Source organism: Oncorhynchus gorbuscha, linkage group LG18, assembly GCF_021184085.1.
Source record: "Oncorhynchus gorbuscha isolate QuinsamMale2020 ecotype Even-year linkage group LG18, OgorEven_v1.0, whole genome shotgun sequence".
NCBI lineage: Eukaryota > Metazoa > Chordata > Actinopteri > Salmoniformes > Salmonidae > Oncorhynchus > Oncorhynchus gorbuscha.
Window position 1 is genome coordinate 61,960,832 of NC_060190.1, and position 136,521 is coordinate 62,097,352.

General features: G+C 41.8%; 3 protein-coding genes and 1 pseudogene across 6 annotated transcripts; 1 reads left to right on the top strand and 3 right to left on the bottom strand.

Moving 5' to 3' along the window:
* Positions 1–36,592: 36,592 nt before the first annotated feature.
* Positions 36,593–37,981, bottom strand: avpr2b.1 (arginine vasopressin receptor 2b, tandem duplicate, 1). The gene is made up of 2 exons (XM_046311274.1): positions 37,117–37,981; positions 36,593–36,904 (listed from the first exon to the last, which is right to left on the bottom strand). The coding sequence occupies exons 1-2, from the start codon at positions 37,979–37,981 to the stop codon at positions 36,699–36,701; spliced, it is 1,071 nt and encodes a 356-aa protein (XP_046167230.1). The 3' UTR covers positions 36,593–36,698.
* A 591-nt stretch (positions 37,982–38,572) lies between these two features.
* On the bottom strand, positions 38,573–43,742 carry trnt1 (tRNA nucleotidyl transferase, CCA-adding, 1). Of its 4 annotated transcripts, XM_046311271.1 has the most exons (9): positions 43,719–43,741; positions 43,141–43,283; positions 41,173–41,366; positions 40,799–40,937; positions 40,573–40,699; positions 40,235–40,428; positions 39,772–40,025; positions 39,362–39,619; positions 38,573–39,298 (listed from the first exon to the last, which is right to left on the bottom strand). In XM_046311271.1, exons 2-8 carry the CDS (start codon positions 43,274–43,276, stop codon positions 39,371–39,373), a joined length of 1,293 nt encoding a protein of 430 aa, XP_046167227.1. In that variant the 5' UTR covers positions 43,277–43,283; positions 43,719–43,741; the 3' UTR covers positions 38,573–39,298; positions 39,362–39,370. The 4 variants fall into 4 exon arrangements, with proteins under 4 accessions (XP_046167227.1, XP_046167225.1, XP_046167226.1 ...); XM_046311269.1 differs by having other exon boundaries at positions 38,573–39,619; positions 43,719–43,742; XM_046311270.1 differs by having other exon boundaries at positions 38,573–39,619; positions 43,621–43,722.
* Positions 43,743–44,097: 355 nt separating this feature from the next.
* On the top strand, positions 44,098–47,720 carry LOC124003196 (PRA1 family protein 3-like). The gene is made up of 3 exons (XM_046311275.1): positions 44,098–44,456; positions 46,205–46,422; positions 46,614–47,720. Exons 1-3 carry the CDS (start codon positions 44,134–44,136, stop codon positions 46,790–46,792), a joined length of 720 nt encoding a protein of 239 aa, XP_046167231.1. The 5' UTR covers positions 44,098–44,133; the 3' UTR covers positions 46,793–47,720.
* Positions 47,721–65,469: 17,749 nt separating this feature from the next.
* Positions 65,470–115,154, bottom strand: LOC124002350 (annotated as a pseudogene).
* Between the last annotated feature and the right edge of the window lie 21,367 nt (positions 115,155–136,521).

Genomic DNA, 136,521 nt, shown 5'->3' on the forward strand with positions numbered 1-136,521 from the left:
ATTTATTTAGAATTCAAGACACACTTAACCATTATGGCTAACACAGCATTCTGTAGCGCTATTATTCTACAATGTAGAACATAGTAAAAATATAGAAAAACCTTGTAATGAGTAGGTGTGTCCAAACTTTTGACTGGCACGGTATTTGTGACCAGCAGATGAATATCTGTATTCCCAGTCATGTCAAACTCATACATTAGGGTCTGATGAATTCATTTCAATTGGCTGATTCCCTTATGTGAACTATAATTCAGTAAAAACGTTGACATTTTTGCATGTTGTATTTACATTTTTGTTCCGTATATATGATCTGCATATGATAATAGAAAAGACAGCAGTCCCATCTTTTATAACATTATCTGCTCTTATTGCTCAGTTTGCAGTGCTTGCAGTATTATTACTAAACTTGGACCTGAATTAATCAGTAACCCAATGGTGGCCAAATAATTGAATGATCATAATCATTCAATTATTTGGCCACCATTGGGTTACTGATTAATTTTATTAACCTTTGCATTCATTTGAATTCTTAATTTTTATATATTTTTTTGCCGAACGCATTTACTTAATGAAAATATATAAATGGCAAGGAACATGACTGACGTGGACTTGTGCTTTGTGATAATAATCGCTCATTAAAGAGGGATTCAGCAGTCGACACCTGAATAATAAAAATATGATACATAAACATGAATTCTCATTTAGCATGCATAATCTCCAGTCCAATTCAAATGCCATCCCACGGCTCTCCCTCTCATTTCATTTGTGGACTCCATGTTTCCAAGCTCCTCATGCATTTCATGGATTGGTTATTTATTTTCTTGCTGGGTTTCCTTATGGCGGAGTCTACTCTTCATATTAATGTAGTGTAGGTGTACCCATTAAGCCCACGTAACCATGATTAAGCCCACATGCATCATTGGTTAAAACTTCTTCGGGATCGGTGTTCTGTCCACGGGATGGTTGAGCTAACGTAGGCTAATGCGATTAGCATGAGGTTGTAAGTAACAAGAACATTTCCCAGGACATATCTGATATTGGCAGAAATATTAAATTCTTGTTAATCTAACTGCACTGTCCAATTTATAGTAGCTATTAAAGTGAAAGAATACCCTGATATTGTTTGAGGAGAGTGCACAGTTTTGAACATGAAAAAGTTATTAATAAACAAATTAGGCACATTTGGGCAGTCTTGATACAACATTTTGAACAGAAGCGCAATGGTTTATTGGATCAGTCTAAAACTTTGCACATATACTGCTGCCATTTAGTGGCCAAAATCTAAATTGCAACTGGGCTGGAATAATACATTATGGCCTTTCTCTTGAATTTCAAAGATTACATTTTTTTTTATTGTTTGTTTTTTCTTTCTATTATATTTTACCAGATCTATTGTGTTATATTATCCTACATTCATTTCACATTTCCACAAACTTCAAAGTGTTTCCTTTCAAATGGTACCAAGAATATGGATATCCTGGCTTCAAGGTCTGAGTTATAGGTAGTTAGATTTGGGTATGTCATTTTAGACGAAGATTGGGGGGGAAAAGGGCGTATCCTTAAGAAGTTTTAAGAATGATAGAGGCCCCTGTGTTCTTGGGGACATTCAATGCTGTAGAAATGTGTTGACTCTTCCTCAGATCTGTGCCTCAACACAATCCTGTCCCGGAACTCTACGGACATTTCTTTTGACCTCATGGCTTGGTTTTAGCTCTGACATGCACTGTTAACTGTGGGACCTTATATAGACAGTTGTGTACCTTTCCAAATCATGTCCAATCAATTGAATTTAGCACAGGTGGAGTCCAATCAAGTTGTAGAAACATCTCAGGGAGGATCAATGGAAACAGGATGCACCTGGGCTCAATTTCGAGTCTTGTAGCAAAGAGTCTGAATACTTATGTAAATACGGTATTTCTGTTTTTCCTTTTTAAAACATTTACAAAAATGTCTAAAAACCTGTTTTCCCTTTGTCATGTCATGTGTGCAGCCTGATGAGGAAAAAAAATATTTAATCCATTTTAGAATAAGACTGTAATGTAACAAAATATGGAAAAGGGAAGGGGTCTGAATACTTTCTGAATGCAATGTAAGGGGAAAACATTGAGCCCACAAGTACTTTGTGTGCTAGTTAGCCAGCTAGTTAACTTTAGCTAATGTACAGTATCTAACAAGCCAATCAAGGTGCCTAACTAGCTAGCCCACCAGGCGATATTTAGCTAGCTAGCTAGTTAACATTAGCTCACCATTCGTTTTTTTTATTTTTTTTATTAACAACAAATCAATACATAAAGCACATGAGGGAACACAAGCATACATAGATTACAAACAATGGACAATCGAGCTAGGGGGTACAATATCACATTACAATTACACAAGGACCTTAAGGGACATGCATATACTTACAATTCTAACAGCTTTTTTGTTAGTAGAGCATTTAACCGTCTGAAAATACAGTTCAATTTCATTTTTGTAGGATACGAAAATGTGGTTTTCTGTTTGTAAATTTACATTTGTGTATATGAAATTTGGCCAAAAGAATAATGAAATTAATTACATAAAAATGATTCCGCTTATTTCTATTGTATGTAAAGAATCCAAACAGTACATCTCTCCACAATAGTGTAAAATCTTCATAAATGTGTTCAATTATAAACCTACTGATGTCTTGCCACAGTTTTCTTACATGCATACAATGCCAAAAAAGATGCACAACTGTTTCTGGGTGGTCATTACAAAAGGAGCAATTTGAGTTGATGTTTTCCTTAAACTTCTTCATATAGTGGTTGGCAGGATAATATTTATGAATAATTTTAAAGGAAACTTCCTTAATTTTGTTAACAAGTAGGTATGTTTGTGGCAACATCCAAACTTTTTTCCAACAGATATTATCAATAAATCCATTCCAATAAGGCATGACATAAGGTATAGATACAACATCCTGCTGAAACAAGGATCGTATCGCTCTGTTGTTGAATGGACCAAAAGAGAAACAAATCTTTCCTACTGATGAGTCAACAGGGTCAATAGAAGGTAGGCTCTGAGGGTCAGGTCTTGACATGTTCCTTAATAACATAGCAACACCTGAGGGAATGGCATCTAAAACAATTGCAAAATCTTTAGGTGTTACATGGACCTTGTAAAGTGATAAGAATTCTTTATAACTGAGTAAAAGACCCTCTGCATTTACCAGTTGGCTCACCAATAGGATATTATTTCTGAACCAATATTCTAAAAACAGAGAGGTATTTTTATACAATATATCCCGATTATTCCATAAATAATATCTGCGTGGAGAAAAATTGTGTTTATAAATCAAGGACCATGACAAGAAAACCTGCCGATGAAAAGCAGAAAGTTTCACTGGAACTTTGTCAATATTATAATTTTTAATTTTTATTTTATTTTAATTTTACCTTTATTTAACCAGGCAAGTCAGTTAAGAACATATTCTTATTTTCAATGACGGCCTGGGAACAGTGGGTTAACTGCCTGTTCAGGGGCAGAAGGACAGATTTGTACCTTGTCAGCTCGGGGATTTGAACTCGCAACCTTCCAGTTACTAGTCCACCGCTCTAATTGCAAAACAACATGAAGTTAAGGCCACCAAAAGTAGAGAAGACATGATGAGGAATAAAATTCCAGATAGAAGTGGGTCTTCTTAGGAATTGTTTTATCCAATTGATCTTGAAAGTATTATTTAAAGTAGTAAAATCCAGAAAATTCAGTCCACCATTCTCATAAGTGTTCATTACAACAGTTTTCCTAATGTAATGGGTAGGGTTTCTCCAAAGAAAGTTGAAAAGCATCTGGTCTATCTCCTTGCTTATTTTACGGTCAAGATATAAAGATAGAGCACCATATGTTAGTCTAGAGATACCTTCAGCCTTGGTTATTAGGACTCTACCTTTTAAAGATAAGTCCCTCTGTAGCCATTGATTTAGTTTCTTCTGGGTTTTTTTAATAAGAGGGTTAAAATTTAGTAAGCCTCTAGACTTCTGATCCTTTGTAATGGTTATGCCTAAATATGTAAGTTCTTCTTTTACTGGAATACCATAATGTGAAGGTGTCACACAATCTTTGACAGCCATGAGTTCACATTTCTTAATGTTAAGATATAGACCAGACGCTTTGGAAAAGGATTGTATCACATTGATCGATATGGGAATTTGGTTAGCGTCTTTCAGAAAAAGTGTAGTATCGTCAGCCAGCTGGCTTATAATAATTTCTTTACCAGCTATGGAAATACCTTGTACAGGACTATTATTTAAAGAATTTGCAAGAAGTTGGGTGATTAATAAAAACAGGTACGGAGAGATAGGACAACCTTGCATAATTCCTCTCTTTAACTCAAATCTAGGTGAGGTGCCATATTTCAATTTGATAGAGCTGTTACCATTTGCATAGAGAGTCTTAATAGCCTTACTGAAAAAATCCCCAAAGCCAAGTCTCTCAAGGGAGTGGAAGAGAAACTGATGCTCTACTGTGTCAAATGCTTTATAAAAATCTAAAAAATAATATGAATAATAATAATATTATGAAGTTATCTTAATGATCACCTTTTCCTCCTCAGCTCTTCTGCTCTTAGCAAGATTACTACCATATTTTCTAAGATATTTGGACACCTCAAATTTAAAGAGCTCCCAGTTCTTGCAATAAGATTTTTCTTCACAAGCCCTTTCCCAAAAGTGTGAGAGCAGAACTTTAACCTCAAGTGTAACTATATCATTATTTAATAATGAGCTATTTAGCTTCCAGTAGGATGCTCTACCAAGGTTTGTATCAGGGGTAAATATTTTGATATCAATGTAAATAGCCTTATGGTCTGTGAGGGGAGTAGTACAAATATTTGTAGTAACACACTCACTATCAATACATTTGGATATAAGCCAAAAATATATTCTGGATTGTCTGGAGCCTGTTTTGTTACTCCAAGTGAATGATCTGTCGGCCGGAAACCTCTCTCTCCATATATCAGTAAGATCAAACTTTTCCATAAAAAGTATTAAACCCAAATTCTGATTGGTTGGCCTACCTGGGGGCCATCTATCAGTTGAATTATCTATTGTAATGTTAAAGTCCCCTCCTATCAATAATAACGAATTGGGAAATTTAGATAACCAATGAAGTATATGTTTCTCTATAGATTCAAGGAACTCATCAATCTCATGTTTGGTGTTGTACCTGTAGAAGTTTACAGTAATGAGTGTAATGTCATTGTAACTGATCACAAGACAAATAAAGTGACCAAAGGGGTCACATTCCGAGTGTAGAATATTACCACCAAAGGTATTTTTCATTGTAGTGACACCAGCAGAGCGTTCAGATCCATGGGAAAGCCAAATATCGTTGCCCCACTGTGACCTCCAGAAGTTGGCATCAGCAGAAATTGAGTGAGACTCTTGAAAAAAGCAAAAATCTGTTCGAAATTGTTTAGCAAATAAAAATAAGGCCTTGCGCTTCACACTGTTTCGTAACCCCCTAGCATTAAGAGATAATATAGACAAAGACAAAACAACAAAGATTATATAAAAGTATAAACTGTAGTAGGATGAGTCAAAGACATAGGAGCAGTGAACGTAAACGATAAGGAACCGAGATCTGCACCATTTAAGTCAATTTAAAGTGAAAATAGCTTATTCCATAACCTTTGAAATGCAACTCAACTGGAAATTATGTTCAAGACCAAACCAAGGGTTCTTGTAGTAAGAGAGACTAAAAACCCTCTTTAGTGTAATCAGGAACTATTCTGAGAAATCAAACAAATAATAATTTAAATAAAAGGGTACCTACTATTTTAAGTACATATGAAAACTGATCATAAAATAATTGAATAACAAAATGTTTTACATATAAACGTTCCTAAGACCTTTTTTGGAAATAAGTATTAATAACTAAATAGAACAATAACCGTGTAAAGTCAGAGCAGACCTGTATGCCATTTAAAACAGTATCTTAGTTACTGTATACATAAAACATAAATTCAGCTTTCAATCTTCTTCGTAAGTTTATAAACAAAATAGGACTTCTGGTCATACAAGAACAAACTAATGAATTGAAATACCTGAGTATTCCTTTAAAATAGTCACCTGATACTTGTTAGGTAAACAACATAAGGAAAATGAGAATACCATGGCTGAAACCATCAACCTGTTCCTTCTGGTGAGATTTTAGGGAGGAATATGGATTTCTGAACTGTTGATGAAACCTCCTCCTCCGACGAAGTAAGCAGCCTTCCCCTCACTTCGTGCTATCTTGATCGTTGGCCACAACTTGTTCCTTCTTTCTATGTCTTCCGGGCTGAGATGCTCGGCGAAACGCATACCATGGCTCTGAAGGAAGGCGTTCTTCCTAGCAGCTTTCCAGACAGCATCCCTGTAGAATCTGGTAGTGAATAGGATGATGAAACCCCTGGGTCTTGAATCGCTTTGCTGTTGCTTCTTGCCGAGGCGATGCACAACGTCGATGGTATCACCAACTTTGTTCTTCTCTGCAGGCAAAACTTCTTGGCAGATATGGATAGCCTCTCCTTGCACATCTTCATTCTCCACCTCTGGCAAGCCGTAGAGGCTCAGGTTCCATTTTCTTGTGTATTGTTCCAGATCAGTGAGACGTCTATGGTAGACAATGTTATTCTTTTCCACCTCAACTTTTGTCACTCTCGTTTTCACATCATTAATTTCACCACATGCAAAATCCACAGTCTTTTTCAAGCCTTCGATAAACATGGTGTACCATTTTCTCAATGGCGTCACACCTGGAGTTGATGAGTAAGGAGAGGGTAGCCACGATGTCAGAGTTCATGTTGGGTTTTTTTGGAGGGTGGAGGTTTGCACGGAGTAACCGGTAAAGAGGGGAATTCGTCATCTTCAGCATTCGAAAGCATGATATTATCCATAGGCCAAGTGTAGTTATGGCAGTTGTCTATAAGCACGTTTCTCTCTTGTTGATTAGCAATAGAACGGCTAACTTTTTCCTTTCTTTTTTTGTCACGACTTTGCATGGACATGCTGAAATAAATTATCCAATTATCATTCCAGTCACAGGAAAGGTCTTATATCTTGAACAAATAAAAATAATAATGACTAAACTTTTTTTTAAAACAATTTTCACAATCTTTCTGAAGTTTGGTACGGAGCTCGGTAAAAAAGCGTCTGTTCAAGCAGCCATCTTGGCCAATCTCCCTTAGCTCACCATTCGTGTAGTCAGACTTTTCTAAGCAGTGACGTGCTAGCTTACCAACTGTCCTTGCCATGGTGCTGGCCTAACATTAGCTGGCAAGTCTGACTACATGAACAGTGAGTTAACGTTAACTAGCTAGCTAAATATCCCTTCCCTGGTGGGCTAAGGCTAGCTAGGATGTCACCACGTGAAAAAGTATGACTAGACAAACAATGAGCAAATGTAACAGTTGTTAAAGTACTATGTGAATTTCACCAGGTTCATATATTAATATGTCGTGTTGATTTATTATGCATGCCTGCATCCTGGGAGAAGGGGAGTGTGTACTTACGTTTTGCCCTGCGTGCTCAAATCATTTTGATGCATTGAGAGGTAGGCATGCTTTCTCTGTCTTCAGAAAAGTTTGATTATTTTAAGTACAAAGTCATACACACAGTGTTTTGTTCATGAATAATGATGTATATTTAGAGGTTACTCATAAGTGGATGGTATTGTTAATAAGATGTAATTGTACTTTTTAGGATGATATCAACATTCTGAATTCAATATGTGGTTAATAGCTAGCTAAAGTATTAGCAGGCTATTGTATGTGTGAACGATGGCTAGCTCCTCGAATGATCCCAGTCCCTCCTATTGTGCATCTGTTGTAGAAAGAGTCGACGATTTGCTGAACATATGTGCTCTACACATGTTTTGTTTCCTTTTGGATACAGGAATGTTTTATCTATGTAAAATATGTTATGTATAATAAGGAGAGACTGTACTAATTTTTATATTCGAAAATCATTTTGATGCACTGAGAGAAAGAGTCGATTTGCTGGACGTATGTGCGTTACAAATATTTTATTTCCTTTTGGATGCAGATGCAAGATGCAGAGAGTGAGTTCTGCTTAATTAAAAGTACCTGATCTCCAAAGTCCACGTCTTTAGTCTCAATCAACCACACACAACGCAGAGTTACAGCCGTATAGCACCGGTTACATTAACTAGCTGGCTTGCTCACTAAAGACTTGTCAATAAAAAGGTCACACCAGTCATTATGCTAGCCTATGCTGGTTTTCATTTTACTTGTAAGGAAGGGTAACGTGTGTTGTAAATCAAAATACATTCGGTGGTTATCTAGAAAGATTTCATAAGCACCTAGCTAACCACAGATCTTTACCGGAACCAAAATAGCTTGTTAGCACCTAGCAAACAGAGCTTACCTTATCACACGGCTCCAGCAATGCCTCTAGCTTACAGAGGTCGGAAAATGATAAAATGCACGTGTGCTTATCAGAGTAGCATTTACATTCTGGTAGATAGCACAGAATCATCCTTGCTTCTGATCGACAGAGAGACCTACGGTTAGCTAGTTGGTTACAAAGGCCGGGGTAATTAAAACAATTACAGTAATTAAGAAAATGCTACGGTAGGTCATTTGAAAGATGTTGAACAACAACACACATAATAAATACATGTTATTAATTATTTAAACGAGAAAAGGCTATAATATGTACTAGTTATTCTATTTTACTTTACTTACTAGGTTACTTGCTACTTGTTGCTGAGAGTTCTTTGTGGAGAAATTAGTAGGCTTTTCCCACTTTGCAACGCTGCGTTGAGTGATGACGTCAAAGCTGGCAACATGATGTGTAATTCTGTAGGATAGCCACATTAGCGGCTAATTAGAATTACATTTTGTGGGGATAATTACAGGCGAATATATTGATTAAAGTTACGTTTTCCTAGAGAAATCTACATGGTTATCAAAATGTCACGCCATGTTAAGCATACACGAAACACGGGCCTTATATAAAGTCGTTATAATGTCCCCTATGGAAAAAATGTATGGTGGAAAAACGATTGGAACCATTACCATGTTTGACCACTAGGTTTTATGGGTATTTTGACTCATACTGTGGTACTCAATAGACAACAATATTATACAAAGTTAACATTGATGATATTGAGCAATATTTATTTCCATTTACATTCTGTATAAATGGTGTGCTTTTTGTGCTACTGTGCCCTTTAAGACCACTTAATCCCACTTGAGATAAATGTCAAACATCTGCTATCTGAGCAGCTAACCGATCGCTGCAGCTGTACATAGTCTATTGGTAAATAGCCCACCCATTTTCACCTACCTCATCCCCATACTGTTTTTATTTATTTACTTTTCTGCTCTTTTGCACACCAATATCTCTACCTGTACATGACCATCTGATCATTTATCACTCCAGTGTTAATCTGCAAAATTGTAATTATTCACCTACCTCCTCATGCCTTTTGCACACAATGTATATAGACTCCCCTTTTTTTCTACTGTGTTATTGACTTGTTAATTGTTTACTCCATGTGTAACTCTGTGTTGTCTGTTCACACTGCTATGCTTTATCTTGGCCAGGTCGCAGTTGCAAATGAGAACTTGTTCTCAACTAGCCTACCTGGTTAAATAAAGGTGAAATAAAAGAAATAAATAAAATGTCAAATTTACAAAGAAAAGGCATCTACGTATAACAATGCAAGGTTCATTTAACAGTAAATAAGATAAAATTAGATGTGACTTCTTGATATCTTTTATATTGTTGTGGCTCACTAAGTTATGTTGCTATTGTATTGATTGTTAGTATGAAAAACCCATATTTTCAATTGGCAAGAAATAGTCATTAATAACCATATAGTATGCACATTCATTCATTCATTCAACACATTCATTTCTTAATTTTACATTCAAAATTTGGTGTGGTGGCCACTCTCAGATTAAATGGAAGGAGTTTAGAACCACCAAACTCTTCCTAGAGCTGGCCGCCCTGCCAAACTGAGCTTTCGGGAGAGAAGGGCCTTGGTCAGGGAGGTGAGCTTTCAGGGGAGAAGGGCCATGGTCAGGGAGGTGACCAAGAACCCGATGGTCACTCTGACAGAGCTCCAGAGTTCCTCTGTGAGAACATTCCAGAAGGACAACCATCTTTGTATCACTCCACCAATCAGGCCTTTATGGTAGAGTGGCCAGGTGGAAGTCACTCTTCAGTAAAAGACACATTACAGCCCGCTTGGAGTTTACCAAAAGGCACCCAAAGTATTCTCAGACCACAAGAAACAAGATTCTCTGGTCTGATGAAACCAAGATTGAACTCTTTGGCCTGAATGTCAAGCATCATGTCTGGAGGAAACCTGGCACCATTCCCACTGTGAAGCATGGTGGTGGAAGTATTATGCTGTGGGGATGTTTTTTAGAAGCAAGGACTGGACGACTAGTCAGGTTTGAGGGAAAGATGAACAAAGGAAAGTACAGAGAGATGCTTGATGAAGCTGTACTCCAGACCTGCCAAGAGGAACGATGTTAAGTGCATCATGCCTTTTAATGCATGACTTTGAACACCTTGAAATGCATTTGTTGTTAGAAATGTGCTATATAAATAAAGTTTGATTTGATTGATGACATTACAGCTGTAGAATATTTAATAAGCTCAAATTTTCACGAGGATAGTTTTTCCATGAACGTTTAGTTGATAACTTTTTTAGCACTTGACATAACAATCATACTGTGTGAAGGATCCTATACATGAAGACTGTCTGGCTTCATGTACCACTCCAAATAAATAAATACTGTGCCTTTGAAGATTTGTCTCTGGTCATGTAACTACAATACAGGCTGGATGTCTAAACAAAGTCAAATTCTGAATGTCAATATATTTTTTGATTAATTCTCATCAATGAAAACATTCTAGAACTAAATTATCACTTATCTCAAGTCTGGTATCGGGGGTAATCTGGTTAATGATTATATAATATCATTTTAAGTGGCTCTTTCCTTGCAGAATGTTAACAGCTGTAAAGAACACATTGTATTGCTAATATGTTCAAACTTAACTTAATAGCTACACTCAGCGACACAGGATAAACGTTATCCCTCATGCTGGTCCTAACCAAACTGGTCAGTTGCCTAGACACCAAAATTCGACATACTGTTGTCATGACGTTGGCCTGGGGGGTAGGTTTATGTCATAAATACCTCTTCCCCCCCTTTTCCTCTCTCTACCCTACTGAGGTTACATTTCTAAAACACTTGGTTAGCATAGAGATTCTGGGAACATCAGAAGGTGGGGGGAAATGAACTATATTCTGGTAATCTGACCAATGGAACATATGCGGTGGTACTTAATGAATATGATGTCAGTTCGGTTGTCATCTGAGACATTCTCATCAATGATAAGATGACATAAACTCTACAGTGGAAAGTCTACACATCAGTGTAGTTATCGGATTCACATGGAATTGTTGTTCAACTTAAATGTTTGAATATGAAATTATTAATGAAGGGATGAAATGCGATTTTAGCTTCTAAAATGTGAGATTTGGGTTTTCATAAGATAGGGCTCTGCTCAATCAGTGGCCCACCCCTGTGAAGGGACATGGGCTATAAAACTTTTCAAACGCGCCCTCCTCTCACTCCTATATAAGCCCTTGACGACAATGAAACCTCCTGTTCCGAGGATGTAGGACAACGGTCCGATATCAGAATGGTTCAGATAATAACTACAGAATGAAGCCAACATCAGCGTGAGCTTTGGTTGCGAATGGTATGAACTTGGAAGTCTTATTCACTACAAAAGTGATACCTCCTAGCTGTTGAGTTATCAACAGCAGCTGCAAACGCAAGATAGGAAGGAACAGACAGAGTATCCCGTCTACCACACAACGACGTTACTACAATGTACCCAATTGACAACCAGAGAGATTCTTCAAAGGACTCGGTTGGGTAACACGGCCTTCCATCTACCACCAACCAACAGAAGCGCAGCTCAGAGTAAATATTTATTGCATTTTCCTTTTCCAACTGGACGGTAATTTAGAATGCATAAGATACTGTATTTACGATAGCACAGCTTCGGCCTTTGTTCCTCAGTCTTCCCGCTCCTTCACTCAAACCCAGCCCCTTTTATTTTTGTGTAACAAGCTGTCATATCTGTTCTGCCCGCTAGGGACGTTTTCCTTTATGACGTCATTTGTAATCAAGTTATGATTTAATTATGTGTATGTGTAATTCTGTGTGATTAGTTAGGTATTTAGTAAATAAATAATTAAACACAATTTTGTATTGCTGATTCAACTTGTGAGCCAGGTTTCGTGCAGATAATCAAGAATTTACAACTTTCAGATGAGACTGAATTAAGATGACGATTAATATTGACTGCTATTGATGTAAAATATTACTCGGTCTTTAAGAGTACTCGGAAGATTATTTTGTGGGTTAGGGTTAGGGTTAGGGTTAGGGTTAACCCTAACCCTAACCCTACATGATTAGCTCAATCAGGTGATATTAATTACGGAGAAATTATTTTATAGAATAGCATGTCATATCACTTAATCCGGCATAGCCAAAGACACAACACTGTACAAACAATTATCTAGGCTAAGTAAAACAAAATATGTTTTCATCTACTGCTCTGCCAGCTAGCCAGCTAAAGTGTAGCCAGAAGCTAACTAAGACAGAGAAATGGGATGTAAGAAGTTCAACACTTTATTCAATTCATTTCAATACACCACATGGATTCATCATGGATTGGGCACAGAAGTTCTCTGATTGCTCTGGTGAATGATAGCTGACAGTGTTGGTTAGAGATGACATGCAAGAGCTTCCTGCAGGAATCTTTAGTCTAACTGAGGTCTTCTCTGTTGCTAATTAGCATTTCAATTTAGAGTGAATTTAGGTAAATATATTGATAAAACTCACTTTGTCCGAGAGAGAACTACACGGTTATCAAAACGTAAGCCTACACCACACACATACTTAATTTGAAGTGTGGGTCAAATTCATCAATGAATGATGGAAGCATGATTGAGCGCTAGGTTTAATGGATGTATTATGACCGTCCACTATGGAGGACTATAGTGTATATTTACACACCAGAGCATTGGTTTCCAAATATTTTATGATTAAACTTTGATATGCTGTCTTTTTTTATCATAAATCATTGTTGTTCCAACTAAGCCCAGTATGCTCCTATTAAGCCCGGTTTGCATTAAAACACATGGGGATTTTGTGTTGATATCACTAATATTTAATTAATCTGTTCTAATCAAGCAGTAGCACACCTGATTCAACTAATCAAGTCGTGATTGAAGAATATGATTAGTTAGTTGAATCAGGCGTGTACTGATTGGCAATAACAAAAGTCTAGGCCTAGATTGATCTCTGCAGATACAATTGGACACCCCCTGTTATGAGTGCTACTTCCATGATGAATAATAATGATAAATAGATTTTAATAACTTTGGGGGAGAGGATTATAATTTAAGCATACATGTCAGTTTAAGTTTTCAACATCTGGAAATTAATTACAAATTGATAATTTAAGAGGTGGGCTTCTTTGTAACACCCATAGGCTTAAAGGGTACATTCAATACCCATTAAGCCCAATGTGGATTTTCACATATTTTATCAAAGATTTTTCTCTTACATAACAAATATGGCGTAAGTCTAGTCATAAAATTTCACATAAGAGATTCATCTCTCATTTGATCTCCAAAAAGTAGAGCAGTATATGTTAGAAATGTCTAAAAGTGTCACGGTCTTCCTCCTCTTCATCTGAAGATGAGAGGCGAGAAGGATCAAAGGACCAAAATGCGGCGTGGTATGTGTTCATGGTGAATATTTAATTAAAGAAAGTACTGAACACTGCATACAAAAACGATAAACCAATAACGACTGTGAAGCTACAAATGAGACCTGTGCTGACACATGCAACTAGCATAGACAATCACCCACAAACAAACAGTGCAACCCAGGCTACCTAAGTATGATTCTCAATCAGAGACAACTAATGACACCTGCCTCTGATTGAGAACCATACTAGACCGAAACATACAAATCCCCAAATCATAGAAAAACAAACATAGACTGCCCACCCAACTCACGCCCTGACCATACTAAATAAATACAAAACAACGGAAATAAAGGTCAGAACATGACAAAAATGAGATTTTGGTGGGCTTAATAGGTCAACTTATCCTGCACACTACTATATCATTTAAATTATCCAGTCCTTATATATACAGGTCAATCAACATAGGTAAGTCATGACACTTGTGGTTCAATGAACAGTCCTCATTTTGCTTTTTTTCATAGGGAGTGTTTGCTATGTATGATAATACCATATGTTTTGTAAGCTACATATTTCCTTCATTACCATTGTCCCATTCTGGTCTTAGTCACTGTCTGCTCCCACGTTGGGATGCATTGACACTGACTTGTTATTTCTGGGATAGCTGGTCATATTCTTCTCTCCTCCTGCTCTCTCAGTATAGTCACTCACTATCAGATCTGAAGTATCATTGACGTCAATGTGATACCTTTGTGGTATAATCATGTCACAGAGATTATGTCAGATATGACAGAGGTAAAAATAGAGTCAATTGCCTCAAAATACAGCTGTAGACTTTAATAGACCAACCTTATGTAAGGCCTCAGAGACACATAACAAAGCAAATCATCTCCAGTACTTGTTTTTCTCAATAGGCTCCAGAGCTTCCATAGTCTAGGCTACTATTAAGTAACACATAACCATCCAGTCAATCTGAGCTTCCATAGTCTAGACTACTATTAAGTAACAAATAACCTTCCTGTCAATCTGTGCTGCCTCCGCTCCCCTCCAGCTCCCCTTACTTTGACGCAAGTGATTGCTTCAATAACAATGATCAGAGAGGCACTAGCTATCTACCTGCTCTCTGGCAGAAGCACCATCTTATTTAAAATCACAGAATGCAGAGTAACTTGACAACTCTCTCCCACATAATCCCATGTCTGCACCTGAGATTGGGGGCTTGTCTCTTTAGTTTGTCTCCTGAGGATGCCAGTGTACCACTAATTAACAATGAGTGGAAGCCATAAGGCAGAGGAGGCAACAGGATTCCAGCACCGGTTTGGATTCTTCTCTTCTTAGTGTCACACAGTTGTCAACCGTTCAGTGTGTGGTACTCAGAGATAGCGTATGTATTAACAGTGCATTCTGTGACTTATCTGTATTGTGCCTTATGAGTTTAGCTATGACTCTGTTATTGTTGCATCCCCTGTTTAGTTATTGCAATGAGAAACTCGACAGTATAAAGCATTATCACAAAGAAGGTTTATTTCCAACATGACAGCGGATATAACTTACCGGTTCCAAGCTGCACCTGCTCAAAAGTAGCACACTTGAATACCATGGCCAACAACCAATGAGGACCTGTCAATAAAGCTATGCACATCCAAACAGATACATATTTCCAAAACCACACACTGAACACCAGCATACCATTTTAACCAGGTGTGCATAATAACATGCTGCTTAAAATTAATCCATGCTTTTGTCACTTCTAGGTTAGACTACTGCAATGCTCTATTTTCCGGCTACCCGGATAAAGCACTAAATAAACTTCAGTTAGTGCTAAATACGGCTGCTAGAATCCTGACTAGAACCAAAAAATTTGATCATATTACTCCAGTGCTAGCCTCTCTACACTGGCTTCCTGTCAAAGCAAGGGCTGATTTCAAGGTTTTACTGCTAACCTACAAAGCATTACATGGGCTTGCTCCTACCTACCTCTCTGATTTGGTCCTGCCGTACATACCTATACGTACGCTACGGTCACAAAAGCCTCCTAATTGTCCCTAGAATTTCTAAGCAAACAGCTGGAGGCAGGGCTTTCTCCTATAGAGCTCCATTTTTATGGAACGGTCTGCCTACCCATGTCAGAGACGCAAACTCGGTCTCAACCTTTAAGTCTTTACTGAAGACTCATCTCTTCAGTGGGTCATATGATTAGTGTAGTCTGGCCCAGGAGTGGGAAGGTGAACGGAAAGGCTCTGGAGCAACGAACCGCCCTTGCTGTCTCTGCCTGGCCGGTTCCCCGTTTTCCACTGGGATTCTCTGCCTCTAACCCTGTTACGGGGCTGAGTCACTGGCTTGCTGGGGCTCTCTCGTGCCGTCCCTGGGGGGATGCGTCACCTGGGTGGGTTGATTCACTGTTGTGGTCGGCCTGTCTGGGTTCCCCCCACCCCTTGGGTTGTACCGTGTCGGAGATCTTTGTGGGCTATTCGGCCTTGTCTCAGGATGGTAAGTTGGTGGTTGAAGATTTCCCTCTAGTGGTGTGGGGGCTGTGCTTTGGCAAAGTGGGTGGGGTTATAGTGTCCTCGGATGGGGCCACAGTGTCTCCTGACCCCTCCTGTCTCAGCCTCCAGTATTTATGCTGCAGTAGTTTATGTGTCGGGGGGCTGGGGTCAGTTTGTTTATCTGGAGTACTTCTCCTGTCCTATTCGGTGTCCTGTGTAAATCTAAGTGTGCGTTCTCTAATTCTCTCCTTCTCTCTTTCTTTCTCTCTCTCGGAGGACCTGAGCCCTAGAACCATGCCCCAGGACTACCTGACATGATGACTCCTTGCTGTCCCCAGTCCACCTGGCCATGCTGCTGCTCCAGTTTCAACTGGCCTGGGCCCTAGGACCATGTCCCAGGACTACCTGACATGAGGACTCCTTGCTGTCCCCAGTCCACCTGGCCATGCTCCTGCTCCAGTTTCAACTGTTCTGCCTTACTATTATTCAACCATGCTGGTCATTTATGAACATTTGAACATCTTGGCCACGTTCTGTTATAATCTCCACCTGGCACAGCCAGAAGAGGACTGGCCACCCCACATATGCTCTCTCTAATTCTCTCTTTCTTTCTCTCTCTCGGAGGACCTGAGCCCTAGGACCGTGCCCCAGGACTACCTGACATGATGGCTCCTTGCTGTCCCCAGTCCATCTGACTGTGCTGCTGCTCCAGTTTCAACTGTTCTGCCTTATTATTATTTGACCATGCTGGTCATTTATGAACATTTGAACATCTTGGTCATGTTCTGTTATAATCTCTACCCGGCACAGCCAGAAGAGGACTGGCCACCCCACATAGCCCGGTTCCTCTCTAGGTTTCTTCCTAGGTTTTGGCCTTTCTAGGGAGTTTTTCCTAGCCACCGTGCTTTTACACCTGCATTGTTTGCTGTTTGGGGTTTTAGGCTGGGTTTCTGTACAGCACTTTGAGATATCAGCTGATGTACGAAGGGCTATATAAATAAATTTGATTTGATTTGATTTGATTATCTCTCAAACACTACAGTTACTTGAACCTTTCCTTCACTCAGTATTATGCAGTTATAACAAATCTCTAGGGGAACAGCTCTCAGACGTATCTCAACCCTCACACCTGGAAACGCCAACATAAAGTGTTTTAACAGGGCGTTGGGACACCACGTTCCGCCAGAGACATTGATAATGTATGATGATTTGATTGTATTGTTATGGTAGGGGAATAGCTAACTTATTTCAATTTGATGGGAGAGGATTGCCAGGTAGCCTGCTAGTGGTTAGGGTCTTGGACTAGTAACCAAAAGGTTGGAAGATCGAATCCCCGAGCTGACAAGGTAAAAATCATTCTGCCCCATAACAAGGCAGTTAACCCATTGTTCCTAGGTGTAACGGCGTTCTTCGTTTGTCAAAAGAGAGTCGGACCGAAATGCAGCGTGGTGGTTACTCATGATCTATAATGAAGGATCGCGATACATGAAATAACTATTACAAAATACAAAACAACAAACGGAATGTGAAATCTAATTACAGCCTATCTGGTGAAACTACACAGAGACAGGAACAATCACCCATGAAATACAATGCGAAACCCAGGCTACCTAAATACGGTTCCCAATCAGAGACAACGAGAATCACCTGACTGATTGAGAACCGCCTCAGTTGCAACACCCCTACTCAGCCGTAATCACAATAATACAAAAACCCCAATACGAACCACAACATATAAACCCATGTCACACCCTGGCCTGACCAAACATATAACGAAAACACAAAATACAATGACCAAGGCGTGACACTAGGCCGTCATTGCAAATAAGAATTTGTTCTTAACTGACTTGCCTAGTTAAATAAAGGGAAAACATTGTTTCAATGTCATTTGTCAAGATAATGGTGACGTGAGATCTATGTGGAAAATACATTGGATTTTCAAAAAGTCATCAACTGGATAGCTGTGGATAGGTGGTGTTTTGAGGATGAACACACAGCATTATGTCATCATGGTAACCAATTTTCAACATAGACAAACCGTATATATAATATGTTGAATCCGACCTTTGAAACAACGTCATATCTTCAAAGTTATATCTACTATCAGAAAAAAATAAGAATAGGCTGGGCAGCACCTGGAGAGATGAATAAAATCTAACTTGAAATGCACTTTAAATAAAGTTTGATTTGGTTTTGTCCTATTCTTAAACTTTGTTTTGGTTGAGATGGAGATGTAAATCCAAACCGAACTGGAGTTAAAGCCAGACTAAGTCTGTGGCACAGATGGAACTATACAAGCAGAATATCCATTCCCTTCAAATTGTTAGGTTCTAATTCTCAGAGTAAAACAGTCAACAGACATTATGAAATGAAGTTTATTCTTCCCAGAGGATCAATACAGCTACATTAGACAAAAAACCACCACAAGTATATATACTCCAATTTAAACACTCTTCCTCTCCAATCCTTACATGTATTATGGTTTGACAGGAAGACGAAGTAATAGGGTAATAAACCATAATTTCTCCCTCAAGGGGATATGACCTTACCTCAGCCCCTCATTTGCCTAATCCACAGATGTACACCCATATGCGCAATAGCAATCCTGTGACTTCCTCCCGTCCACCCAGCACATTCTAAAGCCATCTGTCTCCTACAGATAAGCATTAACTTCTGATGTAAAAACAAGTCTCTAGGATAGCAATGTTCCAAGTTTAACCCAGAATCCAACAGTCACCCATTTTGAACATTTTAACTCCATACTGTTCAACATTACATACACTTGGAAATGACTTATAAATGAACAAACAATAATACTAAAACATGAACAAAAAAAATAATACAACATGATTATAAATGAATGAACGATGATAACAAAACATTCACCGGGAGGTTTACAAACTCAGAGACTTATGGCCTCTGATCTATGATCACACCATACACAATCTTATTTCCATCTCTCATCACACAACAGAATGACATTCCAGCTGAAGCTGGTGGCTTCCTCCACTTCAGCTGGAACTGCTTTTAGTTTCTCCACTTTCTGCTTCTGGTTCCTAAGAGAGTGACAGCATAAGACTTGGAAAGCAACAAAAAGACAAACAAGACATAACATTATTAACAATGTGGTAAGCTATGCATAATTATATATGCATGAAAACAAAAGTTTGAGACCATGACAATTTCTATTCTCTCTTCACCTGACTCTATGCCTCCAGGATACTTTTCTGATGGATTCCACAAAAATGAAAGACCTAAAAAGCCTCCTCATGCATTGGCCCAGTCTTCCCCTTTCTGGCCACAGGTTCCGAGAGGTGTTCAGAAGTCATCTCATTTTCACTTTGTTCCCCATCTCCTCCATTTCCACCTGATAGGCACGTCATCTGATAGGCAAGTGCATATCCCTAATCAACACTACATCCTCTTGAGGTAACTCAGCACTGTATATGCTTTCACATCAAGGCCTTCAAAATGTTGTTTAGAGTACAATTACCCCAACGTCTATCCTCTTTCATATGATGCATTAACCAACAAAGCAGCTAACCCAACTAAACTATGATGTTTATAGTAGCTCCCAGCCCCAACCCATTTGCATGTCTTACAGTGGAATCTAGCCTCTCTTTCTCTCTTTAGTTCCACTTCGTCTGTCATGGTGTCTTCAAGCTCACCCATGATTTATTCATTTATTTATTATTTTATTTATTTCACATTTATTTAACCAGGTAGGCAAGTTGAGAACAAGTTCTCATTTACAATTGCGACCTGGCCAAGATAAAGCAAAGCAGTTCGACACATACAACGACACAGAGTTACACATGGAGTAAAACAAACATACAGTCAATAATACAGTATAAACAAGTCTATATACGATGTGAGCAAATGAGGTGAGATAAGGGAGGTAAAAGCAAAAAAGGCCATGGTGGCAAAGTAAATACAATATAGCAAGTAAAACACTGGAATGGTAGATTTGCAATGGAAGAATGTGCAAAGTAGAAATAAAAATAATGGGGTGCAAAGGAGCAAAATTAATTAATTAAATACAGTAGGGAAAGAGGTAGTTGTTTGGGCTAAATTATAGGTGGGCTATGTACAGGTGCAGTAATCTGTGAGCTGCTCTGACAGTTGGTGCTTAAAGCTAGTGAGGGAGATAAGTGTTTCCAGTTTCAGAGATTTTTGTAGTTCGTTCCAGTCATTGGCAACAGAGAACTGGAAGGAGAGGCGGCCAAATTATGAGCAATGCTCTCACTTCACATGATCATTACCACTGCAGGTGCTGTAAGGAGTACTGACCAGACCAAAGCTGTCCCAACACCCCCGCCTGGTGTATCTTGATGTAACAGTATAGCTTCCGTCTCTCTCTTCGCCCCTTCCCGGGCTCGAACCAGGGACCCTCCGCACACATCGACAATTGACACCCTCGAAGCATCGTTACCCATCACGCCACAAAAGCTGCGGCCCTTGCAGAGCAAGGGGAACAACTACTTCAGGTCCCAGAGCAAGTGATGTCACTCGATAGAAACGCTATTAGCGCGCACCACCGCTAACTACCTAGCCATTTCACATCGGTTACACTGATGTACACTCAATCTCCAGAATTCAACCCCTGCCCTCGATTATCTCCTGCTCCTCATGTGCTGCTTTAACTTGAGGATAAACAAACTGCAACACGTGTCATTTCCTGACAACATAGACTCTCCTGTTATGGCAAGATTACTAGTTTGTGACATTTGAATAACAACCCCCTCTGTACTCCCATCGGTATCCCAGTTACCAGTTACCAAGCCATGTGGCATGAGTCTTCATAAACTGATATGCCAACAATGCTACTAAAGTAAACCCTGCTACTACTAACATGCCCCATGACTATAGCCTCCTTTAATTATAGTCCCTGCAGCGACTGCCATGAGAATAACTACTGCATGTAAAGTGTTTTCCAGCTGTTAGAAATTGGGATAGAATGAATGAGTTGGAAGAATATCCAACCTAACAAAACTCATAGTCACAGATTGCTTGAAAGTTTACCATAGTGTCTGAAATGCCACCACTATCTCTTCTACTCTCACCATGATCTGGGTATGTTTAATGTTCAATTTAACTTCATAATAGTCCCTATATTGTGCACAGTTAGCTGTCCTCCCTCTCCTATGAGCTTTCTCCTGCAACAATATACATAGTCTCTGGAAATGATACCCCTCTACCACCACAACCTTAATTTATGAGCCCCCACAGATGTCCACTGCAGTCACATTCCATCCCACTTAATAGCCCTATGTAAACATTCTGTGTCAAACACCTCACCTCCTGCTACAGATACATTTGCACATTTAACATTCAATCTAACCCATAACACACTACTCACTACTCCTAATGCAATTCTACTGTCACAACTTCCGCCAAAGTCGGTCCCTCTCCTTGTTCGGGTGGTGTTCGGCGTTCGACGTCACTGACCTTCTAGCCATCATTGATCCATTTTTATTGGTTTTACATTTACATTTAAGTCATTTAGCAGACGCTCTTATCCAGAGCGACTTACAAATTGGTGCATTCACCTTATGACATCCAGTGGAACAGTCACTTTACAATAGTGCATCTAAATCTTAAAGGGTGGGGGGTGAGAAGGATTACTTATCCTATCCTAGGTATTCCTTAAAGAGGTGGGGTTTCAGGTGTCTCCGGAAGGTGGTGATTGACTCCGCTGTCCTGGCGTCGTGAGGGAGTTTGTTCCACCATTGGGGGGCCAGAGCAGCGAACAGTTTTGACTGGGCTGAGCGGGAACTGTACTTCCTCAGTGGTAGGGAGGCGAGCAGGCCAGAGGTGGATGAACGCAGTGCCCTTGTTTGGGTGTAGGGCCTGATCAGAGCCTGGAGGTACTGAGGTGCCGTTCCCCTCACAGCTCCGTAGGCAAGCACCATGGTCTTGTAGCGGATGCGAGCTTCAACTGGAAGCCAGTGGAGAGAGCGGAGGAGCGGGGTGACGTGAGAGAACTTGGGAAGGTTGAACACCAGACGGGCTGCGGCGTTCTGGATGAGTTGTAGGGGTTTAATGGCACAGGCAGGGAGCCCAGCCAACAGCGAGTTGCAGTAATCCAGACGGGAGATGACAAGTGCCTGGATTAGGACCTGCGCCGCTTCCTGTGTGAGACAGGGTCGTACTCTGCGAATGTTGTAGAGCATGAACCTACAGGAACGGGCCACCGCCTTGATGTTAGTTGAGAACGACAGGGTGTTGTCCAGGATCACGCCAAGGTTCTTAGCGCTCTGGGAGGAGGACACAATGGAGTTGTCAACCGTGATGGCGAGATCATGGAACGGGCAGTCCTTCCCCGGGAGGAAGAGCATCTCCGTCTTGCCGAGGTTCAGCTTGAGGTGGTGATCCGTCATCCACACTGATATGTCTGCCAGACATGCAGAGATGCGATTCGCCACCTGGTCATCAGAAGGGGAAAGGAGAAGATTAATTGTGTGTCGTCTGCATAGCAATGATAGGAGAGACCATGTGAGGTTATGACAGAGCCAAGTGACTTGGTGTATAGCGAGAATAGGAGAGGGCCTAGAACAGAGCCCTGGGGGACACCAGTGGTGAGAGCGCGTGGTGAGGAGACAGATTCTCGCCACGCCACCTGGTAGGAGCGACCTGTCCGGTAGGACGCAATCCAAGCGTGGGCCGCGCCGGAGATGCCCAACTCGGAGAGGGTGGAGAGGAGGATCTGATGGTTCACAGTATCGAAGGCAGCCGATAGGTCTAGAAGGATGAGCAGAGGAGAGAGAGTTAGCTTTAGCAGTGCGGAGCGCCTCCGTGATACAGAGAAGAGCAGTCTCAGTTGAATGACTAGTCTTGAAACCTGACTGATTTGGATCAAGAAGTCTTGTCTTGTCTTCCTACACACCTGGTTCCAATCCCATCAATTACATGTTATGTATTTAACCCTCTGTTTCCCCTCATGTCCTTGTCGGAGATTGTTTGTTGTACTGTATGTAGGTGTTTATTGTTAATTCTGGTGTGCGAGGGGTTTTGCCAAATTCAAAACAACAGAAATCCCATAATTAAAATTCCTCAAAACATACAAGTATTATCCACCATTTTAAAGATAAACTTCTTGTAAATCTAACCACAGTGTCCGATTTCAAAAAGGCTTTACTGCGAAAGCACACCATGCGATTATGTTAGGTCAGCACCTAGTCACAGAAAACCATACAGCCATTTTTCCAGCCAAAGAGAGGAGTCACAAAAAGCAGAAATAGAGATAAAATTAATCACTTACCTTTGATGATCTTCATCTGGTGGCACTCCCAGGTCTCCATGTTAGACAATAAATGTTTGTTTTGTTTGATAATGTCCCTCTTTATGGCCAAATACCTCCTTTTTGTTTGCGCGTTTTGTCCAGTAATCTGAATGCTTAAGGCGTGTGCACTAAGTCCAGATGAAAAGTTTTTAAAAGGTACAATAAAAGTAAGTATAAACATGCCAAACGATGTTTAAAAACAATCCTCTGGTTGTTTTTGTCATAAATAATCAATTATATTTCAACCGGACAAAAGCTTTGTCAATAGGAAAGGAGAAACAAGAAAGGCGCGTTCCCGAATAGGCGCATGGCTGATGAATGGAAATTTCCACTGGCCACTGATTGAAAGTGCTGTATCTCCCTCATTTTTAAGAGTAAAAGCCTGAATCAATGCCTAAAGACTGGCCACAATGCCTAAAGAAAGCCACAGAGCTCATGAACTGGGTCCTAAGTCTTTGTATGGTGGATAGGCTTTCAATGGAAAAAGGCTTTCCAAAAAAAGCCTTTTGAAATAATAGTACTTCCTGGTTGGATTTTCCTCGGGTTTTCACTTGCCATATCAGTTCTGTTATACTCACAGACATTATTTGAACAGTTTTGGTAATGTTAGAGTGTTTCTATCCAAATATACTACTTATATGCAAACCCTATCTTCTGGGCCTGAGTAGCAGGCAGTTTAATTTGAGCACGCTTTTCATCCAAAATTCCAAATGCTGCCCCCTACCCTAGTGAAGTTAAACAGCTCAGTTTTTACCAAGTTCATATTCCTGCGCCTGACTTCTCTGCCACCAGCACGCACCACATTACATCTACAGTTATAAACATACTAAAACATTCTCAAATCAATCAGTCAATATACATCAGTCCCTTCTCTGTCATCCCTGTTTAACATATATCATTTCCTTCTATGTGCAGACTGAACAACGAACAGTTGTATATTTACCTGTATCCTGACTTTCAGGCCTCACCAGAAAGTCAGGATACAGGACATTTAACACCATTAAATATTTATTCTCCCTTTTCTTTCCCTGTCCTTCAGAAACCATTTCAGAACCTTCCAAATATTTCCATCCTCCTGCATACCCAATTTAAAACTAAATTGAAAAGACCACATAAATCCCAGAGTATCAACACCACTAACGCATATTCGTAACTGGTAAATTGTGTGTGCTTGCTGGTGTGTGTGGTAAACCGTAGATATAAAGGTATAAAAAAACACACATGAACAGGCCTTACTTATCTGGGAACTCTGTTTATGGCCTAATCCAGATACTTTTATACTTAATATCACTAACTGCTCTCCCCAATACCACAGTCTACGGGGACATTCCAAAGAGAGATATCTTCCTCTTCTGGAAAAGAAAGTGTACATTTTAATCAGCAATCCAAAAGTGTTAATTATAAACCAAACATGATAATGGTGAATCCACTGTCCTTACTCCAATCATTAAATGGTTGTTTTCAATCCACCCCATAGTATATTTAGCACATTATCTCACCACCGAGTCTAATGATTCACTGCTCTCTTTTCCCCATGATTCTCCATAACCACTGCACCACCATGTTCATGAACTAACTAAAAAAATGTAAAGTTCATGTTAGGTTTGGTAACCCCTTCGCTAATTCCTCGTGACCCCTCCACCCTTTCTTCCATTCTAGAAATCTATTTCAGAATTAGACGACATAAACTGGAAATCTATTTAATAATAAAACCACATAAAATGTCTCATGAGATAAAAAAAAAAAAATCCAGGGCTCTCTGAGTTTGCAAGGAGTGTTTGGCCAGATAATTTAATTTTGTTACCTCTAGAATCCATTCCCCTGGCATTTCGCCTAGATTCTACAACCCAAAATGTATAAAAAATTGTGGCAAATGTAGCCAATTTCTCATCATATGGAATCTGCAATATATGTTCCCTGGCATCTATTAACAAGTTGTGTAACACGTGATCTCGTACGTCTTCCTTCACATAGAACTGTAATCTCTATCGATCGTACCAAGGCTATACACCGATATGTGACATTTCCTCTCCTGCTACTCTCAAAAGGACTTGTTGTTGCTCTTTTGAAAAACCACCTCAAGCTGAACCTCGGCAAGACGGAGCTGCTCTTCCTCCCGGGGAAGGACTGCCCGTTCCATGATCTCGCCATCACGGTTGACAACTCCATTGTGTCCTCCTCCCAGAGGGCCAAGAACCTTGGCGTGATCCTGGACAACACCCTGTCGTTCTCAACCAACATCAAGGCGGTGGCCCGTTCCTGTAGGTTCATGCTCTACAACATCCGCAGAGTACGACCCTGCCTCACACAGGAAGCGGCGCAGGTCCTAATCCAGGCACTTGTCATCTCCCGTCTGGATTACTGCAACTCGCTGTTGGCTGGGCTCCCTGCCTGTGCCATTAATCCCCTTCAACTCATCCAGAACACCGCAGCCCGTCTGGTGTTCAACCTTCCCAAGTTCTCTCACATCACCCCGCTCCTCCGTTCTCTCCACTCGCTTCCAGTTGAAGCTCGCATCCGCTACAAGACCATGGTGCTTGCCTACGGAGCTGTGAGGGGAACGGCACCTCAGTACCTCCAGGCTCTGATCAGGCCCTACACCCAAACAAGGGCACTGCGTTCATCCACCTCTGGCCTGCTCGCCTCCCTACCACTGAGGAAGTACAGCTCCCGCTCAGCCCAGTCAAAACTGTTCGCTGCTCTGGCCCCCCCAATGGTGGAACAAACTCCCTCACGACGCCAGGACAGCGGAGTCAATCACCACCTTCCGGAGACACCTGAAACCCCACCTCTTTAAGGAATACCTAGGATAGGATAAGTAATCCCTCTCACCCCCCCCCCCCTTTAAGATTTAGATGCACTATTGTAAAGTGACTGTTCCACTGGATGTCATAAGGTGAATGCACCAATTTGTAAGTCGCTCTGGATAAGAGCGTCTGCTAAATGACTTAAATGTAAATGTAAATGTCTGATAGTCCCACATCTAAAACAGGGAGCTATCTCCTTACGCTTTGATGTTTCTCGCTACATTTCTTTGTCTTACCTTTGCCATTGAAACTATAGTTAGCGACGTTCCCTGTGGCCCTATTAACCCTTTGTATGTCTGTGAAGTGAGTGGAGTTATATTCCACTCTCAAAACATCCTGCTCTATTTCATCCACTACCCCCGCAATTACCGTTTTGATCACAGGGTCCTTTGTTTTGTCTTTATTTAGTATGGTCAGGGCGTGAGTTGGGGTGGGCAGTCTATGTTTGTTTTTCTATGTTTGGTTTCTGTTTCGGCCTAGTATGGTTCTCAATCAGAGGCAGGTGTCATTAGTTGTCTCTGATTGAGAATCATACTTAGGTAGCCTGGGTTTCCCTTTTGAGTGGTGGGTGTTTGTTTCCGTGTGAGTGTTTGTTGCCACACTGTTTCGGTTTTCGTTCATGTTCACGTTTATTGTTTTATATTTCATAGTGTTCAGTTTATATCTTATAATAAACGTTATGGGCACTTACCAGGCTGTACATTGGTCCTCCGATCCTTCTTGCTACTCTTCTCGCTATTTTGAGGTTACTGTAACTATAAATGTCTTATGTAATCATAGAAAGTGTGCATGTTCAAGATTGCATGCATAGGTCGCAGGTCTGTGGAGATCTTCACAATAATATAATAATCTGTGCAGAATCACTTGCACCATTAATGTTTAATGTAATCTCAACTGCAATCAAGGTAATTTGGTTGTGCTATTAGTTGAAGCACAGTGATAACACATTCAGTTGCATAAGTTGTAACGGCATTCAGAGGAAGAAGGTGAAAACCAAGGTGCAGCGTGGTACGTGTTCATATTATTTATTTTTACTGAACACTGAATACAAAATAACAAAAAAATAGCCGAAACAGTTCTGACAGGTGCAACAAACACTAAACGGAAAATAACCACCCACAACTAACAGTGAGAAAACAGGCTACCTAAGTATGGTTCTCAATCAGAGACAACAAAAGACGGGCTGTGGGGGAGGGCGTATTCAGTATTCAGTACATAAGTATTCAGACCCTTTACTAAGTACTTTGTTGAAGCACCTTTGTTGAAGCACCTTTGTCAGCAATTACAGCCTGGAGTCTTCTTGGGTATGACACTACAAGCTTGGCACACCTGTATTTGGGGAGTTTCTCACATTATTCTCTGAATATTCTCTCAAGCTCTGTTAGGTTTGATGTCACTACACAGCTATTTTCAGATCTCTCCAGAGATGTTCGATCGGGTTCAAGTCCGGGCTCTGGCTGGGCCACTCAAGGACATTCAGAGACTTGTCCCGAAGCCACTCCTGCATTGTCTTGCCTGTGTGCTTAGTGTTGTTGTCCTGTTGCAAGGTGAACCTTCGCCCCAGTCTGAGGTTGCGAGCACTCTGGGGCAGGTTTTCATCAAGGATGTCTCTGTACATTGCTCCATTCATCTTTCCCTCGATCCTGACTAGTCTCCCAGTCCCTGCAACCAAAAAAACAGCATCCCACAGTATGATGCTGACTCCACCATGCTTCACCATAGGAATGGTGCAGGTTTCCCCCAGACGTGATGCTTGGCATTGAGGCCAAAGAGTTCAATCTTGGTTTCATCAGACCAGAGAATCTTGTTTCTCATGGTCTGAGAGTTTTTAGGTTCTGCAGAGATGGTTGTCCTTCTGGAAGGTTATCCCATCTCCACAGAGGAACTCTTGAGCTCTGTCAGAGTGAACGTCGGGTTCTTGCACACCTCCCTGACCAAGGTCCTTCTCCACCGATTGCTCAGTTTGGCCTCGATGGCCAGCTCTTGATGGTTGCAATCTTCTTCCATTTAAGAATGATGGAGGCCATTGTGTTCTTGGGGACCTTCAATGCTGCAGAAATGTTTCGGTAGCCTTCCACAGATCTGTGCCTCGACACAATCCTGTCTCGGAGCTCTACAGACAATTCCTTCAACCTCATGGCTTGGTTTTTGATCTGACATGCACTGTCAACTTTGGGACCTTAGATAAACAGGTGTGTGCCTTTTTAAATCATGTCCAATCAATTGATTTTACCACAGGTGGACTCCAATCAAGTTGTAGACACATTTTCAAGGATGATCAATGGAAACAGGATGCACCTGAGCTCAATTTCGAGTCTCATAGCAAAGGGTCTGAATCCGTATGTAAATAAGGTATTTCTGTTTTTATTTTGAATACATTTGAAAACCTTTCTAAAAACCTGTTTTTGCTTTGTCATTATGGTGTATTGTGTGTAGATTGATGAGGGGGTAAATGATTTCATCCATTTTAGAATAAAGCTGTAACACAACAAAATGTGCAACAAGGAAGGGGTCTGAATACTTTCCGAATGCACTGTAGATAAGTATTCATCCCAAGTGTTCACTACATGTCAGAATCACCTTGGGCAGCAATTACAGCTGTGAGTCTTTCTGAGTAATTCTCTAAGAGCTCTCTACACCTGGATTGTGCAACATTTGCCGATTATTCTTTGCAAAATTCTTCAAGTCTGTCAAGTTGGTTGTTGATCAATGCTAGCCAGAGATTTCCAAGTCTTGCCATAGATTTTTAAGCCAATTTAAATCAAAACTATAGCTCAGCCACTGTCTTCCTGGTAAGCATCTCCATTGTAGATTTAGCCTTGTGTTTAGGTTATTGTTCTGTAGAAAGGTGAATTAATCTCCCAGTGTATGGTGGAAAGCAGACTGAAACAGGTTTTCTTCAAGTATTTTGCCTGTGCTTAGCTCCGTTCTTTTTTATCCTGAAAAACTCCCCATTCCTTAACAGTTACAAGCATACCCATAACATAATTCAGCCACCACTATGCTTGAAAATATAGAGAGTGGTACTCAGTGATGTGTTGTATTGGATTTGCCCCAAACATAACACTTTGCATTCAGAACAAAAAGTTAATTGCAAACAAGATGCATGTTTTGGAATATTTTTGTTGTGTATGAGCTTATTTCCACTCAGTCATTTAGATTAGTATTGTGGAGTAACTCAGTTTTCTCCTATCACAGCCATTAAACTCTGTAACAGTTTTAGAGTCACCATTGGCCTCATGGTGAAATCCTTGATTGGTTTTCTTCCTCTCTGTCAACTGAATTAGGATGGACACCTGCATCTTTGTAGTGATTGGGTGAATTGATACACCATCCAAAGTGTAAATAATAACTTTACCTTGCACAAAGGGATATTCAATGTCTATTTTATTTATTTATTAACCATCTACCAACAAGTGCCCTTTGCGAGGCATTGGAAAACCTACCTGGTCTTTGTAGTTGAATCTGTGTTTGAAATTCACTGTTCGACTGAGGGACCTTACAAATAATTATATGTGTGGGGTACAGAGATGAGGTAGTTAATCAATAATCATGCTAAACACTATTATTGCACACGGAGTCCATGCAACTTATTATGTTACTTGTTAAGCACATTTTTAGTCCTGAACATATTTAGGCTTGCCATAAGAAAGGGTTTGAATACTTATTGACTCAAGACATTTCAGCTTTTCATTTTTTATTAATTTGTAAACATTTCTCTAAACATAATTCCACTTTGACATTATGAGGTATTCTTTGTAGGCCAGTGACCCAAAATAATCTCAATTTAATCCATTTTAAATTCAGGCTGTAACAAAACACATTGTGTAAAAAGTCAAGGAGTGTGAATACTGTATGCTTGAATTCTCCTGTGAAATTTCCATTACATCTTGGTAATATATATAATAATAATATATGCCATTTAGCAGACGCTTTTATCCAAAGCGACTTACAGTCATGTGTGCATACATTCTATGAATGGGTGGTCCCGGGAATCGAACCCACTACCCTGGCGTTACAAGCGCCATGCTCTACCAACTGAGCTACAGAGGGTAATATTCATATTTACACTTATGCAATGAATGGCATCATTTGAACATAGTAAACATGAGGCATTTCTTATTAGAAAGAATCCTGTCTGTCAAGTGGTTGTTGTTAAAAAATATATATTTCACAAATATCAGTGTGATGGTAATGGGTCCAACATGAGCAATGCATTTCTGTCTCATTAATGATCCGATTAAATACGGAGAAGGGAACATTGGAACACCAACGGATGACATCCAACATTGATGAACCAATCTGATTCACAAAGTAGCCTGCGTATGTCATACATCAAGAGATGATTGCTATTCCCTGCCATTTTCAAGACATTGTGTGCTTTGTCTGTGTCGCACAACCATGGAATCGATCATACGTTATTTGTCTTTGTTCGTTTGTTCGTTGTATTTCTAAAAATAAATCACTTTCAGCTGTCCTATTTTGCCTGGGGATCTTAAATTTATAGCCTGGGGATCTTAAATCTATAGCCTATCTCATTGCATTATACAACCATCACCTCAACGGGTCATGGTAGAGTCAGCTACTGTATTGTGTTCAGCTGTGCTCAGTCCACTGTCCACTGTGCTCAGTCCACTGTGTTCAGTCCATTGATTTAGCTTTCAACTTTCAGTTTCAGATTAAACAATTACCTCCTAACTGTACATTGACACCTGTACATTGCCCAAAATGATGTTATTTACCTATCACAATACTCTGTTCATATGTATTTGATAAAGCAAGTTTGTCATAAAAATAATAGAATTGGTAGAAGATATTGAGAAAATAACAATTTGTTGGAGATATTTAGGACAATAAAGATTCGATACAAGGGTGTTAGACAGTGTGAAATGTAATGTTACAAATATTCTGAAAATGTTTGTTTTATATGATTTTTTTCTTTCATTATATCACATACTCTAACAAAACCATACAAATGAAACCGAATGTAATGAATACATCTCGTTAAACACTATCTATCAGTCAGTGCTACACTCCCCATGTTCTCACTTCTCCACTGGTTTTGTTTTCATGCGGTAGTCATGATTGTTATCACAGCATGGAAATACACCTCTTTGGAATTGCAATGAGATACATTAGTGGAGCCTAAATACAAAGTAAATCTAAAACACTGTGTTTAAAGGCACTTATGAGAGCTAGCTAGTCTTACTTTACTATGTTGACGATTAGATTTGTTTAGGGTTAATTAAGCCGTCTATAATAACCTTTGTGAACGTGCAATCATTGGTATTTAGAAATTACTATTGCATTTTAGCAAATAACGGTGATTATTAGTTTAATTTGTATTTCTAATCAAATATATTCTATGCAGCAGGTTTTAATGGAATAGCTTTCAACCATAATGTGTTAGTCATCCCTTTTACACGCTTACTTTTGTAAGGTGGCTGGTGAGTGAGTGAGTGAGTGAGTGAGTGAGTGAGTGAGTGAGTGAGTGAGTGAGTGAGTGAGTGAGTGAGTGAGTGAGTGAGTGAGTGAGTGAGTGAGTGAGTGAGTGAGTGAGTGAGTGGTGAGTGAGTGAGTGAGTGAGTGAGTGAGTGAGTGAGTGAGTGAGTGAGTGAGTGAGACCAACAGACAGAGAGACACAGACAGAAAGAGAGAGAGAACATTACGAACGTACATGTGTGTACTGCAGTATGTGTGGTTTGATTTTTAATACAGCTTTGATTCCACTACCCAGGACTTCTTCCTGAAGGAACAGACTGACAATGTAGTCTGTTTGTCAGGAAGCTGGATAATGATGGATGGTGTGAATGCTTTATCAGAAAAGGTCAAAGCTGAGACCTGAGACAGCTGCCACACTGGAGAAATAACAGATCGCAGGACACTGGGCTCAACACACACCCTACTGCTCAAAGGCTTTTAATGCACCAGTCTTCCAGTGTTATGAAGTGGGACTGGACTAGATTCATTGAGCGTCCTTAATTCAGGATATTGAAACATGATAAGAACCTCATTCTCTTTTAGATTATAATGTGCTGTGCATGATCATTTTCAAAACATCTCAGAGAATGGACCATGGTATGGTAAAATAACAGTTCCAGAATATTATATGAAACAAAAATAGAACTGTTTGGTCATAATGACCATCGTTATGTTTGGAGGAAAAATGGGGAGGCTTGCAAGCCGAAGAATCCCATCCCAACTGTGAAGCACGGGGGTGGCAGCATCATGTTGTGGGGTTCCTTTGCTGCAGGAGGGACTGGTGCACTTCACAAAATAGATGGCATCATGAGGTTGGGAAATTATGTGGATATATTGAAGCAACAATTCAAAACATCAGTCAGGAAGTTAAAACTTGGTTGCAAATGGGTCTTCCAAATGGACAATGACCCCAAGCATACTTCCAAAGTTGTGGCAAATTGGGACAACAAAGTCAAGGTATTGGAGTGGCCATCACAAAGCCCTGACCTCAATCCTATAGAAAATGTGTTGGCAGAACTGAAAAAAATGTGTTCGAGCAAGGAGACCTACAAACCTGACTCAGTTACACCAGCTCTGTCAGTAGAAATTAGCTAAAATTCACCCAACTTATTGTGGGAAGCTTGTGGAAGGCTACCCGAAACATTTGACCCAAGTTAAACAATTTAAAGGCAATGCTACCAAATACTAATTGAGTGTATGTAAACTTCTGACCCAATGGGAATGTGTGATGAAAAAAATCAAAGCTGACATAAATCATTCTCTCTACTATTATTCTGACATTTCACATTCTTAAAATAAAGTGGTGATCCTAACCTAACTGACCTAAAACAGGTAATGTTTACTTGGATTAAATGTCAGGAATTGTGATAAACTGAGTTTAAACGTCCGACTTCGACTGTATGTATCTTTCTTCATACTGAACCAATTTGCCTCAAGGACCCAAAAGTTCCATTAGTATAGATTTCCCTCAATCTTGGTAATTTTGGATAACCTTTGATAAACGTATTTTCATTCAAACTTAATCTCCAAATTCAGTATTTATGCTCATGGTACATCGATTAACTTCGTTTGAGAAGAGCTAAGGCATTGGTTAGGAGATGGCTGAGTTATTCATACATCAGTAAATCTGATATTATGTGTCCATTAAAATATTTTGTAAATCCACTTCACAATGGTCTCCACTCTAAATGTTTTAGCATCATCAAAGGGGATCCCGAGTGGCGCAGCAGTCTAATGCACTGCATCTCAGTGCTAGGGTTAGGGTTAGTACAAACTGGCTCTTATGGTTAGGGTTAGCACAAACTGGCCCTCTAGGCAGAGTTCCTCTGTCCAGTGTCTGTGTTCTTTTGCCCATCGTAATCTTTTATTTTTATTGGCCAGTCTGAGATATGGCTTTTTCTTTGCAACTCTGCCAGCATCCCGGAGTTGCCTCTTCACTGTTGACATTGAGACTGGAGTTTTGCGGGTACTATTTAATGAAGCTGCCATTTGAGAAGTTGTGAGGCATCTGTTTCTCAAACTAGACACTCTAATGTACTTGTCCTCTTGCTCAGTTGTGCACCGGGGCCTCCCACTCCTCTTTCTATTCTGGTTAGTGCCAGTTTACGCTGTTCTGTGAAGGGGGTAGTACACAGCGTTGTACAAGATCTTCAGTTTCTTGGCAATTTCTCTCATGGAATAGCCTTCTATTTCTCAGAACAAGAATAGACTGACGTGTTTCAGAGGAAAGTACTTTGTTTCTGGGCCTTTTGAGCCTGTAATCAAACCCACATGCTGATGCTCCAGATAATCAACTAGTCGAAAGAAGGCCAGTTTAATTGCTTCTTTAATCAGCACAACAGTTTTCAGCTCTGCTAACATAATTGCAAAAGAGTTTTCTAATGATCAACTAGCCTTTTAAAATTATAAAATTGGATTAGCTAACACAACGTCACATTGGAACACAGGAGTGATGGTTGCTGATAATGTGCCTCTGTACGCCTATGTAGATATTCCATTATCAATCAGCCGTTTCCAGCTACAAATAGTTATTTACAACATAAACAATGTCTACACTGTATTTCTGATCAATTTGATGTTATTTTAATGGACAAAAACAGTGCTTTTCTTTCAAAAACAAGGACATTTCTAAGTGACACCATACTTTTGAACAATAGTGTATGTTGATTTTACTGTGTATATATCATGTAACCAGCTCAATGGTTGGATGTTAAAATTCATGCCATGAGATTTAGAACATCTCTGAATCATCATTAGCCTTATCTCTATGTTCAAATGTACACGTGCAACAAGGTTTCTTAACATTGTCAGTAGGCCTATTTACATATTTGTACACAGCTCCCAGTCTATATTCATTTTCAGAGTTTAAAAAAACAAACAGATGTGCTATAACATTTTGTTGTGTATGACATGCACAAAAATAATTAGCATTTTTCCCCTAAGATATAGATGATCTTAGAATGACCTGTATACGGAATATGCTCTTTATATTAACAGTTGAAGTCGGAAGTTTACATACGCCTTAACAAAATACATTTCAACTCAGTTTATCACAATTCCTGACATTTATTCCTAGTAACAATTCCCTGTCTTAGGTCAGTTAGGATCACCACTTTATTTTAAGAATGTGAAATGTCAGAATAATAGTAGAGAGAATTATTTATTTCAGCTTTTATTTCTTTCATCACATTCCCAGTGGGTCAAATGTATGCATACACTCAATTAGTATTCGGTAGCATTGCCATTAAATTGTTTAACTTGGGTCAAATGTTTCGGGTAGCCTTCCACAAGCTTCCCATAATGAGTTGGGTGAATTTTGGCCCATTCCTACTGACAGAGCTGGTGTAACTGAGTCAGGTTTGTAGGCCTCATTGCTCACACATGCTTTTTCAGTTCAGCCAACAAATTTTCTATAGGATTGAGGTTAGGGCTTTGTGATGGCCTCTCCAATACCTTGACTTTGTTGTATTTAAGCAATTTTGCCACAATTTTGGAAGTATGCTTGGGGTCATTGTCCATTTGGAAGACCCATGTGTGACCAAGCTTTAACTTCCTGACCGATGTCTTGAGATGTTGCTTCATTGTATCAACATAATTTTCCTCCCTCGTGATGCCATCTATTTTGTGAAGTAGACCAGTCCCTCCTGCAGCAAAGCACTCCCACAACATGATGCTGCCACCCCGGGGGTTCACGGTTGGGATGGTGCTCTTCGGCTTGCAAGCCTCCCCATTTTTCCTCCAAACATAACAATGGTCATTATGACCAAACAGTTCTATTTTTGTTTCATCAGACCAGAGGACATTTCTCCAAAAAGTACGATCTTTGTCCCCATGTGCAGTTGCAAACCGTAGTCTGGCTTTTTCATGGCGGTTTTGGAGCAGTGGCTTCTTCCTTGCTGAGCGGCCTTTCAGATTGTCGATGTAGGACTCGTTTAACTGTGTATATAGATACTTGTGGACCTATTTCTTCCAGCATCTTCACAGGGTCCTTTTCTGTTGTTCTTGGATTGATTTGCACTTTTTGCACAAAAGTACGTTCATCTCTAAGAGACAGAACACATCTCCTTTCTGAGTGGTATGATGGCTGCGTGGTCCTATGGTGTTTATACTTGCGTACTATTGTTTGTACAGATTTACGTGGTACCTTCAGGCAGGGCGGCAGGGTAGCCTAGTGGTTAGAGCATTGGACTAGTAACCAAAAGGTTGCAAGTTTGAATCCCTGAGCTGACAAGGTACAAATCTGTCGTTCTGCACCTGAACAGGCAGTTAACCCACTGTTCCTAGGCCGTCATTGAAAATAAGAATTTGTTCTTAACTGACTTGCCTAATAACATAAAGGTTAAAAAAACATGGAAATTGCTCCCAAGGATGAACCAGACTTGTGGAGGTCTACAATTCTCTTTCTGAGGTCTGGCTGATTTCTTTTGATTTTCCCATGTCAAGCAAAGAGGCTTTGAGTTTGAAGGTTGGCCTTGAAATACATCCACAGGTACACCTCCAATTGACTCAATGATGTCAATTAGCCTATCAGAAGCTTCTAAAGCCATGACATAATTTTATGGAATTTTCCAAGCTGTTTTAAAGGAACAGTCAGGTTAGTGTGTGTAAACTTCTGTCCCACTGGAATTGTGATACAGTGAATTATAAGTGAAATAATCGGTCTGTAAACAATTGTTGAGAAAAATTACTTGTGTCATGCAGAAAGTAGATGTCCTAATCAACTTGCCAAAACTATAGTTTGTTAAACAAGAAATTTGTGGAGTGGTTGAAAAATGAGTTTTAATGGCTCCAACCTAAGTGTATGTAAACTTCCGACATCAACTGTATACATCAAGCTCTATCAGCCCGAGAGAGCGCTGTGCCACTTGTTTCATCTGGACTCGGAAAGGCTCTTAAAACTGATGTACAAGGAGCTGACCACAGTGGCTTCTTCTTGTATGGAGTCCTTCATGTCCGACTGGCTAACACACACCGCCATGAGTCTCTTGGGGAGCTTCCCGCTGAAGAGCAGGTAGATGCAGGGGTTTGCACAGCTGTTCAGACTTGCCAGAAGCATCAGGATAGAGAAAGTTGCAGCTGAAATCAATATTAAAACACAGAATATTCTTATCAAGTAGCAGCATCCTGATTCAATGTAATTCTATACATTTTAGCATAGGCCTACCCCAATAGAAGATAAATAAATTAAACCTACGTTGAAAAGTTTTAATTCGGGCATTAAAACATTTGACAATATGATTGAATTCTAGTAGAATTGTAAGTTTTTCTGAATATTGAAGAGCACTTACTCTCAGTGGGTGCTTGGACATCCCAGACAGACCACAGCTGGACAGTGAAGAAAGGAGTCCAACAGATAATGTAGACAAGAACAATAACCACAGTCATCTTCACGGTCTTAATCCTGGCTTTGGACACTCCAGCAACACTACTGGTCCTGGAGTGCAGAGGTTTGGTGACAATTTCCGATGCTTGATGTGTTTTCATGTTAAAGTTTATTTGAACAGCTCGGCAAATACGCACCTGGCAAACGATAACAGTTAAGATTGGCAACACAAATATCACCAGAGTGGTCCAGGTCACGTAAGCTTTTAGTCCCCAAGGTTTGATAAAGTCAGCCCAGCAGTCATAGACACCAGGCGCAATTTGAACTCGGGAGAAGATGAACAGTTGAGGGATACTGCCGAAGAGGGACACGGACCATGCAACGCACACAGGCACGTTCCAGCTCGCTCTGCGCCTTTGGAAAGTCACCATGGGGTTACAGATAGCTTGGTAGCGATCAATGGTCATCACTACAATCATGTAAGTGGAGGCAAACATGCCAACGACCTGCATGTATTTCACCAGGCGGCAAATTATGTCAGGACCAATGAATCTGTCCGTTACATCCCACATCAGCTGCGGACAAACTTGGAAAAAGGTGACCACCAGGTCTGCCAGGCAAAGGTGAAAAACAAAGACGCGCATCCTCGACAGCTGCTTCCTCCGCTTCCACAGCACCAATAGCAGTACAAAGTTTAACATTGCGGCACTGAAAAATATGATGCTCAAAAGGGCTATTTCAACTCGAGCCAAGCGCTCATCACGAGGCACATCTTCTGCCAATTCAGTTTCCAAACTTATATTACTATTATTTGAAGTAAAGAAAGTCATAATTTCGCTACAAAATAACACAATTTTAAGATAAAAACTCAAATAATTCGGTCCTTAATTAAGCTAATGTTCACGAAATAGTTCAAATATAACCTATCAACTGCACAACATATCACAATAATCAAAATCTGCCTTGGAAAATGTATGCAACTGAAATACAAATTTCCTTATGAAAATGTACACATAATTAACAGACTAAAGACGTTAACTGATCTACAGCAATTGTTTAAAGGATAGACCTAGAAAGCGTCTTGACGCGCGAAAACTTTGGAGGTGGATGTCACCAAGTGCGTGCAACGATGTGAATAGAGGAGAGTCGGCAGCAGCAAATTATTTATATATATTAGATGCGCAGCAGGAGGGAGGGGCTATGCTTCTGCGTCTTTACAATAACACCTTCTATACATTTTATAAATAAATTATACATCTGGATAGGTTATACCGGTACTCAGGATTCACTGCAAAAGGCATAAAGTGGCATGCAATAGTACAACATGATAGGACTAATAGGCATCACACAGTAAGCAGCATATATATATATATATATATATATAAATATCAAAAATAAGTAGAATACCATTTGTATTTTAGTTCAAGTAAAGCTTGTGCTTTATTATGTGTCACTTAAATATCATCCTTTCAAAGTTAGGCTATAGTTTAACCTTTTACACACCATCTGCTTTATCTATGAAACATTAATTAAATAGACTAAATATTTAAGATAAAACACACAAAGAAAACACACTATACACAAGCTGATTTCACCCTCAAGCCATTTGATGAGTTGTCAAAAAAAAACAAAAAAAATGAAATTCCTGGAGTCATGTTTTTTCCCAGCCCATGAAATACAGATTTATTCAGTTCACTATATTGGTCAAAGAAGACCGTCTTTCTGAGATATGATTATAGGGCATTTAAAACAATTCCACATGGCTCATTAGCCTTTCATTGCTCAAATCTCTCCAATCACCATTGAGAATTGGCAAAATATCCAGTTTTCCACTTAATCGTATTGACTGAATCCCAACTAAAATCCCAACAGCAGACTGGCCAATCTCAAAGGAATTGCAGGGCAGGAAATGTACAAAATAATAGTTCTGATATCAATAATGCCACAGATGTTGAGACACTGCAGTGGCTTAGGTTGATTACAAACTTTCTTCATAGGACAGCGGTGCAGCTGAGAGCATAATACCCAAACTCTAAGTGCTGCACTGGGATAAATTAGTTAAACACAGTAAATATGATTCAGTCCTTGTGGGGTTTCTTTCTCATTCTCATATTCAACACTGTGTATGAGGGGCTAACACCTGATACATTACATTACATTTAAGTCATTTAGCAGACGCTCTTATCCAGAGCGACTTACAAATTGGATACACACTGGAATTATGTCTTGTTAACATGACAAAGCAGCTCGTCTTTGTCCATCTGGTAACGGCTCCTTTTCCACACGTCTCGTAGGTTCTGTAAGGTAGTACCGATCTCCTTGCCAGAGGTGATGCCCATCTTCCTCAAGTCATGCCCACTCACTGGGAAGCGAGGAATGGACCATCTGCTCATCTCTGCCAGTAACTTGTCCTCTCCCTGGTACTTGAGCAGTTCACATACTTTACTCTGAGCATCCACCTCCCGACTCTGCAGACAAGACACATAGAAAGTATCTATCAGACCATGTGGTTCTGTCAGATTGGGCATCATACACTCAGTTCCAAAAAGGACACCATCTTGACAGTCTTAATTTAAATACAGTAAGTGTTATTACATCAACTCATTTTGACTGTGCTTACATCGATGATGAAGTCAGTGTAGGGCTTCAGGCTGTCTGGATCATCCTGGGACTTATGGAGGTCCTGTCTGTGTTTGACCAGGAACAGACCCAGGTTCTTCTCCTCCCTGGAGACCTTCAGCCTCAGGTCCATCTTCTCCACATCCTGGGAGCAGCGGAACAGGGCCGACAGAACAGTCACGGGCTTGGGAGAATGGTCCTTCACATGCTGCCAGATCCGCTTCATCTCCTCCACATCGCCCTCTGCAGGCAAACCTTGGAATAAAAGTATAACACAACTGCAATTACAATAACATCTAAAAATAGCTATGCTCTAGCTGAGAACATTTCTAGTGGTCTGTCACCGGGATGCCCTAAATATAGTGCTTTGAGGTATGCTTTATGTAGTTGGTTGCATGGTTACTGTAATTGGTTGCATGACTCCCCATAACATTATTCTTAGCAAACAGGGCTTTCTCCCTCACCTATGTACTGAGCCAGGCCCAGCTCATACATGACCTTTAGTAGGTGGGCAGCATGGTTACCCACCACCAACTTCTTCAGCTCAACCCAGATGCGCTCCCCTGATATGGCTGCCAGGCCACGGGCGTTTTCCCTGATGGCCTCCAAGGTGGCAGGGTCATGTTCCGCTGCCTTTACTGACACCCGACCATAAAACCTGGGGGCAGACCGGGGGATATACACAAGTAAGGACAGAAATAACATGCAGAAACCCTCACATACTAAAGTTTAATTTGTTAATAGCCATAGCCAAGTCCAACAAACACCTGCCCCATTTACACCCCAGACAAGTCTAGATTACCTGAAGTATCGTAGTATCCTCAAGTAGTCCTCCTGAATCCTTTGCTCAGCACAGCCAACAAACTGAACCTTTCGGTTCTTCAGGTCCTCATATCCTTGGAAGTAATCATATAGGGTCCCATCTAACCCTGTTTGGTCAGAAATCAAATAAGACATGTTTTATCCCCCCTTCTAATGTCAAGTTTGGCATTCATTTCAGAAGGGGTGAAAATATACTATAAACACACCTAAAAACATGGAGTTGATGGTGAGGTCTCTACGCTCCGCATCTTTTTGCCAGTCTGTTGTGAACTCTACCTCTGCATGACGTCCATCCGTCTCAACATCTACACGCAGTGTGGTCACTTCAAAGTTTTCATTGTGAAGCTAGAGATGAAAACACAAATGTCATGTGTTTTAAAGCAACAAACACACAGGCCTACTGTACAGCAGAATTCAAGCTACATTGACTTTTAACACTTCACCCCATCGTAACAAAATCAGACTGTAGAAAGAAATGTAGTGTAAGAGAACATTTCAGCATCCAAAATGTGAGACTGATGTGATCTGGAATATTTGTGTATAGCTGGTCAAACTGCACATCAATCTTGGGTACTCTTACTCGAGCAGTGATGGTCCCATGCTTCTCCCCTTTATTGTTGATCATCCTGATCCCTGCATTCTGGAACATGCTCTTCATCTCCTCTGGTGTTGCTGTGGTCGCAAAGTCCACATCCTCTGGCCGCTCCCCAGACAAGAGGTCCCTCACAGCACCCCCTGCTATCCTCAGCTCAAACTTGTGCTTCTCAAAGATCTCTATGGAGAAATACAGTGGGGCAAAAAAGGATTTAGTCAGCCACCAATTGTGCAAGTTCTCCCACTTATAAAGATGAGAGAGGCCTGTAATTTTCATCATAGGTACACTTCAAATATGACAGACAAAATGAGAAAAGAAATCCAGAAAATCACTTTGTAGGATTTTTAGTTAATTTATTTGCAAATTATGGTGGAAAATAAGTATTTGGTCACCTACAAACAAGCAAGATTTCTGTCTCTCACAGACAGGCTCCTCTGTCCTCCACTCGTTACCTGTATTAATGGCACATGTTTGAACTTGTTATCAGTATAAAAGACACCTGTCCACAACCTCAAACAGTCACACTCCAAACTCCACTATGGCCAAGACCAAAGAGCTGTCAAAGGACACCAGAAACAAAATTGTAGTAGCTTGGTTTGAAAAAAATCAACTGTGGGAGCAATTATTAGGAAATGGAAGACATACAAGACCACTGATAATCTCCCTCGATCTGGGGCTCCACACAAGATCTCATCCCGTGGGGTCAAAATGATAACAAAAAGCAAAAATGAGCAAAAATCCCAGAACCAAACGGGGGGACCTAGTGAATGACCTGCAGAGAGCTGGGTAACAAAGTAACAAAGCCTACCATCAGTAACAAACTACGCCGCCAGGGACTCAAATCCTGCAGTGTCAAACGTGTCCCCCTGCTTAAGCCAGTACATGTCCAGGCCCGTCTGAAGTTTTCTAGACATCCTTTGGATGATCCAGAAGAAGATTGGAAGAGTGTCATATGGTCAGATGAAACCAAAATATGACCTTTTAGTAAACTCAACTCGTCGTGTTTGGAGGACAAAGAATGCTGAGTTGCATCCAAAGAACACCATGCCTACTGTGAAGCATGGGGATGGAAACATCATGCTTTGGGCTGTTTTTCTGCAAAGGGACCAGGACGACTGATCCGTGTAAAGGAAAGAATGAATGGGGCCATGTATGGTGAGATTTTGAGTGAAAACCTCCTTCCATCAGCAAGGGCATTGAAGATGAAACGTGGCTGGGTCTTTCAGCATGACAATGATCCCAAACACACCACCCGGGCAACGAAGGAGTGGCTTCGTAAGAAGCATTTCAAGGTCCTGGAGTGGCCTAGCCAGTCTCCAGATTTCAACCCCATAGAAAATATTTGGAGGGAGTTGAAAGTCCATGTTGCCCAGCAACAGCCCCAAAACATCACTGCTCTAGAGGAGATCTGCATGGGGGAATGGGCCAAAATACCAGCAACAGTGTGTTAAAACCTTGTAAAGACTTACTGAAAACTTTTGACCTCTGTCATTGCCAACAAAGGGTATATAATTGAGAAACTTTTGTTATTGACCAAATACTTATTTTCCACCATAATTTGCAAATAAATTCATTAAAAATCCTACAATGTGCTTTTCTGGATTTTTTCTCTCCTCATTTTGTCTTTCATAGTTGAAGTGTACCTATGATGGAAATTACAGGCCTCATCTTTTTAAGTGGGAGAACTTGCACAATTGGTGGCTGACTAAATACTTTTTTTGCCCCACTGTACAGGGCTCCCTTGTGAAAGCGTTCTCTCAATGTCCCGGTTTAAATAAAGGTTCATCATTTTACAAATCACTAAGTAGAGAAATGGGTTATTTTTAAACTCCTGAGGATAAACTTATTATGAGCAGTTCCCATCTTCCACTTTCTGCTTGTGAGGTTAAGTGCCACTGATCTAGACTTTGATGTAGCCAAATTGGTTGGTAGCAAAAATGTACCTGCTCTCACCTGCTATGCCATTCAGTCCATCGCTGAATAAGGACTTGAACTCTGTAGTCTTCAGCTGCATGGTGAAGAGACTTCTGGCACTCCAAGTGAGACGAACTCTGCTAATCACCACAGGATTCAGGATTCTCCCCCACATCTAGATACTGTCGTTGAGCAGAGCAAGTCAATGTTAGCTATAGCTAGCTGTGGTTAGCTAGCTAACGTTAACTATTGATGTGCAATTGCAGTGAATTAACTTGTGGGGGTTGCCACACACATTCAGCTAGTTTAGAGACCAAACAACTATCGTAATATTATCATTACAGCTAGTAGCTGGTTAGCACAGAAATTGGATTCCATGTTCCACTAGCTATTGCTAGATAATTTAGCAAACTGAAGCGAGCATATTGGCTCTTGTAAGCGACATATATTTAAAAAGTACATCTGGTAAAGTACAATTGTATCATCATGGAGCTGGCTATTAATCTCATATGGACAGACCTGCAATAAAATATGAATAATTTCCCTTCTTTGGGGATGTTAGTAGAAACATTATTCTCGTTCCATACTTTTTCTGCTACAGCAGGAAGTGTACTTACTTTCACCACAGGAAGTCGCTGACTGTGACCAATAAGAGTGTGAATCGTCATAAAAGGGGTGGGGTACAGAAGAAACAACGCGCGATTTCATTCGAATAATTTTTTTAATTACTGTTACTTTGTTGCAATTTATTTGACACTTTTGGCCTCAGTCACTTTGTTACTACAGTTGCGCAATGTCCAGCAGCGTAGAACATTTTCCTAAACTAAGTACTAATTCCACTTGGCAGCTCATTTTGACTGAGCGAGAGAGAGATGAAAATACTGTAAATATATGTATGGTTGATAACTATTTTAAATAGATTCAATAGATTACTCTAAAATCAATTAACTGTTATCAGATAGATTATAAAACGCATTTTCAGCACGCTAGATAAATGACTCCGTAGCCTCTGATCAGACCATTCATTGATCTATGGGTTCTACAGGGTGGTACTTCGAAAGCTATCGCGAGAAACTGAACATTTTTTATTTAGTGACTGTTGAATCTGATCTTCTGTTTGCTGTAGCCTACAACAAGCCGAGTCATTATATTATACACTCTTCACACAGTAGCCACATGGCTAGGGTAGAACTCACACCGCTGAAACCCTGGGACGATTTCTTCCCAGGTTCTGACCGATTTGCTAAACCAGACGCGAGAGATTTACCTAGATGGAACAACAGGGTTGTCAACAACTTGCTTTATTATCAGACAAACTATTTTGTAATGGCTATCATTGTTTTCCTTATTGTGGGGTAAGTAGCATGAGACACTGTCCACAATTTGTATCGAGAACATAACATATCTGGTGTGTCATACTACACTCAGGTTAAAATGGGCTGGGTGATATATTAAATGTGCAGAAATCACTCAGCCATTTCCTGTTTGCTAAAATTTTAATAGTTTGCCTAATTTCAGTTTATGTAATTAAACAAGCAATGTATAGTGTCGAGAATCATTGTACCTTCAAAACTGCAGTACAATATATTTTCAATACCAGGAAATAGTATCTTCAGCTGTTTGGAGCTGAAAAAAGTTACAGCTTTAAGTGTTGGGAAATCTGATTTACTGTAGTTCACCATCACTACTTATAACAGTTAACATCAATTAAAACTACAATATTGGATTCGTTTATCAGCTAAATGACAGCCGCTCCTTGTTTTGGGACACATTGTTAGGTTATTCTTGTTTGTGTGTGCGTGTATGAACAATGGAGTATAATTTGGGATATGATGATAGGGTAAAACAGTTGTCCTATTGAGCTGAGCCATTTATAAGTTCTTAAAGAATAATTTTATCAATGGCCATTAAACAGATTCTCAGATCCCAGATTGCACCTTTAACTAATGCCTGAGATTAAAGTTGGGTCTCATTAGCTAATTATGGATGCAGGGACTCACTTTAAAGTCTAAACATAGGAGCTGCCCATAGCAGCTGTTATGGCACTATGTGGCTACCATGCATGATGTTGATGTTTCTCCAAACGTCACTCTGTAGGTACTGGTCCTCTATTGCCAAAGACGTAGCACCCATCTGGGTGATGCAATGGCTGCTGAAAAGCACACAAAAAGCCACCACATCTTGGCAGTGGTTAATCTCTGGATGCAGCATGCAGTCCTTGTTGTGGTTATTCCCAACAGATGAAAGCCGGGACTGCATTATTTAAAATCAAATAGCTATCTATTGCAAATGCAATGCTTTTCTTTGTATGTTATCACATTAACATTTAATTTATTTAATTTCACAATGCTTTTAGAAAATTAGTATAAACCCTTGCTAGTGTCTAATTCGTTATTCTTTTTCTAGAATTGCTCAGATTTACAATGTGTAATTTCACAAATGGTGGTATCCTGTCATGACTGCATAACTAACAATTGATCACCAAATCACTATAGGGGAAGGGTTTTTACTTTAAAAATGTGGATTCAGTTTTTCAAAAAAATTGTCATCTTTTGGCTAGGCCTACTTGGTTATGATGACACACCGCTGCTATGGTAGTCAACTACTAGGCCCCTAATCCCTGCTCATTTATCAGCTGCTGTTCTAGATCACAGGGATATGAGAAACAGCTGTCATTATTCACTGGAGGTTGGGCAAAGTTCACTATTGGAGTCGGAAGACATAACGTCCAGGAGTCATATTATCTTAAACAACACTCTCGAATGAAGTTTGAGGCAAACCATTGGAAATTATAATATTCCTAACATTGCACCATAGGGCTATGTCAAAACTACTTGCTGTGTAAATGTCCCACTCATCCTTCAGTGGGTTATTCTTTTGTAGATTCACTTCTGTAACATGTCATCATAATCTTTGAAATTGCTCTCATTGTGGTTGTTAATGAAACATATTTTGTATAAATATTTGCATTTTGGCTAAAAAAAAAGTCACATTGATGTGTTGACAACCTATCACCACTAGATGGTAGACATGACTACATGAAATATCAAGTGTTCCACCCACCCAGTCCTCTCATTATGCTGTGGTATGTGTTTCCCTGCAGGTTTCTCAACCCTATGGGGATGTTCATGGGCATGGCAGTGGTGTCGCTGGTCTTCCTGGGCTCAGTGTGGGCTGGAGAGAATAAGGCCATGATCAAAGACTTTAAGAGGCAGAACCCCACATTATTTGTCATGGCAGTGATGGTAGCCAGCTACTTTCTTATGTCGCTCTTCGATGGTGTCATGGTCTTCATGTTTGGGATCACATTTCCTATTCTCTGTAAGTTTAACGGTTTGGTATTAAATGTTTCTTTAAGTTACACCACAATTATGCCATTGGTAAATAAATAGGCAAACTTGAGTTGAAGTTAATCCAATTTGAAAATATCACTGGAGGTATTACTTACATTGGTGTTTTTACATTAGTGCAAAGTAAGGGTATTAATCTGCTTCTATATATTTTGACTTCAGTGATCTTTGTACACGCCTCACTTCGACTTCGCAACATAAAGAATAAACTGGAGAATAAGATAGAGGGGGCGGGGCTGAAGAAGTCACCAATGGGTATTCTACTGGAGGCGCTGGGCCAGCAGGAAGAGAGCCTGCAGAAGATCCAGGAGTTCCTTGAGGGGAAACCAAAGGAAGGATGAACTCTACACAGAAAACCAACATCACACACGCCACAGTCCCTGTTGTCATAGCTCCCCTATCACATCCCTGGCCTCTGATTAATGGGAACGCGTTCCTTTGCACACCCCCTTTAATGTGCAGTCTCAATGCATTCAATCAATGTTGGATAGAAATCATTGTAATACATGTTTGAACATTTCAGCTACAAACCGTACAGCCTATCTCGCATGCAGGTATATGTGTGTTTGTTGGTTTAGTCTAGAGAACATGTGTTGAAAACCAAAGCTTTAATTTTACTTCAGAATATTTGTTACTCCACCAAGAACTTGTCAGAACCCTTCTTTCAAGTAGTGATGACAGCATCTCGATACTGGCTCACATCCTTGCTATGCAATGTTGCAAACAAGTTGCAAATTACTATTCCTTGTTGAATGTATTTGTGTGTGTAGGTGGGCAAATGTTTCCAAATCCCACATGCAATATTTACACAACCTGTTCATGCTTTGTGACCTTTGTAAATATAACAAGAGTGAAAACATTGTGGTGTTAAAAGCACATCTGTGACCTGACAGATTGAGGTCACTTGGTTTGAAAAAATAAACAAACAGAACTATGTTTTATTGTTCCATGAATGAATTCAGTTCTCGCGAATGAAGCGGTAGTGAATTAGGTGTTTTAAACGCTTTGGATTCTCTCTCTGAAGTGTATACAAACATTGTCATGTGAAAATTCTGATTTGTGGAGAGTAGAACTTTACTACCTTTATTTCTAAGCTTTACTACTTTTTTGGTTACCGTCTTCAAAGGATCTAAATGATTTAATTTATGCTTAATTATTTTCAATTAAGAGAATCTGACAGGCTTTCCTATGAGAGGCTGTGAAAATCACTGTGGATGATTAATTATTGTGTAAAATAAATATATCACTGCCAAATTATTCTGAAGGCAAGAGAGTATCAAGTGTTTTATTTTGTACAGGGTGTTTTTCCTCACTAAATTCAAAGGTGTATTTAACTACAACATTGGATGGAAAGTAGCCCTACATTTTACTCTAAAATAAGAACCAAGCCAATTCTTTGTGTCCTGGTGCATATGAGAGAGATGTAGAACTTTAATGTGGTGTATTTCATAATCGCATCAAATGGTCTTTAAACAAGTATATGATTTAGAACTTCAAAGTAATAAGGGGTACTAACCTATGTCCATCAACATTCACTCAGCACCTCACACTATCTAATCTCCATAGTACCTCCCAGGTTATGGATGACCTAACTTCTCCCTCCTCCCCACTAGTCCCAATGCTAATCAATAGGCTGCAGTAGATTATAGTGAAGAGCAGAGTACTGCACAGTCAGTGACAGAGTGGATTCATCTGCAGTCACTCGCTTCCCAACCCCTAAACCTTCTCTGGATTGCGGTGTCAGCTACTACAACCAGGCTCACATTGTAAATGTATTACAAATCCCAAAGTGGGCTCTCTCTATTGCACTCTCCACTTTGACGTCTTGCACATAAAGTTTTTAAGAAAGGTTTATGATTTACATAACAATAGTCTTTGGGGGGGGGGTGCATATGGGGGGAGAGAGATAAAGACAAAGTAGAGGGCAGGAGCTGATGACCTCAGGTGCAGTTCTTTAAGTTCATGTTCCGCTGAAAAAAAGCCTTATTTGAGCTCTCAGAGAACTGATTAATGTCCCCTCCTGCAGTACTCTTCCTTCATGCAGACTACATTGATCAACCTGGGAGCACACGAACACACACGGCCCAGCGGCAGTAAAACCAAGTAAAGTCTAGTCTCAAAGCAGAAAACACAGTGGAGGCCCTTGTTCTCTATCTCTCTCCCCTGCAGCTGTTGTACTTATCCACACAAACATAAGTGTCTGTTGTGTGCAGCAGCTCACCCAACAGGCATGTGTCTTTGGTCTATTGCCTCCTGATCTGAACAGACGTGAAGTGTGAGGTTTTAAGAACAGACACATTACTCTGGCAAGGAGCCTGGTGAGGAAACGTCCTTTGTGCTGCAGAGACTCTCAAAAACACATGAATCTTTGTTGTAGTGTGTTTGGAATATTTCAACCTGGACTTAGGGGTAGACGTAACATAGTAAATGTAAATCTGGGACACTACAATTAGAATGATATGTTATGTATTAATTTTAGGATTGCCATTATCCATTTTGTATGATATATTACGAATTGCAGAATTCTTATATATCATCAGAATTTCTTGTGGCTAATATTAGCTAGATGGCTAACGCTAGCTCAGTGGCTAAGGTTAGCTAGACTAGGGGTTAGGGGTTACGGTTGGGGTTAGGTTAGGAGTTAGGTTACAGGGTTAGTGTTAGGGTAAGGGTTAGCTAACATGATAAGTAGTTGCAAAGTAGGTAAAAAGTAGTAAGTAAAGTTGTTAAATAGCAAAGTTGTTAAATAGCTAAAATGCTAAACTTGCCCATGATGAGATTCAAGCACGCAACCTTTGGGTTGCTTGACGTTCATGTTATACGCCCACCAATCCATCCATCACGACCAACCACCCTACTTTCGTTTTTGCCTTAAGTAACCATACCAAATGTTACATATCATACTAATTTGAATGTCCCTGATTTAGATTTACTATGTTATGTCTACTCTGAGACCTGGATGAATCATTTGAACTGGGATTCAACAGTGTTATCTAATTGGTCATCACTGTCAGACCACACCAACAAATCAAATCAAATCAAATGTATTTATATAGCCCTTCGTACATCAGCTGATATCTCAAAGTGCTGTACAGAAACCCAGCCTAAAACTCCAAACAGCAAGCAATGCAGGTGTAGAAGCACGGTGGCTAGGAAAAACTCCCAAGAAAGGCCAAAACCTAGGAAGAAACCTAGAGAGGAACCAGGCTATGTGGGGTGGCCAGTCCTCTTCTGGCTGTGCCGGGTGGAGATTATAACAGAACATGGCCAAGATGTTCAAATATTCATAAATGACCAGCATGTTCGTATAATAATAAGGCAGAACAGTTGAAACAGAACAGTTGAAACTCAGGAGTCCTGGGGCATGGTCCAGGGCACGGGAGAGAGAAAGAAAGAGAGAATTAGAGAGAGCATATGTGGGGTGGACTGGGATTATAACAGAACATGGCCAAGATGTTAAAATGTTCATAAATGACCAGCATGGTCGAATAATAATAAGGCAGAACAGTTGTCAGGTGGTGGGGACAGCAAGGAGTCCTGGGGCATGGTCCTAGGGCTCAGGTCCTCCGAGAGAGAGAAAGAAAGAGAGAAGGAGAGAATTAGAGACCGCACACTTAGATTCACACAGGACACCGAATAGGACAGGAGAAGTACTCCAGATATAACAAACTGACCCTAGCCCCCCGACACATAAACTACTGCAGCATAAATACTGGAGGCTGAGACAGGAGGGGTCAGGAGACACTGTGGCCCCATCCGAGGACACCCCCAGACAGGGCCAAAAAGGAAGGATATAACCCCACCCACTTTGCCAAAACACAGCCCCCACACCACTAGAGGGACATCTTCAACCACCAACTTACCATCCTGAGACAAGGCTGAGTATAGCCCACAAAGATCTCTGCCATGGCACAACCCAAGGGGGGGCGCCAACCCAGACAGGATGACCACATCAGTGAATCAACCCACTCAGGTGACGCACCCCTTCCAGGGACGGCATGAGAGAGCCCCAGTAAGCCAGTGACTCAGCCCCTGTAATAGGGTTAGAGGCAGAGAATCCCAGTGGAAAGAGGGGAACCGGCCAGGCAGAGACAGCAAGGGCGGTTCGTTGCTCCAGAGCCTTTCCGTTCACCTTCCCACTCCTGGGCCAGACTACACTCAATCATATGACCCACTGAAGAGATGAGTCTTCAGTAAAGACTTAAAGGTTGAGACCGAGTTTGCGTCTCTGACATGGGTAGGCAGACCGTTTCCATAAAAATGGAGCTCTATAGGAGAAAGCCCTGCCTCCAGCTGTTTGCTTAGAAATTCTAGGGACAAGTAGGAGGCCTGCGTCTTGTGACCGTAGCGTACGTGTAGGTATGTACGGCAGGACCAAATCGAGAGATAGGTAGGAGCAAGCCCATGTAATGCTTTGTAGGTTAGCAGTAAAACCTTGAAATCAACCCTTGCTTTGACAGGAAGCCAGTGTAGAGAGGCTAGCACTGGAGTAATATGATCAAATTTTTTGGTTCTAGTCAGGATTCTAGCAGCCGTATTTAGCACCAACTGAAGTTTATTTAGTGCTTTATCCGGTTAGCCGGAAAGTAGAGCATTGCAGGAGTCTAACCTAGAAGTGCCAAAAGCATGGATTCATTTTTTGCATCATTTTTGGACAGAAAGTTTCTGATTTTTGCAATGTTACGTAGATGGAAAAAAGCTGTCCTTGAAATGGTCTCGATATGTTCTTCAAAAGAGAGATCAGGGTCCAGAGTAACGCCGAGGTCCTTCACAGTTTTATTTGAGACGACTGTACAACCATTAAGATTAATTGTCAGACTCAACAGAAGATCTCTTTGTTTCTGGGACCTAGAACAAGCATCTCTGTTTTGTCCGAGTTTAAAAGTAGAAAGTTTGCAGCCATCCACTTCCTTATGTCTGAAACACATGCTTCTAGCAAGGGCAATTTTGGGGCTTCACCATGTTTCATTGAAATGTACAGCTGTGTGTCATCCGCATAGCAGTAAAAGTTAACATTATGTTTTCGAATAACATCCCCAAGAGGTAAAATATATAGTGAAAACAATAGTGGTCCTAAAACGGAACCTCGAGGAACTCCGAAATTTACAGTTGATTTGTCAGAGGACAAACCATTCACAGAGACATAAGATATCTTTCCGACAGATAAGATCTAAACCAGGCCAGAACTTGTCCGTGTAGACCAATTTGGGTTTCCAATCTCTCCAAAAGAATGTGGTGATCGATGGTATCAAAAGCAGCACTAAGGTCTAGGAGCACGAGGACAGATGCAGAGCCTCGGTCTGATGCCATTAAACGGTCATTTACCACCTTTACAAGTGCAGTCTCAGTGCTATGATGGGGTCTAAAACCAGACTGATGCATTTCGTATACATTGTTTCTCTTCAGGAAGGCAGTAAGTTGCTGCGCAACAGCCTTTTCTAAAAATTTTGAGAGGAATGGAAGATTCGATATAGGCCGATAGTTTTTTATATTTTCTGGGTCAAGGTTTGGCTTTTTCAAGAGAGGCTTTATTACTGCCACTTTTAGTGAGTTTGGTACACATCCGGTGGATAGAGAGCCATTTATTATGTTCAACATAGGAGGGCCAAGCACAGGAAGCAGCTCTTTCAGTAGTTTAGTTGGAATAGGGTCCAGTATGCAGCTTGAAGGTTTAGAGGCCATGATTATTTTCATCATTGTGTCAAGAGATATAGTACTAAAACAATAGAGCGTCTCTCTTGATCCTAGGTCCTGGGAGAGTTGTGCAGACTCAGGACAACTGAGCTTTGAAGAAATACGCAGATTTAAAGAGGAGTCCGTAATTTGCTTTCTAATAATCATAATCTTTTCCTCAAAGAAGTTCATGAATTTATCACTGCTAAAGTGAAAGTCATCCTCTCTTGGGGAATGCTGCTTAGTTAGCTTTGCGACAGTATCAAAAGGGAATTTCGGATTGTTCTTATTTTCCTCAATTAAGTTAGGATGATCGGATGATCGAGCAACAGTAAGGGCTCTTCGGTACTGTCTTTCCAAACTAGTCGGAAGACTTCCAGTTTGGTGTGGCGCCATTTTCTGGAAGCTTGCTTCAGAGCTCGGGTATTTTCTGTGTACCAGGGAGCTAGTTTCTTATGGGAATTTCTTTTAGTTCTTAGGGGTGCAACTGCATCTAGGGTATTGCGCAAGGTTAAATTGAGTTCCTCAGTTAGGTGGTTTTAACTGATTTTTGTCCTCTGGCGTCCTTGGGTAGACAGAGGGAATCTGGAAGGACATCAAGGAATCTTTGTGTTGTCTGTGAATTTATAGCACATTTTTAGCACGGCTTTTGATGTTCCTTGGTTGGGGTCTGAGCAGATTATTTGTTGCAATTGCAAACGTAATAAAATAGTGGTCCGATAGTCCAGGATTATGAGGAAAAACATTAAGATCCACAACATTTATTCCATGGGACAAAACTAGGTCCAGCGTATGACTGTGACAGTGAGTGGGTCCAGAGACATGTTGGACAAAACCCACTGAGTCGATGATGGCTCCGAAAGACTTTTGGAGTGGGTCTGTGGACTTTTCAATGTGAATATTAAAGTCACCAAAGATTAGAATATTATCTGCTATGACTACAAGGTCCGATAGGAATTCAGGGAACTCAGTGAGGAACGCTGCATATGGCCCAGGAGGCCTGTAAACAGTAGCTATAAAAAGTGATTGAGTAGGCTGCATAGATTTCATGACTAGAAGCTCAAAAGACGAAAACGTCATTTTATTTTTGTAAATTGAAATTTGCTATTGTAAATGTTAGCAACACCTCCGCCTTTGCAGGATGCACGGGGGATATGGTCACTCGTGTAGCCAGGAGGTGAGGCCTCATTTAACACAGTAAATTCATCAGGCTTAAGCCATGTTTCAGTCAGGCCAATCACATCAAGATTATGATCAGTGATTAGTTCATTGACTATAATTGCCTTTGAAGTAAGGGATCTAACATTAAGTAGCCCTATTTTGAGATGTGAGGTATCATGATCTCTTTCAATAATGACAAGAATGGAGGTGGTCTTTATCCTAGTGAGATTACTAAGGCGAACACTGCCATGTTTAGTTTTGCCCAACCTCGGTCGAGGCACAGACACGGTCTCAATGGTGATAGCTGAGCTGACTACACTGACTGTGCTAGTGGCAGACTCCACTATGCTGGCAGGCTGGCTAACAGCCTGCTGCCTGGCCTGCACCCTATTTCATTGTGGAGCTAGAGGAGTTAGAGCCCTGTCTATGTTGGTAGATAAGATGAGAGCAGCCCTCCAGCTAGGATGGAGTCCGTCACTCCTCAGCAGGTCAGGCTTGGTCCTGTTTGTGGGTGAGTCCCAGAAAGAGGGCCAATTATCTACAAATTCTATCTTTTGGGAGGGGCAGAAAACAGTTTTCAACCAGCGATTGAGTTGTGAGACTGCTGTAGAGCTTATCACTCCCCCTAACTGGGAGGGGGCCAGAGACAATTACTCGATGCCGACACATCTTTCTAGCTGATTTACACGCAGAAGCTATGTTGCGCTTGGTGATCTCTGACTGTTTCATCCTAACATCGTTGGTGCCGACGTGGATAACAATATCTATACTCTCTACACTCGCCAGTTTTAGCTTTAGCCAGCACCATCTTCAGATTAGCCTTAACGTCGGTAGCCCTGCCCCCTGGTAAACAGTGTATGATTGCTGGATGATTCGTTTTAAGTCTAATACTGCGGGTAATGGATGTAACTGACAGTTGACTAGTTAGTCTTTTTTTGAATTTGTCAGAGCTAATGGTAACGGGGGAAGCAACACACCTTTGGAGGGAAGGCAATCCTGCGCTCGTTAGCAGATGTCCGGGAGTAGTTCATAAAGGTTGAAGAGTATGTTAGGATGAAGTGTGAATTCATGCCAGGAATAATAAGTGTGAAGTTTGATTTCCTCCCTTCTGTAATAAGCAGCCAATGAGACTTTATTCATGTGTTAACTGAACCTGTTATAACGGTTAAACTGTTATGTATGTAAGGGGCTAATAAGTCACGTAAGATAAGGTTGTAAGAGTGTGCTTAAGTATTTTTCATTTCTTTATAGTTCTCACGGAAGGTGCTGACTAAACTACAGAATAAAGCCGCCAGTTAAAATCACCGTGGTTACTGAAGGGAGCTACAATGTTCCAATGACAGTATTCATTTTCAGAGCTAATGGTGGGAACAGAAACCGTAGAGATCAGAAAGTGACTGTGGGGAAAACCGGCTGAATGAGCGACACCGGTTGAGCGTTCCTACAGCATTTCCTTACAGAAACCGTGAGAAAGTTGTCCGGCTGACGCTGTTTCATCCTTTCCTACACTGAAATTACCCTTGCCTAACGATTGCGTCTGAAGCTGGGCTTGTAGCACAGCTATCCTCGCCGTAAGGCGAGTACAGCGACTGCAATTAGAAGGCATCATGTTAATGTTACTACTTAGCTTCGGCTGTTGGAGGTCCTGACTAATGGTGTCCAGATAAAGCGTCCGGTAATTAAAAAGTAAAAACCGTAAAGTTGTCAGGTAGCAAAATAGGTTGGCAACAAAATGCACAGCAACTCTAAAACAAGTCTGCAAGTTGTGACCGGAAATACAAACAATAACCTTATTTACCAACATGTGTCTTTTACTTTCCTGTATGAATACATTTGACCAAAGTTGGCTGGCATGTAGTTTGTATTTAGCATTTTGACACACTGTGTTTTCCTCATGTGCTGTTACTGGTTTGAAGATTACATCTGTCTCTTGTTCTCTTTGTTGCAACAACTCAGTCGTTGGCATGAAAGGTAGTAATTCAGCATAACGCAACATTCAGTAAGTGTCAGCTAATCCAGGCACACTTCAACCCTGTGAGCTGGCTGTGCATCCGTTGACCCATCATGCCCCCCGGCATGCTTGGCTTGCCTGAGAGGCTTTGGGATGGTTAAGCTGGTAAGCCTCATCAACAGTCCAACAAACAATCTGTCATTCACCAGATTTGTGCTATGGGGTCTCTCATTGTAAAGCGTGATGTTCACTGTACAACACAGAGATGATGACCATAACAATCCTGTCAGTCGGTTATATCTTGATGAGACAACTTTAACCTGCAGAGGAGATATCTCTACCCTGTATTACTCATGGGAAGGTTATACATGATCTCATGAACAATGAACTCCAAGCTCCAGCTATCCACTCCAGCTATCCACTACTCAACTATAAGGAGTATCCCACTGGGCAAAAACTGGTTGAATCAATGTTGTTTGCATGTCATTTCAACAAAAAAAATGTAATGTGATGATGAAACAACATGAAAAACAGATTGGATTTGAAAGAAATTCATCAAAGTGAGGGAATTTCGCTTTTTTTTCACCAAATGTTTAACCTAAATCCAATGACATGGTGAATTTTTTGATGATTTCATATTGAATTCACATTCGTTGATAACTCAACCAAATGCAAATCAAGGTCTGTGCCCAGCGGGATTGTTCCCTGAGCAGAGATAGGATCTGCTGCCCTGAGGTGTGATGACTTACCATCCTGACTTATAGTTGCTTTAAGCTGAGCAGGGTTAGCAGCAGGCACGGTCTAGCCACACGTGGGCCACATACCTGCATTTGACATCGGGGGAGTGTGTTTGTGGTGTATAGACATACAGAACATAGGGAGCCCATTGTTTGTGTAGTTGTGTGTCAGCTGGAACAGCAGTAGTGATATTCTAGTGCAGCTGGTGTCTAGGGAGGAAGCAGAGAGAGACTGGGGAAGACAGCTGCAGAAGAATGTCTCTCCCTCCCTTTCTCTTTCTCCCTCTCTGTCCAGGGTAAACTCAAGGACTTGGAAACCTCCGAGACCTACCCAGAGTTCATTGGAGTTTAGAAGCATAACACTGTGAAGAGATAAGAAGTTTACATACACTTAGGTTGGAGTCATTAAAACTTGTTTTTCAACCACTCCACAAATTTCTTGCTAATTAACAAACTACAGTTTTGGCAAGTTGGTTAGGACATGAAAAATAATTTTTCCAACAATTGTTTACATACAGATTATTTCACTTATAATTCACTGTACCACAATTTGAGTGGGTCAGAAGTTTACATACACTAAGTTGGCTGTGTCTTTAAACAGCTTGGAAAATTCCAGAAAATAAATGTAATGGCTTTAGAAGCTTCTGAAAGGCTAATTGACATCATTTGAGGCAATTGGAGGTGTACCTGTGGATGTATTTCAAGGCCTACCTTCAAACTCAGTGCCTCTTTGCTTGACATCATGGGAAAATCAAAAGAAATCAGCCAAGACCTCAGAAAGAAAATTGTAGACATCCACAAAGTCTGGTTCATCCTTGGGAGCCATTTCCAAACACCTGAAGTTACCAAGTTCACCTGTACAAACAATAGTACGCAAGTATAAACACCATGGGACCACGCAGCCGTCATACCGCTCAGGAAGGAGACGCATTCTGTCTCCTAGAGATGAACGTACTTTGGTGCAAAAAAGTGCAAATCAATCCCAGAACAACAGCAAAGGACCGTGTGAATATACTTGAGGAAACAGGTACAAAAGTATATATATCCACAGTAAAACAAGTCCTATATCGACATAACCTGAAGGTACGCTCGGCAAGGAAGAAGCCACTGCTCCAAAACAGCCATAAAATAGCCAGACTACGGTTTGCAACTGCACATGTGGACAAATATCGTACTTTTCGGAGAAATGTCCTCTAGTCTGATGAAACAAAAATAGAACTGTTTGGCCATAATGACCATTGTTATGTTTGGAGGAAAAAGGGGGAGGTTTGCAAGCTGAAGAACACCATCCCAACCGTGAAGCACGGGGGTGGCAGCATCATGTTGTGGGGGTGCTTTGCTGCATGAGGGACTGGTGCACTTAACAAAATAGATGGCATCATGAGGGAGGAAAATTATGTGGATATATTGAAGCAACATCTCAAGACATCAGTCAGGACGTTAAAGCTTGGTTGCAAATGGGTCTTCCAAATGGATAATGACCACAAGCATACTTCCAAAGTTATGGCAAAAGGACAACAAAGTTAAGGTATTGGAGTGGCCATCACAAAGCCCTGACCTCAATCCTATAGGCAATTTGTTGGCAGAACTGAAAAGCTTGAGCGAGCAAGAAGGCCTAAAAACCTGACTCAGCTACATCAGCTCTGTCAGAAGGAACGGGCCAAAATTAATCCAACTTGTGAATGTGATGAAAGAAATAAAAGCTGAAATAAATCATTCTCTCTAATATTATTCTGACATTTCACATTATTAAAATAAAGTGGTGATCCTAACTGACCTTTTTTTTACAAGGATTAAATGTCAGGAATTGTAAAAACTGGTTTATGTAAACTTCAGACTTCAACTGTACATACAACCCAAGCTGTTCAACCAGAGTATTTACAAACAGCACAGGAATTAAATCCTCCACATGTATTGATCACATATTTTGCTTTAAAGCAGTATCGAAATACATTGGATGTAGTGATTACAATTTGGTGGCCATATCTAGGAAAACCAAAAGTTCAAAAGGCTGGACCTAATATTGTGTATAAGAGGTTCTGCAAGAGGTTTTGTAGTGATTCCTATGTTGATGATGTAAATAATATTTGCTGGTCTGTGGTGTGTATTGACGAGCAATCAGACGCTGCACTTGACACATTTATGAAATTGCTTACTCCAGTTACTAATAAACATTCACCCATTAAGAATATGACTGTAAAAACTGTTAAATCCCAGTGGATTGCTCAGGAATTGAAAAATGTTGTGGTTGAGAGGGATGAGGCAAAAGGAATGGCAAATAAGTCTGGCTGCATAAGCGATTGGCAAACCTACTGCAAATTGAGAAATCATGTGACTAAACAGAACAAAAATAAACGTCCTCTCACTGTCAACTGTGTTAATTTTCAGCAAACTTAACATGTGTAAATATTTGTATGAACATAGGATTCAACAACTGAGACAAACTGAACAGGTTCCACAGACATGTGACTAACAGAAATGGAAGAATGTGTCCCTGAACAAGGGGGGGTCAAAGGGTGGTCAAAAGTAACAGTATCTGGTGTGGCCACCAGCTGCATTAAGTACTGCAGTGCATCTCCTCCTCATGGACTGCACCAGATCTGCCAGTTCTTGCTGTGAGATGTTACCCCACTCTTCCACCATGGCACCGGCAAGTTCCTGGACATTTCTGGGGGGAATGGACCTATCCCTCACCCTCAGATCCAAAAGGTCCCAGTCGTGCTCAATGAGATTGAGATCCGGGCTCTTCGCTGGCCATGGCAGAACACTGACATTCCTGTCTTGCAGGAAATCACACACCGAACGAGCAGTATGGCTGGTGACATTGTCATGCTGGAGGGTCATGTCAGGATGAGCCTGCAGGAAAGGTACCACATGAGGGAGGTGGATGTCTTCCCTGTAACGCACAGCATTGAGATTGCCTGAAATGACAACAAGCTCAGTCCGATGATGCTGTGACACACCACCCCAGATCATGGCGGACCCTCCACCTCCAAATCGATTCCGCCCCAGAGTACAGGCCTGGGTGTAACGCTCATTCCTTCGATGATAAACGCGAATCCGACCATCACCCCCGGTGAGACAAAACCACGACTCATCAGTGAAGAGCACTTTTCGCCAGTCCTGTCTGGTCCAGCGACGGTGGGTTTGTGCCCATAGGCGACGTTGTTGCTGGTGATGTCTGGTGAGGACCTGCCTTAAAACAGGCCTACAAGCCCTCCATCCAGCCTGTCTCAGCCTATTGTGGACAGTTTGAACACTAATGGAGGGATTGTGCGTTCCTGGTGTAACTCAGGCAGTTGTTGTTACCATCCTGTACCTGTCCCGCAGGTGTGATGTTCAGATGTTACGATCCTGCGCAGGTGTTGTTATACGTGGTCTGCCACTGCGAGGATGATCAGCTGTCCGTCCTGTCTCCCTGTAGCGCTGTCTTAGGCGTCTCACAGTACGGACATTGCAATTTATTGCCCTGGCCACATCTGCAGTCCTCATGCTTCCTTGCAGCATGCCTAACATACATTCACACAGATGAGCAGGGACACTGGGCATCTATCTTTTGGTGTATTTCAGAGTCAGTAGAAAGACGTCTTTCGTGTTCTAAGTTTTCATAGCTGTGACCTAAATTGCCTACCATCTGTAAGCTGTTAGTGTCTTAACAACCGTTCCACGAGTGCATGTTCATTAATTGTTTATGGTTCATTGAGCAAGCATGGGACACAGTGTTTAAACACTTTACAATGAAGATCTGCAAAGTTATTTGGATTTTTACGAATGATCTTTGAAAGACAGGGTCCTGAAAAAGGGACATTTATTTTTTTGCTGAGTTTAGTAGTATAGTAAAAAGCTTTGGAGCAGCTTTATTAAATTACATTTTGGGCAAAAAGGCAAACTCAGCTCCATCCATTTATTGAATCAAATGGCTCATTTATCACAAAACCAACTGATATTGATTTTTTCATTGGCAAGATGAGCAAACTCAGGCATGACATGCCAACAACAAATACGGAACCAACACATCCAAGTAAAACCGACCAAATTATGAAAGACAGAAACACATTGTGATTTTGAATACTGTAAAGTGAGTGTGGAAGAGGTAAAAACATTATTGTTGTCTATCAATAATGACATGCCACCTGGGTCTGACAACTTGGATGGAAAATTGCTGAGGATGATAGCGGACGATATTGCCACTCCTTTCTAACATCTCTTCAATCTAAGCTTACAAAAAAGTGTGTGCCCTCAGGCCTAGAGGAAAGCAAAAGTAATTATGCTACCTAAGAATAGTAAAGCCCCCTTTACTGGCTCAAATAGTTGACCAATCAACCTTTGGTAAACCTTTGGAAGATGTGTGCTTGACCACATACAATGCAATTTTACAGTAAATAAATTAACAACACACTTTCAGCACACGTATAGGGAAGCTCATTCAACATTCACGGCACTTACACAAATGACTGATGATTGGTTGAGAGAAAATGATAACAAAACGATTGTGGGAGCTGTTTTGTTAGACTTCAGTGCGACTTTTGACATTATCGGTCATAGTATGTTACTGGAAAAATGTATATGTTATGGCTTTACACCCCCTACTATACAGTGCCAACGGAAAGTATTCAGACCCCTTGACTTTTTCCACATTTCATAACGTTACAGCCTTATTCTAAAATTGATTAAATGAAGAAAACAATCCTTAGTAATCTACACACAATACCCAATAGTGACAAAGCAAAAACAGGTTTTAAGAAATACCTTCTTTATATAAGTATTCAGACCCTTTGCTATGAGACTCGAAATTGAGCTCAAGTGCATCCTGTTTCTTAATGATCATCCTTCAGATGTTTCTTCAACTTGATTGGAGTCCACTTGTGGTAAATTAAATTGATTGAACAGGATTTGGAAAGGCACACACCTGTCTGTATAAGGTCCCACAGTTGACAGTGTATGTCAGAGCAAAAACCAAGCTATGAGGTGAAAGGAATTGTCTGTAATGCTCCGAACAGGATTGTGTCAAGGCACAGATCTGGGGAAGTGTGCCAAAACATTTCGGCAGCATTGAAGGTCCCCAAGAACACAGTGGCCTCCATAATTCTTAATTGGAAGAAGTTTGGTACCACCAAGACTCTTCCTAGGGCTGGCCGCCCGGCCAAACTAAGCAATCGGGGGAGAAGGGTCTTGGTCAAGGAGGTGACCAAGAACCCGATGGTCACTCTGACAGAGCTCTAGAGTTCCTCTTTAGAGATGGGAGAACATTCCAGAAGGACAACCATCTTTGCAGCACTCCACCAATAAGGCCTTTATGGTAGAGTGACCAGACGGAAGCCACTCCTCAGTAAAAGGCACATGACAGCCCGCTTGGAATTTGCCAAAAGGCACCTAAAGACACTCAGACCATAAGAAACAATATTCTCTGATCTGATGAAACCAAAATTGAACTATTTGGCCTGAATGTCAAGCGTCACGTCTGGAGGAAACCTGGAACAATCCCTATGGTGATGCATGGTGGTGGCAGCATCATGCTGTGGAGATGTTTGTCAGCAGTAGGGACTAGGAGACTAGTAAGGATCGAGGCAAAGATAAACAGAGCAAAGTACATGAAGTCCGGAGTGCTCTGTAGCAGGTTTTCAGACTGGGGTGAAAGTTCTCCTTCCAACAGAACAATGACCCTAAGCACACAGCCAAGACAACTCAGGAGTGGCATCTGGACACATGGAACTCTATTCCACATCAAGTAACTCACTCAAGCAGTAAAATAAAAATGATAAAAATACACCTAATGGAACATCGAGGACTGTGACGAGTCACACACACACGTACTGTACACCTAGATTGTGTGTTGTAGTACAGTGTCATGACGTTGCCTCTTTGGGTGTGGCGAGCCCCATCCCCCTCTCCCTGCCTCCCCCTTTCCTCCTTCAACTAGGCTGCTGTTGCCAGAGAGACGTCGTAAATTCCTGAGGATCTCCTCAAGGACACACAGTATAGAGAGAGTACATTTTCATAGAGGACAAAGGAATTCCTTCCACCTCAGAGAACGTGAGGTACGAACAAATTTCATGTTCCGGAGAAAGTATAAAAGATCGGTGAAGAATCCAGCTACGAACTGGTCCGTATGTCACAACTTGGGGAAGCTCATGGGAGACGGGGTGGCCACATTACCATAACACTGTTTATATAATAGCCTCAGATATGAGGTTTACATTTAATTGTTGTATAAGATGAATGAGTGAGTATGATACTGTTTACACAATTTTACAATGTGATTTTGGACTGTTTAATGAATGAAAACTCAAAAAGGGAATTGGATTGAACTAAATCAGAGGACCGCCCCTGAGCCCAGTTAGGGACGGGCGTCCTGGGACAGCCCCTTTCTGCAATTCCGAATAAAATCCAACTTTGTGAAATTATCACCAGACCATGTATTTCTCCATTAGGAGGGGACAAAGGTTGTAGACCATTGCTGAATCTTTTAGCCATACCACGTGGTTAAACTCTTAGACAATCGATACCGACAGAATAAGAACAAGTCTTTGATATGAATTACTAGTCTGCAGCTAGGAATTCGGTAACATTGAACGCGAAGAACGACAACCGCTGAAACACCCATTCTATAAGTAATGAATGCATGTCATTCTGAACTATCCCCTCTAACCAAGACACAGAGAGAGAGAGGACGAAACTCTCCAACAGAAACAAACTTTTCACCAGCGATCAAGACGACACACTGAGTGTGAATATATATATATTGATTGCAATTGTTCCCAAATGAGTGAGCGTTCATGTGCAAAGGATTAGTATTTCAATTGTTATAATTATCACTCTGTAGTGACTTCTTAGTTGACCCCCAATTCCCCTTTTGTCTGGCAAACCGCCATGCCGGTTTAGCCCACTAGGGCACATTCTCTTATCATTTCTTGTAACTATATTTACTGTTTGTTTGTGCATTTCTGTGAATTACTTAGTTAGTAATAAATAAATGATTTAAGACAATTGATGTATGGATGTATGAAGACTGGGTTTGTGCAGATAACCAACAATTTACTATGTTTGGAATGAGACTAACGTGAGGTAAAGTAAATAATTCATTAATTTGAAGACTAATTGATCAGATAAAATATCTGAAAAGTTATTTTCGGAAATTATAACTTTAATCTGAATATTTTTCCTTGGTGCCCCGACTTCCTAGTTAATTACAGTTACGTGATTAATCAGTTGATCGCGTAATACTAATTACAGAGAATATTTGATAAAAAACTATAAGTCTTCAATTTAATGATAGTAAAGACATGACAACAGTAATGGCCAGTAGGCACACACTTAATGTATTGTGATATCTGTTGTAAAAATGTATGTTTACATTATTATTTTTGTTCTTTAATGTTGCACCCTCCTAAACGGGCCCAGGTTCAGTGCGGTTGACTTTAGCTTGTCATACGTGGGAAGGACAGAGTGGGCGTCTGTCTTTAAACAAACTGGTTTTGTCTGGTTTACAGCTTATGCAGAGACAAAACCAGTTTGACTACACAGCGGTGAGAAAATGGAGGCAAAACCTGAGGCTAGCAACAGTTATTTACAGCTATGACACTTTATACTCTGCTACTCTGATATAGGTCAATCAAATGTATTTCTAAAGCCCTTTTTACATCAGCAGATGTCACAAAGTTCCATACAGAAACCCAGCCTAAAACCATAAACAGCAAGCAATGCAGATGTAGAAGCACGGTGGCTAGGAAAAACACCCTAGAAAGGCAGGAACCTAGGAAGAAACCTAGCGAGGAACCAGGCTCTGAGGGGTGGCAAGTCCCCTTCTGACTGTGCCGGGTGGAGATTATGACAGTGCGTGGCCATTAAGGCCAGATTGTTCTCCAAGATGTTCAAAAGTTCATAGATGACGAGCAGGGTCAAATAATAATCACAGTGGTTGTAGAGAGTGCACCTTGTCAGAACATCAGGAGTAAATGTCTCTTGGCTTTTCATAGCCGGGCATTCAGAGGTTGAAATTGCAGGTGTGGTAGAGAGGTAGCACGTCCGGTGAACAGGTCAGGGTTCCATAGCTGTAGACAGAAGAGTGAAGCAGCAGCACGACCAGGTGAACTGGGGACAGCAAGGAGTCATCAGGCCAGGATGTCCTGAGGCATGTTCCTAGGGTTCAGGTCGAGAGAGGGGAGGGAGAGAGAATTAGAGGGGGCCAACACAGGGGCCCCTCAGGGGTGTGTGCTCAGCCCCCTCCTGTACTCCCTGTTCACTCATGACTGCACGGCCAGGCACGACTCCAACACCATATTTACATTTGCCGAAGCCACAACAGTGGTAGGCCTGATCACCGACAACAACGAGACAGCCTATAGGGAGGTCAGAGACCTGGCCGTGTGGTGCCAGGACAACATTCTCTCCCTCAACGTGATCAAGACAAAGGAGATGATTGTGGACTACAGGAAAAAGAGGACCGAGCACGCCCCCATTCTCATCAATGGTGCTGCAGTGGAGCAGGTTGAGAGCTTCAAGTTCCTTGGTGTCCACTTCACCAACAAACTAACATGGTCCAAGCACACCAAGACAGTCGTGAAGAGGGAACGACAAAACCTATTCCCCCTCAGGAGACTGAAAAGATTTGGCATGGGTCCTCAGATCCTCAAAAGGTTTACAGTTGCACCACCGAGAGCATCCTGACCGGTTGCATCACTGCCTGGTATGGCAACTGCTTGGCCTCCGACCGCAAAGCACTAGAGGGCAGTGCAAACGGCCCAGTATATCCCTGGGGCCAAGCTTTCTGCCATCCAGTACCTCTATACCAGGCGGTGTCAGAGGAAGGCCCTAAAAATTGTCAAAGACTCCAGCCACCCATGTCATAGACTGTTCTCTCTGCTACCACATGGCAAGTGGTACCAGAGCGCCGTCTAGGTCCAAGAGGCTTCTAAACAGCTTTTACCCCAAGCAACAAGACTCCTGAACATCTAGTCAAATGGCTACCCAGATTTGCTTTGAACCCCCTCCCCTCTCCACACCACTGCCACTCTGTTGTTATCTATGCATAGTCACTTTAATTAACACAACCTACATGTACATACTACCTCAACTGACCGGTGCCCCCGCACATCGACTCTGTACTGGCAACCCACTGTATATATTTTTCTTTTTTACTGCTGCTCTTTAATTACTTGTTACTTTAATCTCTTATTCTTATCCATATTTTTTTAAACTGCAGTGTTGTCTAGGGGCTCGTAAGTAAGCATTTCACTGTAAGGTGAAATCCAGTTGTATTCGGCGCATAGCCCACGAAGATCTCCTCCACTGCACAAGCTCGAGGGGTTAACATCTTCTGTGTCAGGCATATTTCATCCCTCTAACTTGTCCATAGCAAGTGCAGGGAGATAGATATGTTACTGTGGTGATGGTTAGAACAGAAGTAGTAATTACATAGTCTGGTGGGAAAGAGGTTGAAAATGTTTGTCACAGTCATATTGAAAAACATCCCAATCCAAAGCCATTCATCTGACACTTTACTGAAACTGATTTATTTAGGGGGGGGGATAATAGCAACGTAAAATAGTCATTATCGTCCTGAGCTCTTTAAAGTTCATTATCTTAAGTTTAAAAAAAGCATTGAACTTTCTTTACGGCTCTCGATTTAAATCCTGTGTTTTACTGAATCAGTTACAGGAGATTTGTTTTTCAGTTCTTCTCAGATCCTCAACAGACAGTCATCACAACCATTTTATAGACTAAAACATGAATAAACTGAGGACGTAGCTCAAAATATTTGTTTTAATTCAAACGCATTTCAAATTATACAAACGACTAAGAACCAGCTTGACAAATGTGATGGTTTACTATTCATAACATGCTTCTTAAAATATATAAAAAATGCTCCAAAAACAGTTCTGTACAATGTATTTACATTATCAACATGTACATACAAATTCCTTATTGAGAGGAATCGAAAGCACCAGTCCATGGATTCCAGCATGGGATGCAATGAGCATTTAAAACTGACATTTTGTCTCACCGCACTGAGCAATAAAATGAAGCCATGTAATAGAGTGGACACATTACATAACCGGCATTGATAGTGTTATCATGGTCTTTGAAAGTATAAAAGCTGACATGGTTGAGTCTAGACTTTAATGGTTAGACTGAAGCATTTGGCATTAAAGATGATCAAATTACTGAGAACAAGAGAGAGGTCCAAATACTGTGTTAAATGGCTGGTGCAAAAAGACTGACAACCTAAGAAATAGCACAAAGTGCTGTACAGTATCTACAAACACTATCATAGAATGGGCTCTAGAGATCAGTAGTGACTGGAGAACGTTTCAGCAGGGCGCCATTGCTAGTCATCTTCTCACTCAAAATCCAATTTCAATCCTTCATTTCAACATTTTAAAGTGTCAATAATGGAGAAATCTGTCATTGTAATGGTGAGCATAAAGCTGGCCCAATTATCGATCTTGCAGGACAAGTCATGTTCATTATCCTCCATCCTCATGCCAGCCTCTCAGGCTAACCCAACCAGCCACAGCACCAAGTGCAACTCAGTGCACAGACAAACACACCCCCCTAGCAAACCAGAACATTCAGATCAGGTGACCGTGTTGTAATTTTGCTTTCAGAGAGCGTACGCAGCTGGACCTACTTTGTTTGGCAATTCCGTGTATGAGACTGAAATCAGCTGTACTTAGACTTAAGGTCCTCCCCTGTGTGAATTCCACAGTGGTTGATATTTGATTCTTTGGATCCTATTTCCATCCAGAAAAACAGGTAAGTGCAGTCCAAGGCACATGTTAGTGTCACAAAGTGGAAGTTGAGAGAGTTGATGGCCCTGACTGCTACACTATAGTTCCAGGTTTGGAGGAGCCCTCATGCCAGTAAAGTCTCTGGTCATCTGGATCCAAGCTGCAGTTGGTTTGGCTGTTGATGTAGGTTTCTGTTTGGTTCACATCTACATTGGGTCTGCAACACATACAGGATGTATACAGGTTAGGCTAGCAACAAAAAACTGATAATACAATCCAAGAAAAGAGACATCTCCACTGGTGAAAAGTTATTTGAGTAATTTAACCCTGGGTTGTTACTTCATTGGAACACAGCACTGGAGAAATTAAATGGAACACTCCACCTTTAAGAGAGTTATATCCCAGTTTCAAAATGGCAGGTGTTAGTTAGTGTGTTCCACCAGGATGAAACTATTCACACACCTTAAAACAAAGCAGATGGACAGATGAACAACAAGCATCAAACATGCAGCATTCAAATATCCAAAATGCAGGGTCACTTGCCTTCTTCCACAGATACCACCACTTCCAAAGCTGCTGCCCCACCACCCCCACCACCACCAGTGTACACCACCATAGAGTAAAGAGTACTAGGACAACCAAAGCAGTCTTGTGTTGTTGTTTTTTTACTGCCACGCACAAAATGAGTCACCACCAACACCATATAATCTGTGGCGGTAGTTTGTTTCTTCTCTCACCCTTTCTTTTGCGCGGGTGTTTAATTTCGGTGGTCAGAACTCCGTACCATGACAGGCACCAGAATCAAACCTCTCTAATGACCCTGTAGCCACTGCTGGCCCCGGCACCAGTCTATCACAGCTCCTCCACCCATACCCTGCTGTGGGACATCTGTGCACGAGAGGGTCAAAGGTCATTGATAGTGATAATGGGGTGGGAGAGGAGACATCGGGGGTAACTGACAGTTTAAGTGGTGTATGTCTATGCACACCCCTTAAGAGAAATGTGACCACTGGATGACAATTTGGTATGGCAGCTGAAAGAGATGGCAGAAATGAACAACAATCATAAAAGCCATGCAGTTCTCTTATCATAGAGAGGGAGAGAGAGACAGCCCAAACAAACAGCTTTGATACTAATTGAAAAAGAGAAGCCCAAAGCATAGAGCAGGACATTGTTTAAGCTCACTTTTATAAAAACAAGCAAGCAATGAAGTCACGCTGACGGACAGACTGGTAGCTGGTTACTTACTACTATCGTGGGCTACACTTAGCAAAGGAGACTTTACTAAGCCTCTGGCTTGTGTAGCTGTGGGGCTGCTGCAGGAGACTGGAGCCCTGGCCCTGGGCCCAGCCGGAGCCCACAGCCAGGGGAGGAGGAAGGAAAGGAGGAGAGGTGGTGGAGGATAAAGAGCTAGCAGGGACAAAGGCACAGCACCTCTGGCCATCAGGGATGTACCAAGAGTCCTTAGAGTGCTGGTAGGAGGAGCAAGAGGAGCCATATCTATGAAGAGAGCAGCCCAGTGGACAGTTAAAGCAGGAGAAGAAGAAGAACCATTCCTAAGGCCAGTAAGATGAAGAGCTAACCACTGGCTGCGCAGACAGACGCTATAATCCATTTCAAGCAGCCATGCTAATTGGTCTGCAAGTGAGTGAGCACCAACTATCAAACTGTTTCCAACACTTCTGGGACATATCATGGTCAGCAAGGGAATGTCAGACACACAGGTCACAATGGTGTGTGGCCGATAAAGAGAAGCTTCATTTTTTCCAGCGAGCATCCATTCTCCACAATGACACAGTAGTGGTGTTTAGCTCCATTGTTAATTAAGTAGGATCAGGGACAGCCAATCAGATACGGAGCTGAATTGGGACTAAGAATGACTTCTCTCACCTGTAGTGAGCGGTGCCGTAGGAGGGGTAAGGCTGCTGCATCGGTAGGGGCATGTGGAACTCTGACATACCCCCTCCTAGGTGACCGCGCCAGCCTCCTGCTGTGGAGGACTGCTGTGACGAGACTGGAACAGAAACCACAACAAAGAAAGATTACAATGCAGAGAAGGCTGATGCATGGCATTTTGCATTGCCCATTTAAGTGAAACCAGATAATTGCCTTTGACTAACAGACTGGAATATCATTTTGTTTGCATGTGAGATGAGAGAGTTTGCAGGCTGTCTGTACCTGAGGAGTAGGATGTGTTCCTGCTGTAGGGAGCTGGCATGGTCTGGTAACCCAGGCTCTGCTGGGAACCCCTCTGGTTGTAGTCGTAAGTCTGTGGTTGCTTGTGGCTTGCATTGCGCTGGTACCAGCCTTTCAGGTGCTCTGCCACCAACGCCTTCTGGATGTTCTTGGTCAAATGTTCCGTCCTGGGCAGAGCTTGACGGTTCCTGGGCGGCCTCAGGGTGGCGTAGGGGTTCTGAGCCATACTGTCCATCTCGTCGTCACCATAGCGACTGCTGTACACATCATGTCCGTGGTTGGCCGGCGCAGCGTGGTATGAAGGGTTAACGTTGTAGTGACCCTCTAACTCGTTGTTGTACATGTAGACTCCATTAGAGTAGGGCTCTGGCTCTGTGTAACTGGGGTAGCCCGTCACATAGTAGGCCGTGGTGGTGGGTCGTGGTGCCCGGTGGGGCTGGTATGTGTTGTAGCAGGCATTAGCCTGTGCCAAGTTGGGCATGCTGCCCGTGTTGGCGTAGATGTTGCCCTTCCTGCCACGCCAGCGGTCCCTGGGGCGGTGGGTATGGTTCCCAGGCACTGTATACTCCGTGCTGGATTGGCTGGTGTAGGATGAGCCATCGTCCAGGACCTCTGTGCTGTTGCTGCGGCGGAACGGGACGAACGCTGGCGCCGGGGGTGTGGTCTCTTGAGACTGGGACTCCAAACTGCCACTCCGCTGGCGGAAATGCTGGGGGTCGTCATCTGACCTGGAAACGAACAACATGATCCTCCTTCTTATATACAGTGTTAGATTGATCACTACCTGACATAGGGTTAGAAATCCCATCTAGAAGTTATACAGAGGACAAAGGTCTAGACAGGATGCTAGTCTAATTGGGCCTCCTGGTCGGTGTTGAGGAGCATCAGAGGCATCTTTGTATGTGAGGGGTGTACGGAGGTCATGGAGGCCAGGGCCTGTATTCACAAAACATCTCAGAGTAGAAAATTGGTGCTGAGAACAAACATTTTACTCCTACTCTTACGGGTAAAAATAAAAGCTATACATGAAGGCTCTTTAGTAATAAGAGTCCCACCTAGTCGACATATTTAGGACACTTCATGAGCTGTCCTAACCAGTTTAGAGTTACCAGCAGGTGTCTTGATAATAGAAAAATGCAGCAAGTCAGTGGTTCCTGTTTTGATATTTCTACATGATCAACCCATAAATAATCTAAACCTACATGCAACAGTACCTCTTCCACTTTTGATAATGATTTCTTATGAGGCCTATTTCACATGATACACCTAAATACACAATGTTTTTCTTTCACTTATTGAATTACCTACATTGTCATTTCAAGTTATCCCTTTGGAGCGCAACATCAGGTTGTTAAAACAGTCTGAATTGGGCATGCCTTAACGTTTGGCAGTTGAATTCGCCTTGATCCTAGGGTTATGTTAACTTGATTGTGTTCGATGAAAGTTAGATCTTTTAAACGCTGTATGCAACATTATCGGCAAGTGACTTGATGCCTACTGTGCCAAAAATATTTAGAGTTGTTAGACAGGAGTGACAAGTGTATTGATAAAACAGTTTTATTGTAAACATTCAGCTGTTAACAACAATCGGAATTTGTTGAAAAAGCCTTATGCATGCCAACATATTAGGGCAATAATAAAGAGTAGGCAAAGTGGTCGTGTCAGGCTAAAATTTACAAGCATTTTGACCATTGCGAAATTTGATGTACCGTCACATTCACCGTGGTTGTCTGAATGGTGCTATATAGTTCACAGAGTACTATGTCTCATCGCGATTGGCTATTCCCCATCATTTGCAGCATGTCAATGAGCGTCATCACTATCTTTACTTTGCGGTACCTCGAACTGTCGTGATTAACAGTTGAATCATTTTTACAAGTTGATTTTACTCCTGGCTCAGAGTTTGTCTGAGCAGTCTTTTAACATTGTCCTAAAAATCTGCTCTGAGCTGGGAGATTATTTGTCTTAAAACAGGTTTGAATAGGATTCCTAGGACCTTTCTGAGATGCTTTGTGGATACGGGCCTGACCTACCTGAACTGGATGCTGCTGTAGGCATTACGGGTGAGGAGGGGGGTGGGAGGCATGCTGTGTGCAGAGGCAGGCTTGTGGCTCGATAAGGCATCTTGGTGATTGTAGTAGAAAGGTTCCTGGACTTTGCCATAATTTAATCTGAAACACAGATAAGAACCATGCTTTTCACAGACTTGGAGCTTCTACCTTGATTACACGGCCTCTCCCTCTCCTCAAAACATAATATTAAAGCTGTATCCTCGTGTGCAGGGATTTCAGTCATCATTTTCACCTGGATGACTGTCATTTCATAGGTCATTGATCTTTCTCTTCATGGAACGGTAAACAAATAACATTACCAAACAGTAGCAGTAGAACTCCTGCTCTCCTCTCTCCCAGCAGCATATCATCCAAGTCATTTGGTAAATGTTCACGCAGTGAGCGAATACGTTCAAATTCAGAGTTTCCAGAGCAGCTTTCCGGTCGCAGACTATTTTCCCCTCCTTGGGATTGTGGTTTCTTCCTTAGCAGGCAGAGACATGCTTACTGCTGTCTATTTCTTTTTTTACATGGAGCGTGTTGGGGCTGATAAGAGAAGGTTGTGGGGGCAGCAGGAGAAGAGGCTGGTAGGAATGCAGGCAGCTCTCCCTGGTTCTCCTCTACAGGTCTATACTCGCTGCTGCTCCCCTGGGCCCCAAGAATAACAGTCTGAAACAGACTGGGTAACAAAACAACCCAGAGCCAGGAGAGCTGTAGCCAGTGGCCAGGCCCGTGCAAGAGCTCTTACCTGTTGTTGGGGCTGAGGTCCTGGGACTGCTCGTGGGCTGAGGCCAGTCGGTCAGACTGGCAGTGGAGGCTCAGGGTTTCTGAGTGGTGGGGCCGGGGGAGAGTACTGCACAGAATGGGACTGTTGCCTTTGGCCTCCCAGATCCTCGTCTAAAACACACAGGTGAACAGAAGGAACTGTCATTGTCACAGCCTGCTAAAAGCTATGGGGATGCTACAGATGTGAACAGAGAATTTAGCTAATGTATGTATGATATAACCTCCGCAGCACTCACCATCGTCCAGAGTAAGACTGTCGGACAGTGAGCTGAGTTCTGCAAGGTTCACATCATCTGAGAAAAGGGGAGAAACGGAGGTTAACACATGCTTGTGTTGGGCTTTTCATTAGAGGCCACATCTGATAGAAACCCATGTCCTGAAGTCTTCTTTCTTTCAGACTAGTACAGACAAGGCGCTTCTAACAGGAATTGTGATTCCTCAGTATGCTACAGTCAATCTAAACTGTGTTATCACTGTGACTGTATGCAATGTCTGGTTGTTGGTATGGCGTGGTGTAGGCTACCTGCTATGATTATTGATGCTCTCTGGGTGGGCTTTTTGCCCGTCTTGATCCTGTATTTGTTGATCTCCTCCTCAATCTCCTGCAGCTTCCTCATGGCGTCCAGGCAGTTCCTCCTCCTCTTCTTCTTCACCGTCTTACAGAGCTCAGCCTCGTTGGCTAGTTTCTTGGCCGCTTCCACGATCTTCTGCTGCAGGGCAAACTTGCTCTCCAGGTTTCTGAGATGGGGATCCTGCAGGACAAGAAGACACAGTAGAAACAGATGAGATTAGTAACTTGCACACAGGCACGCAGATCAGTGCAAAGGGGATATTCACAGAATAAAATAAGCATATTCATCACTAGAAATTCCTTATCCTGGTCGTATATAGAGAATGTCCTCCACACACAAACACACACACACGATTAAAATGTTGCATTACAATGTCAGTCAAGTCTAAGATTTATTAGCCAAAAGAACACATAATATTTATGACAGCCAGTGCTCCCATCCTGTGACTCCTATACTAACCGCATCATAGGGGAAGAGGTCGTCCAGTTGGAAGGCTGTCCCCATGCGCCGACGCACCGCGGGGGGCTTTTCACCCGAGTCCAGAGGGTACTCTTTAGGCAGCCTGCCTGTCAGGTCCTGGAAAAACAAAAAGAGAACAATCAGCAGTGATATAATCTAATTGAAATTATTTCATTCAAGTACTGATGAAGATGCTTACAGCTTCTCGCAGGCAGATCTTCTTGAGCTCCTCTAGTTTCTGAGTCAGAGAGTCCTGCAAGTCCTTCTCTTTATTCTTCAGGTCAGCAATCTTCTCCTTCTTTAACTCCTCGCTCACATCAGAGTCTCCTGACCCTGCATCAGGCAGATATTGTATTAAAACCATTATGATCACTTCAATCTCATCTAATCAGCATTTGTCTTTATGAAGTCAATAGGACCAATATGTCCGTCAAGCATTGTCCATTGTTAGCTGATTGTTTACCTGCTGAGATGAGGGATCTGTTGCTGGCCATGATGAGCTGGTCTTTACTCTCCATGCTGGACAGCTTACTGATCCTGGGCGCTCCAATCTCCGTCAGGTCCATGGCGATGTCACCCAAACTTCTGGCCGTGGTAACTTTGGACTGGAGAGAGAGGGGGAGGGGAAGAAGGAAAAAGAGGGAGACGGTAACAGTCACACACCAGTATTTATTCTTAAATGACTGCGCAGCGAGATACGAGCCCCATTTGATGCTTCAGCCCAGGCTGGGAAAGGAGCCCTCTCTCAGCACGATTCCTGGATGAGCACCATCTGCTTCTGAAAGGCTGAAACCCACCTGACTGCAGCCACACACTCATTCACCCCTCAGAGCAACTATCATAACTCACACTCAGCTTGTGTAACGACAGTAAGGTAACCCACCAAAATATGCACCATCTAAACAAACACGTAAAAAAATGTCCTTGTGTTGATTCATCAAATAGAGCAGCAAGGAAAGTCGACATGAAATCAAGAATCCCCACAGCTATGCTTAGGCTATTCTAAGAACACTATAATATACATCAATTAAAATGTGGCAGATACATTAGGCCTGTCCCAGACAAAAGAAATCATGGTCGATCAAGAGTCGTCTGTTCTTTCGACCAATCGTTTGGCTATTCAGTAGGCTATTCTTTTGACCAATCGATTGTGCTGGGCCTGGCTCAGACTTGCTGCACTGTGTAAAAATGTATTAAAAACAGCGAGTGACTGACTAGCACCTGTTGTCTCCCTCTCCTCCCTGCTGCAGTCACCACCACAGAACATCAGTGTTTATAGTGTTGTCTCTCTCTCCTCCCTGCTGCAGTCACCACCACAGAACATCAGTGTTTCTAGTGTTGTCTCTCTCTCCTCCCTGCTGTAGTCACCACCACAGAACATCAGTGTTTATAGTGTTGTCTCCCTCTCCTCCCTGCTGCAGTCACCACCACAGAACATCAGTGTTAATAGTGTTGTCTCCCTCTCCTCCCTGCTGCAGTCACCACCACAGTACATCAGTGTTAATAGTGTTGTCTCCCTCTCCTCCCTGCTGCAGTCACCACCACAGAACATCAGTGTTTATAGTGTTGTCTCCCTCTCCTCCCTGCTGCAGTTACCACCATAGAACATCAGTGTTTATAGTGTTGTCTACCTCTCCTCCCTGCTGCAGTCACCACCACAGAACATCAACAGTGTTAATAGTGTTGTCTCCCTCTCCTCCCTGCTGCAGTCACCACCACAGAACATCAGTGTTTATAGTGTTGTCTCCCTCTCCTCCCTGCTGCAGTTACCACCATAGAACATCAGTGTTTATAGTGTTGTCTACCTCTCCTCCCTGCTGCAGTCACCACCACAGAACATCAACAGTGTTAATAGTGTTGTCTCCCTCTCCTCCCTGCTGCAGGCACCACCACAGAACATCAGTGTTTATAGTGTTGTCTCCCTCTCCTCCCTGCTGCAGTCACCACCACAGAACATCAGTGTTTATAGTGTTGTCTCTCTCTCCTCCCTGCTGTAGTCACCACCACAGAACATCAGTGTTTATAGTGTTGTCTCCCTCTCCTCCCTGCTGCAGTCACCACCACAGAACATCAGTGTTAATAGTGTTGTCTCCCTCTCCTCCCTGCTGCAGTCACCACCACAGAACATCAGTGTTAAAAGTGTTGTCTCCCTCTCCTCCCTGCTGCAGTTACCACCACAGAACATCAGTGTTAATAGTGTTGTCTACCTCTCCTCCCTGCTGCAGTCACCACCATAGAACATCAACAGTGTTAATAGTGTTGTCTCCCTCTCCTCCCTGATGCAGTCACCACCACAGAACATCAGTGTTAATAGTGTTGTCTCCCTCTCCTCCCTGCTGCAGTCACCACCACAGAACATCAACAGTGTTAATAGTGTTGTCTCCCTCTCCTCCCTGCTGCAGTCACCACCACAGAACATCAGTGTTAATAGTGTTGTCTCCCTCTCCTCCCTGCTGCAGTCTCCACCACAGAACATCAGTGTTAATAGTGTTGTCTCCCTCTCCTCCCTGCTGCAGTCTCCACCACAGAACATCAGTGTTAATAGTGTTGTCTCCCTCTCCTCCCTGCTGCAGTCTCCACCACAGAACATCAGTGTTAATAGTGTTGTCTCCCTCTCCTCCCTGCTGCAGTCACCACCACAGAACATCAGTGTTTATAGTGTTGTCTCCCTCTCCTCCCTGCTGCAGTCACCACCACAGAACATCAGTGTTAATAGTGTTGTCTCCCTCTCCTCCCTGCTGCAGTCACCACCACAGAACATCAGTGTTAATAGTGTTGTCTCCCTCTCCTCCCTGCTGCAGTCACCACCACAGAACATCAGTGTTTATAGTGTTGTCTCCCTCTCCTCCCTGCTGCAGTCACCACCACAGAACATCAGTGTTAATAGTGTTGTCTCCCTCTCCTCCCTGCTGCAGTCACCACCACAGAACATCAGTGTTAATAGTGTTGTCTCCCTCTCCTCCCTGCTGCAGTCACCACCACAGAACATCAGTGTTTATAGTGTTGTCTCCCTCTCCTCCCTGCTGCAGTCACCACCACAGAACATCAGAGTTTATAGTGTTGTCTACCTCTCCTCCATGCTGCAGTCACCACCACAGAACATCAGTGTTAATAGTGTTGTCTCCCTCTCCTCCCTGCTGCAGTCACCACCACAGAACATCAGTGTTTATAGTGTTGTCTCTCCCTCCTCCCTGCTGCAGTCACCACCACAGAACATCAGTGTTTATAATGTTGTCTCCCTCTCCTCCCTGCTGCAGTCACCACCACAGAACATCAACAGTGTGTATTGCGCTGTCCATGTTGCTGAAGTTACAACATAATTACAGATATTTCTGACTGAAAAGTTCTATTCTCAAAATGTCTAATTTGTTTAGGAATCAATTCCCTATTCCCTCAACACTTGCTCTCCTTACATGACACATGTATGCATCACATGCACGTGACCAATAGGGTCTGACTTATAGCATATCATAATATGTAGGCCGTCATTGTAAATAATAATTTGTTCTTAACTGACAAGCCTAGTTAAGGTTAAATACAAAATAATCACATCAATAAATTGGTAATAACAAACTCCTATCACAAAATGGATGCAGAGGAAGTGACAAATAAACTCGATACCAGGGAATGTTCACCCGTTGCTTATTAGGAAAGGGAAATTCAGACGTGTGGAATAAATTTGACTTGTTTTTGGGACAATTTGGAAGAGTGTAAACAACAGGAAATAAGTTATAAATAATACCAGAGGCTGGTCTAACAAACAAATATTGTAAAGCATTTAATACAGCATAGTAAAGATTTTAAAAAGCAGAATTTGTGAAATTGTTTATCTAACATGTTGTGGTTGCGTGAGGCTTGGTGCACACAGAATCAGTAGGCTATTAACACAAACATCCAGCAGAAGAAGGATCAGTCTTATTTCTGGAGATATATATGGATGATTTATAAAGCCAGGCACATTTAACAGTTAGGCTGTTGATTATAGACCTAATTAAGTTGGGGTTTCCTTTCTCCTCACTTTTCATAGACAATTAAGTCAAGTGCTGTTTTTCTGTCTCCTAACCGCTGCTACCTCCGCCGCATTGTTCTCAACACCAATATGCTGGTTAGCTTTGCAACTATGCACACAGCAACATGGTCTAGGAAGCGCACTGATATTTTTCAAAACCACGGACAGCGACCACTATCCAACATGGGAGAAAGCGCATTTGTTATAAAATACAATTCTTTTTTTGTGTTGCACCATTATTCTTACATAATATAACCATAAACAATTTCAGTAGTATGTCTTACACTGATGGACTGTGCCATCCCAACAATGAATCAGTCCACTCAGACAAGTGTCTTGTACACCATGATTTAACAAAAACATTTTTTGCTACTGCTCGACTAAAGAAATCTTGGTCGACCAACAGCCGATCGACCAAACAATCGACCAGTCGACTAAATTGAGTCAACCATAAGAAACATGTTAGCAAACAGAGGAGTAAAGGTTAAGACAAGGACAGTAGAACTCAGATGTGGAGTGGAGTGAGAAGGAGCGTGGTGGGGGTGACAAGGCCCTGATAAGGCTAGTAACAGCACAGAGGCACAGATGCAGGTAAGGGGATGAGGGTAGGAGAAGAGCAGTAGTGCTGTGCTGCTGACACACTCACTTTGCTCTGCTTCCTGTCCAAATAGAACTGATGCTGACTGATGGCCATCACCCAGATGGTCTTAATCAGAGAGTGGCTGGCATACCACGTGTGAATGACCAATCCAGTCTGCCCGAAAGTACGCCTGGAAACTATCCTTCTGCGGATAAAAAGAGAGACAGACACAATTTTAATCCCTCATGTTACTGCTAGGTAGGAGTAATTTAATCTCTTTAATCCAAACTGACAACACAACAACTGAATACCTGGATATCTAACTATAGATACACTTTTAATAACATGATGGGTACTGATATCAGAATCATACACAATTAGAGATTAGAAAACAATTCCTTGCATAAACTAATCTCATGACTGGTTCTGTAATTCAATACATTGATGGGGGAGAGATGCAGTGTTGGAACAGAGATGTTTATTTGCAACCATGGTGGCTAGCAGCACCATATTAAACATGTGATCCAACACTGAGGCTGGAAGTGCTGTAATGTCCTGAGAACACTGACTGCAGCAGTCCTTTACAGCAAGAAGGAAGGCCTTCATTCGACACTAGCAAGATATTGTATTGGAGTCAGCTCATTGACACTAGGCTCTGAAATTACGCCGGTTATGATTCAGAAAGGCTAGGATCAGAATAGAAGACAACAGATTCCTGGGTTGAGTTCAGTAGGCACCGAACACTTTGAGGTGCTAAAGAAACTGACCCTACAGAACACAACCCAGGATCACTATATGCATCCAGTGTCTGTTCCATCTCACCTGTCAGGGTCGTTCACCTCTACAGCAAATTTCTTCTCACGGAAATACAAATTCTCCAGCTGCTTCCACTGAAACAACTGCAGAGAGAGAAAACAGGACACACCACTTAGTAAATAGTCCACTGGTCCATGCCCTGTTTGAGTGAGTGGCAGACCTAGAGAGATGTGCTTTGATACATCCGTATTTATTCCAAGCGGCTTGAGGCATCCAATGTGTGGACCATCTAAACTCCAACACAATGCCACTAGCATGGAAAGACACTTGTTTAGTCCCAGATACACCAGCGTTAACAATAACAGTAGCAGCTGTGCACAGAGGACGGCCACTCAGTCAGGTGGAATTTACTTACTACTCATTAATGAAGCCAGTGTAGAGAGCAAGACTTGCCTAGCAAGAAGCCTCTCATTTCATTCTGTCCTGGAGGGAGAGCACTGAAAACAGGAGGAGGAGTGGGGTGAAACATCTGCATACAGCAGAACCGGGCTTTCTTTAGAGAGATTCTGAGCTCTTTTCGCTGAGAGCGATGGACTCTCCCCTGGTCTGGCTGTGTGAGAATCCACCGCTGGCAACAGGGTCTGGGGTGTAGATTTATGGCAGAGGGACTTAATAAACATTCTCTACCAGGTACTGGCAAGCCAGGCAGATAGCCATAGCTCTAAATAATAAAACACATGACCCTTAACTACAATCCTCAGCGAGAAATCTAAACAATATCACAAGCAACCCAGACTATGATACTGTGTACTGCTCTTTTTTTTTTACCCCACATCCCTTATGGACTGAGAACTGATTTTAGTACATTGAAGTCTTGGTAAAAATGTTAATAACACAATAGGGAATCGTATTCTTCTAAACAGGTTCTACATGTTTCCAGTATAGTATACACCGCAGTCACTGCTTTACAACTGTGGATTGTACAGTACATTAACATACAATTACTTACAGGTAACCCAAAAACAGAATGACAACAGCAACTCACATGAATATATCCTGAACTACCTAGTCTGGTAATAGGGGGGCTTACCAGGGCAGGTTTTAGTGCTTTTTAAATCCCGGGTGAATTTTCAGGGTGGTATTGAATCCCCTGGCCAAGTTTCCAACAGGGCTAGAGCGTTCTTGAACAATACATTCATCTGTTCTCAGGCAGCCAGATAGGTGTTGCAAGAGTGTCAGCTGAGCAGGCTCCGCCTCTCTCCTCCCATTCCCTCTGACATCACAGACACCTCACTCTGACCTCGCCCACCTTGCACTGCTCTGCTCTCCCTCCTTTCCTCATGAATTTGCTCTGTGTAACTCACTCCTTCTCTCCCTCTATCACAATCTTCCTCCTCAGTCAAACCAGATGAACAAGTTGTGCATAGAGAGGTATTCAACCTCCTCTCCTCTTCAGTGAAAAGACCACTATGACCCCCATTCTTTCAGTGTGTTTCCCTTCATCCACAGATCTTAGATTAGCCCTCCACAGTCATAACCCTTTGTGATGTGTTATCTGGGTTCTAAAATACCATGCCAACCCCTGTTGTTCAGAGTGCTATCAATTCCAGGCTCCCACCGCTCCCCAAGACAAATATTTCAGGAATCTACTACTTTGGTCTAATCATTAATAGCGGGCCCCTCTTCACCTCCATGTGAATACAGGACAGCTCTCGGTCAGCTCTCAGAACTGGGCCCAAGCTGACAAGGAAGAATCTCTCACTACACCTATAAAGTCCATTATTAAAACCAAAGGAAAATGTCAAACTAAATTTCTGCAACTCACAAAGCAAATGCTGTAGCCAATAACAGTGTATTAGATGTCAATAGTTCATAAGATGTTATTTCATGCTTTAAGTAAAGTGATCCAGACCATTCTCCATTGCTGCGCCAGCCAATACTGTAGGCCTAGCCTAATCAATTAGATCCCCAGTATAGTGGATTGGGAGCATGGTAATTACTGAACAATGGGAACCAGCAGGCTCCACACTTCCCACAGACTCACCCCATTGTGTGGGAGACCCCTCTCTAATTCACAAACCCCCTGGATACTTACTACAGCACATTCAGAAAATAAACAGATAACACACATTCACATAATTAGATCATTAGACAGTTTCAAAACACCACACATACACACATAACCATTTTAATGAGTGATCATGTATGGCCGAAGGTAGTAAGTGCCAAAATATATCAAGGATGTGTGACACACCTTTAACTCTGATCACAAGAACCCACTTACTATTTGGACAGAGGAAACAGTCCAAGCCAGTGCTGCCAAACTGCATTGCAGAGAAACCACCACCAAAACTAAACATGAGGTGAATGGTAGAGAGACAGTCCAGTCATCTGGAAAACAGAACAGTAGTTCCCCATTTCAATCTCGTTTATTTCAGATGTTAGCGATTTCTCTTCTCATTAGAGCCCATGCCAAAATACCTGTGGTTTGAGATATTCCCAGAACATTCTGATGCAGACCCAACCCTGAACCCACAACAACCTCCCCAGACTCCCCCAGGCCCTGTGACGTGATGGAGGAATCCTCTGAGGAAGATAAATAAAGTGTGTCAAAGGTCGGGACTTACACGCAGGAAGAGAACCACCACACCCTTCTCATACAGTCACATGGCACGCTGGTTCACTGAACATTTCCAGCAGAGGCATGACGAGAGAGAATGCTACAGTCCACTACAAACACACACATTAATTAAGGCTCTGGTTTTAACCTATTATATACGGTGGTGAAAGAAGTGTGAAGAGTGCTTTTAGGGAATGGAGCCGCATGGTCCTCTGACACAGCTAGCCTTGGATTTTAGCACCCGTATAAATATTTGAGCAGCCTTTTATTGTTCCAAGATAAAAAATTAAGGGTCTAATCATATATGATTATTACCATTACAGAAATGATTTTACCCTTACTGAGCTGTGCTTACATTGGTTTTATTGGTTGACCATATAACTGGACCTGCAAGTGATTATAATACAAGTAAGTGTTAAATTACTTGCTGATAAGAGGAAGAGAGAGATGGACTGAAACAGACAGAGACACGGAGAGAAAAAGAGAGATAGAGTGATAAAGCCCAGTTGAATTGAAATTGAGAGAGAGAGAGCGAGAGACTGAAACAAACAGACAGAGACACACACAGAGAGCCAGAGCGAGAGAGAGAGCACTCTCTTTATCACAGCCATTTGCTCCTCAGACCATCTTAGAAATAACTTTTAATTTAAAGAAGGCCTTTGTATAAAATGTGGTGCTCTCTTATTCTCCTGTTGGTTACTATTGAGATTTTAGAAAAAGCCCCAGTTCTCTTTTACCCAACAGACAGGGATAGGAAGTTGTGGTTCATCCCATCCATTAAGTTGTGATAGAGCTGACAAGAGGTTAAACTACAGTAGCTTCTTTCAGCGCATGTCACTGAAGTCTGGGAAAACATCAAGAATCCCAAGATTCCTCACAGGACGATTGGAGTGCTGCAGTGGGATTCCTTTTCTGCAGCCCCCCCTTCAAGACCCCTTCAGACCCCCACACTTCAAGACCTCCTCAACCCCCCCACTCTTCAAGACCTCCTCAACCCCCCCACTCTTCAAGACCTCCTCAACCCCCCACCCTTCAAGACCTCCTCAACCCCACCACCCTTCAAGACCCACTCAACCCCCCTTCCAAGCCCCTCACACCCTTCCAAGCTTCTCACAGCCCCCCTGACAAGGTGATTGTGTTTTATTGCTTGATCAATTGTTTGCTCTCTGAGAGAAACACACACAATGACAGGCAGCTTTGCATAATGAGCTCAGCATGCTTGGAGAAGGGCAGAGGGGGGCTGCGATGAATACAAAGGTCGCCAGCCTTGATAGGAAGCACTATCAATATTCTACCAGATGACAGGCCCCTCTAGAACAGCAACAAGAGTTGTGCACTTAAAAAAAAGCATATTACAAAAGTCCACCGTTTCACCAGGGGTCTGCTACGGAGGAGTTTTGGCATGAGTGCTCCCTCCATGTGTGGTTGGTGGGCCTGGGTAGAGCATAGCTCTCTCTCAGAGCTGAGCCCCTCACAGAGACCGCCCAGGCTGGCTTGGTGCCGGCTCATCCAGCCCCAGAGCCCTGCCTGCTCCCCATCCTGCACCATAATTACACCTTCCACTGGAAGGGTTGCTGAGAAAGGAGCAGGGATACGCTGGGTTTAATATATGGGACACGCCCAGTAATGCCTTGGCATTCACTGGAACAGCATTCCCAGCTGTGTCAACAGGGATCCAACATGTGAACAGGTAAGAGACATAGTAATGAAGTGGGCGGAGGAAAACACACAACAATAAATTGTAACTTTTTTACATTTAAGGCCAAAACTGTAACTTTAGGTTTCATATTGGGAATCACAGTCATGATTATTTCAATCACACCCTAAATGAGGAATGCCACAATCTTATCACCATAATCCAGATACTATCACACCCACATTGATAACAACTTTCCCTCCCTTTACCCTGGCCAAGAACACAAGCTTCTTGTTGCCATTATTTACAGTTTGGTGGATTATTAACCAGAGTGGAGCTGGTTGTTCAGTTAGACCATAAGGAGAAACAAGTCACAGAAGGCCAACCTACCTTCCGAGGTTTCAACTTGTCCTGTAAATCGTACTGTCCAATGCCTTTATAGCTGACTCCCAGCCACCACGGCAGGCCCTGCTTGTCCTGTTGGGAAGGCAAGGCAAGGCACACCAGTCATTAGGAGCAGCTTAAGTGGTACATTTTTAAAAGAAGAACGGGCCATTACTGTGACAATTACCCCATTAGGCTAGCAGCACTAGCAACACAAGGAGAGATCAAATGCATTGAAGCAGCCCTAAAAAGCTTCAGACCGAGTCATTTTAACAGCAGCGTTTGATGTGCTCAGACACCCTGCTTTAATGAGTGAGGTAGGAGAGCGGGGCTGGTGGGGCTGAGGCTCTGGGAGTGAGAGAGTTTCTGAGAGAAGGATCACTCAATCATTATTTAACTAAGCACAGAGCCTGAGAAAACAGCCAGCTAAGGTCCCTGTCCAGCGTCCAGAGGGAAAACGGCTGTATTTCTATCTGAACACACAACTTTTTTATATTTTAAAAATGCTAGCTAGATAGATGGGAATGCAAACATGAAAACAAATGTGCAGATGTTTGATGCTTCCTACTGTAAGATACAGGGTTGATTTCTCTCTTACCTTTACTGGATAATAATGAACTCCATATGTAGGGAGGGACTCCACTAAGGCCAAATACCTTCAAAACGGAGGGGGATGCATTAGCAGTAATTCAGGCAGTTACACTTCATCAACGTCTGTGAGTGGCTGCTCTACAGAAGTTTGAATGGGCTTTAAGCCCCAGTCAGTCATTCACCAGACACAGTCATTTACAGTGGCGGAGCCATCGATTTCTTTACAGGGCCTTGGAGAATAAATTGATCAAGTCAAGGGCACAAATCATACAGCCGTGTGTAAATGACCTCGTTAGGCTAAGCCCTCCCAGGGAAAACAGAGTGGACCTATGTCACACACTGCTGGCTGCCCAAAGCATAGCAAAAGTTTGCTGTCCCCTAATTAATGACACATTCTGGCAGTGTGACAGCAACCCCTTTAAAACAAAAACACAGGAGTAGACGCTACAGAGGACTGCAGAGTGTGTTGGACTGATGAACGTGCTAAACTAGAGGTCCACAGCAGCTCATTTCCTCCATGCACTTGACTTACCGCACAATTGCTTGCCCTCTGCTGAGGCCCTTCAGGTTCTCATAGTGCTCGATCACTCGGTCTTCACTGTAATAGAGAAAAATAAAAGGTGAAATGAATAAGCCATTACTGATTGTAACATATCCCCAAACAGAGACAAGTGGTGAGACAGTCCTTCCCTGACACACATCCTTCCTGTTCATGGAGAGAATTCTGTCTGGCCTACTGGCCTGACCATGGTTCTCATCTCTTCTCAACTCACACACACAGCCCTGTAATTCCAATATGCCCATTAATCCATACAGCTGCTGTTCATCAGTGGGCTGGGCTGCAGCCTCAGATGAATGCTGAGGCAGAAGAACAAGATGCAGCAACATACACTCAGACAGACACAGGAGCTGTTAACAAGCGGCTGGCCTGGCCGTCTCGTTCTCTCACCCTCCTGTCTAGCCCAGCTCCCATGAAGACATGATGAAGTCGGCACCACCCTGGCTGTTCATGATGCAGCCAGACGTAATTAACACAGAGCACTAATTAATACAGCCCATCTGAGATAAACAGCCTGGCAGGACTCTGGGTGTACCTCCACCTCGCTGCCCACACCAGCTCATCTGCATGGGAAAATAATTGCTGTGTGCATCCAGGTGTTAGCGACAATTAAAAAGCCATTTGATGAGGATAGGGACGGGGTGAGGGGAGGATTGGTATTAACAGGACTGTCTGATATCTATGGAACTGTGTGTAATCCAATTGGATTAATACCCCTTGTGCATTTGTGGTTAAAGTGTTGTTAATGTGGCACTGCTTACCAGTATACCAGGGAGGGGTGCTCCCTCAGGACTCTAGTGGGTAAAACCGGGAGCTTGTTCAGGTCCGACCTGGAGCTTTCAACACTGTAAATACAGAAGGATTGAGACATAATGATCAACTGAATTAATTCACAAGAACAGTAACAGTTGCATCTTAAAAAGGCTCATTTACATCTCCAATAGGACCAGGGGGCATTTTAATGCTCCATAATAATAACAACACTGCTGATTGATCAAAAGTTCTTATTACTGTCATTACGCCGTTATTAGACTGTCATTACACTAGTAGACTGTCATTACACTAGTAGACTGTCATTACACGAGTAGACTGTCATTACACTAGTAGACTGACATTACACAATTAGACTGTCATTACACCAGTAGACTGTCATTACACTATTAGATTGTCATTACACTAGTAGACTGTCATTACACTAGTAGACTGACATTATACAATTTGATTGTCATTACACTAGTAGACTGACATTACACTATTAGACTGACATTACACTAGTAGACTGTCATTACACTAGGAGACTGTCATTACACTAGTAGACTGACATTACACTAGTAGACTGACATTACACTATTAGACTGTCATTACACTATTAGACTTTCATTACACTATTAGACTGTCATTACACTATTATACTAGCATTATACTATTATACTGTTATTACACTATTAGACTGTCATCATACTAGTAGACTGTCATTAAACTATTAGACTGACATTACACTATTATACTGTCATTACAGTATTAGACGGACATTACACTAGTAGACTGACATTACACTATTAGACTGTCATTACACTATTAGACTGACAATACACTAGTAGACTGTCATACTATTAGACTGACATTACACTAGTAGACTGACATTACACTAGTAGACTGTCATTACACTATTAAACTGACATTACACTATTAGACTGACATTACACTAGTAGCCTGTCATTACACTATTAGACTGTCATTACACTATTAGACTGTCATTACACTATTAGACTGTCATTACACTATTAGACTGGCATTACACTATTAGACTGACATTACACTATTAGACTGACATTACACTATTAGTTAGACTGTCATTACACTATTAGACTGTCAGTACACTATTAGACTGTCATTACACTATTAGACTGACATTACACTATTAGTTAGACTGTCATTACACTATTATACTGTCATTACAATATTAGACTGTCATTACACTATTATACTGGCATTACACTATTATACTGTCATTACACTATTAGACTGTCATCATACTAGTAGACTGTCATTAAACTATTAGACTGACATTACACTATTAGACAGACATTACACTATTAGACTGGCATTACACTATTATACTGTCATTACAGTATTAGACGGACATTACACTAGTAGACTGTCATTACACTATTAGACTGTCATTACACTATTAGACTGTCATTACACTATTATACTGTCATTACACTATTATACTGTCATTACACTATTATACTGTCATTACACTATTATACTGTCATTACACTATTATACTGGCATTACACTATTATACTGGCATTACACTATTATACTGGCATTACACTAGTATACTGTCATTACACTATTAGACGGACATTACACTAGTAGACTGACATTACACTATTAGACTGTCATTACACTATTAGACTAACAATACACTAGTAGACTGACATTACACTATTATACTGTCATTACACTATTATACTGGCATTACACTATTATACTGTCATTACACTATTAGACTGTCATCATACTAGTAGACTGTCATTAAACTATTAGACTGACATTACACTATTAGACTGGCATTACACTATTATACTGTCATTACATTATTAGACGGACATTACACTAGTAGACTGACATTACACTATTAGACTGTCATTACACTATTAGACTGACATTACACTATTAGACTGACATTACACTATTAGTTAGACTGTCATTACACTATTATACTGTCATTACAGTATTAGACTGTCATTACACTATTAGACTGTCATTACACTAGTAGACTGTCATTACACTATTAGACTGGCATTACACTATTAGACTGGCATTACACTATTATACTGGCATTACACTATTATACTGGCATTACACCGTGTAATTACTACTCTAGATCTCCATGATGACCATCTCTGAGTTCAATAAACCCCTATATCAAATAATAACCCCAAATGAGTTCTACAGAGCAGAACACAGGGGACAGAGATCATGTGAAATATCAACATTAAAATGTTTTACAAATTGTCATTGATGCGTTGTACAGAACAGGTCAAGTCCCACATCATATAGGAAGAAAGTGACAACCAAATCAAAATAGAAAAAGTGGTCATGACTGGACATTTTTCATATTTTTATCTGGCAGGCTATTGATGCATTCCAACAGACTAGGCTTAATATCCACTTAGGTCTTGTCAAAGTGTCTCAATAGAAACAGATAAAAGCCCTTTTAATTAACAGAGGAAATTGAAATATAGTTCTATCATGTCAAGGCGCAGTTCCAGAATGGGATGGTAATTATGACTTACGAGTAAATGTTTTTCAATGTTATCACATGTGCATTCTTTGAGGTGTGTGTGTACAGTACAGGCGTTGACCTCAATCTTTGCATGCCAGTGTAAAGAGTGCGACATAGTCCTACCATATGTCATTTACCATACAATTTCATAAACACACAATTAAGACCTCATGTAATCATAAATGCCACAGGTACCTCAAGTCTGGAGGTGATCTAATACACAGCAATAGAAAATGACCTCTCTGTATTAACTGTGTTGTATGTCACTGTCAAGGTCTGAGATAGTGAACTATGAGTCACTCCAACACAAGATGGGGGAGCATTTGCTCTACAATTACTGATCGACAAAGAGGGCTATGACTTGGCAGGCCAGAGCACTGGAGCCCGGAACAAAAGCCATTCACCAGTTTTGGCAGCCCATGCAGTGTTGAAAGGTAGTGTACAACTCACAGAGGAGAGCTTTTCAAAAATAGGACTTGGCCTCTCAGACAGGACTCAGACCAGTAGATCCTTCATATCTGTATCATGTTCTAAACTACTGGGACAACATAGTATACTTATGTTTTGGTATTTTTTCATTTAAACTATTTAATATAATAACTACTGAAGAAAATCAACAAAAGAAACTACAAAGCAGGAGCTGAACTTTTAAAAATATGTCAATTGCAGTTTCTCAATGATTTCCAAAGTGAAATGAAAAGAACTAAACAATCCTTAGAATGCAGAGGCCATAATGATCTAGTAATATGAACCTGCTCACTCAGTAGAAAGGTAAAACACTACAGAGAGAAAGCCACTTGAATCATTGTTCCCTAGCTAGCTGCCTCCCGGAGGTTCACTAGTCTCTGCTGCTATGGCAGTTAGTTCACTGCTGTGGAGTTGGATGGCATACATTTTATAGGGCGCTGGGGCTGGTGTTGTTAGGGTGATCTACTATGTAGCCACATTGCACTGTCAGCAATCTGGAATTCATTACACATCCTGTGACGTGGGCTGGGGGCAGCTCCTCCACCCTGCCAGCCAGCAAGGGGGTTGGCTAAACATTCATACAGTAGGTCAGCTATTTCAGTGGGCTGATAGTAAGTCCCTGTTAAGGAAATGCATAGAAAGAGACCAGGATATCCCCATTGCTGTGAAATTCCCAGCAAAAGCAGGTTGGGTCTACATTTGAGTGAGTAAATTGACAGTGTCAGGGGTGCTGTTGCGTATAGGCATAATGGTTTATACTAACAACATTTAACTGGGATGTGACAGTTATCAGCTGAAAAGTATTACATGGTGATATTACACTGCATGTCATCTAGGCTACTACATTAACACTGCATAACATCAAAGGTAAAATGATAACCCCTAGAGTACATGTTTTTATTCCCCTATATGCACATAATCCCAATGAACATGCAAAATCAATCCAAGACTAGAGGCACAACAGGAAACTATAAAGTGATAGCTCAGCAGACGCCAGGCTTTGACTACAGAGAAATGACATCACAATGGTTAGTATTTGACGCCCGGCAGTCTACCGTGGCCTAGTGAGGACTGCACTCCTGAAGCTCATCCCTTTTAGAACAGGCAGTACATTTGAGGAGGGGGTTCTCCCTAACTCCTACAAATCTAATCTCAGAGCTGCAGGGCCCTTTGCAATGAGTGTCTAGAGCTACACATGTTTTATGAGAGGATTTGCCAAACTTCCTTATCCAAAAAGGTAGAAATGAAAACCATCAGAGAGGAAAAATATGTATTAGTCTAAAAACAACCCAGGAGAGAGTAGGCTGGGATATATAGTTGGACAGGCTCCCATCCACACTCATTCGACAGCCTTTGTTGGCAGGGTCTGTTTCGTTGTGCTTTCAGACAAGACAAAGTGCAGCTGAAACATTAACTGACGAAGCTGCCTGACACCTCAGGGCTAAACAATCAGAAAACGCACCCTTAATATACTGCAACACAAGGCAGTGAAGGGCTCCACTGGGCATCCTGAATACTATACAATGAACTGAAGCTTGCCCAAGAAGTGGGATATAAAAAAACAGGTGCTGCTGAAATTAGAGTTTTGCGAGTACAAAGATAAGACCTTGATGTAGAAACAAACTGCATTTTAAGCATCAAATATCCCAGTGTGCATTCACACAATACATTTCCTTACAGAGCAGATCAATGCTTCTGTGTTCAGATAGGCCTGATGCCCAGCGGTCTCTAGGAGACCCAAGCTGTGATAACACCCCCACAAGTTCAACCTGCTCAGTGCTCGTCCACTCTGACGGACAGGACAATATTTCCTGATTACCTCAGCCCTCTCTTCTCCACCTGATGACTAAAATAACAAACCTTATCACCAGGTCAAGCCTTTCAGTGCTTTATCTCTCCACCAAAACACATTAGGCTTTGTAAAAAAAAAATATATATATATATATATATATATAGATACAGTTGAAGTTGGAAGATTACATATACCTTAGCCAAATACATTTAAACTCAGTTTTTCACAATTCCTGACATTTAATCCAAGCAAAAATGCCCTGTCTTAGGTCAGTTAAGATCACCACTTTATTTAAAAATGTGAAATGTCAGAATAATAGCAGAGAGAATGATTTATTTCAGCTTTTATTTCTTTCATCACATTCCCAGTGGGTCAGAAGTTTACATACACTCAATTAATATTTGGTAGCATTGCCTTTAAATTGTTTAACTTGGGTCAAATGTTTCAGGTAGCCTTTCACAAGCTTCCCACAATAAGTTGAGTGAATTTTGGCCCAGTCCTCCTGACAGAGCTGGTATAACTGAGACAGGTTTGTAGGCCTCCTTGCTCGCACAAGCTTTCTCTGTTCTGCCAACAAATTGTCTATAGGACTTAGGTCAGGGCTTTGTGATGGCCACTCCAATACCATGACTTTGTTGTCCTTAAGCCATTTTGCCACAAATTTGGAAGTATTATTGGGGTCATTGTCCATTTGGAAGACCCATTTGCAACCAAGCTTTAACTTCCTGACTGATGTCTTGAGATGTAGCTTCAATGTGTCCACATAATTTTCCTCCCTCATAATGCCATTTTTTTGTGATGTGCACCAGTCCCTCCTGCAGCAAACCACCCCCACAACATGATGCTGCCACCCCCGTGCTTCACGGTTGGGTGGTGTTCTTCGGCTTGCAAATCTCCCTGTAACGGCGTTCGACTGTTGAATGAAGAGAGTCGGACCGAAATGCAGCGTGTTGGTTACTCATGCCTTTAATGAATGATATGACGGTACATGAAATAACTGAAATACGAAAACAACAAACGAAACGAGAAACTAATTACAGCCTATCTGGTGAATACAACACAGAGACAGGAACAAACACCCACAAAATACAAAGCGAACTCAGGCTACCTAAATACGGTTCCCAATCAGAGACAACGATAAGCACCTGACTCTAATTGAGAATCGCCTCAGGCAGCCAAGCCTAACTAGACACACCCCTAATCATACACAATCCCAATGCTAATAAAACCCCAATACGAACCCAACACATAAACCCATGTCACACCCTGGCCTGACCAAAATATATAACAAAAAACACAAATTACAATGACCAAGGCGTGACACTCCCCCTTTTTCCTCCAAACATAACGATGGTAATTTTGGCCAAAAAGTTGCATTTTTGTTTCATCAGACCAGAGGACATTACTCCAAAAAGTACAATCTTTGTCCCCATGTGCAGTTGCAAACCGTAGTCTGGCTTTTTTCATGGCGGTTTTGGAGCAGTGGCTTCTTCCTTGCCGAGCGGCCTTTCAGGTTGTGTTGATATAGGACTTGTTTTACTGTGGATACAGATACTTTTGTACCCGTTTCCTCCAGCATCTTCACAAGGTCCTTTGCCGTTGTTCTGGGATTGATTTGCACCAAAGCATGTTCATCTCTAGGAGACAGAACCCGTCTCCTTCCTGAGAGGTATGACGGCTGCGTGGTCCCATGGTGTTTATACTTGCGTACTATTGTTTGTACAGATGAACGTGGTACCTTCATGCGTTTGGAAATTGCTCCCAAGGATGAACCAGACTTGTGAAGGTCTACAATTTTTTTCAGAGGTCTTGGCTGATTTATTTTGATTTTGCCACGATGTCAAGTAAAGACGCTTTGAGTTTGAAGGTAGGCCTTGAAATACATCCACACGTACACCTCCAATTGACTCAAATGATGTCAACTAGCCTATCAGAAGCTTCTAAAGCCATGACATCATTTTCTGAAATTTTCCAAGCTGCTTAAAGGCACAGTCAACTTAGTGTATGTAAACTTCTGACCCACTGAAATTGTGATACAGTGAATGATAAGTGAAATAATCTGCCTGTAAACAATTGTTGGAAAAATTATTTGTGTCATGCACAAAGTATATGTCCTAACCGACTTGCCAAAACTATAGTTTGTTAACATGAAATTTGTGGAGTTTTTGAAAAACAAGTTAATGACTCCAACCTAAGTGTATGTAAACTTCTGACATCAAATGTATATATATATATATATATTTCTGGGGGAGATGAATGATTGTTATCGGTATCTTGTGCAGGCAACAACAATCTAATTCAAGACATATTTAGACTGAACAAGATGGGAGGGGGAAAGGAAATTCAATAGCCAGGACAAACAGAAAGCAATTGAGGTCAGATTTGCCAGAGTATAGAGCCTATAGCTTTTGGTTACTGAGGAATGGACTTGAAAACAATAAAACACTGACCATGAAAACCGGATCTAGATACATCACGTTGTATGTTCTAAAGATGCCGTTATCGTTGAGTAATACATCATTATAATATATAAAAAGTCACAGGTAAAGCAGATATGTACAGTGGTTCGTCCTTTAAAAAGTTGCAGCGTCCAGCAGCACAGCAGAATTCTATGGCACTGTTATTTAAGTGCCAACCACTGGTACCATTAATGCTAGTTAGTGCTAGTTTGACCACCAGAGGGCATCTTTCAGAAGCATTTGATAGCCTTCAATAGTGGCTGTTATAGAGAATTTAAAGCCTTTTTTGTAAGAATATAATATATGTGACTGAGAAATTTGGCTTCATTAATTTGATTAATATTATGGTGTTTCTATTCCAAAAAAAAAAAAAAAAAAACCCTGGAACGGAAAATATGGCGATGTACAATGTGACAGTCGGGAGTAGGCTACAGTGCTGGACTATTTAGCTAAAGAATCCCCATGTCGTAAGGGCACGCGGGAGACCGGGGTTCAATTACCTGATGGGGAGGAAGGAGTAGGCTGTCCTTGTAAATAATAATTTGTTGTTAACTGACTTGCCTAGTTAAATTAAGGTTACACTAAGTGCATAACATTTCTAAACAATAATTTTAGTCTAACCAATACCCAAACGGAGATTCAGTCCCCCAAAAAATCTCATTGATTTATCAAGACCAGTCCCCATGCTTGACACGAAACGGTGCTAAAATAGTTGAAGGCTATTGCTTCAAATCCTATTGCTTCCAAATTCAATATGCTCTTTAAATAAGACCTACACCACATTTACCAGCACAGTACTCAACACTAGTGAGGCTCATGTTGCCTATGGTGGGCCTACAGTACATCGAAAAATAAGACGTGACTCTTTGTCGATAATTACATATAGAGGATTGGAGGATTCTAAATTAAACCATAAGCAGCCTCATGGGTATCAAAATACAGAGAGGTGTTGGTAAAGGTATATTGTCCTGATAATAGCTCATAAATGGGCTATTATAATACTGTACATGGTGTCCAGGTCAGGATAACCAAAACATGTATTTATTAAAGACCATCAGAAAGTATGTTGGTACTTATTTATTTTGATCCATAGCCATGAATGAGTGAGTCACTCAGCTTTATGTAGGTGCCGGCTATTAATTTATCCGTTATTTTACCAGGTAAGTTGACTGAGAACACATTCTCACTTGCAGCAACGACCTGGGGAATAGTTACAGGGGAGTGGAGGGGGATGAATGAGGCAAATATAGATTTGGGATTATTAGGTGACTGTTTGATGGCCAGATTGGGAATTTAGCCAGGACACCAGGGTTAACACCCCTACTCTTACAATAAATGCCATGGGATCTTTAATGACCACAGAGAGTCAGGACACCCGTTTAACATCCCATCCGAAAGACAGCACCCTACACAGGGCAGTGTCCCCAATCACTGCCCTCAGGCATTGGGATATTTTTTAGACCAGAGGAAAGAGTGCCTCATACTGGCCCTCCAACACCACTTCCAGCAGCATCTGGTCTCCCATCCAGGGACTGACCAGGACCAACCCTACTTAGCTCCAGGGTTAATATCATATCTGTGAGAATAATAATAATAATAATAATAATAATCGCTTTGTTTAAAAAAAATAACAATATTTTGGAGATGATAACGTAAAATTTGCGAGAAAAAGGACATTCTAGAACATGGGGTGAGACATTGTTACTCATTTGTAAATAAATATGTTATTTAGAATGGTGAATTTATGTTTTTAGAGGTAGAAACCAAAAATCTAGAGTCATCTCATGGGTATCCCAGTTGAGGCCAGCACGAGTATTGAACCTGCATCTGTAGCAACACAGCTTGCACAGCTATGCAGTGTCTTACTTAGACCATTGATTTTAAATATCAGATTCCAGCTCAGCTCAATGTCAAAAGAAAAACATCAAGGCCCTCATTTAATTTTTTTTTATACCTTGATTTAACTAGGCAAGTCAGTTAAGAACAAATTCTTATTTACAATGACAACCTACCCTGGACGACACTGGGACAATTGTGTGCCGCCCTATGGGACTCACAATCATAGATGAGTGTGATACAGCCTGTGATCGAACCAGGGACGGAAAAGACTTGCACTAAGATGCAGTGCCTTAGACCACTGCGCCACTCAGGAACCCACTAAGATAAAAAAAAGAAGATAAACTAAGATTTAAAAAATTAAAAACGAGCCAACGTGGTAAAACAACCTCTTTAGGATCGGACCCTTTTTTTTCCATTTTCCCTAAATTGACATACCCAAATCTAACTTCCTGTAACTCATGCCCTGAAGCTAGGATATGCATATTCTTGGTATCATTTGAAAGGAAACTAGAGTTTGACCGATTAATTAGGGCAGATTTCAAGTTTTCATAACAATCGGTAATCTGCATTTTTGTACGCCAAATACATTGCACGCCACGAGGAGACTGACCACCTGTTACGCGAGTGCAGCAAGGAGCAAAGGTAAGTTGCTAGCTAGCATTAAACTTATCTTAGAAAAAAACAATCAATCTTAACATAATCACTAGTTAACTACACATGGTTTGATGATATTACTATTTAACTAGCTTGCACTGCGTTGTACATAATCAATGCAGTGCCTGTTAATTCATCATCGAATCACAGCCTACCCGCCAAACGGGTGATGATTTAACAAGCGCATTTGCAAAAAAAGCACTGTCGTTGCACCAACGTACCTAACCATAAACACCAATGCCTTTCTTAAAAAGCTTCTAGTCATGAAATCTATGCAGCCTACTCAATCACTTTTTATAGCTACTGTTTACAGGCCTCCTGGGCCATATACAGCGTTTCTCACTGAGTTCCCTGAATTCCTATCAGACCTTGTAGTCATTGCAGATAATATTCTAATCTTTGGTGACTTTAATATTCACATGGAAAAGTCCACAGACCCACTCCAAAAGGCTTTTGGAGCCATCATCGACTCAGTGGGTTTTGTCCAACATGTCTCTGGACCCACTCACTCTCACAGTCATACGCTGGACCTAGTTTTGTCCCATGGAATAAATGTTGTGGATCTTAATGTTTTTCCTCATAATCCTGGACTATCAGACCACCATTTTATTACGTTTGCAATTGCAACAAATAATCTGCTCAGACCCCAACCAAGGAACATCAAAAGTCGTGCTATAAATTCACAGACAACACAAAGATTCCTTGATGCCCTTCCAGACTCCCTCTGCCTACCCAAGGACGCCAGAGGACAAAAATCCGTTAACCACCTAACTGAGGATCTCAATTTAACCTTGCGCAATACCCTAGATGCAGTTGCACCCCTAAAAACTAAAAAATGTCTCATAAGAAACTAGCTCCCTGGTACACAGAAAATACCCGAGCTCTGAAGCAAGCTTCCAGAAAATTGGAACGGAAATGGCGCCACACCAAACTGGAAGTCTTCCGACTAGCTTGGAAGGATGGTATCGTGCAGTACCGAAGAGCCCTTACTGCTGCTCGATCGTCCTATTTTTCTAACTTAATTGAGGAAAATAAGAACAATCCGAAATTCCTTTTTGATACTGTGGCAAAGCTAACTAAAAAGCAGCATTCCCCAAGAGAGGATGACTTGCACTTTAGCAGTGATAAATTCATGAACTTCTTTGAGGAAAAGATTATGATTATTAGAAAGCAAATTACGGACTCCTCTTTAAACCTGCGTATTCCTCCAAACCTCAGTTGTCCTGAGTCTGCACAACTCTGCCAGGACCTAGGATCAAGAGAGACGCTCAAGTGTTTTAGTACTATATCTCTTGACACAATGATGAAAATAATCATGGCCTCTAAACCTTCAAGCTGTATACTGGACCCTATTCCAACTAAACTACTGAAAGAGCTGCTTCCTGTGCTTGGCCCTCCTATGTTGAACATAATAAACGGCTCTATATCCACTGGATGTGTACCAAACTCACTAAAAGTGGCAGTAATAAAGCCTCTCTTGAAAAAGCCAAACCTTGACCCAGAAAATATAAAAAACTATCGGCCTATATCGAATCTTCCATTCCTCTCAAAGATTTTAGAGAAGGCTGTTGCGCAGCAACTCACTGCCTTCCTGAAGACAAACAATGTATACGAAATGCTTCAGTCTGGTTTTAGACCCCATCATAGCACTGAGACGGCACTTGTGAAGGTGGTAAATGACATTTTGATGGCATCGGACCGAGGCTCTGCATCTGTCCTCGTGCTCCTAGACCTTAGTGCTGCTTTTGATACCATCGATCACCACATTCTTTTAGAGAGATTGGAAACCCAAATTGGTCTACACGGACATGTTCTGGCCTGGTTTAGGTCTTATCTGTCGGAAAGATATCAGTTTGTCTCTGTGAATGGTTTGTCCTCTGACAAATCAACTGTACATTTCGGTGTTCCTCAAGGTTCTGTTTTAGGACCACTATTGTTTTCACTATATATTTTACCTCTTGGGGATGTTATTCGAAAACATAATGTACACTTTCACTGCTATGCGGATGACACACAGCTGTACATTTCAATGAAACATGGTGAAGCACCAAAATTGCCCTCGCTAGAAGCATGTGTTTCAGACATAAGGAAGTGGATGGCTGCAAACTTTCTACTATTAAACTCGGACAAAACAGAGATGCTTGTTCTAGGTCCCAAGAAACAAAGAGATCTTCTGTTGAATCTGACAATTAATCTTAATGGTTGTACAGTCGTCTCAAATAAAACTGTGAAGGACCTCGGCGTTACTCTGGACCCTGATCTCTCTTTTGAAGAACATATCAAGACCATTTCGAGGACAGCTTTTTTCCATCTACGTAACATTGCAAAAATCAGAAACTTTCTGTCCAAAAATGATGCAGAAAAATTAATCCATGCTTTTGTCACTTCTAGGTTAGACTACTGCAATGCTCTATTTTCCGGCTACCCGGATAAAGCACTAAATAAACTTCAGTTAGTGCTAAATACGGCTGCTAGAATCCTGACTAGAACCAAAAAATTTGATCATATTACTCCAGTGCTAGCCTCTCTACACTGGCTTCCTGTCAAAGCAAGGGCTGATTTCAAGGTTTTACTGCTAACCTACAAAGCATTACATGGGCTTGCTCCTACCTACCTCTCTGATTTGGTCCTGCCGTACATACCTACACATACGCTACGGTCACAAGACGCAGGCCTCCTAATTGTCCCTAGAATTTCTAAGCAAACAGCTGGAGGCAGGGCTTTCTCCTATAGAGCTCCATTTTTATGGAACGGTCTGCCTACCCATGTCAGAGACGCAAACTCGGTCTCAACCTTTAAGTCTTTACTGAAGACTCATCTCTTCAGTGGGTCATATGATTGAGTGTAGTCTGGCCCAGGAGTGGGAAGGTGAACGGAAAGGCTCTGGAGCAACGAACCGCCCTTGCTGTCTCTGCCTGGCCGGTTCCCCTTTTCCCACTGGGATTCTCTGCCTCTAACCCTGTTACGGGGGCTGAGTCACTGGCTTGCTGGGGCTCTCTCGTGCCGTCCCTGGGGGGGTGCGTCACCTGGGTGGGTTGATTCACTGTTGTGGTCGGCCTGTCTGGGTTTCCTCCCCCCTTGGGTTGTACCGTGTCGGAGATCTTTGTGGGCTATACTCGGCCTTGTCTCAGGATGGTAAGTTGGTGGTTGAAGATTTCCCTCTAGTGGTGTGGGGGCTGTGCTTTGGCAAAGTGGGTGGGGTTATATCCTTCCTGTTTGGCCCTGTCCGGGGTGTCCTCGGATGGGGCCACAGTGTCTCCTGACCCCTCCTGTCTCAGCCTCCAGTATTTATGCTGCAGTAGTTTATGTGTCGGGGGCTAGGGTCAGTTTGTTTATCTGGAGTACTTCTCCTGTCCTATTCGGTGTCCTGTGTAAATCTAAGTGTGCGTTCTCTAATTCTCTCCTTCTCTCTTTCTTTCTCTCTCGGAGGACCTGAGCCCTAGGACCATGCCCCAGGACTACCTGACATGATGACTCCTTGCTGTCCCCAGTCCACCTGGCCATGCTGCTGCTCCAGTTTCAACTGGCCTGGGCCCTAGGACCATGTCCCAGGACTACCTGACATGAGGACTCCTTGCTGTCCCCAGTCCACCTGGCCATGCTCCTGCTCCAGTTTCAACTGTTCTGCCTTACTATTATTCAACCATGCTGGTCATTTATGAACATTTGAACATCTTGGCCACGTTCTGTTATAATCTCCACCCGGCACAGCCAGAAGAGGACTGGCCACCCCACATATGCTCTCTCTAATTCTCTCTTTCTTTCTCTCTCTCGGAGGACCTGAGCCCTAGGACCGTGCCCCAGGACTACCTGACATGATGGCTCCTTGCTGTCCCCAGTCCACCTGACTGTGCTGCTGCTCCAGTTTCAACTGTTCTGCCTTATTATTATTTGACCATGCTGGTCATTTATGAACATTTGAACATCTTGGTCATGTTCTGTTATAATCTCTACCCGGCACAGCCAGAAGAGGACTGGCCACCCCACATAGCCCGGTTCCTCTCTAGGTTTCTTCCTAGGTTTTGGCCTTTCTAGGGAGTTTTTCCTAGCCACCGTGCTTTTACACCTGCATTGTTTGCTGTTTGGGGTTTTAGGCTGGGTTTCTGTACAGCACTTTGAGATATCAGCTGATGTACGAAGGGCTATATAAATAAATTTGATTTGATTTGATTTAAAATCAATGCACAAGTATATTTTTTTAAACCTGCATATTTAGTTCAAATAAATTCATGTTAGCAGGCAATATTAACTAGGGAAATTGTGTCACTTCTCTTGCGTTCAGTGCAAGCAGAGTCAGGGTATATGTAGCAGTTTGGGCTGCCTTGATCATTGTGAACTGTGTGAAGACCATTTCTTCCTAACAAAGACCATAATTAATTTGCCAGAATATTACATAATTATGACATAACATTGAAGGTTGTGCAATGTAACAACAATATTTAGACTTATGGATGCCATCCATTTGAGGAAATACGGAATGGTACACTATTTCACTGAAATAATAAACGTTTTGTTTTCGAAATGACAGTTTCTCGATTTGACCATATTAATGACCTATGGCTTGTATTTCTGTGTGTTATATTATAATTAAGTCTATGATTTGATATTTGCTAGAGCAGTCTGACTGAGTGGTAGGCAGCAGCAGGCTCATACGCATTAATTCAAACAGCACTTTCCTGCGTTTGCAAGGCAGTTCTTCACAATGCTTGAAGCACAGCGCCAAGATTAGGCTGGCAATACTATAGTGCCTATAAGAACATCCAATAGTCAAAGGTATATGAAATACAAATAGTATAGAGAGAAATAGTCCTATAATTCCTATAATTCCTATAATAACTTCAACATAAAACTTCTTAACTGGGAATATTGAAGACTCATGTTAAAAGGAACAACCAGCTTTCATATGTTCTCATGTTCTGAGCACAGAACTTAAACGTTAGCTTTTTTACATGGCACATACTGCACTTTTAATTTATTCTCCAACACAATACTAAAGTGCCAATAAGAACATCCAATAGTCAAAGGTATATGAAATACAAATGGTATAGAGAGAAATAGTTGACACGTCATAATTCCTAACTACCACCTAAAACTTCTTAACTGGGAATATTGAAAAACTGGGAATATTGAATCACCAGCTTTCATATGTTCTTTGTTCTGAGCAAGGAACTTAAACGTTAGCTTTTATATATGACACATATTTCACTTTTACTTTCTTCTCCAACACTGTGTTTTTGCATTACTTAAACCAAATTGACCATGTTTCATTATTTATTTGAGGCTAAATAGATTTTATTCATGTATTATATTAAGTTAAAATAAAAGTGTTCATTGTTCATTCAGTATTGTTGTAATTGTCATTATATATATAAAAATTGTCCGATTAATCGGTATCAGCTATTTTTGGTCTCCAATAGTCGGTATCGGCGTTGAAAAATCATAATTGGTCGACATCTAAAGGAAACACTTTGAAGTTTGTGGAAATGTGAAAAGAATGTAGGAGAATATAACACATTAGATCTGGCAAAAGATAATAAAAAGAAGAAAAAAAAACATATATTTTTTTATACCTGCATCTTTGAAATGCAAGAGAAAGGCCATCATGTATTATTCTATCCCAGCTGCAATTTAGATTTTGGCCACTAGATGGCAGCAGCGTATGTGCAAAGTTTTAGACTGATCCAATGAACCATTGCATTTCTGTTCAAAATGTTGTGCCAAGACTGCCCAAATGTGCCTAATTGGTTTATTATTAACTTTCATGTACAAAACTGTGCACTTTCCTCAAACAATAGCATGGTATTATTTCACTGTAATAGCTACTGTAAATTGGACAGTGCAGTTAGATTAACAAGAATTTAAGCTTTCTGTCCATGTCAGATATGTCTATGTTCTGGGAACCTCATGCTAATCGCATTAGCCTACATTAGCTCAACGTCCCGCTGGGGACCCACCGACCCTGAAGAAGCTTTTAAGGTCATTCCACCTCAGAAAGCAGAAGAAAGAGGATTTCGACACCCCCCATTTCAGATTGTTCTGAAAATGTTTCTCTAGTTAGAAACAAATAAGACTAGCATTTCTGAAACATTATTTTGTTGAAGTATTGGACAATTCAAGGAAAATTGGTTTGAAGCATTAGGTTGCTAAGAGAATAACAAACTGAATTGCTTTCATGGAGGACTGGCTTGACCACACTATGTATTTTCATCATGAGCAAAAGCTATCGGGTTTCTACCAAAGTTGCAAAGAAAACGTTGAGTCCTATTTATTAAACACAATATACCAGCAAAATTGACCAAAGGATGTGGTGGCAGTAGCAGGAACAGTGGCATCTAGTGTGCAGAACTTGGTACTTTCAAACTAATTTATGGTAAAGAATGTAAGTGACTTCAATGGCTCATTTCTTTGAACAGGGGAAGAAAACTATCACCAGATTTACAGGGAATACATTACAAAGGTTGAAGAAGCAATACACCAAGCAGCAGCTCCATACTACTTATCAGACAGAGAGCTGATACTTTATACATTAGGTACTATATTTATTGAAGATGATAAGAATCCTATGAATTAAAATGGCCAATTTGGGTGAAATCAATTTGCCTAATTTCTCATAGAGCAAATGATATTTCAACAAAATAATATTTCAGGAATGCTAATCTTATGGGTTTCTAACTACAGAAACCAGTTCAGAATCATTTGAGATGGTGGGTGACATGGCTTGCTGAATTGACACAGAATGACCCTAAAAATTTCACAAAAACATCTTTACTGAGTTAGCCCCAGTAGCATACCAGTTTCACTCTTCCATAGGCCTACATGTTTTAGAATGTCCTTTTGCAAGTAGCCTACTGTGGCTGACAAATGTGACAGAGTGAGTAACTTAATGGTGCAAGCTGAAGCAATTTATGATATTTAACTAAATATGTATGCAGATAAGTGATCATTTTGATCTAATAATAATAATAATCTATTAGTGTTGACATGAGTGACTTACCTTGTGTAGTCTCCTTTGGCCTCCTGGGAAACAAAATAGTACCGTTACAAGTTAGAATAATTGATATGCATCAAGTACTGGCCTGGAGGACTTATAAAAACATGATCAATACGTCATCAAATCAAATTGTATTGGTCACATACGCATGGTTAGCAGATGTTAATGCGAGTGTTGCGAAATGCTTGTTAATAAATCATTAATAAGTCTTCAACGATATTTAGGACTACGGTAAACACTTTTCAAGCTTACTCAGCTTTGAATAGTATTTACAACAAAACATCTTATTGCACACTATAAGAAGTACAATGATTTCAATATTGAAGCTGTACATCACTCACAAGACGATTCCTGAAATGAACTTATTTTAACAGCGTGCATGACAGTGTTGATTCAGTTTATATTCAAATCGCTGATGAATTACAAGTCACACAAGTCTACAAAAATGCACTTACCTGCAAAGCATATGCAGCTAATTTGAAAACATTTTCACTCTCAACTTCGATGATCTCCTGTCGTTAAAAAATTAGAAAATGTGTTATAGTGTAAAAAAACAAAGGTACCACGTTCGAACAGTAGAACTTGACTTAATATAAATATAATTCCCACCAGTATGTACCTCAACGCCACAATTACCGTCTGAACCAATGTCAATGAAAAACGGTTGTACGTATTTAAGGTTGATTCGGAATCTTAAAAGTTATTAATATTCTTCGTCGACGTTCGGAACTAAATATTGTTGCGTAGACTACATAATAAAGTACATACAATAGCTACACGAAGCCTCTATAACCACAGTTATTGATCAATTTAACCACCTAATCATCAAAATGGTACATTCTACGAGCAAGTTCACGCTCCTCCAGTGTTGAAAAAAAAATCGTCGTGGGCACTGAGCCTGTATGGTCCTGGAGCGTATTCATTACGCCAATTCTGTCTCAAAACATTTCCTAAACGGAAGCAAACGGGACGAAACGAGGAGATACCTAGCTGAATTTGTCCAACATAATCTCTCATTTTGCTCTGTTTGCTTCCGTTTAAGAAACATCCCAGGGGTCCAAACGGAAACAAACAGAGCAAAACAAGAGTATATATTGGATAAATTCAGGTAGGTACATCCCCGTTTTCCAACATAATTAGCACAATGAATGCACCCCTGGCAAGTTGTCAGCATTATATCTAAGATGGTGGATAAATGAAGATAATTCACTCAAGTCATTTGCCATTTAAAAAAATAGTTAGTTCCTGTCTACCTAACTGGGTGTGTCTCCCATAGACACCAACGCAATAGCAGCTGGGTGTGGTCTTCTTAGTTATTACGCTGCGTTCAAAACAACTGGGAACGTGAAAAAATACGAGGTCAAATCATAACGTCATAACAAAGTAACTTTGTGTTGTTGTTTTTGTCGAACTGCTTTGCTTTATCTTGGCCAGGTCGCAGTTGTAAGTGAGAACTTGTTCTCAACTGGCCTACCTGGCTAAATAAAGGTGAATAAATTACATTTTTATAAATCAGGTCAGAGAGTTGGAAATATAGAAAGAAGCCTGAGTTACCGAGATGCAATGACCATTCAAATAGATTTTTCCCAGTCAGAGCTTGTTTTTCTTCACTGTTCCCAGTTGTTTTGAATGCACTGAAGTTGGAAGTCTGAGATTTACTAGTTCTCAGTTGTTTTGAAAGTGGCGATTGAGCTCCATAGTGGAGGTGTCATTGTAAAAGAAAGTATGTCCTGCTTCTCTCCTCTCTCCTCTCTACCTAACTTGCCCTCGCAGTCCCTTCAGTTTCCCATTCGTTTGGCTGCTCAGCCTACCTTAGTATACCTCACCCATCATAGCCCTGCTATTCCTAACCAATCAGAGAGCTTGGAAATGCACATCTGGACACTGCATCCGCCCACTCAGTTCAGAGTGTTATCATCAACCGAAGAGAGAATATGCACATCTGAAGACTTTTTTATTATCGACAGTAACATGAATGTCAGAATGGTGTGCATGCATCGAAATAAACACGACAATAAGAGTCCTGCTCTCAGGCTCTCCAGTACACCTTCACGGTCCAGTCCATCCTGTGCCACCTTCACATACCAGTCCTCCGGTAGCAGCTCCCCGCACCAGGCTTCCTGTGCGTGTCCTCGGCCCAGTACCACCAGTGCCAGCACCACGCATCAGGCCTACAGTGCGCCTCGCCTCTCCTGCGCTGCCGGAGCCTCCCGCCTGTTCAGCGCTATCAGAGCCTTCCTCCTCTACAGCGTTGCTGGAGTCTCCTGTCTGTTCAGCGCTATCAGAGCCTTTCTCCTCTCCTGCGCTACCGGAGTCTCCCGCCTGTTCAGCGCTTCTAGAGCCTTCCTCCTCTACAGCCCTGCCGGAGCCTCCTGCCTGTTCAGAGCAGCCTGAGCTGCCAGTCTGCATGAAGCAGCCAGAGCTGTCAGTCTGTATGAAGCAGCCAGAGCTGTCAGTCTGCATGAAGCAGCCAGAGCTGTCAGTCTGCATGAAGCAGCCAGAGCTGTCAGTCTGTATGAAGCAGCCAGAGCTGTCAGTCTGCATGAAGCAGCTAGAGCTGTCAGTCTGTATGAAGCAGCCAGAGCTGTCAGTCTGCAAAGAGCTGTCAGTCTGCAAGGAGCTGCCAGTCTGCAAGGAGCTGCCAGTCTGCAAGGAGCTGTCAGTCTGCAAGGAGCTGTCAGCCTGCATGGAGCAGCCAGAGCTGTCAGTCTGCAAGGAGCTGCCAGTCTGCAAGGTGCTGCCAGCCTGCATGGAGCAGCCAGAGCTGTCAGTCTGTATGAAGCAGCCAGAGCTGTCAGTCTGCATGAAGCAGCCAGAGCTGCCAGTCTGCAAAGAGCTGTCAGTCTGCAAGAAGCTGTCAGTCTGTAAGGTGCTGTCAGTCGGCAAGGAGCTGTCAGCCTGCATGGAGCAGCCAGAGCTGTCAGTCTGCATGATGCAGCCAGAGCTGCCAGTCTGCATGGAGCAGCCAGAGCTGTCAGTCTGCATAGAGCAGCAAGATCCGCCAGTCAGCCATGATCTTCTAGATCTGCCAGTCAACCAGATTCTTCCAGATCTGCCAGTCAACCAGTCTCTTCCAGATCTGCTAGTCAACCAGAATCTTCCAGATCCGCCAGCCAGCCAGGATCTACCGGAGCCTACTACCTGCATGAGCTTCATCTCAGTACTGGGCTTCCTCTCAGTACTGGGCTTCCTCTCAGTACTGGGCTTCCTCTCAGTCCCGAGCTTCCCCTCAGTCCCGAGCTTCCCCTCAGTCCCGAGCTGCCTCAGTCCCAAGCTGCCCCTCAGTCCCGAGCTGCCCCTCAGTCCCGAGCTGCCCCTCAGTTCAGTGGGGTTCTGGGTGAGGACTATTAAGCCATGGTCGGCGGCGAGGGTGGATTATCCCAGGACGCGAAGAGGAGGAACTATGACATTAATGGAGTGGGGTCCACGTCCCGAGCCGGAACCGCCACCATGGACAGACGCCCACCCGGACCCTCCCTATGGTTGTGAGGTGCGTCCGGGAGTCCGCACCTTAGGGGGTGGGGTTCTGTCACGCCTTGGTCATTGTATTTTGTGTTTTCGTTATATATTTGTTCAGGCCAGGGTGTGACATGGGGTTATTGTGTTGTCGTATTGGGGTTTTTGTAGGCATTGGGATTGTGGTTGATTAGGGGTGTGTCTAGTATAGGCTTGGCTGCCTGAGGCGGTTCTCAATCAGAGTCAGGTGATTCTCGTTGTCTCTGATCGGGAACCGTATTTAGGTAGCCGGGGTTTCACTGTGTATTTCGTGGGTGATTGTTCCCGTCTCTGTGTAGTGTTCACCAGATAGGCTGTAATTAGGTTTTCACGTTCCGTTTGTTGTTTTGTATTTGTATAAGTTATTTCATGTATCGTGATTCATTTATTAAAGACATGAGTAACCACCACGCTGCATTTCGGTCCGACTCTCTTTCGACAAACGAAGAACGCCGTTACAGTATTACAGACTCGGTCAGGGACAAGTTGAAAATGTCAGTGAACACGCTTGCCAGTTGGTCAGTGCATGCTCAGAGTACATGTCCTGGTAATCCGCCCTGCGGTTTTGTGAATGTTGACCTGTTTAAAAGTCTTACTCACATCGGCTACGGAGAGCGTGATCACACAGTCATCTGGAACAGCTTAGCGCTTGATGGTTTTTGCAACTGCACTTTAAGAAACTTCCTAAATTCTGGACATTTTCCAGATTGACTGACCTTCATGTCTTAAAGTAATGATGGACTTTCGTTTCTCTTTGCTTATTTGAGATGTTCATGCCATAATATGGACTTGTTTTTTTACCAAATAGGGCTATTTTCTGTATACCAACCCTGCCTTGGCTCAAACGCATTAAGAAGGAAAGAAATTCCACAAATTAACTTTCAACAAGGCACACCTGTTATTGAAATTCCAGTTGACTACCTCATGAAGCTGGTTGAGAGAATGTCAAGAGTGTGCAAAGCAATCCTCAAAGCAAAGGGTGGCTACTTTGAAGAATCTATAATATATTTAACAACTTTTTGGTTACTACATTATTCCATATGTGTTATTTAATATGTTTGATGTCTTCATTATTATTATACAATGTAGAAAATATTACAAATAAAGAAAAACCTTTGAATGAGTAGGTGTCCAAACTTTTGACTGGTACTGTAGATGGGAGGCATTGAGCTGGGACTAAAAACTAATTTTAAAAAAGATAACTAATGTAAAATATAATGTGTCAGTAAAATGTATATACTGTAGTAAGCTGTAAGTAGAAGCTTAAGTATTGTTGTCCATTAATTTGACTCCAATTAGGGGAGGGGAGGGTTAGGGGAAAACAATAAGAAGGAAAATACATGTGTTTTAAATACAGTATATATAAAAAATATTCTTAATTAATATTGTTAATTATATTAAAACTGATCTACCCCCTAAATAGCAGCAGCGAGTCAAATAAGTTAGTGCAAAAAGGGTCAACGCAGATAGCCCGGGTAGCTAGTTTACCTATTTAACAAGCTGTATAGCAGTATTTTGGCTTGCGGGTTGAAGCTATTCAGGCTCCTGTTGGTTCCAGACTTGGTGCATCGTTACCACTTGACGTGGGGTAGCAGAGAGAACAGTCTATGACTTGGGTAGCTTGAGTCTTTGACAATTTTAAGGGCCTTCCTCTGACAATGCCTGGTATAGAGGTCCTGGATGGCAGGGAGCTTGGCCCCGATGATGTACTGGGCCATACACACTGCCCTCTGTAGCGCCTTGCAGTCGGATGCCAAGCAGTTTTCATATCAAACGATGATGCAGCCATTCAAGATGCTTGCAATGGTACAGCTGTAGAGGGCCCATGCCAAGTATTTTCAGCCTCCTGAGGGGGTAGAGGCGCTGTCGTGCCCTCTTCACGACTGTGTTGGTGTGTGTGGACCATGATAGATCCTTAGTGATGTGGACAACGAGGAACTTGAAGGTCTCGACTCGCTCAACTACAGTGGCCGTGCTCGGTTCTCTGATTCCTGTAGTCCACAATCAGCTCCTTTATCTTGCTGACGTTGAGGGAGAGATTGTTGTCCTGGCACCACACTGCCAGGTCTCTGACCTCCTCCCTTTAGGCTGTCTCATTGTCGTCGGGGATCAGCCTACCACGTAGTATCGTCAGCAAACTCAATGATGGTGTTGGAGTCGTACGTGGCCATGCAGTTGTGGGTGAACAGGGAGTACAGGAGGGGACTAAGCACACACCCCTGAGGGGCCCCCGTGTTGAGGGTCGGCGTGGAGGATGTGTTGTTGCCTACCCTCACCACCTGGGGTATAATTGTGTAATTACACAAATGTAAATGTATGTTCATGTAATGACAAACAGTATGAGTGCTATTGATCATTGATCAATCAGTTGTTGATGGTCAAAAGTCAGCTTTCAAAAGTCAGACTAATAAGGAAAGTGAAGGGTGGGTGCACCACTCAACCCATTACAATCACTGCTGTGTGTGTGTGTTTGTGTGTGTGTGCGCGTCTGTGTAAGTATAGGCTAATATGTGATGTATAGTGTAACGGCTGTCGTGGGTTGAAGGTGAGGACCAAGGTGCAGCGTGGTACGTGTTCATATTTTTATTTTGAACTGAACCCTGAATAATAAAACAACAAAGAGCATGAACGAAACAGTTCTGTCTGGTGCAGACACAAAAAACGAAAACAACTACCCACAAACACAGGTGGGAACAGGCTGCCTAAGTAAGGTTCTCAATCAGAGACAACGATTGACAGCTGCCTCTGATTGGGAACCATACCAGGTCAAACACATAGAAATACAACACACAGAACAAACATAGAAATGAAAAACATAGAATGCCCACCCCAACTCACGCCCTGACCAAACCAAAATAGAGACATAAAAAAGGAACTAAGGTCAGGATGTGACAGTATGTGTGTCTGTATGTGTTTGATATGTAAGACCTGTTTCTCCAGCTCCATCATCCAACATGTATGGTAGATGATTTCCTCCTGTTAATTATCACAAATGCTATCTAATATTTTACAACAATACAGTTCATTTCTGCTACTCTGGCTGTGTGTGGCATGGGAAATATACACAGGTTTCTGAGGGGAGGCAGTGAATCAAGATATTGTTCTTGTTCATGTTGTTATAGTGCAGCGTTTCCAAAAGAAAGCCCTGAGTCAAATTATATTTTGGAGGATTAGGGAACTATTTGATGCTCATTGTGTTGAAGAATGTAGAATTAGAGTACATAAAACAAAAGTGGGAAGTCTCTGTGAAGTCAGCAAGTGAAGTGAGTTTAGCCCCATGAATAATGAACTATGTACAAAACAATTACTCTTAAGACTGTTTTTGAAAGAGCTTGAAATAATGAATAGTAATGGCCTTCAATTTAATAGTGTCCAGTCACACAGGCACTCCTTACAAAACAACTGTCTTCTGTAAATGGTGTGTAGACCAAATAACTCTGGCCACCAACTGTGTTTTGGGCCCACCTTGCTTGTTTTAAGATGTTGACATCTGGAGCCAACTTTCAGTTCCAGCAGCAACTCATCCTACCAACTAGAATGCCCCACAATGATTCCACAGCAGGAACTTTTGTCTTGTAATTCCATTTATGGGATTATATTTTCACCCAAATGATCACAGGTCACACAATTGGTTTATGTCTGTGCATGCAGTGGATGAGCCCAAACAGAGTAAGTGGCATGGAAATTGAAGGACAGGCTATGGAGGGCTGATTCGTGGCATGCTCAATACAATCATATTGAGTAACAAATGTAAGAAAATGATTTACATCCACTTACATTGAAGACTGACGATTTGGCATTTAGGAAAAACAGCTCCACTGTTGTATTCTCTTTCAAAAATGTTATCTTCTCAATATAAAACCTGTAAAACACATAATGTAAATCATATGGAGTACTTGAATAAGGGTATATAGTGCCTCCCTTCCAATTTCAGAACATCTTCTTATTGCAGATTGTCATATTAGTGCCATCTACTGGACATGAGTCTCTACACATGACCCAGGTTACAAGTTTCATTATATTTAACTAGGCAAGTCAGTTAAGAACAAATTATTATTTTCAAAGCCTAGGAACAGTGGATTAACTGCCTTGTTCAGGGGCAGAATGACATATTATTTTTGTGTTTTATTATTTTTTATAACCTTGTTAGCTTGGGGGACTCGATCTTGCAACCATTTCAGTTACTAGTCCAACGCTCTAACCACTAGGCTACCTGCCACCCATACAATAACTGTACCTCAGATTAGCGCTGATTAACACTGGGGGTTGTCACTTTAGTAGCTCTTTGAGCCTTCTCTTGGGCAACATTGATAGATACCTCACATTTTCAGATGGATTTTCAAATAAACTACATGTAGTCTAGCTCTCAAAGAGGAAGGGGAGTCTATGGATTAAAGTGTGTAAGATACACTGTAAGATATGTAAGATACACTGTCAACGTCTAAGACTGATGCTATGTTTGTGATAGAATACAGTTTGGGTAGCCGGCTACTACAGTATGGTAGTCCATACTGTAGGCTACCAGCTGAGAGGCAGTGAGAGAGAGATCACTCACCTGACCAGGAACTTGAGCTCCAGTGGACCAGTCATTTTAGTGAAGTCATGATCCAGGACCCTGCGATCCAGCTGGAGCCATTTACTCTGACCGCTGGGGAAGAATACGAGCAGATGCTACACCGTTAACTATGATGTCAACTGCTAGACTGATACAGAGTTGTCTCACTTGTGTCATGGAGATGCATGCAATCAGCAGCAGGAAAAGGAGCTAAACCGGTTTGCACCCATTCACAGTATTTTGTACCTGACACCACAAGATTGAAAATACATCAATGAACTAGAATGTAGTTACAGATGTACTATCTTAATTTGATCAGTTTTTCATAGCAGGAAAATAATCCTGCAGCAACAGGGATTGTGAATTATTATGTGTATTATAATGAATGGACATTTATGTAGGGGTTGATACATATTTTGTTAGAATGAATAAAGTCTGACATGTTAAAGTAGAAATTACAAACTTTAGAAGCATTTCTTAAACTTTGAATACACTACAATTTGCATTTCCTGCAACAACAGAGTGATCCAATTAAGATAAAACATCTGTAGGACTTGTACGTACGTGTCATCAATGAAGGATATTCCAAAATACTCCTTCTCCTTCAGGTTAAAGTGTGAGGACACCAAGTCTAACAGATCCCGGGACAAGAGCTTCGGCTAGGAAAATGAAACCAGTATAAATGAACACAAATTTATGAAGTGTCCACACTAGAGTGTAACATCACAGTGAACAACATTAGAAGTACGGAGGTTGAGGATGTGCGAAGGGTGGGTACCTGGACCATTAGGTCCAGCTTCCTGTCGTCCAGGAGGTGCACCTGACACAGCCGGCCCTCTGTCATCTGTGGGAAGGGAACAGACATGATGAGATCCCCTGGAATAGAGATGGGCAACTTGCGGTATGCCCCCCTGTTGAAGGCCCGCGCATCAATCCCCCCTACCAGGGAAAGACGCTGCACAGGATTCATGTCAGTGTTGACTCTCAAGGCTGCTTGATTATGGCGAAGGGTTGTGTTGAGAGAAAAACATGTGGCTCCCAACTGGTTAGGCTGGCCTGGCCTCTGTGGTGGAAAGTGACCACAGGGTGGAAATAGAAGTTCTGGGCTGGTGTTAACTGCAGTCTACCAGGATATTGTTCTCTCCACCACCACAACAGAGCTGCTTTTAAGCTGTTATACAGGCTACTTTTTTGCTTTGTTTTTGAACACATTAAATCTAATTGAAATTACTGACTTAAGGGCATGTCTGGACAAAGTATTTTATTTACTGTCTCTCACTTAAGCGGATGACATGGTTCTGGTACGACTCTTTTTTAAAGATGCTACCTCAGATGCGGACAGCTATTTTAAACAGACCAACAACAGACCAACAACCTTCAAAAATGGTCCTGGTCAAGTGCCTGTGGTCGACCAAAGTAATTGGTAATCGACCACAGGCACACTTGAGCAGTCTGTTCCACAACCAAAAAGAAGGCACTGGTGACCCCACCTACCCTCTACCACCTCAGTTCGAGAGGCTTGCCTCTGGCCGGCACTTCAGAATGCCCTTGGCCAAGAAGAATGTGTCCAAAAATTCATTCGTTCCTTGTGCTGTTGGACTACTAAATGCCAAGTAAATTGTATCATTGCAGTTGGGACAGGGGTCGGTTGTGAGTGAATTTATCAGTATCCTTCATGTTTTTAGTGTATGCAACATAATGGACCGACTGGTTTAAATGTGTATGATGTGAGAATGTTTCCATATGTGATCCTTTTAATGGAAGGTGATGCCAACGAAAGTTTAATTCTATTATATTATGTAAACTCTATTTTTCTGAAGTCAAACGGTAGTTTCTAGGCATTTCAAAAGCAATGTTGAATCTCTAGAGGTGATTCTCTTGAGAATTCAAGCCCTTTCAGAATGGTTCAATAGCCCACTTATATAGCAAAGACCAAGAACCTTAATCAGAAACACAAGCATGGATTACTAGATGACAAGTTTTTATAACACAGAGAAAAACAACTATAATACTTGTCTTCATAGAACAACATAGGATTGTGTGTCATCCGTATTAATAGAGAATTTTTATAGCTGTTCATTACACAATCTCCATTGTCGAAACAGGGATTAGTCACTATAGTGATTGTGGGGGTTGTCAAGTGCATGATCCACACTACGGTGCATTTATCAATGCTGCATTGTTACGGACAAATGACATCCAAGCATACAAACAAAGAGGCCAGTAGCTCCATGGTCTAAAATGTGTTAGTCTTCCAACATTGTTTCATGAGATGAAGTGGGACAATATTAGTACAAATTTTGAGTTAAAGTATTTTAAAAAATCAAGTATCTCCAACATGCCTGCTTTTCTGCTCCTTTTCTGTGCCTGTCTTTGTCTACCCCGAAAGCCCCCTTTACCTACAGTAACTCCATTTCAAATTCACCTTAGCAAGACATCTAATGAGCTACTGCTCAGTCTGAACCCTATCCAAACATCATTACACCACAGTTCAATGCACAACAATTCATGTTCCTTACTTTAGTGGCGTGGAAGTAAAAGAAGACCCACTGGGCACAGACATTGGTTCAATGTAATTTTCATTGTAAAGACTTGGAAACAATGTTAATTCAACCAGTCTGTGCCCAGTGGGAAGTTTTGTTGGTGACTACCTATCCTAACTAGAGGTCGACCAATTAATCGGCATGGCCGATTAATTAGGGCCGATATCAAGTTTTCATAACAATCGGTAATCACCTTTTTGGACGCTGATTATGGCCAATTACATTGCAATCCACGAGGAAACTGCATGGCAGGCTGACCACCTGTTACGAGAGTGCAGCGTCAGAACAACCTTGTGGCTGCAAGGAGCCAAGGTAAGTTGCTAGCTAGCATTAAACTTATCTTATAAAAAACAATCAATCTTCACATAATCACTAGTTAACTTCACATGGTTGATGAAATTATTAGTTTAACTAGCTTGTCCTGCGTTGTATATAATCAATGCAGCACCTGTTAATTTATCATCAAATCACAACCTACTTCAACTTCGCCAAACGACTGATGATTTAACAAAAGCACATTCGCGAAAAATGTACCCAAACTATAAACACCAATGCCTTTCTTAAAATCAATACACAGAAGTATATATTTTTAAACCTGCATATTTAGTTTTTTTTAAATCATGTTAGCAGATAATATCACCTAGGGAAATTGTGTCACTTCTCTTGCGTTCAGTGCAAGCAGTTTGGGCCGCCTGGCTCGTTGAATTGTGAACTAATTTTCCAGAATTTTACATAATGACGACATAACATTGAAAGTTGTGCAATGTAACAGCAATATTTAGACTTAGGGTTGCCACCCGTTTGAGAAAATACGGAAAGGTTCCGTATTTCTCTAAAAGAATAAACATTATGTTTTCAAAATGATAGTTTCTAGATTTGACCATATAATGACCAAAGGCTCATATTTCTGTGTGTTATATTACAATATAGTCTATGATATGATATTTGATAGAGCAGTCTGACTGAGTGGTGGAAGGCAGCAGCAGGCTGGTAAGCATTCATTCAAACAGCACTTTTCTGCGTTTGCCAGCTCCTCTTAGCAATGCTTGACCCACAGCGCTGTTTATGACTTCAAGTGTATCAACTCCCGAGATTAGGCTGACAATACAAAAGTGCCTATAAGAACATCCAATAGTCAAAGGTATATGAAATACAAATGGTATAGAGAGAAATAGTTGACACGTCATAATTCCTAACTACCACCTAAAACTTCTTAACTGGGAATATTGAAAAACTGGGAATATTGAATCACTAGCTTTCATATGATTTTTGTTCTGAGCAAGGAACTTAAATGTTAGCTTTTATATATGACACATATTTCACTTTTACTTTCTTCTCCAACACTGTGTTTTTGCATTACTTAAACCAAATTGACCATGTTTCATTATTTATTTGAGACTAAATAGGTTTTATATATGTATTATGTTAAGTTAAAATAAAAGAGTTCATTGTTCATTCAGTATTGTTGTAATTGTCATTATTACAAATACATATAAAAAAATCGGTTGATTAAATCGGTATCGGCTTTTTTTGGTCCGCCAATAATCGGTACCGGTATCGACGTAGAAAAATCATAATCGGTCGACCTCTAATCCTAACCATTTTTTTAACAAGTGTCAGGATGGACCGCTGAAGAAAGCAGTGTTTAGGAACATTTTCCAAATTTGACAGAAATATACATAGTTAGAACATGTCTCATTTGTTCATGAACAAGATCCAATAAATTACTGGAAGCTGATATATAACGTGCAACTCCAAACATTTTGGGTGTGCACCAGCTCATGCTTTTCACTAGACTATGGATGTGTTCATAAATTCCCTCTGGAGTGCCAGAGAACTAATTCAGAGTGTAGTCAGATTGTCAGTTCGTTAATTCAGAGCGTTCTGACCTCACAACGGCAGTCAAGCACCCAATCTAACTGGCTAAAGTTAGCTAGCATGCTAGCTACTTCCAGACATAAATGAGAGAACACCTCACTCTGACAATTTTTCCTAACAATTGTTTAACAAGTGTCAAGATGGACCGCCCCTCACATAAGGCAGAAAGGCTAGAGGCCATGGCTTTAGAGAGAGGTTGACCCGCAGGTTTAAAGGAAGATAATGTGATGTGTAATAGCCATGCCAGAGAGGTCATCCCCCTAAAGGCCTGTCATTGGGGCGGGGTGTTCCAGCCGTGGCCTCTTCACACGACCTCCAGCCACTGACCTACATAGGCTTAGCTCCAACCCTGCAGCATTAGGCCATGCCTGTAATTGACTGCTTATCAGGCTTATTGACATATTCTCACTGATTATCATCTCCTAACACCAGCTATCTTCACTGACAATGTCATTTAGCTTTAATGGTAGTTCATAAACAACCTTTCCTAATTTGAATTCTTGACATTTTTTTAACGTTTGGAAAGAAAATGTATATAGTCAGAGGATGTCTCATCTGTTCATGAACAAGATCCCATTCAGGTGCTTCAACAAAAGACAGCACTTCAAAGACAACCTTCAAAGATCAAAAGACTGGCCGTGCTGCTTCCTGATGACTTCCATATGTGCAATGAGACCCATGTTAAAACCTGTCTCTGTGACTCATAAAGAAACACCCTGTCCTGAGTCCTCACAGGCACAAACAGTAAACTTTCACCCAACAGACAATCTATCAAATACAATATGCAATTCTAAAAGTCCAATTAAAACGTGGTTCCCTTTGGATATGCTTCATAGTTATAGCCACAATGTGACGGTTATTCTACAGACTCCAGACAACTCCTGACAGATATATACATATACAGAAAGCAAGGTGTAAAACAGTATCAACTGAATATATATTAGACATGATCTTGCTCCAGCCACCAGTACATCCCAGTCGGCAGCTGACACAGTAGCTGTCAACATAGTAGTCAATAAAAACCACATTGATTAGAGCTGCATGTACAGAACAACTTTTCCCCTGGAGTAAAGGGAATGATTGGTAACACAGTCTCAGCGTACCTGATAGAACTCCCCGAGCTGCCACCATGTCTGTAGGAAGCGGCGGGCTGGCATGATCCCCTGAGAGGACCACCTTCTGAGGGTCTGCTCTGCCAAGCTCCACACAACCTTGCAGCTTGATGCCAGCAACTCCTCCACTCCAGACATGAAGCCCAGAGCCATGGCTGTCACTTCACCGCTCACTCACTCACTCACTCACTCACTCACTCACTCACTCACTCACTCACTCACTCACTCACTCACTCACTCACTCACTCACTCACTCACTCACTCACTCACTCACTCACTCACTCACTCACTCACTCACTCACTCACTCACTCACTCACTCCCAGAGACCAGACTGAGATACCCTGTGCCCGGCACAGTCTCTCTCTACTGATGAAGTTGTAGAAAGTCTGTGATGCTTGAGAGATGCTTGAAAGGTAAGCACACTACTCTGTCTTCTTGGCCAAAGAGAATGTACGCTGCTGAGTAAAACACCAACTTCACTCTGCGTCTAGAGGATGTTGTGACTCAGAATGTCAATGCCCTGGAGGAACATCAGTAGTAGTCTACTACTACACACACACTTTACTATGTCTCCCTGCTGATGTAATCTGTGAGAGTCACAGCTCTGGTCTAGAGCGACTGGAGTTGTAGAGCTGGAGTGGAGTGGCACGCCATAGGGTGAGCTCCCAGCCTTCTGCCCTGGGCCCTGGTCCAAGACAGCCTGACACTCACATGGCAAAGGGCTGGACAGAGCCACAGAGAATCAGCCTAAAGAAGCTTGGTCTGCAGTGCACACCACATATACACACTTTTCACATACATGCTGTACCTACACTCACAGGCAGACTGACAGACAGCTCAGTCACTCCATCCCCGCCTCATAAACACTCTATTTTATTTCTGACTTACAGCTTAGTCTTTTTCTTGAGGTTTTCCACTCTGTTGGTAGCTTCATTTTAGACTGTAGTTGTTCCTTCATTAGGGAAATGGATCAACTGTAATGCTAGTGTTACACGCCATTTCGAAGGTTCAGAGAGTGGAACGTCAACTATATGACAGTTAAGACCAAATAGAGGCAGCATACAGGAGTTCCAGAAGCTGTGATTTTTTTCTTGACAGGCAACGACCATCTCAATGATCTTGCTTGACACACACCAATTTATAGGCACTCGCCAGGCATTACTAATCAATCACTAACATCCAATTCCTATCCTTTATCTAATAATGGTATTCAAATATATAATATCACATTAGATATAAGATATTGCTATATAATAGTGTGAAATAGCGTGTGTAGATTTGAGTGATTCAGGATGGTTTCTGAAGGTCATTCATTTTCTCTGTACAGTACTCTGGGTGCAATTTCCCGAGGACAGTAGCCGTCTACACCCATCATATTCCACACTACTCCATATATTCCACACTACTCTACATATTCCACACTACTAAAAATACTAAAACTGAAACAGTCTTTTTTTTGGAAATTGTTTAATGTTGGAACCTACATGTGACATCAGAATGTAACGGATATAGCTTAGGTGTCATGTCCTGACCTTAGTTCCTTTTTTATGTCTCTATTTTTGGTTTGGTCAGGGTTGGGGGTTGAGTTGGGGTGGGCATTCTATGTTTTTGTTCTATGTTTTGTATTTCTGTGTTTGGCCTGGTATGGTTCCCAATCAGATGCAGCTGTCTATCGTTGTCTCTGATTGAGAACCATACTTACGTAGCCTGTTCCCACCTGTGTTTGTGGGTAGTTGTTTCCTGTTTTGTGTTTTGTCACCTGATAGGACTGTTTCGTTTTTTCGTTGTTTCACATTTGTTATTTTGTGTTCAGATTAATACCATGCTGCATTTTGGTACGATCCTTCATATTCCTCATCAGACGAGGACGAGAATCGTTACATTAGGAAAAGTGGGGAAAGACAACCATAAAGTATTTTGTGTTTAAGATTTCAAATAGTTTAATCAAAAAGTTGTTTGATAAAAACATCTAATGAATAAACCTAGGTATTGATGATTTAGTGTGTGTATTAGGGGATGACTGGATTTGGATAGATCCATTTCAGGGTGATATTGTCACACCCTGATCTGTTTCACCTGTCTTTGTGCTTGTCTCCACCTTCTACCAGGTGTCTCCCATCTTCCCTCATTAATCCCTGTGTATTTATACCTGGGTTTTCTATTTGTCTGTTGCCAGTTTGTCCTGTCAAGTCCTACCAGCGTGTTCCCTGTGCTCCAGTTTGTCTTGTCCTGTCAAGTCCTACCAGCGTGTTCCCTGTGCTCCACTTTGTCTTGTCCTGTCAAGTCCTACCAGCGTGTTCCCTGTGCTCCAGTTTGTCTTGTCCTGTCAAGTCCTACCAGCGTGTTCCCTGTGCTCCAGTTTGTCTTGTCCTGTCAAGTCCTACCAGCGTGTTCCCTGTGCTCCAGTTTGTGATTTCCCTAGTCTTCCCAGTTCTGACCTTCCAACCTGTCCTGACCCTGTACCTGCCTAACATCCTGTACCTGCCTGACTCTGATTTGGATTACGACTCTTTGCCTGCCCCTGTAATAAACTCTAAGACTTGTACTATCTGCCTCCTGTGTCTGCATCTGGGTCTTAGCCTGAGCCATGATAGATATAATAGATAGATATAATTCATTAGAGGCCCACATTGAAGCTATACAAGAGTGCAGTGGGGGAGGGGGGTGTATTCAATGAATCATGTTGCTTATGACACACACACAGAGTGGTAACAACTATGAAGACCACAGCTGTGGTGGACACAATACCATCGTTATCACCAATATACTGTATGTCACCATATTTAGCAACAAAAAATAAAGAGTACAGAGTTTTTGCCTGTGTCCACTAGACAAAGCAAGCACTTACAACATAAAACCAGTGCAGAAGCTATAGATGGCATCCTTCACTGTCAATAGAGTGAAGGGTTCCTGTGATATTACATGCAAGTGTGATATCACATTCCCTCTGGCCATATCTCCTGTCCCATTCTATCCAGAGACTTGGACCAGGCAGTAGCCAGATCATTCCCTCCACAGTGAGAGGAGTAAAGGTCTGTTTGCTTGTATAACACACACGGACATGCAGGGGCTGCCTTCCATAGAGAGACAAAGGAAAATCCAAAACACACACGTGCACACAGCAACCCGAGAACACAGAAACGCACACATACACACACCCACTCACCCACACACCGCCCGCAGGTGCCTGCTATTCACAACTGATATCCATGTGTGATGTGTTTCATTGGGCGGTGGTGGGGTAGAGGTAGGGGTGAGACGAAAACAAGAAACCGTTAGTGAATTTGCAGACAGAGGTGATCCCAGGGGAATGAGAACCGTCGACCACTCTCACCTCTCATAGGGAGAACCACTCTTTATCTATTCCTAAAATCATCTGTCTGCAAGAATCCATGTCTCAAGAGGATATTCTATTCAGCTCTGTAAATGGATGCCCCAGGCCAGTTTGACATTTCCCCTCACACTAGTCTTGCTTGGCCGATCTTACAGTGCAGTGCAGGGGAATGAGACTACCCTCACACAAAATCCAAACCGTCAGTTAATCTGGGCCTTTTGAAGAATGGCGGTGATACAATGCAGAGGTGTGTAGGATATTTTCTGCCACAGATCTGTGAAACCTTAAATATTTCCTTATATTCCCTGATGAGAAAGAAAGAACAGATCTATCCTCTCCTCTCACTCCTCTGGTTGTTGATGCATTGTGAGGGGACACAGGTGCTCCAGCTGTCTCTCTCACTCTGATTCACCCATCTGTTTCCATAATGAGAGACCCGCTAGAGAGGCTGGTAACACTGACTGCAGCTCTGCTCTCAGCTGTAAACAGCATGACCTCACACTCTGGCCCACTCTCCTCTCTGAGGTCACTCTCGTAAACACTTCACTGACAAGCCCCCTCCAAGTAATCTGCTCCACAGAGGAATCCATTTATTTGAATGATGATTATTGTCGTCATGACTTCAAGAGTGTGCTTTACCATCAATTGCGTTTTTTTTCTCATAATGAGTAGAATATAATCAATTGCGGAGAATGAATTCACTGCTGACTTGTAATTCATACTGCAGTTGCCAGACAACACCAGTAGGCAGAGTAACATCGCACTACTAGACCAGACTCCACTACTGAATATGTATAAGGCAGTGGTCAGTCTACAACTTTCGTCCTTTTGTTCTAGCCCACTGAATCAGGTGTGTTAGTCCTGAGCTGGAACAAACCCCTGCACATCCTGTCGTTCTTTAAAACAGGTGTTTGAGACCCCTGATTTGTAAGGAGTACATTTAGTGCTGAGAATGTTCAGCCAATCATGTCCTGGGTGTGACCTTTATAACAATCATGTTCTGGGTGTTACCTTTTATGACAATCATGTCCTGGGTGTTACCTTTATAACAATCATGTTCTGGGTGTTACCTTTTATGACAATCATGTCCTGGGTGTTACCTTTTATGACAATCATGTCCTGGGTGTGACCTTTATAACAATCATGTTCTGGGTGTTACCTTTTATGACAATCATGTCCTGGGTGTGACCTTTATAACAATCATGTTCTGGGTGTTACCTTTTATGACAATCATGTCCTGGGTGTGACCTTTATAACAATCATGTTCTGGGTGTTACCTTTATGACAATCATGTCCTGGGTGTTACCTTTATGACAATCATATCCTGGGTGTTACCTTTATGACAATCATATCCTGGGTGTTACCTTTATGACAATCATATCCTGGGTGTTACCTTTTATGACAATCACGTCCTGGGTGTTACCTTTATGACAATCATGTCCTGGGTGTTACCTTTATGACAATCATGTCCTGGGTGTTACCTTTATGACAATCACGTCCTGGGTGTTACCTTTATGACAATCATGTCCTGGGTGTTACCTTTATGACAATCACGTCCTGGGTGTTACCTTTATGACAATCATGTCCTGGGTGTTACCTTTTATGAAAATCATATCCTGGGTGTTACCTTTATGACAATCATGTCCTGGATGTTACCTTTATGACAATCATATCCTGGGTGTTACCTTTATGACAATCCTGTCCTGGGTGTTACGTTTATGATAATCATGTCCTGGGTGTTACCTTTATGACAATCATGTCCTGGGTGTTACCTTTATGACAGTCATGCCCATCCTCCTCTCATGTTCCTAAAGCGTTCTCATCTGATTAGTGAGTCCTTTGAGGAGATGATTACACACCTCAGGCATGCTCTGGTACTGAGGCAGCGGATGTCTGTTTCAATATAGATACCTCTTAGTCCAATTCCATAACGCATCAGTTTTAATAGGCTTGGGTCTGTAGAGAATACAATGAGGGCATGACAGTAAAGCCCGTGCTACCGAGATCATCACACGTCTGTGTCCCCGAGCTAATTTAATTAGAATGTCAATTACCATGTGCAGTAAACGCTCAGTTAATTGTCTAAAAGAGGATGGCCTCCTACAGTAGCAGACACACAGCTCCAGCACAGGGCAGGGTAACATCTGTTAACACACAGCTACAGCTGACAGGCAGGCAGACTGGGACAAGAACACACAGAGCACAGTACGGCTGACAGGGCACAGCCCCATGCCACATACAGAGATACAGCTGTCAGGCAGGCAAGGACACAAACACATATAGTACAGTAGGACTGACAGGGCACAGCCCCATGCCACATACATAGATACAGCTGTCAGGCAGGCTAGGACACAAACACATATAGTACAGTAGGACTGACAGGGCACAGCCCCATGCCACATACAGAGATACAGCTGTCAGGCAGGCAGGCTAGGACACAAACACATATAGTACAGTAGGACTGACAGGGCACAGCCCCATGCCACATACAGAGATACAGCTGTCAGGCAGGCAGGCTAGGACACAAACACATATAGTACAGTAGGACTGACGGGGCACAGCCCCATGCCACATACAGAGATACAGCTGTCAGGCAGGCAGGCTAGGACACAAACACATATAGTACAGTAGGACTGACGGGGCACAGCCCCATGCCACATACAGAGATACAGCTGTCAGGCAGGCAGGCTAGGACACAAACACATATAGTACAGTAGGACTGACGGGGCACAGCCCCATGCCACATACAGAGATACAGCTGTCAGGCAGGCAGGCTAGGACACAAACACATATAGTACAGTAGGACTGACAGGGCACAGCCCCATGCCACATACAGAGATACAGCTGTCAGGCAGGCTAGGACACAAACACATATAGTACAGTAGGACTGACGGGGCACAGCCCCATGCCACATACAGAGGTACAGCTGTCAGGCAGGCAGGCTAGGACACAAACACATATAGTACAGTAGGGCCAGGGCAAGGCAAGGGCCGCATGGTGGACAGTGTTAGCATTCCATTTATTCTCAGAGATGACGCCCATGACATGCCTTCAGTGACAGGGACAGTCCCATGGCTTTACACGGAAAGCCTCCTGACTGCTGCCTCTGTTTCAGGATATCACATTTCAGTAGTGGCATTTTGTAGTCATAATTCAAATATGAGTGGATTAAAATAAATAAATACAAAAATGTAAAAGAATCAAGTTTAGTTATGCATAAGTGATTGCTTGATTATTATGCTATGTCTCATACATTGTAGTGTTTGTATTTACCAAATTAAATGGATTTTGATCACTTTTACTCTTCCTCACTGCTTTAATATGCTCTCCCTATTCAGACGGGTGGCTTCATAAGCACACATTCTGCATTTAATCAACAGGGATGAACCTATAGATTCTGAGAGGGCTGTATCTTCTCCCCTCTGTGAGCTCTTAAAGTCACACCACCATGTCTGTGAATGAGAGGTCCACATTATACTCCTTGAGGAAAGTTGTCAGTACATCTTTGTAATACACACACAGGACATACCCGATTATACTCAATTAAAGCCATGTGATTAAGCTCTAGTTTGGTGAATGTGGAGAGAGAGAAAAGCTTGTGTGCTGCCGGGCGGTAGAGTCAAGCCCGGCTTTGTGCAGCATGGCAGGGGTTGGAGGAGAGGGGACTGGGGGTCTGGACTGCCACCACCGTCCCATTGAGATGTCTGATGTGGGGCCTGGTTCTCTGCACCCTAGGACACTGCTCTGGGGCCTGCTGAAGGCCCTGGCCTGTGACAAACACTGTGAGTGCATAACCCAGTTGCCACTGAGCTGAAGGGGCTGAGGGGGTGAGACAGTGCCCATGGTGTCAGTCGCACACTGTCTGACACTATCAAATAAGCCCATGGCCCCAAGGGATTGTGGGTGCTGCTGAAATGTTAAAAAGCAGCAGTGGTGGAAAAAGTATCCAATTGTCATACTTGAGTAAAAGTAAAGATACCCTAATAGAAAATGACTCAAGTAAAAGTGAAAGTCAACCACTAAAATATTAATTGAGTAAAAGTATAAAAGTATTTGGTTTAAATATAGTTAAGTATCAAAAGTAAATGTAATTGCTAAAATATTCTTAAGTATCAAAAGTAAAAGTAAATAATTTCACATTCCTTAAATAAGCAAACCAGACAACACAATTTTCTTGATTTATTATTTTACGGATAGTCAGGGGCACACTTTATTTTATTTATTTATTTTATTTCACCTTTATTTAACCAGGTAGGCTAGTTGAGAACAAGTTCTCATTTGCAACTGCGACCTGGCCAAGATAAAGCATAGGAGTGTGAACAGCCAACAACACATAGTTACACATGGAATAAACAATAAACAAGTCAATAACATAGTAGAAAAAAATTATCTATATATGCCTGCCTGACAGCTGTATCTATATACATTGTGTATACATTGTGTGCAAAAGGCATGAGGAGTTAGGCAATAAATAGGCCATAGGAGTGAAGAATTACAATTTAGTAGATTAACACTGGAATGATAAATGATCAGTTGAACATGTGCAGGCCGAGATATTGGTGTGCAAAAGAGTAGAAAAGTAAATAAAATATATATACTGATGGACTATGTACAGCTGCAGCGATCGGTTAGCTGCTCAGATTGCAGATGTTTAAAGTTGGTGAAGAAGATAAAAGTCTCCAACTTCAGAGATTTTTGCAAATGGTTCCAGTCGCAGGCAGTCCACCATGCAGCCCTTTTCTTGCCTTTGCCCTACTGTACCATTCACACACTGATGACATAATTGACAAATGAAGTATTTGTGTTTAGTGAGTCCGCCAGATCTGTCAGGACCCGGTTACGAACCCGGGTCTCCGGAGTGAGAAACAGTCACTTAATAACCTGTTAGTCCTATAGGGGCAGTATTTCATTTTTGGATAAAAACACGTGCCCGGTTTAAGCGCAATATTTTGTCACGAAAAGATGCTCGACTATGCTTGGAATTGATAGTTTTGGAAAGAAGACACTCTGACGTTTCCAGAACTGCAAAGATTTTCACTGTGAGTGCCATAGAACTAAAGCTACAGGCAAAACCAAGATGTTTGAGCGACCAGGAAATGAACAGGATTTTTGAGGGTACGTTTTCCATGATCGCCTTATATGGCTGTGAATGCGACAGGAATGAACGGACACTTTCTAGCGTTTCCCCAAGGTGTCTGCAGCATTGTGACGTATTTGTAGGCATATCATTGGAAGATTGACCATAAGAGACTACATTTACCAAGGGTCCCGCATGGTGTCTGTGTGGAAATTGGTGCGCAAAAGTCACCTACCAGTATTTTTCCATCCGAATCAGAGAAGAATGCAGGCTTCTAGGACTGCCATTTCAATGAAGAGATATATGACAAAACACCTTGAGGATTGATTCAAATAACGTTTTCCATGTTTCAGTCGATATTATGGATTTAATTCGGAAAAAAAGTTCGACGTGTAGGTGACTGAATTTTCGGTTAGTTTCGGTAGCCAAATGCATAGTAACAAAACGGAACGTTGTGTCCTACACAAGATTCTTTCAGGAAAAACTGGACATCTGCTATGTAACTAAGAGTCTCCTCATTGAAACATCTGAAGTTCTTCAAAGGTAAATTATTTTATTTGATCCCTTTGCTGGTTTTTGTGAATATGTTGCGTGCTAAATGCTAACGCTAAATGCTAAGCTAGCTATCACCACTCTTACACAAATTATTGATTTTCTCTGGTTCTAAAGCATATTTTGAAAACCTGAGACGACAGGATTGTTAAGAAAAGGATAAGCTTGAGAGCAGGCATATTTATTTAATTTCATTTGCAATTTTTAGAAATCGCTAATGTTGCGTTATGGTAATGAGCTTGAGGCTGTAGTCACGATCCCGCATGCGGGATGGGGCGGACTAAGTGGTTTTAACCAACTGAGCCACGAATAGTCGGCAGAACCCAGAAGATGAGGCAGACACAGCAGTACTTGAGACGGTGTATTTAATGAAGTAAAAAGTGAAGTTCTTCAGGAAAACATCCACAACCTCAAAAGGAATCCTACAAGAACAAAGGTAATCCTCCAAGACAAAAAAGGTAAATCCACAAGGTGGAAGGTAAAGCACAAAAAGCCTCAAAAGATACTCAAAAAACAAACAAACAAGAACAAAAAAACAGAATTCCACAAGAGAGTCCACCGGGATCAACAAGAGTTCTCAGAGTACTAGGGCTGGGTGCTAACATACAAACACAGAGCAAAGAACAGAGGAAAACAAAGGGTTTAAATACAATCAGGGGAAACGAGGCACAGGTGCAAATAATAATGGGGATCAAGGGAAAACAAAAGGTCAAAAGGCACAATGGGGGCATCTAGTGACCAAAAACCGGAACAACCCTGGCCAAATCCTGACAAGATCAGTGTGTGAATGGAAAAAATTGTCTGCTAAGCATTCAAAATGTAATGCATACTTTTGAGTTTCAGAGAAAATGTATGGAGTAAAAAGTACATTATTTTCTTTAGGAATGTAGCGGAGTAAAAGTAAAAGTTGTAAAAAATCTATAACTTAAGTAGTACTTTACTTATGTCGTACTTCAAAGTACTTTACACCACTGAAAGGCAGAGCTGTTAGAGAGAAAAAAATGACATGGAGCTGCAGGGTTTTAATATGATTTGCAAGAGATGGAGGACATGAATGGCTGCTCTTAACATCTCTGCGGGGGTCCTAAGAGACAGACAAAGAGAGGGGGGAAGAGAGAGAGAGATAGAGAGAGAAAGAGAGAGAGATTCATATAACCTGTATGCTGATATCTCATGCTTGATTTTCTAGCTCCTCTAACGTACTGTTTCTGTTTAGCTTGTCTACGTATTCATGATTGAGGAATTGACTTTATTCTATAAATGACATGAGTGTCACGCTATGCCTGTTCAACAACACATCACTGTTCAGTCATGTTTAAAATCTCTTTTTCTTTTTTCATTTTAGTCTACACAAAAACAAAAAAATCTGTGGAGAAACTTAATTTTCCTTTGAGCCAGCCCTTGTTAAACAAGTTTGTGCTGCCTGGTTTTTATTTAAAGCTATATATTCAGCAATAACATTGTCCTTGTTCAGTAAATATAGATTAATTACCACCACCATGCATTCAATTTCCAGAGTAATGTGAATGGTGCTCAGGGGAAGGTCTTTAGGGACTTTAGTGAAAAGGTTATTCTGAATGCTACACCAACTGTCGAGAACGCAGTGTTGTAGACACACACAGTGGACATGTGTCGCATTATCAATGCAAAATATCTATACTTCGAAGACCTATAAAACCAAATATCTCGCTCCAGTTAAATCCTACAACCCAACCCAGTCTTATCACTCACTGACTTATTTGATGCACTTTCTTGTACATCCTTTAAAGAGTGTTTGTCAGTTGATAACTACCATAACTACTGAATAATGTAATGAGACCCTCTGGTGACTTAAGCTGATCACTGTCAAACAATCCTCTAACACTACATAATCAGAACAATTGCACAGCTTTATCAAGCCAGCAAAACATGTGTAGGGAAGATCTCCCTGACTTAGAGGGGCAATAAAAACCTCAGAACTTTACCACTCCAAATTTGATAAGGAGTAAGGACTTTTCACTATGTGTGGATTTTATAGACAGAACAGACCCTGAGGCATTATGGGAAAAGGCTAGTGGATACCCAGCAGTCACTGTACTCACCATTGGTCCATTGGAGCAAACCACCAATGTGACAGAGGACCTCTCAATCTGTCATAGTGTGAACACTTATGCCAGGGTCTGTCTATTCCACTTAGGAGGCAAACTGAGCTCATGGAAAGTCAGGATTTGGCATTGAGTTGTGCTTTGGTGGGAGTTGCATATGCAATGGTGTGTATTCATGGATATAAAAGGAAGCCAGGCTACCACAAATATTTGACCAATAAAAACATTTAAATTATAAAATAATTAATATTTTGTCTCACTGGATTGTCATGATTTTTCTGTATATTCGCAAGTGGTTGAATCTCACCTGAGAAATCATCAGAGCGAGGGAAACAGCACCCCTCTTTCTTAGTATGTGTAGACCATGTATCTGATGCTGTCTGGAACAAAAGAGTATGACATGTTGGCACCATAGTATTTCAATAATTGATGCCAGCAAGTATTTGGACTCCCTTGATCATTTTTTAAAATAAAGTAATTAGCCAATCAGAGTTGAGCTGAGCTCAACTGTGGGTTGTTCTGGGGCAGCAAAACACCCACCAAGGGTGGCCAGTTTGGATTTGGCTTCCCACCAATGAAATCACATCCTGAGCAAAACGTCCATCATTGTCAGAATAACGTGTCTGTTTCTTGTCTGCTTGTGTTGATGTCCTGCAGTAGCTAGCTTGTGTTGATGTCCTGCAGTAGCTAGCTTGCTAAATCAACCCTTTCCTAAGCCATGGGCGGTGATGGGGATTTGGACTTGTGGTTATGACTTAATTCTATGTAGAGGCCAATGATTATGATGGTGATTCTGATTTAACCATATATTAAAATATTGTGCCACTGGTCTGAGATGATTGAAGTTCAATATGTAGCCTACTGTAGCTGTAGCCTAGTTGGCTAACATTAGCTAGCTAGTGTCGTGGAATTATCAGAATTTGTTGGTAACATTTGTAAGATGTTTAATATTCATCAAATGTGTGTAAGTTACTTCTCATAAGAATGTATTTTGTCGTACTATAGTGGTGGCCATTGGCAGTTATCTGTTCTATGTCAGGACTAAGTTGCATGGGCCGCTGAGAGGGGAGAGGTCAAAGTGTCATCATGTGTAAACATATCTTTTACTCCCTACCTTTCCCAGTGGGGAAAGGAAGGGTTGCAGTGTCTGGAATCATTCTATGCTCCCTCTTCTGTTGTTTCTATCTTAACCTATAGCCTCATTCTCCTCTCCATGAGTTTATCCAGAAGTTTGTATTTTGAGTGGGTTGTATATAAATGACAATTTGATATATGCCTGTTGATATGGAGGAATTGGTTTATGGTTCTGGGGTTTGGGAAAGGAGACAAAGCTGAAGGATGAATTATGTCTATGCTGTCTGACTATGGGTGTCTTTGCTATTAAAAGGAACTCCGTTGCATTGTAAGGGGACTCTCAGAAGATTCACTGGGAGACACTGAATTTATCTGAGAGTCACAGGATTGTGATAAGAGCTCATATAATTAAATATGGACTTTTATAACTAACTCTGACGTGTGTGTGGTTTGCTCCCATTATTTGGTAAATAGAGGAAATTTCCACGACACTAGCTAAACTAGCTGGTTCATTGTTGCCCATGGGAGGAAGTTAGGCTAGCAAGCAATTTAGCTAGATTGCCTATGGGAAAAAAACTAAAGGCTTACAGAGCCATAGACCATTTGCCAACATGAAAGAAATTAGGACAGCATTGGTGTTCAACAAGTCTACAAGTAGGGTGAGTGCCCCAAAATATATTTTCTTGCGCGAGCACGCACACATAGACAGACAGAAGTACCATGAACAGCCACATGATATTTTGGTATCTTTAAGTTTGTTTTCAGTGTATTAAAGTAAACACATATTGCCTTGTTGATTAGATGATATGTAAGTTGAAATGGTGCTGGAATAGCAGAGGCAGTACTCCCGTTGTCTTTGTGCTGACTTGCGGTAACGCCATGGTTCTAAATCAGTAGTTAGTAAACTGTTACATGCAATATTCGCTTTGTGACCGTCACTGGACAGATGTTGGTCTTCGGTTTTGTGATGAAACAAACGTATGTGTAGTTGAATTTATTCCGCCACTGGGTCACTGTTGTCTTTTTGTTGTCACAGACTTATTGTATATCACAGTGGCGTATGAACAAATGGGTTATAAAACAAACAACGCAAATATCACAACATAGGTTTCTTTACAGTGGTGTAAAGTACTTAATTAAAAATACAGTACTTGAAAGTACTATTTAAGCAATTTTTTTGTGTATTTGTAGTTTACTATTTATATATATATTTTAAACTTTTACTTCACTACAGTCCTGAAGAAAATAATGTACTTTTTACTCAATACATCCCTGACATCCAAAAGTACTTGTTACACTTAACATGTTTAGCGAGCCTGGAAAATTGTTCTATTCAAACACTTATCAAGAGAACATCCCTGGTTATCCCAACTGCCTCTGATCTGGTGGACTCACTAAACACAAATGCTTTGTTTGTAAATTATGTCTGAGTGTTGGAGTGAGCCCCTGGCTATCCGTAATTTAAAAAAAAATAATAATTGTGCAGTCTGGTTTACTTCATTAATATAAGGAATTTGAAATGATTTATACTTTTACTTTTACTTAGATACTGTATATGCCGATGACATGCTGAGACATCGACATGCATTTCTTTATGTCAGATGGCTTTTGGGTCTGCTTTGCAGATAGATGTACAGAAAGAGGGTATATTGTAAATTTTCTATCAGAATATTTTGCATGAAGATAAGCATTATCTTGTCAGATTATAGGATAAACAGTCTGAAACAGTCTTCCTCACCTCTTATGCATGATCCAGCTTTACAGCCGAGCACACTGCCACCGTATCAGGTTTGTTTCAATGTCCAGGTCACAATATCAGGGGCTGTACTCAACAACATTGACTGAAAACATTAATTTACACTGTAAGCCAATTATTGTACGTGACTAAAGTGTATTGCCATATAGAGACCAATGCACACTGATGGAAGAGGTAAGTGATAACAGGCCATGGTGCTATGAAGGTGACTGACTGCTGCTGTCTACCTGCTCAGTGGCTTGCTGTGTGGAGGGGAACAGGACAGGTGGCCTCTAATGAGGGAGGGAGGAGGGCTCATATAACACAACATTAATGATGCAGGGCTCATCCACTCATGGATGACAAATTGTCTTCGATCTGCCAGACAGCACTGAAATGACTTCTAAATCCTCAACATATGGCCTACACCTTTAATGAAAAGTGCCAATATGAGCAAACACAGAATATAGAAAATAAGAATAAAGAGTAGACTTTAGGCTTTAGACAAGCTATTGAGGAGAAAACTAATATATATATATATATATATATATATATATATATATATATATATTCAAGCAATAAGGCCCTAGGAGGTGTGGCACTGTATATGTAGAAGAAAAAGAAACGCACACCTATTTAGGCGGTTACAGGACCCGGTTACAAACCCGGGTCTCCGGAGTGAGAAACAATCACTTAACCAACTGAGCCACGAATAGTCGGCAGAACCCAGAAGATGAGGCAGACACAGCAGTACTTGAGACGGTGTATTGAATGAAGTAAAAAGTGAAGTTCTTCAGGAAAACATGTAACTCCACAACCTCAAAAGGAATTCCACAAGAACAAAGGTAATCCTCCAAGACAAAAAGGTAAATCCACAAGGTGGAAGGTATAGCACAAAAAGCCTCAAAAGATACTCAAAAACAAACAAACAAGAACAAAAAACAGAATTCCACAAGAGAGTCCACCGGGATCAACAAGAGTTCACAGAGTACTAGGGCTGGGTGCTAACATACAAACACAGAGCAAAGAACTGAGGAAAACAAAGGGTTTAAATACAATCAGGGGAAACGAGGCACAGGTGCAAATAATAATGGGGATCAAGGGAAAACAAAAGGTCAAAAGGCACAATGGGGGCATCTAGTGACCAAAAACCGGAACAACCCTGGCCAAATCCTGACAGTGCTGGCTAGCGGAGTAGAAAGAGCCACACATTCTAGGAGCTCAGACGCAAAAATGTCATTACCAACGTCGAAACGTTGGTAATTACATTTTTGCATCTGAGCTCCTAGAGTGTGCGGCTCTCTTTTATTTTCAAGTGGTACTGTATATGGCCAATATAGCAAGGCTAACGATTGTTCTTTGCACGATGCAACTCTGAGTGCCTGGACACAGCCCTTAGCTATGGTATATTGACAATATATAACAAACCCCCGAGGTGCCTTATTGCTATTATAAACTGGTTACCCAAAGTAATTATAGCAGTAAAAATAAATGTTCTCATACCTGTGGTATACGGTCTGATATACCACGGCTGTCAGCCAATCAGCATTCAGAGCTAAAAAAAACAAGGTTATAAATGTATATATATCCCAGGTTCAGAAGGCTCTTTAGCGAGCGAACCATCTCGTTACCAAGCTATCCCCTCCAGCTGTAGCTCTGTGAAACACACACTTGGGGGTTGAATCACTGAGCAGTATTGATTACTCTGGTCTCATGGCTGTGGGATATGTCTGCTGCCTGAACACGGCTGCTTCCATGCTCTACATACACATCACTTTTGCTGCTTCAGTGAGAGAATAATAGCTGCTCATCTCAGGTCTATCCGTCTATTACCATCCCCCCATTCAGCACAGTCCTCTCAGTGGTCATTATAATTCAGGCCCTCAAACACAGCTCCTAAATGAGCACTCCAGCTCCTCTGGTGTGTGATGTGTGTGTCAAATTAAATAGTTTTTGTCACATGCTTAGTAAACAACAGGTGTAGACAAATAGTGAAATGTATACTTCCAAACCCTTCCCAACAACTCAGAGAAAAATATTGAAAAAAAGAATAGGACAAGGAGTAAATAAACAACGTTTAATAATAACAGATACATATACAGTGCCTTGCGAAAGTATTCGGCCCCCTTGAACTTTGCGACCTTTTGCCACATTTCAGGCTTCAAACATAAAGATATAAAACTGTATTTTTTTGTGAAGAATCAACAACAAGTGGGACACAATCATGAACGACATTTATTGGATATTTCAAACTTTTTTAACAAATCAAAAACTGAAAAATTGGGCGTGCAAAATTATTCAGCCCCCTTAAGTTAATACTTTGTAGCGCCACCGTTTGCTGCGATTACAGCTGTAAGTCGCTTGGGGTATGTCTCTATCAGTTTTGCACATCGAGAGACTGAAATTTTTTCCCATTCCTCCTTGCAAAACAGCTCGAGCTCAGTGAGGTTGGATGTAGAGCATTTGTGAACAGCAGTTTTCAGTTCTTTCCACAGATTCTCGATTGGATTCAGGTCTGGACTTTGACTTGGCCATTCTAACACCTGGATATGTTTATTTTTTAACCATTCCATTGTAGATTTTGCTTTATGTTTTGGATCATTGTCTTGTTGGAAGACAAATCTCCGTCCCAGTCTCAGGTCTTTTGCAGACTCCATCAGGTTTTCTTCCAGAATGGTCCTGTATTTGGCTCCATCCATCTTCCCATCAATTTGAACCATCTTCCCTGTCCCTGCTGAAGAAAAGCAGGCCCAAACCATGATGCTGCCACCAACATGTTTGACAGTGGGGATGGTGTGTTCAGGGTGATGAGCTGTGTTGCTTTTACGCCAAACATAACGTTTTGCATTGTTGCCAAAAAGTTCCATTTTGGTGTCATCTGACCAGAGCACCTTCTTCCACATGTTTGGTGTGTCTCCCAGGTGGCTTGTGGCAAACTTTAAACAACACTCTTTATGGATATCTTTAAGAAATGGCTTTCTTCTTGCCACTCTTCCATAAAGGTCAGATTTGTGAAATATACGACTGATTGTTGTCCAATGGACAGAGTCTCCCACCTCAGCTGTAGATCTCTGCAGTTCATCCAGAGTGATCATGGGCCTCTTGGCTGCATCTCTGATCAGTCGTCTTCTTGTATGAGCTGAATGTTTAGAGGGACGGCCAGGTCTTGGTAGATTTGCAGTGGTCTGATACTCCTTCCATTTGAATATTATTGCTTGCACAGTGCTCCTTGGGATGTTTAAAGCTTGGGAAATCTTTTTGTATCCAAATCCGGCTTTAAACTTCTTCACAACAGTATCTCGGACCTGCCTGGTGTGTTCCTTGTTCTTCATGATGCTCTCTGCACTTTTAACCGACCTCTGAGACTATCACAGTGCAGGTGCATTTATACGGAGACTTGATTACACACAGGTGGATTGTATTTATCATCATTAGTCATTTAGGTCAACATTGGATCATTCAGAGATCCTCACTGAATTTCTGGAGAGAGTTTGCTGCACTGAAAGTAAAGGGGCTGAAAAATTTTGCACGCCCAATTTTTCAGTTTTTGATTTGTTAAAAAAGTTTGAAATATCCAATAAATGTCGTTCCACTTCATGATTGTGTCCCACTTGTTGTTGATTCTTCACAAAAAAATACAGTTTTATATCTTTATGTTTGAAGCCTGAAATGTGGCAAAAGGTCGCAAAGTTCAAGGGGGCCGAATACTTTCGCAAGGCACTGTACAGTGGGGCAAAAAAGTATTTAGTCAGCCACCAATATTGTGCAAGTTCTCCCACTTAAAAATATGAGAGAGGTCTGTAATTTTAATAATAGGTACACTTCAACTATGACAGACAAAATGAGAAAAAAAATCCAGAAAATCACATTGTAGGATTTTTTATGAATTTATTTGCAAATTATATGGTGGAAAATAAGTATTTGGTCAATAACAAAAATGTATCTCAATAATTTGTTATATACCCTTTGTTGGCAATGACAGAGGTCAAACGTTTTCTGTAAGTTTTCACAAGGTTTTCACACACTGTTGCTGGTATTTTGGCCCATTCCTCCATGCAAATCTCCTCTAGAGCAGTGATGTTTTGGGGCTGTTGCTGGGCAACATGGACTTTCAACTCCCTCCATAGATTTTCTATGGGGTTGAGATCTGGAGACTGGTTAGGCCACTCCAGGACCTTGAAATGCTTCTTACGAAGCCACTCCTTCGTTGCCCGGGCGGTGTGATGGGATCATTGTCATGCTGAAAGACCCAGCCACGTTTCCTCATCAATGCCCTTGCTGATGGAAGGAGGTTTTCACTCAAAATCTCACGATACATGGCCCCATTCCTTCTTTCCTTTACACGGATCAGTCGTCCTGGTCCCTTTGCAGAAAAACAGCCACAAAGCATGATGTTTCCACTCCCATGCTTCGACCCCAATAGGCCACAGCTGTATAATGGTAACCTTCCTACTCCGTGATCGAAGTGGATGCATTTTCTTCACTCCCATGTCTGGCACTGCAGGATTTGAGTTCCTGGTGGTGTAGTGTGTTACTGATGGTAGGCTTTGTTACTTTGGTCCGAACTCTCTGCAGGTCATTCACTAGGTCCCCCCGTGTGGTTCTGTGATTTTTGCTCACCGTTCTTGTGATCATGTTGACCCCACGGGGTGAGATCTTAGATCAAGAACAGCAAGGAAATGACTTTGTCAACAGTGGCCAGGAGTTGATATTGCTTACTTGATTTAAAAACTATTGTTAGAAAACTAGCCATGTACATATGTGAATATTTTCATATTTTGTTTCTCATTCCAGATCGAGGGAGATTATCAGTGGTCTTGTATGTCTTCCAATTCCTAATAATTGCTCCCACAGTTGATTTCTTCGAACCAAGCTGCTTACCTATTGCAGATTCAGTCTTCCCAGCCTGGTGCAGGTCTAAAATTTTGTTTCTGGTGTCCTTTGACAGCTCTTTGGTCTTGGCCATAGTGGAGTTTGGAGTGTGACTGTTTGAGGTTGTGGACAGGTGTCTTTTATACTGATAACAAGTTCAAACAGGTGCCATTAATACAGGTAACGAGCGGAGGACAGAGGAGCCTCTTAAAGAAGTGGGGCAAGAAGTGGGGCAAGGTCTTACAGGTCTGTAAGAGTCAGAAATCTTGCTTGTTTGTAGGTAACCAAATACTTATTTTCCATCATAATTTGCAAATACATTCATTAAAAATCCTACAATGTGATTTTCTGGATTTTTTTTTCTCATTTTGTCTGTCATAGTTGAAGTGTACCTATGATGAAAATTACAGGGCTCTCTCATCATTTTAAGTGGGAGAACTTGCACAATTGGTGGCTGACTAAATACTTTTTTGCCCCACTGTACATGTAGTAAGGTGTAGCGACTGTGTGTGTGTGTGTATGTATATGTTTGTGAGAGAGAAAGATGGAGAGATATAGTGAGAAAGAGAGTAGGATAGTAATAAAAAGGAAAGAGAAACAGACAGGGTAATTACAGGAAGGATCATCAACAGCTCCCACAGCTTGCAGGCAAAGCAGCAGGATAGCATTCACAGCTAGCAGACAGAACACAGAGCAAGAGCTAAACATGGGATCTGCTTTGCTGTTATTCTCATTTTCTAAGCCTCAGAGCAATTGAGTGCTGGTCTGCAACGCAGAGGAAGAGACCAAACATAACCAAAGGATGGTAATGTGCTTTCTACACTGTGGTGTGGCTCTTAAGGGAACTAGAGTAGATACAGCCTCAGGGCATTCCTCACTGCACACCCATTGCCCACTGGGACACAGGTTGCTCTATAGCTCAGGCTCCATCTTAGATCTGCTAGAAACAGTCTTCAGTTAGTGCTAAATACGGCTGCTAGAATCCTGACTAGAACCAAAAAATTTGATCATATTACTCCAGTGCTAGCCTCTCTACACTGGCTTCCTGTCAAAGCAAGGGCTGATTTTAAGGTTTTACTGCTAACCTACAAAGCATTACATGGGCTTGCTCCTACCTATCTCTCTGATTTGGTCCTGCCGTACATACCTACACGTACGTTACGGTCACAAGACGCAGGCCTCTTAATTGTCCCTAGAGTTTCTAAGCAAACAGCTGGAGGCAGGGCTTTCTCCTATATAGCTCCATTGTTATGGAACGGTCTGCCTACCCATGTCAGAGACGCAAACTCGGTCTCAACCTTTAAGTCTTTACTGAAGACTCATCTCTTCAGTGGGTCATATGATTGAGTGTAGTCTGGCCCAGGAGTGGGAAGGTGAACGGAAAGGCTCTGGAGCAACGAACCGCCCTTGCTGTCTCTGCCTGGCCGGTTCCCCTCTTTCCACTGGGATTCTCTGCCTCTAACCCTATTACAGGGGCTGAGTCACTGGCTTACTGGGGCTCTCTCATGCCGTCCCTGCAGGGGGTGCGTCACCTGAGTGGGTTGATTCTCTGTTGTGGTCATCCTGTCTGGGTTGGCGCCCCCCCCTCCCTTGGGTTGTGCCGTGGCGGAGATCTTTGTGGGCTATACTCAGCCTTGTCTCAGGATGGTAAGTTGGTGGTTGAAGATATCCCTCTAGTGGTGTGGGGCTGTGCTTCGGCAAAGTGGGTGGGGTTATATCCTTCCTGTTTGGCCCTGTCCGGGGGTGTCCTCGGATGGGGCCACAGTGTCTCCTGACCCCTCCTATCTCAGCCTCCAGTATTTATGCTGCAGTAGTTTGTGTCGGGGGGCTAGGGTCAGTTTGTTATATCTGGAGTACTTCTCCTGTCCTATTCGGTGTCCTGTGTGAATCTAAGTGTGCGTTCTCTAATTCTCTCCTTCTTTCTTTCTTTCTCTCTCTAGGAGGACCTGAGCCCTAGGACCATGCCCCAGGACTACCTGACATGATGACTCTTTGCTGTCCCCAGTCCACCTGGCCATGCTGCTGCTCCAGTTTCAACTGACCTGAGCCCTAGGACCATGCCCCAGGACTACCTGACATGATGACTCCTTGCTGTCCCCAGTCCACCTGGCCATGCTGCTGCTCCAGTTTCAACTGTTCTGCCTTACTATTATTTGACCATGCTGGTCATTTATGAACATTTGAACATCTTGGCCATGTTCTGTTATAATCTCCACCCGGCACAGCCAGAAGAGGACTGGCCACCCCACATATGCTCTCTCTAATTCTCTCTTTCTTTCTCTCTCTCGGAGGACCTGAGCCCAAGGACCGTGCCCCAGGACGACCTGACATGATGACTCCTTGCTGTCCCCAGTCCACCTGACTGTGCTGCTGCTCCAGTTTCAACTGTTCTGCCTTGTTATTATTCGACCATGCTGGTCATTTATGAACATTTGAACATCTTGGCCATGTTCTGTTATAATCTCCACCCGGCACAGCCAGAAGAGGGCTGGCCACCCCACATAGCCTGGTTCCTCTCTAGGTTTCTTCCTAGGTTTTGGCCTTTCTAGGGAGTTTTTCCTAGCCACCGTGCTTCTACACCTGCATTGCTTGCTGTTTGGGGTTTTAGGCTGGGTTTCTGTACAGCACTTTGAGATATCAGCTGATGTACGAAGGGTCTTATAAATACATTTGATTTGATTTTTGATTTTCCTATACAACACAATATCCTCTGAGAGGAGAAAAGTGACCAAAATGTACACAAACAATGGTTTGTCAACAAAGCTAGCTACATTGATCATTCTCAGAGTTCCCCTGCAATGACAGA

Coding starts and splice junctions, on each gene's coding strand:
- LOC124003196 (XM_046311275.1), top strand. CDS start 44,134: ATGGGTTCTACAGGGTGGTACTTCGAAAGCTATCGCGAGAAACTGAAC. Junction 44,457..46,204: donor ATTGTTTTCCTTATTGTGGG/GTAAGTAGCATG, acceptor GTTTCCCTGCAG/GTTTCTCAACCCTATGGGGA. Junction 46,423..46,613: donor GATCACATTTCCTATTCTCT/GTAAGTTTAACG, acceptor TTTTGACTTCAG/TGATCTTTGTACACGCCTCA.
- trnt1 (XM_046311269.1), bottom strand. CDS start 43,276: ATGTGGGGGAGAATCCTGAATCCTGTGGTGATTAGCAGAGTTCGTCTC. Junction 40,938..41,172: donor ATGGGACCATCACTGCTCGA/GTAAGAGTACCC, acceptor TTTCATCTCTAG/CTTCACAATGAAAACTTTGA. Junction 39,620..39,771: donor ACACTGACTTCATCATCGAT/GTAAGCACAGTC, acceptor TCTTGTCTGCAG/AGTCGGGAGGTGGATGCTCA.
- avpr2b.1 (XM_046311274.1), bottom strand. CDS start 37,981: ATGACTTTCTTTACTTCAAATAATAGTAATATAAGTTTGGAAACTGAA. Junction 36,905..37,116: donor TGTCCAAGCACCCACTGAGA/GTAAGTGCTCTT, acceptor TATTGATTTCAG/CTGCAACTTTCTCTATCCTG.